This window comes from Enoplosus armatus, chromosome 4 (assembly GCF_043641665.1).
Source record: "Enoplosus armatus isolate fEnoArm2 chromosome 4, fEnoArm2.hap1, whole genome shotgun sequence".
Taxonomy (NCBI): Eukaryota; Metazoa; Chordata; class Actinopteri; order Centrarchiformes; family Enoplosidae; genus Enoplosus; species Enoplosus armatus.
In genome coordinates, this window is record NC_092183.1 from 14,255,762 (window position 1) to 14,377,657 (window position 121,896).

Genomic DNA, 121,896 nt, shown 5'->3' on the forward strand with positions numbered 1-121,896 from the left:
ATCATGCCTGAGCCTGAGAGATGACCATCCTCAGCTGAGTTTCGTCCTGGGAACTGCAACATCAAACCGTCTGCTGAAGCCTTCTCCTGACTCGTGTTTGTGGTAAGGGCGAAGTCACTGCAGATATTACATTTTGATCTGATAAAAAACCCCGAAGGAAACCTTTAATGTAGCAGCTCAGAATCAGTCTGTAAAACGTGCACAGAGGTTGGTTTTGTCTGCGGTGTTACAGAAGTCTGTATGCCCTCTCAGCCAAGCTGCACTGGTATGAACACTGCTGGCTAACAAGTAGACCAAAACCCACAAACCCAGATATCAGTTTTCTAGAATTTATTTAGAGTGTATTTAGAGTATTTTTTTTTATTGTTTTGACTATGAATAAAGACTGAACAGTAACTGCAGTGCTTTGTCTATTTAAAGGCCGAATGTTTTGATTAGACTGAGCCTCAGGTGTTAAAAATACCTGAGGTAAGCACAGGTTGTGCCTTAATCGGCCCTGTTTCTGTTCACTACACAGTAAAACCAAATGTCTTATTCTGTTTATTTGACTCCTAGTTGGCATATTGAGAGGTTAATCTTAATATTTCTCTCTAATATTTGCACCTGTAGTGTTTTGTTGTGCGACAGACGTTAAGATGTCTCTACTCAGTACATCATCATGCTCAGTGGACAGCAAAGGTGCATTACTCTCTAACAAGGTGCATGGTTGGTGGCCCACTGACTGAATCATTTCTCCCAAAGTGTGAAGTAGCTGGACTTCCATTAGAGCACTCCTGCTAATTTTTAACCAGAGCTGCAAATCAGAAAACAGGCAGAAGCTAACCTGCATTTCCTCCCCTCATTTGCTTCTTTACTTTAAGAAACTAATTTATAGATTTTAGTGCATGTACATGACCTCGAGTTCAGCTATTCTGTCTGACAAATGTTTTGTCTTTTTGTAATCGATTAATTGTTTCTGTCACTTTAAAGCAGAAACGTATTCTCTGGTTCTTTTCAAATGTGAGGATTTGCTACTTTTCTCTGGTTTGCTTCACTGTAAATTGAATATCTTTGTTGCTTGGACAAAACAAGGTATATGAATGTGTCAGTATGGTCTCTGAGAAATTATAAAGGGCTTATTTCACTATTTTTTATTTTAAAAAACAGTGCATCGACAACATAATATGGAGGCTAATCAACAATGAAAGTAATCGATACATTTATCCTGAGCTGTGCAAGGAGCGTATTACTTACAAGATATCTCGTAATGATTTTAATGAAATTATGCAATTTCAGCAGCTCTCATTGTTTCTGATGACCTCGTTGTACCGTAGATCACCGTATTGAACCAACTGCTCAGTGTGAAGTGTCGAAGTCGAGGAAGAAGAACATAATGGTTGTTAAGATTGATCACAATGCTGCTAAAATCAATTGATGAACGGCACTAATTGCTCATGCTGCTGCTATTTCAGCACTTGGAATGACAGTAAATAAAAAGCATGACAGACCTCTTGTTATGGCAGCAGGAACACTCGGTTCATCACTCCTGAATCTAGACCATGCAGAACTGATCAATACCATGAATGTCACTGTAAAATAGAAAATGAAAGCTCCCCTTCCTAATTCTAATTTAACCCTCTGGTAATGGGAGTTTCCATCACATGATATTGTAATGTGGTTTCAGCTGAACACTCTTTTAAAAAAATATAATCACATAGATTTTATTGTTTCTAACAGCGGCTGTGCTGTCCCGTGAGCTCAGTCCTCCCTGAGGCAGAAGTGAACAGATGTCAGAGAACTATGGCAACAACTGAAATTCATATTTGTTCATATTTGTTCCCACTGCCGCTGTTGATTTAGTGATTAATCAGGGTCAAAGTCGCAGCATTTTGCATCACCAGGAGCCCCTCTGGAATTTCAGTGGAGCATCAGCCATCAGCCTTTATGACTGCGCCCTAAAGATAGAATCCTGAAAGACAGAAATGCTTGAAATGTTGAATTTCAGAGTAGTTTTTCACACGCAAGCTGGGCTGTGGCTGCAGAGAAGAACCTTGAAAGTGGCTCAGATATGAAGTCCTTTGTGTAGCGACGGGGTGGCCGGCAGCAGAGTGAGAAGGCTTTGAATTCTTCTAGAGCTTATCTCTTCATCCTCTTGGCGACCTCTCAGCGACGTGCCATGGATCATATCCAATGGCCGCATGCTTTGAAGATCACCAGAGGAACTGACGGGAATTACAGTTTGCATGCTTGCGCTAGCCATTACAGTGAAATAACAGTGGCCAGTGTGAGCTGTGTGTTGGTTGGGTGGTGTAATCACTCCTGTTAAATCACCATCAAGAGAGGATGTGAAGATCTTCATTAGAGCTCCTACAGAAATAGCTTGGCATTAAATACTCTGCCGTCTTCGTGAAAGACGTGCTGAAAGTTTCAGACTGTTTATAGTGCCTGACGTTTAAAAGCAGAGTAGTACCTTCACACTCGGTGGCTTTACATTCAGTTTTTATTGGAGTGAATTCTAAACACAAAGGGTATGTCTTCATTTATTATATTTTACAATAGCTTATTTTTCTTTTTCCTCGAAAGAACAGATGATATTAGAGAGAGGATCATCTTTAAAACTGTGTTCCGGTTGCACAGATTCAAGGAGTGGGTCAGCCTCGCTGCATACACATCTCAGCCAGATTTTCAGCTTATAGGAGGATTATTCACAACACCGAACCTCTTCCGTAAGACGTATCCAGATAATCACTGCCTCGACAGGTGGTAAGGAAATACTGCGTGTTAGACATCAGACAAAGCTGGGAATACATAAACGCTAAACTTTGACTCAAGTCTATGGGTTTCGTTGATAGACTCAAACTAAAGTGGGACAGTCCATCTACTGTGTCAACCAAATATTAGGTAGTACATTTTTTTTCAGGCTGCTCACATGCAGCAACGGCTGAAGAAAAGCTAAATAGCCAATTATATTTTTGAACTCAGACCTGCTGTTCAGGCTTTTTGTCTCAGACAGAGACAGGCACCCCGTTGAGGACATGGATGTTTTTTAATCCAACCAAGGCTAATATGAGGCGAGGCATGGTGTGTGTGTGTGTGTGTGTGTGTGTGTGTGTGTGTGTGTGTGTCTGTTACAGTCAGAGTGCAAGGCTATGTTCTTGTATCCTGTCCATCTCCTAACATGTTGCGATGCAAATGCGAGGCCATGTCGACTGTGTTTTCTTTGGAGACATGAAGCCTAAAACCAACTGAGTCATTAGATAAGATCATTATTGTATCATTTTTATAGCTACATTTGGTGAGTGAACATGATTATTATGATGCAGCTAAATATCTGTTGCTGTGTGTGTCAGTGAAGCCCTTCATGTAAAACGAATCAACTGGTAACAATATTTGACAAAAAAAGTGTCGAGTGTTGAATTTCATTGAAATAACTTTATCTAGAACCTGAACTGCATTTTATTTTTATGCATATTACTCTTGAGGTATCGTGCAAATGTAAAATGCAGGTTACATTTTGAGTTTTTACTAACCTGAATCTTGATGGTTGTGTTTGCATGAAGCTTTGGGTTATTGTTCCTTATCATCAATCAATTATATATTTAAAGTTATATCATTTACAGTATAGTAAATCAATGAAGAAAAACGTCTCTTTTCTTCTAAGACTTCAAACGTGGATTGTCACACAACCTTTACCGTTAATCAGGAGTCAGTCGGGATCTCAGACGTGGCATCAACTCCGGCTCCCCTCGATCTGACCCAGAGTCTCTGTTTGCACCGCACCGTCAGACTGACTCACAACTGTGTGAACGTCCAACACGCACCGCTCAGGGGAGGCAGAAGGCTTTGACATGGTGTGTGTGAGAGAGAGAATGAAGAGAGGGGAGGAGGGAGAGTGAGGGCGATTGAGAAAATGAAAAAAAAGATGAGGAGCAGAAGATAAGGAGAAAACATTGAATATAAAAGCCACATTCTCTGTGGTCCACGGCCGACCTTGAGACGCTGCCAGTCGCCGAGATTAGCACATCACCACTGTAATAGCTCACCTCGAGTAGCAGACCCCCTTGTCCTTTCTTCAATTTGATCCCTGCTTCACAAAAAGGCCTTTGTTGGTGTCAAACTGCCGGCCTCTGTTTTCTGAACCTGCTGCACCAACAGAACTCCAGCCTGGCAACAGCCGAGCCTTTAAATAGAGAAATCTAGTTTACCAACTCCACTTTTAGGAAAGTGGGGGACAGAACGAGTCTGAGTGCTGCTTCTGTGTTAGTCTGAGAGGCATTTATCTTTGGGTCAAACTAAAGCACCATTTATGCTCTTAAATGAGTTCCCACATTAAAGTTATTTACATCCTAATAGGTTCAAGAAAACTAAATAATGTAGGAATAAAGATAATTAGTTTCCACTGATTTTAAGGATGCTGCCCGCAAACATATAAAGAAGTCTTTTTTAAGCTCTATTAGGTTGATGAAGTAGATAATATATCCATATTAGCGAGCAGCCCTGTGGTGTTTTCTCAGCTTTGAGAACGTCACTTCAAGCAGTGTTAGTCGATCTGTGAAAACACATCCATCCTCATCCAGACTGCACTGTGAAGAATTAGACAGGCTTTTTTCTTTAAAGAGGATGTCGGGAGATTCTGATAAGCCCTGTCCTAACAATACTGCAATACAGCAGCAGGAGCCCCCATGTGATAAAGAATCAGAAGGAGTGGAGCCCCCTCTGGGTCTGTCAGCCTGTACAGTCAGTGTCAGCCTCGGCGTCAGATCTCCTTTAAGCATGCTGGGCCCTAATTGAGCTCTCACACTTGCTAGAGAAATTTGTCAGGTTGCTGTGAAATGAACTACTTCAAAATCAAGATGTGCATCCCTCTGTTCCTCCCCAAACCACCCCTCTACGGCTGTGATTATCATGGAATAACAGGATAGTAAAGCTTTTAAACGGATGAACTACTTTTGCTTATTTCCTGTTGGGAATATGTCATTAAAGGGTAAATAGAAGCAAATTCTCATGATAGTTTTATGCTTAGTAATTGCATCTCCTGGGATTTCATCTGAAAGATGTGCAACTGTAACCAAGCCTCATCTATTTATACACGCTTAAAGTAAGGGCTTATTATTTTTACACTCAGCCTTACATGTTGTTCCATTAATTTCCAGCAGCAAGCAGGATGAGCGCCTAAGCCTATCCCCCTTATCAGCTACTTTTCTGAATCTGGCGGTAAGCAGTGCACACATGAGCTGCTCCACAGCGCTAATATTCCCCATCTGTCAGTCGAGCTGCACAGGTTGGCCGTGATGTTAGGAACTATCACATGCAGTAAATGAAGCACGCCTGGTCAGCCACGAGCCCGTTGCCACGCCTTGTCAACCCTCATCACCTACGCTCTCTCGGTGACGGCGCAGATGTCTTTCCCAGGTTGCTTGAGGGTGGGATGACTCAGCTCCCGGTTCAGCCGTCTCCTCAGTCAACCGCGGCAACTTAGACATGGTCTGGCTGAACCGTTGAGACCAAAACACAGGCTGCATTATTTGTGTTAGACTCTTGAATGTTGTGGTTCACAACCTTTTTTTTTTCTGTCTAACTGCAGCGCAGTCAGATGGGCTCAAGCAACCCTTCATTGTACATTGAATTGCTTGATAATATTTCACCACAAAGAAAACACACAGAGGCTGTCGTGGATCTGTAAAAGACACCCTGGAGTTGTTGATGATTAAGCCTTTTCTGTCAAGTTTGAATTCATACCACTTCCATTTGGAATAGCAGAAGCTGGACTTTTATTTATTACTTGTGGATGTTCATTTTGGCTTTTCTGCTTATTTGCTTGTGTTACAGCTGACTGGTTGCTTGAAGGAGTGTCATGTGCAGTCGGCCTGTCATACTGTAGCTGGAAGGTTCCTGCTAATTATGACAATAACTGTACTAAAGATCATCATCAGAGGAGCTAAATTCTTTCTATTTCCTCTAACATTTTGAGTTTTGTGAATTATGTGCTAACTGAAGCTTAAACAGTCAGTTCACCCAATTCACAAAAAGACATATTTGTCTGCTTACCTTTACTGTGATCTATCCATGCAGATAGTTTCAGTTTTATATACTGAGCTTTTGAGATGCCTGCCTCCACTCCAATAAGATTGAGGTGTCTGGTATTTTGTTTGTGGCGCTCACAGCATTTAAAAAGTCAGCCTTAACATGTCTTTCCATAAATAATGTCCCAGTTACTCAGGAAAATCTACTGAGCTCGCTGAGAGATGTTTTCTTTGAAACTACTTTCTACCGAAGAAAGAGTCCCTTTAAGCTTCAGAGGCAGAAATTCAAAACCTGGGCACATAAAACCCCAAAATATCTGCATGGAGATGCCTCTAGTGGGAGGTGAGAAAATCTGTTATTGGGGTATAGATGGACTGACCCTCTAAGTAAATGCAACCACAACCATAATGGACTGAAGTGCAAGTATTCTTTTATGAAAACAATTAAGCACATCTCTGTCATCTGGATCTGTTATTTCAGAGATTTTTCTGTATTTCACACACACACACACACAGTTGTAAACACTCACACGCACAGCCCTGCGCTTTCTTCCATTGCTTCAGAGATGTTGTCCATATTGCATCAGAGCAACAGTGAAACATGAGTGCATGCTCGTCATATTTTATTCATCTAAGGAGAGGCTTCAGCACCGAGGCTCTCTCCTTCCTGCGAGCCCAAAGCAGGCAGCTGTCTGAAGACTGAATCCCCAGATACTTTGCCCATTTCTACTTCTACACACACACATACATTTAATTGCATACTGCAGTGCTCCCCTGTGTATGCATGTACATGTAACCTCTCCATCATTGCAGAAGTGACCCTTTCTCAATTTCCTTTTGATTCTAGGTTCATGTGGTAGCCGATGACAACAGTTTTGTATGGTCCGATTCTGGTAAAACAAAACTATCACAGTAGAGAACCCTTCAGTGAGTACATTATCAACAATAGTATTCACAATGTCTATTAGACGTCTGCTAGATTTTGTCCTTTAGTCGGACATGTGGCTTAGTAAAACAAACGAATATGTTAAAGGAGGATATAACGGCAAGGTGTAAACAACAGTATAAGTGAATCAAGTGAGAATATATAATGTATAAAATGTTATTGATTAAAATAGAAAAACAAACTGCATACACTTACATACTCTTAAATAGATACAAACACACACATACCTAAACATAACAAATATACACATACATTGCAAACTCATATACATATAGATTTACATATTCAGAGGGAGCTCATCATCATAACCTCGTTTGTACACTTAAATATGTATAAATTTCAATTCCACCAAGAGAATCAAGCTGTACTCTGACTACTTTTAGATTTAGTCTTTATGTTTAATGTAGATTTGGCTTAAATACATTAAACTCCTGAACCTAGTTTTTGTCCAGACTTAAAATACTTGTGAAAAGTACATTATTACAGAGGTCCATCTCTCTCACTAAGAATCCATCTTAAGCTGCCAGTAGAGCAGTACAGACTTTAACATGTTCGTTTACCCAGTTATGGAAAAGTCATTTCATATGGAGGTGATGGGACCAACAACGAGGACATAATGACATCAACAACTTATCAACAACAACAGTTGACTAAAAATAGGACTCATGAGCAACAAGGCCTCTAATGACGTTCATATTTAATTGGACAGGATATGCTGACAGCAGGCCTCTGGTGCTGTTCGACCTTTACAGGCAGATTTGCGTGACGCTGCAGAGGCCCATGCTTCAGTACACATTTTGCAAGGCATGCTTACAGAGCACCCTACCGCACACACTTCATGTTCCTCAGAGGAATGCATCCAGACCACTGCGCCCTGCGTGATTGTGCACATTGAACAGCTCATCAGAAGCAGCTAAATAGCTTGTGTACAACAACACTCAAAGTGACAAACGAGCCGCTTGTTCTCATGTTGTCCTTTCAGTCTCTTTTTATTAAAGGAACATAAAGCCAGAAAGTATCAGTCTTTGATGATGGTCAATGCAATTCAGATGCCGTCTGTTTTAACTACTATCCTCCAGCTTGTCTCATCTTCCTTCACTTCAGTCAGTGTTAATTTACCAAACAGACTTTGAACAACTCCACAAGCATGGGCGTCAAACACTTTACATTCTGCTGTGGGTAATATGTGAATGTGTAGGCAGTGAAAGAAATATACACTGCATACTAATAGCAAGACAGTCTTTTTCCAGTGGAGAAAAAATAAGATTTCCATCATTACTCAAAAACACATGTTTTGGCTGCATTATACTCTTTCCTCTCATGTAACTGTCAACTATAATTGAAGTCTGATGAGGAAATAGGCTCAAACTGTGCTCAAAACATGAGTTTTACAATCATCCCCAAGCTTCACTAAACCAAAAAAGAACTTCACATTTGCAGTAAGTGTTTAGAAAACTGTGAAAGTGTCTCAAGGTCGGTTATTCAGTATTCAAATAAGCTTCTTTTCAAAAATGACTAGAATCTGATTTCTAAGGGTACTGTGTAATCGACAGTGTACATCGTCAGTGTTAAGTACAGTTTTGAGGGTCTTACACTTGAATATTTCCATTTTATGCTACTTTGTACTTCTACTCCAGTACACTTCAGAGGGAAATGTGTACTTTTTATTCTACTACAGTTACCTTATGCATCTTATGCATTTTGTGCACAACAGAATATAAAGTAGTTCAAATTAGCTCCACATTAATCGGCTGCAACACTTAAATGTACCTTACACTTTAATGCATCAAGAATAATAATGCAATAATGTGACATATATGGTGCATGTACGATACTTGAAGTACATTTTTCCGTCAATACCTGTGTACTTTGGCTACCTTGGCTAGAATCGAACGAGGGATGTGGCAGTTACATGGTAGTTATCTTAAACCGCTCGGCCACTAGGACGACTCTTTTTACTTTTTATTCTCTTTGAAAAGTAGATGTTTTTCAGTCACATACAGTGACAGTATCGAGTGGATACATATGATTACCTTTCTGTTTTCCTGGAAAACACAAAATACTTGACTGTTTTGCTGAATGCCTACTCTTAACTGTGCTTCCTGCTGAGACAGCAGCTTGTATTGTCTGATGTGATCCCAGTATGTGGTGCAGTGGGCAGGATCACCCCTTTGCTCCAGACAACATCTTTAGTAGCCTCTCTAATCCTCTCTTTCCCCAGCTTTGTATGTTGCAGACTTATGTGGCTCTCATGGATATATGTGCGTTGGTAAAACATTTGACAGTGAGCTGAAAAACGCAATGGATCAACAGGGCAAAGGGCAAGTGCAATGATTTTTCTGGTTGAAAATGGATTCAGCTGTGTTGCATTAGTCTGTGGTTGCCTAAAAGGAAAAAGAGGACTTTACCAAATGGGAAGTGAGATTTTGTCAATACTGACACTATATTAGTACTTCAAACGCAACCAGCCTCAACCTGGCAACTTCTCATTTCCCCCGACTGTCTTCAGAGCTTCTGAAGTGCACATTTACTGTAAAGGTCGGTGCCTTTGGAAAGGTAATTTCAGACTGAACTGTAATTCATTACATTGCTGAAAGAATAAATACAAAATGCTCATTTCTCTCTCTCAGGAGGTTAGAGGGAAGGGTTAGCTGCAGAACAACGGTGCTGGAGGATTCAGCTTCTTGCTTAAGGACACTTCAGCAGAGTGGGTGCTCGTTGACACAGGAGCTTTAATGTGTGTCCTACAGTAGAGGGTCTGTCTTCCCCTCTCACTGCACTGCTGAGCACTTGGCTGTTTTTCTGTTCTTACTCCGTCCAACAGAGAAGAAGCTGTGTGATACAGAAGGACAGTTGTGTCTTCCTCTGTGAATAAGTTCCCCCAACAACACGGAGTCTTCTTATTATACTGCTGTAGGACGCTGCTGTATTCTTTTGGTTTTGGCCAAAAAACTAGAGTAAAATCTTTTGTGGCATCAAGATTTAAAGCTGCTCAAATCAATACTTCATATCTACAATAGACCAAATGACTTTGTGTAATGTAAGAGGGGTCGCTAGTAGTGATGAACCTACACAGGATTACCACTCAATAGTTAAACAGATATATTTTAGCATCTTTCAGCTCATTGTTTTGGTTTTATGCCCCGCAAATCACTACCTGCTCAGCACCAAATGGCAGACTGACAAAGTTAGCCACTAGCTGGAGAACATAGTGGAGCATTTAGCAGCTAAAAAGCCTGATAGAGCCTGATAGAGACCAAAAACAGAGCTAAAAGAGAGTAAATATTTGACTTAACATTCACCAGCAGGCCAGAAACACGACTCCAAAAGAAAGATAATGTTGCTCCGTAACTGCTGAATGTGTAAATCAGTTAATGCAGTTTTAAAGAAATAATTCAACATTTTGGTAAATATGCCTTTTTGCTTTCTGTCAGGGAGTGAGATGAGGAGATCAATATTAACCTCAGGTCTGTGGGTTAAGTACAGAGTCAGGACATGGTTAGCTTAGCATAAAGTTGTGAGGCGTGGGGAAAAGATAGCCTGGCTCTCTCCAAAGGTCATAGACCTACCAAAACTCAAACGTTTATTGATTAACATATTGTATCTCATTAGTTCAATCCGTACACAAATCGAAATGTAAAAACAACAATATGTGGTTTTAGGGTAACGTGCTACAACTAATTGACTGAGGATGTGAACCTCAGGCAGTAGTTACATTTCTCCTCAAAACATAATCAGAAGTATATGAAAATAATTTCCAGGAGACAGGGGTGGGTAAAGGTGACCACTAAAGTACCCTCAGTGGTCCTGTGTGTATAATTTAACTTTTTCAGATTTGGACATTATCAGGTCTCACATTGACATCACAGATTGAAGTTGTGTTTTTTCCAGGCCTCTTGTGTTACAGAACAGTTGTTAAAGCTCTCAAATTGTAAATACTGAGTCACATTAACATTAAAAATATTTAATAGCAAGTGGTTCCAAATATAACTGAGCCAAACACCCACTCTTTGGTGCTGCTGAGAACACTTCTCTTTAGTAAAATGGAGGTTTTTTCTCACTGTCCAACATGGAAAAAGAAAGTGCCTTGTTCTCAGTTAATAAATAACTAATTCTTAACTGCATGTTGTAAAGATGTGTTTGCCTGTGTTGCGCTTTCACAGTTTCACTTAATGATGTGCTGTTGATAATTGCCTCAAGTTCCATACAGAGGCATTTCCTATTTTCCCCCATCACTCCAACTAAACATTTGCTGAAACCCTCTGCAATCCCCTCTTAAGTCTATTCAAGCAGAGAGGTTCACTGCAGCACTGGGCTGCAGAATTCACTTTTAATTAAAGCAGAGAGATCTTCTGTGCTTAGTGAAGGTGGGAGAAGGAAAGGGGGGGGAAAGCTCTTTTCTTCTTTGAAAAAACGGAGCTGCAGATATTCTGTAAGGCCTTGAATGACGAGCTTTGTTAAGGTTGGATAGTGGAAGACATCATTTGATCTCCCATTGACAGTGCCTCCCTGCTGCAGAATAATTACTTCTTTTATGAAGCCATTAGAGAGGACTGATTCAAGTGATTGTTTCTCAAATGTCCATCTATATATGTGGCCAACTGGGATGTGGGAGTGGCAGCCACTGGGGGGGGGATCTGAAACAAGGATATTTCTCTTTGTTTGGAGCTTTGTGACACATTATTAGTACCAGGACTGTCTTTCTCGTCAGCATCAAAGATACTCTCCTTCTCTACCCATTCTTTCCCTCATTCCTTCAGATTTACAAACAGACTCCACACTGCTTGACCAAACAAGTCTACAAGTAGAAGAATTAGTGCTAATCCAGATTTTGTTCAAATGATTTTTTCCTTTTTTTTGTCTTTTTGCTCATGACTAAATTAACTCTGCTGCTTTGTGTCCACAATCACAATGGAGCTATTATTCCTTCACTCCCAGTTTCTTTATGACTGTCAATTGCTCATCGCGGTATACTGGTGGAAATGTCCATGATCATCAGTCACACAATTACAATGCTGAAGCTTAACGCTACTGTGCACCAGTCAAAGAAGAGAATTACATTATTTTTAGACCCTTTAATTTACCTCTTCTCTTTCAGAGTAAAAGGTCACCACTGAGCTTAATGGACCATTGAGTATTATCAGGATTACAATGAGCCTTTTCTCTGCCATCCTGGGCTTAATTTTTAAGCTTCATAGGGTGCGCTTAAAAACTCTTCCAGTGATTGCTCTGTTCAATTTCTCCAATGCCAAATGCACTGGTGTTTCTAATTACCCCATTCTTTCGGATAGTGTAACCAACACATATACAGTATACAAATCTCTTCAGTATGCCTGTTTCAAAATGAGCAAAAAACAGGAAATGCAATCCCAGTCTGCCCCACAACACAAGCTCATGTGTTCTGTCAGACAGGATCTTGTTTTGAAAGAAGCTTGGTTTTTACTGTGCAATCACTGTACAATCCCTCTGGCCAAAAACTTCACCTACTTCTCATTGGCATGAAAGGTGCATGCTCTATCCCTATGTCAAGTGAAGTCAGTGAAGTCAAGTGCTCACTTGACTCACATACACTGATACTGATACGTCTGTGCTAATACTCCACCATAATGTCAACCATACTGACGTATTAATCGAGCAGGTATGGGAGCTGAGATGTGCCGATGTAGGGAGTGAATGTGATAGAATTGACTGTGGCTCAACCAGATTCACTGTTCTGTGAGCTTCTTCAGAAAACAATGTGGTGAACACAGTCAGTGTGTGTTGACCTTTTCTGAAATCTATATATAAAGGACCACCTGGGTACTCTCTTACTACATACGTCAAGAGATGAATGCAGATGTGCAGCCTTCCTGCAGTGTGTGTGCAGACGTCTTACGTACATGATTCCAGTTCCCCGATCCATTCTCGCTTCCATCTCGTTCTAAAGTAATGATTGGTTCTTCAGTTGCTGGAAGGAATTGAAAATATGTAGAAACAACAAACCAACCTCATGTTTTGACTCCGTAGTGGAGAAGGTGCTGAAAACCGTTGATGGATTGGGTCTTGAAAACCCCATATTTTACAGTTTAAACCTCTACTGGAAAAGTATGTCTGTTGTTTTTACAGTCGTTTGTAGGGCTTTTTTTCATTTCTTTTCTGCCAGACCAGAACTGGCAGGATTTATACTGAGCTTCACAGTACAACTGCCACTTTGGTAGCTAATGTGCATATAAACTGCTGTTTGGTTGTATTATGTACATTTCAAATATACAAAGTTTCGGTCAACAGTTTGGTGGCCAAGCTTGAGGGATCCCATAAAACCACGCAGGCAGGCAATCTGAAATAAATCTAAAATGAGAAGTAAGACATCTTCATTAACATCTTGTATCATTAACCTCTCAGCAGGCCTTTAACGAGAGGTTAATGAAAGCAGAGTGGGGGCACTGGATCTCTTATTTGTCACCCATCTGCTGCTCGTCTACAAACAGTACAGCAAAGATTTGTTTACTTTTATCATATGTTTGTTCCACATTTACAAGACTTCCTGACAGATTACAGACATATAACTCACAGATAAATAACATACAGTAAACAATGACATGTATAATGGAACAGTATTTATAGAAACTTTATCACAGGGTATGTGAAGTGGCACTCAACATGGAAGCAGAGGTGGATGGTGTCTGTAGCAAACGGTTCATAGTCGTCTTGTTGGTTTCTTGCTTCTTTCCAAGCTTCATATAATCTGTCACTGTACAGACGTTCTTGCAAACATCTTTGCTGATGAGCTTCCTTTTGAGTGGCCACCAGTAATTAAGTGTATCGGGCATTAAGCCAATCACTAATGCGGGCACACACTGAGATCAAAGACAGGTTTAATTAAAATGGCTGAAACAAAAATGGTAAGCCAAAACTGAAGCACATACCACGGTAACTTTTGCCAAACACTAAGCAAAGAAAACCGCCTTGGCAGTGTGATCCTGTTGTTATTGGAAGCAGTCATGTTCACACTCCAGTTTTCTGGGGTCATGCGCTCCTAGGAGTTACCATCTGCGCTGAGCGAGCCGCTTGAATCTGTTCTGTAGAGCAGCAAAAACCTTGGCTTCTTAACGGGTTTATTTGAGCTATTGGAGTCTTTTTCTTGACTGCAAATGTCTGTTCTTATTGTTACACCTGAACCACTATTTACATTCATTTGTGTCAGAATACATTTTATTGTTTTATGCTTATGGATTAAATCCTCACTCAACAGCCTTGCTGCTGGTGGTGGTGGTGAGTTTTCTCCTGGACCTGTAATGAGGCATCAGACAACTTTGCAAGTAGGACGGTGTGGAACAATCTCTGTAAACTTGAACGCAAGCATGGCCAATGTTATCACCGCGGGAGGAATGTGATCTTTAGTTTGATTTGATTTGACAAACATGGCTAATGCGCACTGGCAGGCCAAACACACTAGGAGAGCGGAAAGACAGGCCCCAGGGTGATGGGAGGGTCAGGGCTGCTGCAGCTAACGCTGTTAACCCTTCTGCTGCTGAACAACTGAAGACATCCTACATGTTACTGCACAGTACTTTTACACGATGGGACTTCAAGTTGACTGTGTGTGCATATAATACAAACACCGGATAACCTCTTCTTCCTGCCACTGTTAATACTGACCCTTTCTGTCACAACAATGTGTTTCTTCCCTCTATGAGCCCACTATTAATGACTATCACTGTTGGTTTTACTGAGGACTAAACATAACCTCACTGACATTTCACAATACAATCGTTTTCCTGTATTTTTCTAACTTTTACTACTGTGAAAACACAGCAAGCAAAACCCTTTTAAAACTAATTTAGTTCAGCTGGTGTGATTCGCACTGGAGGTTTTGAGGTTCGAGCAGTTAAAAAGCCTCACCCACACTCGAGTGAAAAGAATTCTCTTTGGCAATCGAGAGACAAGGGGATGGAAATTGATTACATCTGCAGAAGCAAGAAACAAAACTGAATATTTAATCTGCTTCTATCATGACAAAATATCTCTCCTGAATATCAAACCTCTTCAGAGTTCAAATCTTGTGTTTTGAGGATATAAAAATCAGAAACATCTATTGTCTTTTACATCTTGCATAAAGTTTCCTTCTTACCTCATATCACATTACCAGTTTGTCTATTTCTTGGCAGTTTCTTCCCTTCAAACCCCCCAAAAGAACAATGTATAATCACACTGCTAGAAGCTCTTTACTGCTGGTATGATCTCTGTTGTAGCACAGCTGTGTTCAAGGTGTTTCTTACAGTAAGGTGACTCTTTGTTTTGTTGAACCCACCAGTTGTCCATGCTGGCTGACAGTTAAGTGTTGTGTTTGGACTCGAGAGGTGTCACATAGTTGACCACAGCTCTGTCTTGCTCAGCCCTGCCCCTGGTCAATGAGTCCCTGGTCAGATATGAAGAATATTTATGGATTGACTTGTGGAGCCATTTGCCTGCAGCACAAGCCGAGCTGGCTGTCGGCCTGCTCACCAAAGATTAACTTTGACGTTTCCTCTCCTAAATCCGCTCTGATTAAATATTTGCTGGCTCATTTAATATGAATGTGAATTAATGGTCAGTCAGTGAGTTCATGTCCGCTCCACTTGAGTAATTGCCATGATTTGGCAAAAAGACCTCTGCGGCACCTCCTATCTCGTCTGTTGCATTTCCTCTTCCTCTGTCTGTCTGTGCACGCCTGATTTTTATCCACTAGTCTTTTTTTTTTTTTTTAGCTCTAAATGTGAATGAAGTTCACCTGTAGTGGTTCTTAATACACAAATGTGCAGTATTTGAAGCTGTAATGTGAGGACGTTTAGCCACTTTAGCCGGCATGACGCTAGCGATGGCAATGTTGGTCTGCCAGTCACTCGGTCCACCTCTTAAATCCAGGCTGGAAAATCTCAAAAACTATTCCATAGATTACCATTAAATTTTGTGCACACATTCATGGTCCCCAGATAATGAGCATGAGCATGTTAGCATGCTGATGTTAGCATTTAGCTCAAAGCACCGCTGTGCCACTTTTAACCTCATACAATATGAAGGATCCATACAATCCGTCCACGCTCTTGTTACTGTCATTTGAAACTGCAAATTAGTCGCAAGTTCAATTGCATTTTTGTAACTTGGGGGAGATGAATTATTAACACCAGTAATTAACCTGTGTGTGGCATACTTGAGAGGCAGAGTGGGTTGGTGTCACATGCACCGTATCCTTATATAATTTTCTCCATCTGTTCATCCTCATAAACCTATTTACTGAACAGAAGCACCTTGCTACTTTTTAGCTATAGGCCCCATAACATGGCCTGTGCACACACAGCCCTAAAACAATGCTCTCTTAGGACTTCAGTCCCACCAAGAGGCCACTACACATTTTCAGGATACTGTTTCCCTCCAACGTTGAGTTAGGAGTAAGAGGCACGTTGAAATATGCTGTTTTATTTTTCTATTTAAACCTCGTAACCCTGTAGGGAACCTAACCTAGATATGATTACATTTCTCAGAGGCGAACAAATTATTCAGTTTTAAACAAAGACCGTCTTGTGTGAGAGTTTCTGCATCTCGTTTGTCCTGAAATATGAATCATTTCTCCATCGACACGGAGCAAAATGCTGGCACAGGATTGAAAAATCGTCATGGTTACAGATAGAGTGTAGGAGCCACTTTTCGATAATGTTTATACAGCTGTTGAGCTGTAGAAAGGAATATAAGGAATTATTTTACTGTGTTTATGTGAATCCCTGCGGAATAGAGGCAGTTCATGGGAATGGAAAGATCGCTGAAATTTATTGACATTTCAGACACAAATGTTTAAAGGAATAGTTTGCGAAATACGCTTATCTGCTTTCTTGCTGAGAGTCAGATGAGAAGATCGATACTGAGTGGTATCGATCTTCTCATCTGACTCTCTCATCTGACTCAGCTCCCAAAATGTTGAACAAAATATAGCAGATGCATTTGTGCATGTTCTGAAATGTTGTGGGTCATTTATAAGCTTGTACCCTTCTCCAGCAATTAGACACCATAACAGAGACAAGGAAAAGAGACTCTTGTGTCTTTTATATCCTGTGTGTGAACCCCATTAATAGGATTTACTTTTCTTTTCTATTAACTTTGATTCATCAGCTGCAACGCCCTTCATTTATACCTCAGAATATTTAGTGTTTGTCATATTGGAAAGAGAGATCTGATCTGAAAATGAACAAAATACTGAATAATTAAAATGCAGACAAAGACATCTGTAATGAAACCTGTCCTTGCAGGTATTCAGAAGTTACTGATCAGGACAAAGAGGCAAAGTTTTGAGAAGTCGGAGAGGATGAGGATTGTCTTTGTGCCCGGATGCACATGAGCAGAATGTGATCCATATCTCCTTGAGGGTCCCAGACTCTTTCCAGACTACCAGAGGGGCAGAGAGCCAGGGGGGCGGGGGGTCTGCGGTGCCATTGAGGTTTCAGGTGACAAGTGTTCTGCGGATTTGTCCCGGGGCAGACAGAGAGCCACAAGGGCGAGTGTCCCCTCGAATGTTCTGGAAAATTCCCTGACCCCGAGGAGTGTTGCGTTACTCCTTCCAATTGTAGCCTCCCGGGCTCGTCCCAGAACAGAGACTCCTTTGAGAGAGGCAGCAGAGAATTTGGGGAGTCGGGATTCAGCCATCCCAAAAGAAATGCAGTAATCAGTGTAAAATCTTGAAAGAATTATGATAAGAAAAAGACAATCCATTACAGTGCAAGCTCTAGATTTAATGGATGAGTAGACTTAACGTACCAGTTTTTTCTTTTTTTAAATCTCTGCATTCTTTAAATAATCAAGTGAGCCTCGTTTCCTGTCACACATTCACACAAATTATCATCACCTTAGATCATCTTGACTCATGTTTTTAATTCCCTTCAGTTCTCACACACATTAGTTCCCAAAGACATCAGTGAAAATGCCGCAAGGTAGAGCTTTGTTTCTGTTTCCCCCCTTTTGGCTTACCCTAATTTATTAAAGATAATGTCGAACTCTGAGCTTGTTGCAGTGAAGCTTTTCTGACTGTTTCTGCACAAACTAACAACAGAACAGAGATAAGTTTAATGCCTTTAATCCCATTTTTTTTTCTTTGCTTATCACTGTTCTGAATTGTATTTTCATGAATGTGAGTTTGACTGTGATTCCATGTAACAACAGCATTATAGAAACCATCCTATTAAATATATTGTTTAAATGGGCAGTTTCTGTGTCTCTGACAACACTTCTTGGACTGTGTTACAGCTGAGCAGGACGTTTGAGATGTATTTCCTTGCAGGTGATGCTCTGACTCCATGCTTTTGCAACCTGCTCATGTTCTTTCTCCTTTTTTCCACCTGTGATAAAGCTTACTCAGGTGTACGCTTATTCTTCCTTTTGTTGTGTGTGTCTTTATTGCAGATGGTGAGTCACGCCCTCTTTCTCCCAGATCGCCTCGGTGAATAGCCGGCCTCACAAAGGAGAAAGGATCTCGGCTCAGCCGCTAAATAAAACCCTCTTCCTTCTGCACAGCGTGGGAGAAAGTGCCACTGCTGTGCTGGTGTGGCATCTCTGTAGGCTGATAATTGGAGTGAAAGCACTGTTGAGCGATCATCTTTCACTCTGAGCCACTCACCTTTCATGCCGTGGCCCCTGAGCCTGCTCTCAGGGTTGGACTGTCAGCGGGAACGCAGGGAGACTCTCACGTGGACACGATCGGCGGAGCTGCACAGTGCACATGTGTAAAGCATCTTCCTCATGAGACTGAGGAGGCATACATGAGGGAAAAAGTCATGCTATTGTTTGGATGACCTTCCTACAGGATTAAGACACTTTTACTGACGTTTTCTTCAGTTTAGCTGGGGCCCAGTGGGGCTGTGTGGTGGGACTGCGAGAGCTGGTGTTGATTCTTCTGCTTTATGAGTTTTCATCACTGGGAGAGTGCGTCTGAGTGGCAGGGCGAGCCAGCATGGCCAAGCCTCTGCTGAAAATACAGCGCTATTTCCGCAGGAAACCTGTCCGATTCTTTTCCTTCATCCTCCTCTACCTGACCGCCGGGAGCCTCGTCTTCCTGCACGCTGGCTTCGTCGGGGACAGCGGCCCCGGGGCCAGAGGGGGCCGGGACCCTGTGGTAGCTTCAGAGATGGGCGACCAGACTTCATTGTCAGATGCTCGGGGGCTTGGCATCATGAGTAGAGTGTTTAAGGAGACACGCAGGTCTGGACGGAGGTACGGCCCTCCCTGGATGAAAAAGACCAGACAGGAGGGCCAGGAGGGCCAGGTGCGCAGGGGGGGAGACTACACCAGCAACTGGAACCGTGCACTTAAAGGACGCAATGCCAAAGACATGGACGATGGAAGAGGTGGGTTATACCAAGACTACATACTTCACTATACTGTCACTGTGGTGTTGTTTTCAAAATGCAACAGCAGAGCCTCGTCAGATCTTCTCCCACATCCCAAAATTTAAAATGAGTTGGTAAATTATAAAAGATATTTGTCTTTATTGTCCATGCTGGTTAAAATGTGTCCTTTGCTTCACATCAGCAAAGGCATAAATAGAATTTACTGATACAATAAAGGAATTTTAAATAAGGGAATTATCACACTATGTGACAACAGTGTGTTGCAACATTAATGACTATCCAGTGTGTGGGACTGGATCCTTGTGTAAAATATTATTATAACAGTTATTATAACAACCTCCCATTGTTTTTGTCATAGTTGCTCACAAGAAAACTGTACCAATCTTTTATTACAGGCTGAATTAAAAAATGCACATCCACTGACAAACACACAGGCAGCATTTGTTTTTTCATGTCTCTTCATGTTACTTACACTTCATGTTAATATGAAATTGATCCAAATTAGTCTCTGATTACAAACTGCACCGTCTTAATGACTGACAATTCCTAGTTGTAATTGGTCCTGTAGGAAATCTCTTGAGAGTCGATGAGAGAGTCGAGAGATGATTATGATTAAGCCCTCTGTCTTGGCTCAGAGTGAATCCTTCAGGGGTCCCACAGTGCTTCAGCTGCAGCTTGGCTTTGTGCTGCTAGGCACATGTTCAGCCACGCCGGAGCTGTAGCACAATCACAACATCTAAATGATTCCATGATCGCAGGATTTACACTTTTATCTGCCTTTTTATACACAATCCTGTCAGAAAAGGTTTACATATCAAATCCTGACCGGCATGTGGCATTCTATCAAATCACACATCAGTGTGAGGAAGTCCAGAACCGACATCTCTGACCTTGGATGGCACAAATATCCTGCTTACTTCTTCCGTTCCAAATGAAACACGATCAAAATGAGCTGATTAGAGGATATCATTTACCCCTGGCTCACCTCGCTTCTCTCTGCCTCCTCTCTCACGCTTACTTCTTACCCTGTCAAACACTCTCTGCACTGCTGGATAAAGTATAAATTATTAAAAACAAAGCAAACAGTGGATTTCTCCAACATAAATTCAAGAAAACACCTGGTTGTCAGCCCAAACCTTCCTGCGATAGACCAGAGCCCCTCTCCTCTCTTCATAAAGAAACACAAAATAGTGTTTAGCTGTTGTGGAAGAAGTCTATCTAAGATCATGTAGTTAGTACAGTAAGAGTAAATGTACTTTCCACCGCAGGTGTTTAGACACTTAAAACATTCCTCCCATCATGGGAATCCAAAGACGTCGTTGAGATATCGTTTCCAGTCCACCAACACAAATAAATAAATAAAGAACTCATTTCCAAAGGGGCAGCGAGGAAAATAGAAAAAAGCCTTTCCTCTCTCTCAGTTGCACATTCATGCCTCAACTCCACTTAACAATTCACCTCATGTGTGCATATTTCAACAACAGGAAGTCACTCAGTCCCAGCAGGGGTGGAATGAATATTCAGATACTTCGCTTAAGTAAACGTAGCAATACGACATGTAAAACTACTCTGTTACAAATAAAAATTACTTAAAGTGAAGAGGTGTTAGCATCAAAATGGCCCCCGTCAGTGTTATAATATTCTACTATAGGATTATTATTTCTTATGATTTAACATGTAAGCAGCATTTTTATGTTGTGGCTGGAGGAGGTGGAGCTAAGTTTAACTACTTGATGCACTGTTGGGTAGTTTAATCTATAACAATGCATCATATTTTAAAAACTGATCACATGTTTTGTGTGTAAAATCTTCACCTGTAAAGTAAAATAGTAGCATAAAATGGAAATACTCAAGTAAAGAACAAATACCTCAAATCTGTAGTTAAGAGCGGAGCTTGAGTAAATGTTCTTGGTTATTTTCCACCAGTGAGAAACATTCAGTTCATCAGTTGTAAACATCTGGTCCAGATACGACTCGACTGGGAGGGAGACGACTTCACTGGAAACCAGCAGATACTATTTGAGTGTTTCTATTTATTCATACCCATAACATCTTGAACTAGTCGCTGAATAGCCATAAATAACTCCAGGATGTTACTATAACTCCATTGTGGTTATGTGAGTTTCTGGTTTCCCTCCAGAGTGCAGTGCAGGCAGGTGGAGAATCGAAAGCAGCCATAAATATGAAACATAAGTGTGAGTGACTGCTGCTCTGTCTGTGTTAGTGTTATGACAAAATGTGAAGGCTGCTTTCCTGATGTTTTTTTAACTCACTCTGCTCCGGGACAGACTCCAACCTCTCTGAGCCCGAAGAGAAAATAAATAAGTGATTCTATTACAAAAACTCTGAGTCATAGTACAGTACAGTACCCTGCTGCGCATTAGAGTGTACCATATTAAACAACAATGTTTTTCTAGTACAGTGTCGAGCTATTTTGTTTTTGGTTTTTTTTTCAATTCAAGGCCAGCAAAACAAACATGTTTACTGTGTAAATTCAAGCTGATCAAATGAAGGTTTCTCAGTCTGGCTCAGTCCTCCTCCTCCTCCCTTCTCACAGGACTGCGGCTGAAAGTGATAATGGAGTAATTAGTAGCTTCAAAGCATTCGTTTGCTCTCATACATCCAGCACCACTCATTACTCTGCAGTCTTAACCATCTTCAGAACCCTGTTATGTTTAGGTTAAGAGGCATTTTTTTCCTTTTCTCTCCTCTCAAAGCAAATCCACTCATTCTCACTGCCTCTGAATTTAATTTGGAGAGCATAATGCAGACTGCAGCACATAAACACATTTACACTCTGTGGTGCAGTAGCACAGACGCATACTGTACTGAAGGGAAAACAGGAGTAGACTGGGGAAAGATTATAGCTGAAACACTGTTGACATTAGTTAATGTGAGCCACCAGGTACAGGGAGGTTATTGTGCAACGTTTGTATACTGAAAGCATAACACCGACAAGCAAATAATAATATGGACACATCAGTTGCAGCTGCTGTTTCATCCTTTACCCTCATGTCATACTAAGCAGGAATATACTTTTCAAAATGATGTTCCAGGTTCATTTAAATCAACGTTTCCCTTCATCATAAAGCAGATTATTTTCCAGCTCAACAATAGTCGGGAGGAAGATTACAGCCGAGTCCTGCAGCACATCACATGCTGCTCAAACGCAGGCCTTTAGACCATAACAATTAAAGTAATGCAGGAAACTAGGACTCTATGCTTCCTCCACTTAGCTATTAACAGAGGCTCCGAGTGGTAATGGCACAGCACAGATGGTGAGAGTTTTGTTTGTTAAAGGTACAGTGGAGCCCGTGCAGCTCGGTTGGACGGGGGAGCGGTGGTTTAATGGGAGTGAAGAAGCTGTTGAGGGGCTGCTGTATCCCTCTGCAGAGCTTCACTGAAGCCCAACCCCCACACACACTTTCTGAAAAATGCAGAGAGAGCGATGACTGCCACTACAGTAACAGGCCACTAGAAGGGGATGTGAGTCTTTATAAATAAATAAAGACTCTGCCCCAGTTTGGACTCCTCATGTGCTCTGTTACTACACTGTGTAGGCATATGAGGAAGAGACTGTTGCAGATAGTATTCACCTTATGGTCAAATCATTTTATTTTAAATATGTGTCTGTCTTTCTGTATACTTAACTAACTTATATTTTCTGTCCTCTTTTTCAGCAAAGTATATCGGCTGCTACATCGATAACACACAAAAAAGAGCGCTGAGAGGCGTTTCCTTTTTTGACTACAAAAAAATGACTGTGTTTCGTTGCCAGGACAACTGTGCAGAAAGGTATGATAGCAGCAAACAACCAAAAAACACTCGTCCACAAGATATCCCTCCCTTTTCTCTCTCTTTTATTTCTACTGTCAGGCTGGGAAATAAAGTAGAACACAGACGGCGGTAAAAAGGTGCTTCCTCATTTGTGGCGATTTATAGAGCCAGAATGATCAAAGATCTGATGGTTATTGACCAGTGCAGGCTTGTCACAGATATTAACATCGACATATACCTTGATGTGTTCGAGTTTGGTGTGGAGGGACTTCTTCTGCCTGAACCCCCTCCAACCATGACCAGATCAACCTGTTAGGGAGAAAAAATGAGCTGCTTGGCCCCTATTTCTCCCCTGTCTGTGCACTCTGAACAGTTTTCACCTGGCCCCAGATTTGCCTGTGTTGTAACTTGATTAAACACATTAAGTTGGAATATTTGACACAAGAGCACAAAACTCAAATTATGATGGTTTTAACGCTAGATTGACGCCGTCCGTGAGGCTCGTCAAGAGAGGGCCTCAAAGTTCTGTAATAAAGGTAATTTGATATTGTGCTTTAGCCTTGTGGTCCATTTCATATAAAACTGTTTTGCATACTGACAAAAAAAAAGCAGAAAAGGCACTTGAGATGCAAAAAGATTCAATTTATTTCATGTGCAAAAGTTGACCCAATGTGACAAAATGTGACAAAATCCAGCGTTGCATCCAACACCGTTGGGATGGATTGGAGAGCCGACTACAAGCCAGGTCTTATTGCCCAACATCAGTGCTCAACCTCACTTATGCTCTTGTAGCTGAATGGGAAAATATCTGCGGCCAGGATCCAAACATCTTGTGTCTTGCCTTCCCAGAAGAGTTGAGTTTGTTGTATCAGCATATGCAATGACAGGTTCAGCAGCCACATATGGATGTAACTCTCAGGTGTCCACATACATTTGGTCACATAGAACACCCTCTTCCAATTTTTGTGACTAAATTGGAAGCAGACCTGATGCAAATGTAATTCATTAATTTTATTGTATGTATATGTACATAAAAAATCAGCTGATACTTAATAATGAAAATTGTTGTTTTACTAATATCTGTGTTTATCGATTCCTGGTGTGTGCATGGGGTTAAAACATGGAAAAACTGTTATCTATGCTCCAGTTTTCAAAGCATTTATCCCTGTGCTCCTCTCCTCCATGACTGCTCCCTCACCATCTTTCTCTCACCTATTTTTTCTCCCTGAGGAATAACAGGGACGGCTCTATCGAATGCATTGAATTACACCCATCACTGATTCACAGAGCGGAGAGTAGGAGCAGAGAGAGAGAGAGAGAGAGCAAGGGAGATGCTAGTTTTCAGCTCCTTCCTCCATTTGCTTCTTGCTCCTCGCATCCTGCCTGCCTCCTCTCACAGAGCAGCGAGTTAATAAAAACAGACAAACAAATGAGGGGCAACAGCACAAAGCAGCACGCAGGGGTTTGGGTTTGATTGACAGCCCTGGGGATTTGTCCTGTGTGAGGGGTGTGTTAGACGTCTAATTGCATCCGAAAGGCCTCTTGGGAGTTAGATCCTCCATGAAGCAACAAAAAGGAGAGAAGAGACCTTGTATGATGGATTCAGTTTTCAAGTATATTTATAATTGGCTTTGCCTCACAGCAAGCGTGATTTCTCTCATCTTCACCAGAGAGAAAGATGTTATTCCAGTTGTAATGTGTAGATCTGTTCTCATCTTTTCTTCAACAGCCTCTGTGCATCATTTGTTTGCTTGTTCTTATCCAGTTGCTCTGTGTGATAATCTGTATTGGCCTGTGAAGGATTAAGGCGCATAATGAAGGCTCAGAACAATCACTTGAACCTCTCTGTCTTCCTTTACTAACGATGCTAATCCTTTTTTCCTTTCGCTTTCCTCCAGAGGTTACATGTACGCAGGTCTGGAGTTCGGCGCAGAGTGCTACTGTGGCCACAAGATCCAGGCACCCAATGCTTCAGAGAGCGAATGCAATATGGAGTGCAAAGGGGAGAAGAGCAACCGGTGTGGAGGAGCCAACCGACTGTCCATCTACAGGCTGGAGCTGAGCCAGGAGTCAGCGCGCCGCTGTGAGTCTCTGCAACAACAAAAAAAAATCACTCCACATGAGCTGCTCCAAATTTGAATAATTTCTTTCAATAGATAAATAATTTGGTATTGAAAAAATGTGAACATTGGAATCTGTGTGCTGAGAGAGACACGAGCAGACCTGAGTGTACTGTATAACTGACAGTATCCACTGAGAGGTAAAGATGCTATTTTGATCCAGAAATAACAACGAGCCTGGCTGTTTTGAGGGAAAATATTTGTTTTATTTTGGGTTAATGCCACAGTTGGGAGCAGGCTGCTCTGTTGTGTTTACCTCTCTCCCCGGAGAGCTGTGCTACCTACGTAGCCCAGCCAGCCGTGGTCTGCATGTTAAACACTTGCTGCCTGCTGCTGGAAAACTGTAGTGAAATGAGGAAAGGGCTGATTATCAGAAAGAGAGAGGATCTGTGTGTTGAGGTTGTTGCAAGATCGTGTGCGATCCTTTCTTTTGTACTTTTTGCTGTGAGATTTCAAAAAGTCCTGCCACAAGGTGAGGTAACTCTTCACACTTGTCTTTCTTCCCCTTATGCTTCCTTTCTACTCCTCTGCCTACTACTTCTTAGAATCAGAATCTGCTGATACGAAAGGAGGGAGTTAGTAAACACATCTATGGTGAATATCTAAGCAGCCAAATCTAAATCTTACTTTCCTGGTCCAGTTCAGTGCTGTTTCTTTATTATTATTTTCATTTCTGCTTCCCCCCCCCCCTCTGTTTGCCATATATCAGACTGCTGAATAAGCTCTTCGTGTTTTCACCTCTGACCCCGTTCTCGGTCATGTGAGCCCTGCTCCGAACATCAGAGAGGAAATGCAGGAAATGTGTTGAGGTGGCTGTTTTGTGTTTTCTTCCACTTAGAGACACATGATTGAGTGTTTTCAGTAACAGTGAACTGCTCTGATAATCCTGCACAGATATTATTGTGCATTTATTTCCTTCACCTGTTGTTAAACAGCCCACCTGCAGCTGTGTGTTAGCATCAACACCTTGTTTGTGATATACTGTATGTTTGGATGCTGCATACAGAGCACAAAAGCATTTCAGTTTGATCTAAAAAGCTCTGCCACAGGAACGGAAAGCGGATGCACTGAAGACATACTGCAGGAGAACACGGACATGGCATAAAAAATGCAACTTTAAGTCAGGGAAAAAGGTCAAAAATGAATAAAACATTAGATACACACACAGGGATAGAGCTAATTTGCAAGTGGCGTTAACTTGTTTTAAAGCCTCACAGCGTTGACAGTTAATGCTTTCATTAAACAAAAGCAGAGAGCAGCTCAACAGTCTTGGTGGGGCGCTGGTTTTGGTATCGTGAACTTAAAAAGAAGAAGAAGAAATACCGCAAACGCAAAGCTCCATTTGCCCATTTTATTCAGTGACGTTTGAGCAAGCAAGCTGTCTTCATCATGGCATCTGTCACAGTGAAAAGTTGTTATTAATGCTGAACAGTCTGTTGACAGCAGAGACAGCTTCACATGTAAACCAGCAGGGTTGACATGTTGACAGCCCTGAAATAAATGTGAAGTGGAGGTTTGGATTTTCTTCAGCAGTAACTTAAAACAGTGGTTTTCAACCTCTAACGAACTGATGCTGCTCCTCCCTGTCACAGTCTGCACATGATAAACCATGGTTGAACTAACCATGGTTTAAAACCACTACCTCTTTTCAGGTTGTTTTATTTGTTTCATCAATCTAAAAACAGTCTCTGAGCTAACAACTAATAATGTAATTAAGCTAAGATGTGTGTAAATACCCCAAATAACAAAATCATAGCATGAAGCATCATCTCACAGATGAACCAACAACTTCCTGTGAAACAAAAGAAGCAGCTCCACTCTGCTGTTGTGATATATGGTCTATCCATCAGACCAGAGTGAGGACCTGAGGTTAAAGGTCATCAACACGCTGCAGGGATGTAAGTGCTGCTATTGGTTGAGTCCGCTGGCAGGTCAGGGCCTCAGTCGACTGGGGGGAGAGTCCCAGTGGGATCTCTTCATCAGGGGTCAGTGAATAGAGGCCAAGCTAATGGAAGCTGTGCTCAGTAACCATAAAGCTGGAGTATATTGAGGCTCTTTTTTTCCTGTTGATGAATAATATTTTGGTTTGTTTTGTCTGTTTCAGACGGCAGCGCCATTTTCAAAGGGTGTTTCCGCAGGCCAGACAACGTCACTCTGGCACTTGCTTTCAGCTCGGTCATCCAAAACATGTCTGTGGACAAGTGTGTGGACATGTGCACGGAGAGGGTGAGGGGATGTGTGTGTATTCATGCGTTGTACATTCGTGCATGTGAGTGTGCGTTCAGTGTGTGATGGCTGCTGTATTTCAGGAGAAATCGCTGGCCGTCCTGGCTGGAGATCGCTGTTACTGCGGCTTCCCGACTCCTCTCTTCTCCCTTCATGAGCTGGAGAACGAGGACATGTGTCTCAACCGCTGCCACGGGGAAGAGTTCGAGAGCTGCGGGAACGACGAGTACTTTGTGGTGTACCAGACGCAGGTTCAAGGTAAGGTTTGGTGGCTCACGCCTGGCAGCACAGTCACAGCTGTATAATAAGGGCACATACGGACTAGAGGCATGTCAGGAAACTGAGAAAGCGTGCAGGAAACACATAACTTGCACAGTCATCCAGTGGTGTATCATGTCCAGAAAAACAGTTCTTTATACTAGCAAATATGTAACTCTACCCCATGTTTCTTTTCTTCATACCTGTGTATATCATCTATATAATATATTTATGTTTTACAACCTACATTTTTTGTATATTCGATCTAGGTTTTTACATTTTTCTTTCATTTTTTTGAACATTTACAATAATCTAATTTCCAATAAAGTTAACTAAAAGCTAACATTTTATTAACTGATATATCATTAATTGCTTTTTATTATTCCCAAATATCATCATCAAACCCAAAAGTCTAGCATCAGTCTGTCTCTAGCATATTGCGTTGTTGTGGGATGTGTTTCCTCAACGCACCAGGCGGCTGTGGTTTGGATCAGCAAAAACACAGAGATCAGTAAACACAAAAGAGGACATTTAATGCTGTGAAGCAAAAAAACAAAAACAAGCTGCAGCGGGAAGTGAAATCTGCACCTATTGTCTTTTTTACTCTTGATTTTTTTTAACTGACCACACATCTTAACCAACACACTAACGTCAGTAACTGGGAATTATTAGGCAATTTGTGATGAAGAGGAATCAAGCTAACCCACCCACAACAAACAAAACACCATGATGTGTCTTTATCCCTGTATTTAGACCTTTTTTGACCTTTTCTCTTTCTCTAATAATGTTAAACGTCTTTGCCACAAACTTCCAGTGTTTCAACACAATAATTATTATTAGTTTTTCTTTAGCACATATTATTACAGAACTGTGCTTATAAGCATGAAGTGACTAATTTTCAGTATCTATTTGAAGCATAAGAAGAAGTCATAGGTCACTGTCTCGTTTTTTACTTTATTTAGGATCAAAATAAGACATTGATCAAATACATACTCGAACGTTCCTTGACAACAAAGCTCATCCAACATTTTTAATTAGTAATCAAAGTTCTTAGGAGGAAACAAAACGTTATTTCAAGAAAATAGCACAAGCAAAAAAAACAAGAACACACCGAAAAACATCCCAGAAAGTATGTGCATGACCCCCAGTCATTCCACAGCCTCTCCAGCATGATGCTGAGGACCCTCTAACACACCTGGACACCACTTGAGGGGATCCTGAAATACCTGACCTTAACTTTCAATGCAAACTCCCTCCACATTGGACTATTGGTGATCTTATGGCTACTTAAGTGACTTTCCTCCCATTCGTCTTCCTCTATTATCACATGAGCTTCCAACTCCCATTTTTCTTTAATATAAGAGGTATCTCCGGAATCATCTAATTGTAACGGTTTATAAATATTGCTTATATACTTTCTTACCATCAATTTTTTACCATGCTAATAAGGTAATATTCCACGCTTGTTGGTGGTGCCTGAATTGCTACCCACTCACTGTTGGTCATCACATAATGCCTTATTTTAAAATATCTAAACAGGTATTTTGAAGGCAAACCAAAACATTGCGGTAGCTGAAAAAAAAGGATTTCCGGCCATTAACTGATTAATGGTAACCAGGCCCAAGTCCACCCACCTTTTAAAGCCACCATCACACAAAGATGGAAGAACATCTGTATTACCTGCTATGGGCATGGCCATTTTCCCACACATTCAGTGTATTTTGTATCTAGTTGTTTCAAATCTCAATTTATTTCCGACTGTATCTCGGCCGAGAAGCATTGACGGTTCCTTTCTGGATCCAGCCGCTATTCCTGATTCCTCCAGGAATAAACCCTGTCTGATCTTGGTGAATGAGTGTTGCAATTCATTTCTGTACTGTTTTAGTATAGACGTCAATATTTTTAAGTCATTACAGAGGAGACTTATAGACCCATAGGCACTGCATCGGAAGCACTGCCACAGATTATGCTCATGTTCACTTTTTTTTCAGTAAATCTATATATACAACAGATCACTAATATAGCCTGTTGGTCTTTGTGTTTTGTCAGATAACCGCTGCATGGACCGGCACTTCCTCCCCACTCGTGCCAAGCAGCTGGTGGCCCTCGCCAGTTTCCCCGGAGCCGGCAACACCTGGGCTCGCCACCTCATAGAGCTCGCCACTGGCTTCTACACCGGCAGCTATTACTTTGATGGCTCCCTTTACAATAAAGGTAGACTTTCATTTCATCTGATGTGATGCGCAGACATATTCATTCATGAAGGCACCTCTGTGGATTAAATATATTCAATGTGGGATGTCATTGTTTCACAGGATTTAAAGGGGAGCGGGACCACTGGCGGAGCGGGAGGACGATCTGCATTAAGACACATGAGAGCGGCAAGAAGGAGATCGAAGCCTTTGACTCCAGCATCCTCATGATCAGAAACCCCTATAAAGCCCTCATGGCAGAATTTAACAGAAAATATGGCGGCCACATTGGATTTGCCTCCCAGGCCCACTGGAGAGGGAAAGGTGAGCTATATTGTACAGTATTTATAACAATATATACTAATATAAAACTATTTTCAAACTAAACAACTGGAGACCTGCTTCATTTTCAAATTTACTATGAAATGTTGATGTGCTTAATATGAAAAAAGCTTTCAAACAAGTGGAAACAACTGAAAGATAGTTAAGATAGGAAATGTTTCTGTTTACGAAACAAGACAAGACAAGAATCTGTGAACAAATGGCCAAAATCTGTCCAGCTGAAGGACAAATTAATCACAAGTGAAGGTGTGCAGAGTCTCGGTCCTTACACTGTTGTTTCTCAGCAGTTTTAATCTCAGTCATCCACCATGTGCTTTACATTTAAATCTCACAGATGGACCCCTAAACATAAAAAACACGAGACAACAGGAAAAACAACTTCCTCCAGCCCTATTTAATAAATTTAATGTAAAACTAAATGTGTCTTCTTAATTAATGTCTTCACTGAGAGCATGTGGTAATATTTAAAGAACTGGCTGCATGGTGACGTAGAACGATGAGGAAGTGGAGGAAATGAGCAATAAATGCAGATTGGTTTTGACCTCATAAACCAACGTGGCTGATCACACAGTTTTCGATTTGAATACGTTCCAAAAGCATTTGACACATGATATGAGGCACAATCAGTCTGTTCAAAAATGAGAAATGAAACAATTAGCCAACCAACCACAACAGTCAGTCACTCAGATTAGTTGGATCATGAGTTGTGTCACCAGGTCAAACCAGCTTGTTCCTCCGGCTCTCATGCTACGTTTAATTAGGAAATGTATGAGTGTGTCGACTGTGTGTGTACAGAAAATGTGTGTATTCTTCACAGAAACTCTTCCCAGTTGTGATGATTCTACACTGAAAGCAACAGTTCGACATTTTGGGAATTATGTTTGTTCACTTTCAGTGGGAGAGTTTGCCGATATGATACCAGTCTAATATCTGTCTGTTCAATATGAACTACAGCCAGCAGCTAGCTTAGCTTAGCACATAGACTGGAAACAAGGGCAAACAGCTAGCCAGTGGTAACAAAATCCAAATACCAACACCTCTAAAGCTCATAAATAAACACATTATATCTCGTTTGTCTCTGAGCAGTAGCTAGGCATCCAGCGGAGACTCCAGGAAGTCACTGCTCCCAGCCAAGAAATAGTCCGGCACATAACAAAACGGCAGATTGTCGCGTTTACTCGTTTGTACGGATGAGATAAACAAGATTTTAATATTTTAATTAGTGAGCTTTAGAGGTGCTGGTAGGTGAACTTGGCTAGCCATTTCCCCTTGTTTCCAGTCGTTGTGCTAAGCTAAGCTAATGGGCTGCTGGCTTCTCATCTAACTCTCCACCATAAAGTGAATTAGCACATTGCCCAAAATGTGGAATTATTCCATTAAGATTGGCTGTTGGGAACAGAATATTTTTAAGCCTTGTCCATAAATCCATTATGTTATGTTATGTTTTATATATATATACACACACACACACACATACACACATATGCATCCAAGTAACTTCCTCTAAGATTACGCTGAAGACAGAATACTTTTACAGACTTAATTTGTCCCTTTTTGACTATTTTGTTGACATTTTGTCTTACATCCAGTGTGTCACCCTGCATTGTGCAACGGTTAGATAATACATCAGCACAATTTAGTCCAGTTAAATTCCCCTTGATGATTAAAGAATTATTAAGAAATGAAACCTCTGGGTCCAGGAACTCTTTGTTTATAAAATGTTACGCCCTTTGCCAAGATATTGTTATATTTCATGCATATTCTGCTTTTCTTAGTGCCTTAGCCCACCAAAAAGTGTGCCCTGGTAACCATGGAAACTGGTTTTGGTCTGACTGTCTGTGAGGTTTAATCGATTTTCCAGAGGCTGGAGACTTGCCGACCCAGCAGTTGTCTCTCTTTGTGGAAACATCAGCACATTTGGCCCGTCATTTCTAATGAGTGTTTATTCCTTGTGTTGGTGGGGAGATGACGCAGTGACATCAGTAAAGAGAGAGGCTTTTTGACAGCTGCCACTTTGAATACACACAGAGAGGATACAGTTTGAGAGTCAGCGGGTGACATTGTGTTCGGGGAGCCACGCGTACGAGTTGATGCACTCACCTCAGATGATGGGGCTCAGATGATGTTACAGACACTGATGCCTTCCAGTGTGGCCCATAAAGTCAACTCAGGGGCAAGTGTAACTTATTTTGGAGGGCATGTCATTTTACAAAGCACAGTGTGATATTGTTTAGTGTTATCTGGTGGATTTAGTTAAAGGCTCTCACATAAACCCCTTTATTTGTGTTCATGAACTCATCTGCTAATAACATCATTAGTATCTTAACTATATTTGATTTTCAGCAGATCAGGATGTTCAGGGGGAAGCTGCAATTATTTAAGCTCTGTTTTCTTTTGAAGGCCTGACAGGAAGGAGAACAGACCCAGTGTGGTCAGAGATGCAGTTCCTCAGTGTTTCTATACAGCTGGTTGTGTTTTTAGATGCAGTATATAATATTCTGTCCACTGTGGTACTAAAGTTGCCTCTCTCGTTGGTTTCTGAGACTCAGCAGGCTTTAAACTTTAACGACAACCTCTCCTAACAGTAAAGATGTGTGCTAATGCAGCACGGCTCCTGCCAGCCGCTGCTTTTACGGGCCAGCAGATTATCAATGAGTAAGAGTTGCAAGTGAAGGATTTTTAGAGTACCCCTGCAGTTTGACAACCAAGAACGTCCACTTTACAGTCCAAACATTTCAGAAATGACTTAATGTAGCCTTCCATGAATTGCAACAGACCTTTTCGAGCTGAATGACATCAGTGTTTGGCTCTCATGATTCTCACTTCCCTGTGATTCAGCCCCCACGTTGACTTTTAAATTTGTTATTTACTTTGTCACTTTTACTCCTTCTTAAGAATAAAAGCTATTTAACAAAGCTGCTGCATTCTTTTATCCAAACTCACATTTGATAGGATGTTACACTACTTTATTTTCATTTATGAAAGATGCAACAAGAATATAGCTTGCATTGATTTTACAGCGTCTACCAGAGGCAGGATTTCTTTCCTGTTACAGTTTGGATTTCTTTCTGTCTCCATTTCAACCAATTTCCTAATATTTCATCCCTAGTTCTATATTTCTATATTATAAATCATTAGGTAGTCGTTAATTTCACATATTAATTGCTAGTTAATATTAGAGATTCCACACAGATAAAAAAACGTACAATAAAAGAGTTTTAAGAATGAACAATATGGTAGATGTCAGATGGTTATTCCTGCTCTGAGCAGGAATTAATTGTGACCACTTGAGAGCTTCTTAAACATTTCTCCCACTCTCGACTGTAATTAGAAGTAAGTTGTTTGATAAATGTGCCTTATCCTTCAGTTTTAGAGCATTTTAAAGTATAATTCTTAAAAGTTGGATGAATACGGGTCCTTATTTCTTCAGTAAGACGAGCTAAGTGATTGTTCTGTTGCCATGGTTCAATTTGCACAATATGGTGGACTTTGTTTAGTACTTTGGTACCTTCAAGTCCTTGTTCATTTATTTTCTGTCTTCTCATTTGTCCTGCAGAGTGGCCCGAGTTTGTGAGGAACTATGCCCCTTGGTGGGCATCCCACACGCTGGACTGGCTGAACTATGGTAAGAACGTCCAGGTGGTCCACTTTGAGGACCTGAAGAGGGACCTGTTCTCCAAGCTGAAGGGGATGGTCCAGTTTCTGGATTTGAAGGTTTCTGAGGACCGCCTGCTCTGTGTCGAGGGCCAGAAGGATGGAAACTTCAAGCGATCGGGGCTACGAAAGCTTGAATATGACCCCTATACTCCTGAAATGAGAGTGAACATCAATGAACTGATCAGAACAGTAGACGCTGCCTTGAAGAAGAGGAAGATGTCCGGAGTTCCAGAGGAATATATGCCAAGATGATAAATGTGATCCCCTCTTTTCGTTTCCTTTTGTTTCCTACTTTAATTTGACTGTTCAGTCAACAGACTCTGCACATTATTTTGTAGGATTACATGACTTAAATAGTTCTTTTCCCCTGTGAAGTCACATAGGTTGAAGCTGTAGTGAGAAGAAATCTGTCTCTTTACCTATTTTCTCCTATTTTCATTTTTTATTCATCTTATCTCATTTTCTGTGGAACTCCAGCAGCTTCATGCATTAACAGAAGAGGTGGTTTTAACTGGGGAGGTTTGTTTTTCTCTTTGGCTGAATGAAAAGCACTTCTTATCCTGCTCTATGCACATGTGCTGTGTAGGCATGTGCACATGCCTTAACATGAAGAAGGTACAATAGCTGTGACTACAGAGAGGCTCGTCTGACTGTGCTGGGTGATTCGTTGCCAGTGAAAAAAACATTTGACCCAAAAGATATTATACAACACTGCAAAGTGTGCGGTATGAGCTTATTTTGTGCAAAAGAGAAATAATGATTATGAGTAATCAAAACATTAAAATATATGAATCTTCTGCTGCTAACATAGTTACAGAACAATACTATTTTCTACATGAACTTCACTGAAAACGTTAAAACGTTGAGCCCTTTGTGAAAGGGCAAAATGCAATATGCAGGCTATAACTACCTGATAATGATGATACTGTGTGTTTCCAAGTTTTTGTAAGTCATTCAGCTTACTTACTGTGTATGAGGAATCATGCTTTCAGTGATGAAGAGGTAAAGAACTCTCAGCTCCTCGTATTCAAGAAGATGAATAATCCCTCTTGAAGGCACTGACTCAAGGAGAGAAGAGGATTTATCTCGACAGCATTTATTTATCTCTGGTGTGCAGTGCACATGTTGACTAATTTGGTTTTGAATATGTTTTTATTAACACTGGACTCGATGCAGAAATCCAAAAAGCACTTGGCTGTGCAACACTTGCCCCAAAGATCACAGGAATTAGGCATTACACTCGTGTTATAGATTGGATTTTACGTTTAGCAGTAGTGATCGTTATAGATTTATTTTAATACCAGTTAATCATACTGAATGTGAAAACTGTTTTTTTATTGCTTTGTTGCAAGAAGAGCTATGAAACAGTTAAAACTGTTGATAATTTTTACTCTTCGTAATCAAAAATAAATATCCACAAAGGTGTTAAAAATTCTGCTCAGATTCTATAAGCAGCACGTCTTATAACGGTACTCAATGTGCTATGCCATATGCTTAAAAATAAACAAATATATAAATAAATAAATACATGGATATATAAATAAATAAAGCACTGGTGACTGAGAGCCAGAAAACATGAACTGACTTCCATTTTCAGTATGATATAAATATATTTTTGTAGTGTGTGCTCACACGTCAACAATATTTGTATTGCAACGAGCAAACGGGAAAAGTTGTTTCTATTTTTAACACATGCTTTAAACTTTATTGGCTCTTGCTTTCATTGACGAGCTGGCACTTAATGAACACAGGTGTCACATTTGAATGTATTTTCTATGGAATGAATGTAATGGGATAAGGCACAATAAATGAGTACATAAAATGAGGTTTCATGGTCACCTGTTTTTATAAACAATTTCTGAAGAAACGTTAGAATTAAGACGACGAGTATAAAAGGTGATAGTGTGTTTTCTAAGATCAAAGATGTATTGTAGATGAATCTCTCTACAGTCTCTATTCTTTAGCCATAGAATGAATGAAAGTAGAACTTACTATACTTATTAAACTTAATATACCCTGACATATGTAAATATACTCCATTACAAGTAAAATTAGCACTGCACACAGTAGTTGTATGGTCCAGTGCACGACTAGGATTTCCTGTAAAACACAGACAACACCTGGCAGCCATGAGATCAAAGGCGTAATTTCCACTGGGGATGGGGAAGACGTGTCAGAATCCTATTTTTGTGCCCCTCACTTTTAATATTTCAGGTTAGTTTTCTTACTAAAAATCTCTCTGAACATTTTTTCTCTTACTTGTCCAGATGAGAGAAGATCTGAGTTGATCAAAGTGACGATATTTTCATCTGAGTCGCCTCCGTTATTAGCGTGCCCTCAGATCAATGAGCTTAACTAGCAGCAGCGAGTGGTGCAGGGGGGTCTTTTTAATGCAGACCTGCCGACATTACTCAGGGCTGAAAAAAGGTACTGTCCACTACATTTTTTCAAGTGCATTTTTATTATTTATCTATTATCTTATAATATTATCTCTATAAAGTAGGGTTACCACAGAAGTTTAGTATTTCCATTTGTTGGTATCCTTTGGGGGAAATCCTTAGCAAATATGACAACCATGGTCAATTATAATGAATACTGTTGGTAAGAGGCTCCTGTTGAGGAATACATGAGAAGAGGTGTAGTTACACAAGTGAAGGAAACTCTAACGTGTGCTTAAAGCAGCATAAATAGATTGTTGACCTCTTGAGGGCAGTGAAAAAAGCTGTAAACACAACATGTTAAAGGTTGATATGGTGAACATGTTAGCACGCAGTTACCTATTTACACAGCCATCAGATACAACATTAGCATTAGTTTGGACTTGTGTTTCTGACCACCTGCATGAATGTCCAATATTCACCTTTTATCTTTGTTATGGTCTCCACCAACTACTGATAGAAATATCTGGCTCTTCAGTCACCAGATGCTCCACTGTGTTCTGTTCACCAGCTAGTCTGTAACTTTGTCTGTTTGCCGTTTGGCGCTACTCTTGACACTGCTGAAACAATGAGCTGAAAGATGCTGAATGTTCTGTATAGCTGAGAGGAACTGCAGAGCTGATAATTATCTGTGGGTTAGCCACTTCAAGTGAGCCCTGACACATTTACACATGGTCCAAGTGTTACTTTAAAAACACTGATTAAAGCAGCTTTAAAGGTAAACTGTCCAAAGTTTCATTGGAACTCAGTGTGTCATGTAACTTTTGCAGGTTTTCCACTGTTTCAACATAAAAAAAACACCAGGCACTCTTCTTCTTCTTCTTCTTCTTCTTCTTCTTCTTCTTCTTCTCATTTCTCGTATGTTGTCACTGAGTAGGAAGTGAGTTGCTTTCAGGGGAAGACTCATTTTGACCCTGAAGTGTTGTGATAGGGTGTCAGTGTCAGTGTCAGAGTGGGTATCAGTGGAATAAATAATCCTCTCTGTGAAATACTGATGCTTATAAATAACTACAGATAAAATATCTCAAATTCAAGTCATTTAATCAAAGTTCTCATCTGAACATGATCATACTGCCGTGACCCTGGATAAATTCAAAACTAATACATTTTGAAGAAATTCAGATGATTACGTCATTTATTTGAGGAAAATATCAAAATGTAAATCATGCCACATTATTGAGATTAATACACAAAAGAGCTGATTGTAATAGTTACAGCTTTATTTCTGAGAACGAGGACAGAAAGAAAACATTCAAACATTTATTGCACAAACCACATTCATCACATTCAGCTCTCATACATGAAATAACAGAAATACAAGTCAATTCAACAAGCTGTTTCTGTCAACTGGTGTGGTTTATCTATATTTGTACTGCATCATTATTACTATTCTGAGTTGTTTGAGAGATACATTCTCACACAATAACTGACTCACATAAAACTGTCAAAAAAACAGATTATAGTATGCAGAGCAGTGGAGGACACCAGTTATTTCTCTTCTCTGATTCATGAGAACTAACTCCACTGTCTCCCAACAGCAGTCTTCCTCCCATGTACATATAAATGCTGCAACACAAAAATAGTTGTGCTGTGTCAGTAACTAAAACCTCAGAACATCTGTTTTTGGGTAGAACGACAATTGAGGTTTTATGGGCATGAAAAAGAAGCAGTGGTTCAGAATCAATTCTTTGCTCTACAGTGTTCTTCATTATCTTCTGTTTATTTCCAATTGTGTGGCCTTGTGTCATTTTGGTTCAGAGGTCAAGGAAGCACAAACAATCAATTCTACGGCACATGAGCAAATACTCCTGGAGCCTGTTCCACCAAGATTTTTTCCTCTGCTATTAAATTTTGACGTGTTTCACTAATCAAAACAAATTCCATATTGTTTGCTTTTGTGACATTTGCGAAACGAGATGCTGCCAACATCTGTGATTGCAAATACACACATTCTTGTGAAAGGAGCCACTCAAGTGTTGCTTTTGCTTAATATAATTACAAACAGTGCTTAATATAATTATACATTTATTATACATACGTTTATGTTTATTGTAAGAAAATATACCACATATTTTACAGTCCTCGTATTATACAACTAAATTTCCAGTTACGTAATTGCCTACAAAACGTTTCACAAATACGGCTCTGAAAACACTCCTGCTGGATGAGATGGATGTCACCCACCCTGCAATGGAGAATGAGCCAAGTACATGATATTGTACTCAAGCCTGCAGATTCTTCAACCACATTATGTGTTTGTGAATCTAAATGGGCAACAGCTTTCTCTACGCTGCCAACAACAGAAAAAAGGAGGAAAAAATGGCTCATTTACACTGTGAATCTATACAGATTTGATTCAGTGTGTTTTCAACAACAACATATATTATATTAATTGCACATTTGAAAACAGTATTTCTGTTGTGAGTGAAACAGTTTTGGAGTAATGTGACACCTCTAGATGTGCGTAGAAGCTCTGGTGTCCACGGAGCTGGACCTGGACAGGTATCGGCTGGTGGTGCGGCCTTCATCTCCCATCGCGTTCTCCATCTTTGAGAGCACAGAGCTCCTGAACTTATGCCTGAAGTCGTTGCCCATGAAAACATACAACACCGGGTTGAGGAAGCTGTTTGCCGCTGCCAAAGAAGTTCCTACTTTGAGTCCTGTGATTAAAATACCGTGGTCATAATTTTGGTAGTCCAGCTCGAGCAGGACAAACACGTGGTACGGCAGCCAGCAGATGAAGAAAGCAGCAACGAGTGCAGTCATGACTTTGAAGGGTTTGGAGGATTTGGTCATCTTGTTGGTTCGAAGTCTGAGGATGATGACTGAGTAGCAGATGATGATGATGGTGAAAGGGACAATAAACCCTGCAAGGAAGCGGCTCACTGCAACAATCTTGTGACTGTGTTGGCTTAACGTATAGTTATTGAAACAAATGGTCCTACCCAGGTGAGTGCCAACATCCCGAAAGATCACAGAGGGAAAGCTCAGTGCGATGGCGAGAAGCCACGCCAGGAAGACAATAACGGACGCCTTTTTGACTGTGCGATGGTTCTGGGCCCAAACTGGAAACACGACTGACATGCAGCGGTCGACACTGATGACAACCAGGAGGAAGATGCTGCTGAACATGTTGAGGAACATGACGGAGGAGACGAATTTGCACATGAAGCGGCCAAAGATCCACTCCTCCATCGTCATGTTGGTGATGCTGAACGGGAGGAAGGTGCAGAAGACGAAGTCGGAGATCGCAAGGCTCAGGTACCAGGTGGTGTTGACCGTCTTCTTCATCTTGAAGCCAGAGATCCAGATGACCAAAGCATTTCCGAAGAAGCCCAGCAGGAAAATGATCACGCTGACCACAAGCAAAGACACGCACAAGACATCCTTTAAACACGTCGATTTGTGCTGAAAAACTGGCTCCTCATGTGGAGTGAGATTGTATTCGTAACTGTAGTTATAGTCCAGATAATAATCTGAATAATCCATTTTGCCTTGAAGAACTGTTTTAGAGGTTTCTGTGAGGAAAAAAGGAAAACCAGCATCAGCAAATTTTACATATTTTTCCCACAAAGCTTAATAAATGAAAATGTTTTTGAATCTAAATGAACTCCTGTATAATATTCAGATCAATGAACAATGCCATACCTGCAGCACAGACCTTCCACTGCTGTCGACTTAATGGTGTCCAGAGTTTAGAGTCAACAGAACTGAGCTGTTTCCTTTAAATGTGTCAGAAACACTCCACAACCCATATGTTTAGCAATCAGCTGACCTTGTGGTTTCTCAACACTTCCATCCCCTGAATAGTTTCAGTACTGCATTTTGACTCTGACTAATTGTATAGCATTTTGGTTTATAACATTTAATAAGTGTGTAAATTGAGATACTTTACTTGAGTACTTTATGTGACTATTTTCATGCCACTTTCTACTTCACTTTCTACTCCATTTCAGATAGATATGTACTTTTACTCCACTATAATTATTTGACAGTTTAGTTACTTTACAAATTAAGATTTTTGCATACAAAACACATGAAGGGCTTTTACAATATGATGTCATAAATTATACAACCCAACAGAACATACAAGTACAGCTGAAACAATTAGTCGATTAATCAATTAGTCAATCAACATAAAATTAATTGGCAACTATTTTGATAATTGTCAATTAAAAGTCACTTTTAATACAAAGATGCCAAACGTTTCATGGTTCCAGCTTCTCAAATGTGAGAATTTTCTGCTTTTCCTTTTAATGATTTTAATTGTTTTGATTTTTACGAACCAAACAATCAATCAACATCGACAATAAAATCGACAATAATCATTAGTTGCAGTCAAATACAAAATAGTTAAAAACTAGCACCACCTCAACCAACTACATTATAATCCTGCTTTTGCGTTAATGCATGAGTAATAATGATAATTTCCTGATTATACTTACACACTTACACACTTGTACTACATTATGTACTGCATATTTCTACAGTGTGGTATTAGTACGTACTGTTGTTGCTTCAAATGATATTAATACTGTAAGATTGAACGTTCTGGCCTGTGAAAAAAAGACGTTTCTTAATGAACACACATACATATACTCCCCTCTGTCAGGGTTTTGTGATATGGCTCTGACGTTTCCCTTTTCTCTGCATGGTGCATGTTACAGGCCAGATGTAACAGTTCAAAGCAGTGAGAGGAGGAAGGCATGTAGTAAGGCCACAGTATTCATTAAACCAGAAAGCATTGGGTGAAATGATGACATTTTATGGCAATAAACCGGCTGATTTTGATTTGATATTTCAGCCCCAGCTTTTGATGCAGATGTTTTTTTAACAACATGCACAAGAAGCAACAGCTGTTGCAAATACAGGCCACAGAACATCGCTGCCATCATTACTGACTGAATCAGCCCTCTATGGTGGTCTGCTTCATGGAGCTGTAATCATCGAGGCAGATGCATCCGTCCACAATGTTCTGTGTTTCTCCTGAACACGAGGAAGCAGCAGCAAGAAGAACTGCAGATGTCAAAGTTACTCAGTTTGGAAAATGTTATAATGAGTGAGGACAGCAACGTTCTCAGACATAACTCTTGGTTCCTGATTTCATCTGAAACTCCCACATTTCTAGAAGATGATGAACTGATGAGGTTTAGTGGGATGAAGAGCCGCTGTCAGACTGAAATGATAATATTAAACAAAACAAACCAGAAATATCCAGAAAGGAACCTGTTTGAACCTTTATGGTGAAACTGAGGAAAGTTAGTTTTCGTAGTCTTGTTATTTGCCTTCACTTTCTATTTCTCAGTATGATTTGAGGTGAATGTTTAGGTTTCCCATTTGTTTTGTTTCTATGTGGCAAACAACTACATGATCTCAAAATTAATAGTATTTCCATTATCTTATAAAATTATAATATTCACAATATCTTTTATTTTGTACTTGTGAAAAATGTGTAATTGTTATGAATTAATTTGGGGACTATTTACAGGATATCAAATTTAAGATTGAGATATAATATAACTTATATTAGACAATTCCATGCCCCCACCTTAGCTGTGTGTAGAGACAATAATATGGTAGATGGGAAATTGTCAAATATTTTAAAGCAGCAGTCTGAGATGTGTTTGAAACTAAACCCTCTCACTTGCTTAATAATCCTAAAGTGTCAAAAGTCCTCCACACAATGTTTCTGTCACAATGAGAGCTTCTGTATTACATGCCCTGCACACCCGTTGTAATCGTACACAAATTTGAATTTGGTCGATTAAACTCTTCTCAGGACTGTGTTGGCCTGTATAGACTGTGCTTGATTTACATTTTCTGGATTCTCCTGTTAGCTGTGTTACTCCTGGTGGGTGGGGACACCTTTTATCAGTCTTATTAGTAGTAGTGGAGTCACGTGATCTCACATAATATCCATAGTAGCGCCTCCCACTTTCAACCTGAGCAAGAGGTTTAATCAACAAGAATCAGTGAAAACATACTTTATGAGCAAGTTGAATTTCTTTGGCATCTTTCACCCTCCATACATATGTTCACTTCATATGTTCTGCTTTTGTGTTTTCCTTATATGATCTATTCTGTCAGAACAGTCTTTCAAAACACTGAAAAGAAAGCTGTGAATCTCATTTAGGAAGTGGCGGCTACAAACTCAAACAGAATCAAGAGATTTACTTTGGCTCTCTGAAATAACAGAAGTATTTGCCAAACGGGTCTGTTGGTTAGACTGTTTCTGTGCTGCCTGAGAAACAAACTAAACACTGCTGCTGTACATGCAGCTCCCAGTAATGTTCCATATTTTTAACACATCCAGGCAATTTAGTCCAGATGAAACATCGCACGACGTCATCTATACGGAAAATGTATCCCCAGCTGTTGTTCTGCAGTTTGCTTTGTTGAAATGAGCAAGTTAATTACATGTTTACTTCTCTATGAATGTGTATAACCTTGTTCTAGATATTACTTGTTTTTTCAATTAGATTCTACAGTAATTGATTTTCTACACACACAAACACAAAGGTGAATAATCATTTGTGAAGCTAACGAAGCACCTCAAAGTTGGAGTTTCCTCATGCGTCTTAATGTTCTCTTGATTAATATAATGAACAAGCAGATTTCATATGTTCAGGGGAAACTAGTTTATGCATGTAAATCCCGAACCACATGCAGCTCTCTGGTAAATTAGGAAATATTTAATTGCGTACAGCATGCCTTACTTGACCTATTTAGATCAATTTCAGCAAAATCACTTTCACTGCAGGACCTGCTGGTGCCCTGCAGATTACATTTCCTAATGAAGGTTGAGGTTATAAATAATCAAACTCACACAATAACCAGGTATAGTGTGTCTCTGGGACATGCACTGCAAGCTCTAGTGAGGAAATGTAGATTCATGCTGTATGTTTCAGAAGAGGCTCCACACTTTGATAAAGAACTGCAGGTGACTTCAACTGCTTCCACTCAAAATACAGATACATCTTTTAGGAGTTTATTTATCACTACATGTGTTGTTGATTTCCAAAATATTGCTCTTGAGGTTCAGTGGAGTGTAGATTCCTACTGGCATTAAATTCACCTTTATCCGTCATCCATTCTGCATTATAGCATCCACACAGAGAGCTTTTTGTCCAGCATATCTAGGCTCATACATCACAGTGACACCTGAGATTCAGCAGGGCGATACAGTAAAAATAAGGAGACCGTCCTTCAGCAGATGCTTTCAGTTGCAGCATCTTCTGTATCCTGACGGAGCATCCTTGAGAAGCTGAAGCTGTGCTGCACTCTGACTTCTCCATAAAGGCTGAAAAGAGAACTTCTCTATAAATACAGTGCTATATTATCTTTATATTATTTGATTACTTCAAGTAGTCCAGCAGAGTTTAAGTGCAAAGTGTGGGGGAAGCAGGGTACTGGAATAAGCATGACCTTCTTATTATTCAGTGTCACACTGGGCCACAATGTACTGGAAGATTTTTCAGATTTTAAATGGGTTGTACAAAAAGATGAAGATTCAGAATACAGAAAAAAATAATAATAATAATAAAAAAAATATATATACATATATATATATGATTCCTTTATGCTTGTCGAATGTATCCTGAGAGAATCCAAACATACTGTAACATCCAAAGTTCAATTTCAGGTTGTCTTATAACCTTGGGTCAAATGTTGTGTTTTGTGTATTTTTACAGCAGATTGCGTAAAGCAGAGCAAGTATTTAACAGCACATATTGTACAATATTAAATACTAAATGTGGCTGATTTTGACCTTTTCTGTCACTGGCTCTCCAATTAAAAACAAACAATAAAATCTCATCATTCTCTATTCTTCACCCCTGTTTTTACTTTCTTAACTTATCATTATTTGTCTACTGTCCCATAAAGATAAGGATTTTTCACTTGTCATGTTTTGTGTACAAATCTCATGTTACATGAATTGAATGAGTTACATGTCTAAAATAAATATACACTCATTCAAGTCACTGTACTTTGCTACGCATGGTTGAGAAATCACTTCTTTACTCACTGATGCTTTGACAGGATCTACATGTGACTGATGTGGGAACAAACTGCTGATGTTTATTCTCAGCAGGGAGCCACAACTGGACATTTCTTCCATTAAATGTAAATGTAGTCCTATCAATCTTTCACAGATTATGCTCACTTTGTGGTGCTACGGTTCAAACTGTTATAAGTGTCAAGTATCAAGTGTCCATCACAACGTCCTCTGGACACAACCCTGGTTCCATGGTTCTACATATATATATGTTCTATATGTGGCCTGTTTTCCTGCAGAATATGAATTGATTGTAAAGTCAAGTCAATTTTATTTGTATAGTTCAGTATCACAAATCATACATTCGCCTCAAGGGGAGTCAAATGATGAATGTCGTCTTTAAACATTTTCAGGAAATGAAAGTGACTATTTCTATTTTTACATCCTCTGAGGTCATGACTTTAAATCTACTGTTTCCATGGCGTCCCTGTGGTCATGGTTTACATCAATACTAATACCAATCCATTTACTCAGCTCCGCCGATGAATGTACACATTTCACATACCGCATCACTCATCTATATGCTGATTTTATGCGTTAAACAATTTGTCCTCAAGCTTGGTCATGGCAGCCACAGTAAATAAAAGAATGACAGCATCTTTTATGAAACTTTCCTGTGTGAAATATGTCTGGGTACCAATCAGCCTCTATGTTTTTCAAGCGTTAAAACCCTGCAAGCAACACTCTTATGTATTCCTGCAATCAGGACTGGTCTCCCCCTCCTGCCCTGCAGTTTGATGGAGGGTCCTCCTTCGTACTGTATCAGGTTCCACTCCTGCCAGCCAGTGCGCCATTTCAATTGTACTCTAACGTAACTTGAACATTATAGCTACATTAGTGTCTTCTGCTTGAAACCCATTACATAGATTAGAGTGCAGCAGAGATGCACCAGTCAACTGCATAAATCGGTTCCACCTCCACAGTGAGGATTACAATGGACTGAGTTTTTGAGTCACAATGTCAGAAATAGATAGTAATCGTGTTGAAATGATCTGCGGACCAAAGTGGTGGCATTAACCTCAGGAAGTGATGTTGTAACTTTATACGTCTGAAATCATACGCCATTTATTATTAGAATCGCAATGATTTTGCAGGATTTTTGTGTGAGGCGAAGATACAAGGTGCATATTTAAAATGTGTAAAGCAGTTAGTCTCCATGGATGGCTGGTCGGAGTGCATCTGTCCTGATAAGGCGAGGCTGTCTCCATCTCCCAGGAGACCTCCATTATCTATACTGTCTCCTATGAATATGACCTGAAATGACATACAACGTGACTTATGTTAACTTAGGTAAGCATATTTCCTTGATTAGAATCCAATACACAATAGAGTCTTTGTTACACACTGAATCTAATTTCTCCCCAGGATCAATAACGTATTTCTGATTCTGAATCTGATTCTGATTCTGATGACAATGTCCACCCAGGTGCCAGAGTACTTAATTGTACTGCAAACACAATCAAAAAGACAGTTTTGGATAAGTAACAGCTTCCTTTTCTGTTCCTGACTGTCCACTGTTACGACTAGGCTTTCTTCCTTATTCTAAACGGATTTACAGTAGTAGTAGTAATAATTCAGTAAACAATGCAACTATAACTGTCCTAAAACTAAATGAATTATTAATACAAAATAGGAAATTTGCAGCCTACTCACCAATAAATGACTACTTGTATCAGCCACTGAACACAATATATATATATCAGTACATCTTACATGGGAACAATACAATTATACGGTCGCTACACAGCTACCATGCTCGACCTAGATTGGCTATTGAAGCGAGCGTTAATTAGCAACCTTATTTTCTAACAATGTGCAATTCTCTCACCTACAAATACAATCAAAAAGACAGCTTTGGATGATTAACGGCTTCCTTTTCTTTTATTCTGACTGTCCACTGTTACAGCTGGGCTTTCTTATTCTAAACAAGGATTTACAGCCAGTCACTCACGTACCAAAGCCGCCACTGCCATTTACTGGCAAAAGCGAATATATCGCCCAACCGGTAAAAGCTGTGAGTTTTCCACTGTTTCGAAGTGACACAAAGCATTTTAAATGATACTAACCAGAAAAATAATGGTGCGGGGGACCAAGGTCAAAATGACAGAATCTAAGATAATAATAATTCTGGGCATAATCTTCACCACTAAAATGTCCAGGGTAACCTAACCCTAACAAAGTGTTAAATACTCCTCGCCAGGAAGAATCCTGCATAATTAGGTGGCATTACATGGTGTTCATTTGTACAGCTGATCTCTATTCTCCTACATCGAGCTTCAATAAATGCTTCTGCTCAAGACATCCAAGTCTCCTGAAGCTTCTTCAATCACGAGTTAACCAGCTCCCAGATTTCCATCACACGACATGAGAAAAGATCTTTTGAACACAGTAGAGATTAAATGTAAGAGAGAGGATTTTATGAATTGAGGAGGATACAGAGGATACTATGTACTGTAGAGGACCAAAAGGAGCTATGCTATTGATCCATGTTCCATTTTGTTTTAGCATACAAAAACAATAAAAAGTATAAACTTAGTTAATTAAAAAGTTAGCAATGCCTACATTTAAAAGACATACAATAAAGGAACAATTTCCTTTTATAAAGGGAAGGGTTGTATCTTGGTTTTGAAATTCCTGCAGGGCCCCATGTTTTAGAATTTAGAGAGGAAACACAGGAAAGTTTCCTAAAGTCATCTTTTTTTGTGATTGATGATATCTGAATTTCCCAGATGATTCCTTTATGTTACACCAAGGGGGATAAACAAATGTCAAGATTTATTTGCATACATACATTATTGTCTGACTGACTGCCCCAGTGGCTAAATAGAGCCTGTCATCATCACGTAGGCAAGTAGGCAAGTCAATCACCGGATCCTAGTTCACTGCTGGCTGCAGAATTATTGATTTCCTCTGAATGTGACACGAGCGTCATCGACAGAAGCTGTGCTTCTTTGAAATGGGCTGGTAGTTTGATGTTGTGTGGAAAAAAGTCAGCCCCTAAAGCTTTGCTCTAAAGCTTTGGCAACTCTTATTAGCTTTTGCTTGCTATGGGAAAAACACTCTTGACAAAGGTCCAGAGGGACCCAAACGTTAATATGATCAATAAATTGTGATGCTGAGCAAGAGCAGTGTGCGGGATCCTATTTTTTCTCAGCTTGCTATGGGAAAATAATTCATTGACAAGAGGACTATTTGTAGGCATTCTAGCGACATGGCTCGATGGGGATAATGTCGATCTGTTGGTTGGTCCTCCACTTTGGTCAAGACTGAAACATCTCGACAACTACTGCATGGACAGCCATTAAACTTTGTAAAGACAGTCATGGTCCCCAGAGGATAAAACCTAATGTCTTTGGTGAACTCCTAACCTTTTCTCTAGCACCACCAGCTGACATTTTTGGTTGTAATTGAAAGATCTCGATAACTATTGGATGGATTGTTGATGAAGACATTCATGGTCCACAGAGGATGAATTGTAATAACTTTGATTCCCCAGACCTTTCATCTAGCGCCATCATCTGGTGAAAATTACAATTTGTCCAATTTTAGCATACTAAACTAAGATGGTGAACTGAACACGGTAAACATTATACCTGCTAAACATGCTAGTTACTGTGTACATGTTAGCATGCTGACGTTAGCATTTAGTTCAGAGCACAACCTGTTACCTGTCTGTAACAGAATTGATTTTAAGATTCTTTTATTTGTTTTTAAAACACTAAATTGCCTTGTCACATCTCATCTCTCTGGTGTAATTAAGAGACGTGTCCCTGCTGTACGTCCCTTCTTGTTCAAGCCTTTAGATTGTTCTTCAAGCTTGAACTAAAAGGCATGGAGAGGCAACTTTTGATTGTTATGCCCCTAAACCATGTTTTAAGTCTACCAATTATTTTAACTTGTCTTTTCTTTTGTTCAAATGTATCCTATTATAATGTATGTATATCTTTTTATAGTAAATGTTTATGATTATTTGCATTATATGCATGAGTGCTATAGAAATATATATTTTTGTCCCTCTTCTTCTTCTTCCTCCATAAAGAAGAATATTACTACACAGTAAAATAATATTGAGAACTGTGCCGTAGAAGAATAATCAGAATATATGTTTAGCATTACTTGACTTCACATTTAATGTGATATGATGAATCCTGGTAAATCCCATGATTGATTTCTGTATATATAAACACCAATCTTCCAATCACTAAGGAGGAAATGATATACTCTCAGAAAATTGAGTTGAGATCAAAAGAGGCTCCAGTCATGAATGCTTATTTGTCTTTTTAATGTGATTTTGTACAGACGGGGAAGAGAGGGAAAAACTGAGACAGAAGAGGACACACACACATGCATTGGCATATGTGAGCGTACACACACATACACACTCTATACTCAGGAGGATTAGAGCTGGCTGCATGCCAACAGTAATATGCACAGATGGACCAACATGGCTGCATGTTAAATCTTTACATTAACAGGCTTTTATCCATCCAGATCACAGAGGGAGGGGAAGAGTTCAGAGATACATCTGCCTTTCCTTCAGACAAGAGACAGTAGGCCATGCACTACATTATCATCCCTGATATTATTTCCTCACAATGCAACAACAATAAAATGTTCATCCCACTTACAGATAAAAACTTCAGCACATATATAGCAGGCATAGCAGATCATCAAGTTCACTTCTGCTGATATGCAAAGCTCCACATACATAAATCTCTCTGATGATGTCTTTTTCACAGGTCTTACTGTTCTGTTACTGTGACAAACTAGAAATGAATGAGCTACAAGAAACTGACAGAGGTCAACTGCCTGTGAACTCCCCTGCAGGAGTGGAGGTCATGTGACCCAGGAGGAGAAAACAATGAGGAGAAAACTTAAGAGCTTGAAAGGCTGGAAAAGAGTCTGACTGCTTCACTGACCTGCTGCCTTTGAGCTCTTTGCTTTTAAAGGAGAACAACACCACCAACGACTGCTCAGTCTGTATTGGTGACCACTGATGGAAAGAAAACTGCAGAGGTTGAAGTATCACAATAATATAAAGACGTGCAACAGTTTTGCATTTGTGGCATTTTATCCTTTTTTTCACCTCTTTTTTTGTTGTACTCAGGAAAAGCAGTGACTGCGCGACATTACGGCATCACCTTTCTGTTTCTACTAAAAATGTAAAAGTGTCTTTTTAGTTTACTAACAATCCCTTTGCTCAGTGATAAAGGAAAAATGAATCAGGAGGTTTTATATCTTCTTTTGTGTTACCAAGTAGAGAGTATCTACTGTATCTTGTCTCATCATTGTGTGAATAAAATGAAAGCAGGCATCTGAAAATAAAAGCTGAGATGTCTTGTCATCTCACTCACTGTTTGGAAAGTCTGTCTGTAAAATGTGTTTGTACCATAACACCAGTATATTTCATCTTACTGAGCACTCTGGAAGACTTTTTTGCAGCTGCAGTTGCACACGTACCTTCTAAAGATGAGACAGGATAAGAAACATTTCCTGCCTTTCCTAAAATGCAGCACATCCACATTTACTGTTGTAAGTATCACTGCAGATTATCTTATGTATCCCAAAGTCAATATTCTACATAGAAGCATTTCTCAGAAAACTAGCTTTTAGATCGAGGGAAATCGAGCTAATAGGATAGAGCAGAAATGTCATACAGCTACGATAATCCAATACGGCTCTGGATGTGTGATTGTATGCGGTCATATGTGTCGTTTTTAACCATCTAAATCCTGTTGGAGTGATCAGACAGATCCTATGGCACTGAAAAAGTCAATTAACAACTCTAATCCTCAAAGTGACTCAGGCTCATGATCATGGGATTTCTGCTTGTAATCACAGTGTCTCAACATGAGGTTGTGCCTCCAAAGTGTATTTCAGTTGACATCATATAAATCAGAGTAATAACAGGACTCTTTAATGCTAGTATGTTTAAAATGATCATGCGGGAGAAGTTTTAGCAAGAAGAGAAACTTTCTTCAGTTAGCAGCTGGGTCGAGGCCTCTGTCCTCTGAAGCATGCAGCAGATGATGAAGCTCTGGCACCCTCATTCTGACACACAGGACTTGCAAATGTGAAGCTGGATGGAAAGGATGGATAGGAAGGTGCCGCTGGCTGTTTGTTTTTGTTTAATATGTTGAAGTCAGCATCCAGATGGGGTCTTGTATGATTACCATATGGGCCCATAATAATTAATCAGATGTCGCTGGCTTCCTCTCGAGCACAAAAGCCACCTGCCAGCATCATGCACAGATCATTCTGTCATGTGAGGAGGCATGTTGGCTTTCAAATGAGAGCTTTTTCATGTTGTATTCTTGCGTTTCCTTAAGATGTGAAAATTCCACGTCAGAGTGACAATAAAACTTGAGCGAACATGTGACTTACATTTGAAAATGTCAAGAAAATTCACAGCTGCAAGTGTTATTTTGAGAAGTGAATGAGAAGTGGGCAGGCTCTGTGAGGCTGCAAAAAAGCGGTGCTTTGAGCTAGCAGGTATAATGCTTACTTTGTTCGCCATCTTAGTTTAGCGTGATAGCATATTAACATTTGCTGATTAGCACTGAACACAAAGCACAGTTGAAGTTGATGAGAATGTCATTAGTTTTGCACGGATTTGGTCAGAAACCAAAGTGACAAATCAGAATTTTAACCTGCCGGAGGCGCTATAATCAGAATCAGAATCAGAATCAGAATCAGAAATACTTTATTGATCCCCGGGGGGAAATTGTACAGCACCGGTGCTCCCATTCCAGAGTAGGAAAATAGCATAATTTAGAACTAAAGGTATGTACAAAATATAAAAATAAGAAATAGAAAATAAAAAATATACACATTTACAGTATTTTATAAGAAAAGTTGGGGCTCACCAAGGTCATTAGAATTCATCCTCTGGGCATCATGAATGTCTATACAAAAGGTCATGGCAATCCATCCTATAGACCAGTTACTACAAATGGATAGCTAGCTTGAGTGGGAGGCAGCTGGAGTACAATCATACAGTAACTAATGTTAACTATAGCAGCCTCAGACATCACCTCAGTCATCTCCAACTAAATCTCAGCCTAGGTAACTCAAACAGTTGGCTATTTACGAACAATACTTAGCCTAATGATGCCTTTTGATTCAATCAAATATGTATAGATGTCTGGCCACTGTGGTCGGTCATTGATCCACTTGGACAGGGAAGACCGAAGGGGCATGACAGCTGCCCAATCAACCTTAATTTATTAAGGCATCGCAAACGCTCAGGTTCTGGAAAGATAGCAAAATAACTATTAGACTTAGTCTAAAACAAGGGTTTGTTTAAGACAAAATTAATGCATACAACCGCGTCTAAATTGTAATCCAAACACGTCATATTGCATTGACATCTATAGGATATTCAGTTTTCTATTCCCCAAATAGGGGCGCGGCCTGGTCTATAGTTGTTGAGATGTTTCAGAATGTTGGATCGACCGACAATACCATCCCTAGAGCCATGCAGCTCACCTGGCTAAAAACAACATGTGTCCAAATAACAGGTGCTTTGAATTCACATGTGGATTTTTCTGGTTAAAACCTTGCTGCTGTACATATAAAAAATTAAGGTATCACTGAACAGCAGGTAACATACTCTAAGTCGGACTACAAATTCCAAAAAGCACAATGACAAAGCTGATTGATTTGCGACTTTTAAGGCAGCAGGCATTATGACTGACTATAATAACATTGTATGTGTGTGTTGGCTGCAGACAGGCATATTTAAAAAGCAATCCAAACTGGAGCCGTGAGAGCAGTTCCACTCAGACGCTGTGATTAGTTTCCCCTGCCACAAAATCATCAGCCTGCATTTGCAAAGTCTCATAAACAAGTTACAAAACAGCTAAAGGCGGGCACTTTCAGGTGAGCAAACATGAGCAAACATTGTCATCCGGTAGTATTGTGTCGTATTTAATCGTGTTGTGAGGTGCTGTAATTTTATTTTGTACTCCCCCCAGTACGTTACCAAAGAAACCAAACAAAGTCACCGGCGAGTCATCTCTTGGTGGGTGAAGAAAATAATGAGCCGCCCACAGTTGCTGAGTCATCGCTGTGTGCTGTAAGATTTGCCTGTTAGTGCTAGAATTGGTACATTTGACAGAGCTGGCGGCTTGCACTCCCACTTCGCTGAGCTGCACAGGCCAGTGAGGAAGTGAGATAATAAGTGAAACATCAGGAGGCGCCTGAGGGAGGTCCCTGTAATGGCTGCCCCTCAGCGGAGACCTAATTATTTCTGTCTCCTGTCCTTCCACCAGATAATTTACACACCTGTAGGCCCTGCTGAGGCCCTCGAGCAGGTGACCGGCCTGCAGGAACTGACCGAGCACGTGAGACTGGGCCTGGAGGAGAGAATCTGAGGGCAGATCAGATGCAAAAACCTGCCTGTCTACTGTGCTGCTCCAAAACAAACATTTACCTCACACACAGACACGAATCACCGTCTTTGTTCAGTCATTCATAAAGGGTGTTTCTATGTGAAATGGCTCCATTTATGGGGTTGTGACAAAGAGAAAGAGGACAGACAGATAGGAGCATGAATTGAATAAATCATGTCCGGTCTCTCCAGGCTTTAGGCAAGACATGATGAGGAAAAAGCATCCTCGCTACCTTGATCACTGTTGATGCATTAACTGCAAAATCATTCAGTAAAATTAATTATCCACAATCCCCCTGGTTTATGTATCGCTGCACTTTATGGACTCTCTGTAAGATATAGGTTCAGTCAGCCAACTCAGATACATTCCTGCACAAAGTCTTCATGAAGCTCGTGGACATGACAGACTGTTGATCGGACAGCTTATTTAGGAAACACCATGAAATGAGACACATGAGTGGTAGCAGCAAGTGTTCGCAGTGTTTTGTTCACAAAGGAACTGAGCACAAGGGTGGGGGCGGAGAACTAACAGCTCAAACAGACAACCTTACTATAAAGGGTGCGTTGGATATATATGTTGTAGCCTGTAAAGTGCTCTCAAGCCCAACTTCTGTCTGCCTGAACAACCTCGCAGACATTGATGTATTAAGAACCAAAGGTCAGGAACGTATTTCATTAGTTTTTTAATTTGTAAGGAAGAGGCTGTGGATTACAGCAAAACAAGTAATTAGCCATTATGGAAGGTATCTGAATATACAGTAGTGTATATGAAGTGTTTTCTTTTCCAGAGTTTATGCAAAACTCTAAGAAAAATACATACATCAGTCTACCTAATATGGAGGATTCAGGCTGCTAAAGTGTCACATTTTGTCAGCAATGGACCTCCAACCAGATGTCACATTACACTACCTCAACCAATGCAAAAAAAAAAGAAAAGCAGCTACATCTTTTTGCTTTCCTCTGACCAGCTCCGAGCCCCTTTAAGCAGGGACAGCAGAGGGGAGTCTCAGCATGCACTGTGAGGCTCACCAGGCTGCCGGATGGGAGGGAGATGGAGGAGACATCAGATTACTGTTGTTGTGAAACAGTGAAATTTAGAGCCTGGCTATTTTGTTGCAGATGTTTTAATCTCTCTGATTTCATGGAGGAGCTCCTGGACAGGCTGAGGGCAACCAAAGACATCCCTCTGTCCACAACGGAAAAAAAGGACGTCCTGACCTCCCAAATCATCTTGTAATACCACTTGTCAGTCTGCCAATGAGAGCATGGATCTCGCATTTTTGGAGCAAACCCTCCATTTAGATAGGTATTTTGGATGCTGACAGATGAGGACAGTTGTTACTCCCAGTGCAGCTCCCCTTCACTCTGTCATCCATTTTACGGCCCCCTCATCCCTGCTTTCTGAGCCATCCATACTCAGAGAGTGGAAAGAGAGGCACCATCCCTCTCCCTCTGACTGTCTAACGAGATCCTCTATCTCTGACACCCAGCTCTGTCACCCAGAACAAAGCCTCTCCACAGACAGAAAGGCAAGCAGACTGACGGCTCCACGGAGGCTGGAGAGAGGAGCTGCGAGCCGGTAGGGGAGGAGGCGAGGCATCTGTGCCAGAGGGATTTATTTCCTGCCCTGACAGGTCGCTTTTTTTTCCAGGTGGGCAGATGGATTTTCTACCACTTGAAGCACAGTTCCTGCGAGTAGTGAAAAGACAGGGTGTTATTTTTATAGTCTGTTACAGGTCATCTCTGGAGTGTGTTTCAAGTTAACATGTCAGCCGGTGTGGGGATCACACTGATGCATGTAGCAACCTATTCCTTCTCATAGTCTGCAAAATATTAAACACAGATTAATAAGAAAGCCTGTAATTCATGTTCCATGCATCACAGTCATTTAACAACACAGATACAGGACATAAAAGTATTCTGTAAGAATGCATTAAAGATAACAGACGCCTAACTTTTCATGACACTGTTCCATACTGATAGTAATCCCAAAGGGACATGAGGCATTTAATTGCATCAACACAGTGAAAACAGAATTAGCACTCATCAATGATTTTAACTTCAGACCCGTGGTTATATCTGTTTCCACAGCTGAGGGGGCTTTAACTCGTGTGAGCATATGCCAGATGGGCACAGAATTAGTCCACAATATGACCCGAGGAGGGCTGCTCATTTCATGCCTTCATTTCTCCTTCATCAGTCGCCCATTCTGCCATATTCGTCCTTGCTTTTCAAGTCTACACTCAATTGTTGTGCAGCCTTATGTGAAGAAGTGGCCAAGATGTCGCTTTGATGCCCGTCTCTGGTGTAAGCAACTGGACTGCAGCCAGATAACCAAGCCAGAGTCCAAGAAGGGGGCCAAACGTCTCACTCTAGTTTAGCAGCCACTTATTCTGTTAACCCTCAATTTAAGGAAAATAGATTTTAATTAATTTCCTCCTCACTACTGTTTTGAGACCACCATACCACTAAGAAAAAAAGGGGGGGGGGTTCTTCACTTTGAAGAAACTAAAGCACAATCACAAAGTCAGCTTCACAGGAAACCTTGTGGAGTTAAATGCCAACTTTTTAAAGAACATGAGACAAATAAAAATTCAAAGAGACCTAAAAGTCACAGCCTGATGTGAAGATACATCACTCACTAATATTGCAACTTTTATTCTTGGTTTGGCTGGTGGTTTTGCACTTTCATAAATTGCGTGATTCAATGGTAAGAATCAGAGCAGATGAGGATCAGTTGCAGATCATTGCAAACTGTGCAATAACAAATAATAATAGACATAGCTATTGATATATATTGATCTATTATAATTAATCTGTTGATAAGATGCTATTTAAGTTTGTTTGGAAAAACAAAAGTCATTATATCAAAAGCTCTGTGAATACTATCGACTCCTCCTTAACTTATTCGATTTTACTACCCTGAACTACACTTTTAAAATCAACTAGATCAAAACATTTCTCTGTAACCCGGAATCCATTTGGAACTTTATTCCAAATTTTCTATTTTGCTGTGGTCCGACTACTATATTGAAAATGACCACTTAATTCAGCCAATTTCCACAAACAAGTGCTTCTAGCTTTGTCTTTTATTTACACAGTTTCTCTCTGTGACATACTGTTAAAATAAATCAATATTTTTCCAGAATTGGTTTAACAATAACATTTTATTTGTATAACGATTGTTTGATTCAGAAGGAATTCTAATGAATTACTCAGAATTTTTCAGAAGATGTGCTATTTGTTTTTATGACTTCTGCAGTTCATAACAAATACAGTATCTTTTTAAGTTTCACATTCACAAAAGTAAATTTTATAACAGAACGGACTCTGACATGTGAAATCAGGGGAGTTCCCCTTTAAGTGTCAAGTCGATAACTAAGAGGCGACCAGTCAGCGCTTCTGCACCTCATCAGCTTCAGAGAGCTGGTTGGTATTGACACACAATGACGTGAAGAATTATTACAATTATTTGAAAACAAGTGCATGTTGACACACATTTTCTGCATGCTGCTACTATAATATAAGATGCTAATTCTCACATTCACACTGAACACCAAAATGAAAGCATATATTAATAGGTAATACCATTACTTTGTGCACTTTGTCCTCTCTGCAGCTTCTTCACCACAGTTGAAGAGAGGCAGGTTTATATTAGCTTGAGTTTAAATCTACATGTGACCCTCTGAGCATGTTATCTGCAATAAAATGTGATCATATTTTATAAAGATGTATGGTTTTGTTTTCAGTGCACTTCCACATGTCCACACACCGTTCACTATTATCACAATGTGTCTTCAAACCATAAGCTTCTCAGGAACTAAGCCACTATTCATACACATTCATTGTTTGTCTCAACCAAGTAAGAACAATTTGATTCTTTATTTTAACCTAAATTTAGAATATTATCAATGCAGTTTTGGTCATCTTGTACTATGATGTAACTTCTTCATAATGGCTTTTACTTTCATTTTACTCTTATTTATTTTGTGGTGTTGGTACTTTTTATGATGACATTTGTCAATTGGAAAAAATACACTAGTAGTGATGGTGGGTACTGAGCCATTAAAGGGCATCTTGAATAGTCTTCAGGAAGTAGAAAGTCTATAAGTCTATGAAAGCTGCTCCCAAGTCAAAGAGTAATAATAAAAGTGTCTTGGTGCCGTAGTAAAATTATACAGCACTGATTGTGATTTGAGCCACAGACAGCAGTAAGTCGACCTTCCCCAATCACAGTTAATCACTGGCAGCATGATGATTAAGCATTCTTTCCTTCTTTCCTCTCAGGGGGTAAAAATGCTCTTGGCTACACTATAACTTCCCACAGCCTCCTCTTTATTTTGAGAGGTGTGTGACAGAGCGCATGAATAACAGGAGTAAAGAAATAATGCAGCTCAAGCACACTTGAACAGGCTGCTCCATTATCCTCCAAGGTGAAATTGCAGTGGGTCAGAGCAGCACAGAGGGACTCTGTGGTGGTAAATGATGTCGGTGTGCAGCTCCAGAGCTCACTGTGAGTACACTGTGCAACACAACTTGACAAATTCAAAACCCCAAATTTCAGACAGACCTACTTAATCTCTAACTATTCAGAAAATCATCTACATGGTGTTCACTCATAACTTTGTCTGCACTGTCTGTGGAGACAGCGTGCTGCTGCTGCAGAGTCTCAGGCTGTGGGAGAATATCAGCTATTTAGAGCCGATAGTCTGCCATCTGCTGAAGATATGTCTAATAGTGTTGGCTTTGGCACACAGCCAGGAATCAATCCTCATCACCACAAGCTGTTCCCAGCTGGTGGTAATTTCTCTAAAGGTAATTTCACTATAAATAGATGACACATATAAAAGTATAAAAGCTTTTAGTAAAAATGCATAAAACCTAACAAAACGGAATACCAATGACATGAAGGACAGGTATAAATAGAACTGAAAGATTACAAAATGTTAACAGAAGCAGGTAGCACAATGAGGAGGAAGATATTAATGTTGCTTCATACAAACACAGATTCCTTTTTCTTGCATTTGAAAGCTGGATTGCATGATTATACAGATTTTGAGGCCAAGAGTGCTACTGCAGTCTTCAGAGGATTTGCTGCATGATTAGTGTGATGTTTGCATAACGGAGCAATGCTGCCCTCCTCTGTTTGTTAGTAGACTTACATTGAAATGATAGAGGAAGGACAACTGGTAGTAAAGCTGGAGCTGCCTGTAGCTGCATAATCAAAAAAAATACTGAGAAATTAATAGTATCATGGCAAAAACAACTTTGTATTGAGCTCCTCAATGCAAATTATGCAAATCATAAACAAACACGTATGTTCTTAACTTCCCACTCCCAGGCTGTGAACATGTTGGCAGACAATGGCATCCAGGCTCAGTGGTAGGTGGGATTGAGTGGCTTCCTGTGATGATCAATTGCAGTGCAAGAAGTCGTGGTAGGTTTTGTGGTGGAAATGACATAAACATTGGCTAACCACCAGAAACTGTGGGGTTAAATATTAGCCATATCAGATCAGACCAACATAAATATTTGCACCACCTGTTTATGACAAATGAATGGTGCTGGAAATGCCTGTTTATCGTGAGAACAACCTAACAAAGTGGATCACCTGTCAACACAAACTCTGAGGCTGGAGAGACACATATTTGGAGCAGTCTATTTTAATATTTCAGCTCTCACGTGTTGCAGCTGCAAAACTGAGACCTTTTGTCCTGAGTACACCCTCTCAGGTAATCCTTCCAATGAACTATGCACAAATCTCGCCTGTATTTGATTGATAAAGAGCAAGCCATGAAACAGACACAAAACAAAACTACAAAAATTACATCAGCAAAAAAAACATCAGTTTTGTGTGGGGATACCGAAAATAAGTAAAACTGAGTAAAACTGAGAATTAATATTTACATAAAACATGAAATAAACAGGAAAACACAATTAAATGACAAAAAAAAATCACTTCGTAATGCATGTAACTTTGCCGCTGTTGTACACTGTGTTGGAGTAAGATGCCTGAAAGGCAAAACATAGAGCAGAAATCTTGCGGGTCACCCAATCAGAGACGGTTACGAACCAATCGTTGTATTGCTGCGTTTTCAGCCAATCGGCGCCGCCCTTCAATAACGTTCTGACCAATTATATTGCAGGATGTTGACACGTACAGACCAAGGAAGTCGATGATGTGTATATTTTGTACACAACTGTACTAAATACTGACGCCGAGAACAAGTCAACCGCCGTCTAATCGTTCATTTCGTCGGTGTTATTGAGTTTGAACTTAAATGCGACAGAGAGCTAACGTTAGCTAACGCACGAGCTGTAAAAGTTGAGTAACTGAGCTGAATTTCCTCGACAGTGTTGTTGACTCCCAGCTGTCATGTTGACCGTGTTTTCCCTCCTGTCGGCCGCGCTTCGGCTCTCCTAGCTGAGGAGGATATACATGGGGGACCGTATCACTAGAGGATGGAGGATTTAACCTGGGCTCATCATGGCTGCTGTGACGGTGTGGCGTTACACCAGTGGCCGTGTCCTCGGAGGATGGGGCCCGTTGCTGTGTGTCCTCCTCGGCTCTCTGGTGGCCCTCCTGTTGCCCCTGGTGGGGGTGGAGGACCAGTGCTGCGCCGCCCTGAAGGGCATTGCTCAGCTCCGCTGCCAGCTATGGGGAAGCTCTCAGCCACCTCCAGCTGTGCAGTCCACCAGCCTCACTGTCCCCTTTACTGCCCTTGATCTGCTGCCTCAGAGGGCCAAGCCGAGCAAAGGTACAAACAAGAAGAGGTGTACTGATTCACTCAATACCATACACATGCAATAGTACAACATAAATAAGATTTCTCTTAATGTCTATTTCCAATGTAATTTCACTCTTTCGAGTCTTAAAAGTAGCTTAATTAGTAATTTAAGTCATTTATCAGGGATCCAGGTTCTTAAATATGATGATGTTCAGCTTTTTTTTCTGTTTCTTATCATTTGTAAATTGCATATTTTCAGGTTTCTGACTGTGTAGTGAACAAGCAATTGGACAACTTCTCGTGGGGCCTTCACACACTTTTCTCACGTGTTGTAGGGCAAATGACATCACTTCATCCCAAAATAAGCAATAGGTTAATTGATAATGAAAAGAATTGCAATATAGGTTATAGGCTGTTGCATATTAGTTGTGTGAATGATTTTTCAAATTGTTGATAATCTCCCCCTAGTTCTATTGTGTCTTTGTATTGTGACTCAGTGATTTTATATATATATATATATATATATATATATATATATATAATGATCACTACTGGATATCATGATATTTATCTTCAGTATTGCCCAGCCCTGTCGTTGAGACCTGCTGTATTATTACCTCTATACTGTTTTACCTGTGTTGGAGTTGACGCTGTCCATGGTGTTGTGATTGCAGAGATGAAGCTGGAGGCCAAAGCAGCGCTGCTGCAGGCTCTGGAGATGAAGAAGGTAGGGAAGAGGGAGAAGGCTCACAAGCTGCTGGTGCATGCCCTCAGCATGAATCCAGACTTTGTGGATGCCCTAACGGAGCTGGGGACCATTCTGGAGGAGGAGAAGGATGTTGTCCAGGCAGACCACCTCTACACCAAAGCCTTGGCCATCTCGCCATGTAATGAGAGAGCTCTGGTCAGCCGAGACCGAACTCTTCCCTTGGTGGAAGAGATTGACCAGCGTTACTTTGGCATCATTGACAGTAAAGTGCGCCGGCTCATGTCCATTCCTAAAGGCAACTCTGCACTCCGCCGAGTGATGGAGGAAACCTACTACCACCACATCTACCACACGGTGGCCATTGAAGGCAGCACGCTCACTCTATCTGAGATCCGTCACATCATCGAGACGCGTTATGCCGTCCCCGGGAAGAGCCTGCTGGAGCAGAACGAGGCCATCGGCGTGGACGCAGCCATGAAGTACATCAACACCACGCTGTTGTCCAGAACAGGAGCCATGACTGTCAGTGACATCCTGGAGATTCACCGGCGGGTGCTCGGCTATGTAGACCCGGTGGAGGGAGGGAGGCTGCGCACCAGCCAGGTGTTTGTGGGCCACCACATCCCCCCCCACCCTCAGGACCTGCAGAGACACATGCAGGAGCTGGTTCAGTGGCTCAACTCAGAGGAGGCCCTGCAGCTGCACCCTGTGGAGTACGCAGCTCTCGCCCACTACAAACTGGTGTATGTGCACCCGTTTGTAGACGGCAACGGACGCACATCGCGGCTGCTCATGAACCTCATGCTCATGCAAGCGCGATACCCACCGATCACTATTCGCAAAGAACAAAGGGCAGAGTATTATGGAGCTCTAGACACAGCCAATGAGGGGGATGTACGGCCCTTCATTCGCTTTATAGCCAAATGTACAGAAATTACATTGGACACTTTGTTGATTTCTACAACAGAGCACGCTGTGGGGCTGCCAGCAGCCGGCCAGGACCAGGCCTGTCCCAACTGCAAGCAGACCATCCCCATCCACAACTGAGCTGGAGACGGGAGGAGAGAGGGAGCATGAGACGCTAGCATGCAGGGAGAGATTGTGATTAATTTAAAAGCTCTTTGATAACAATCCTATCATAAAATGTATTGAGTTGCCTTGTCCCATGGCCATATCTTCGGTTTGAGTTCTTTACGTGCTGAAGTCAGTGAAACTGCTGCAGGATGTTAAATTGAAATCAGATTTTGCTGTGTTTAGATTTGCTTTCATACAAATCTTTTTCCTGCACAATGAAGAGAAACCTTTTCCCCACTTTTAGTTTGTAACCATGTCCCCATAGGAGTGTTAATGCATTTTAATTCCCATCAGAATCCAATCTGAAGTTTGACTACTGATGTGAGGAGGAAAGAAAGCTTTCTTATCATGTCGTTTGACTTGAGATACTGCGGATGTGCAGTGTGTGTGAACATTTTAGTTCATTATCTTTGGATTAAAGATGACGTCTCATAACACTGTAAAGCACTTTCATGTATTTGATTATTTATTTTATTTTAAAATAAAAGTGTTGTTACTTACATTAATGTTTTATGGTTATAAAGTTTTTTTTTTTAGAACGAACAAAGCTGCGAGTGTCATGCTGGCACCAAAGAAGATTTCCATGATTTTATTAAAACAAGTTTTAGACCAGAAAAAAAATACATGACTTTTTTTTTACACGGGACCCAAAAACACAAGGGTAGATAATGACACAAGCAGGAAAATAAATACTGTTGAACAACAAACTTAAAATAGCCATTTATTATTTACCTCTATAACAAATTCAAAACATTGACTATAGAAATTATACAAAACAGCAATGCACACATACCACCTTTTAGTATTGAACATAAAACAGGTGATTTCTAGAGACCAACATGTTTAGATTTTTTTTTTTTTTTTTTAGATCAGGCCACTGTGGTGAGAGCAATACGTATAGCTTGTATTCCATGTTTTGAAAACTTAGATTTATATTTATTACAAACTACGATGACCTTTTGGAAATATTATACTGAACATTATGTACAGAACTGTTAATATCCAAACAAGACAAGTGGACACATGGTCGACTCCTAACGTGAGAAAACAGAAATGGAAAAACTGCATAGATTCTCTTCTCATGTCGAAGGAGCTGCAGACCTAAATATGTGTAGATGACAGAAATAGCCTCTTCACCCAGAATACTATCAGCTAACTGGCTCATCCCACACCAAGTTCATTCAGAGGGCGAATTCAACTCTACTGAACACAGACAGAAAACCAGGTCCACATCACATTTATAAATCTACTTAGGTTTCAGTTTGTAACTTTCTAAAGGGCTCACTTACAGTGTACACACATGAACTTTCTAGCATTTCTGGTTATATTCTAACTCTTTTTAACACCCTAAACTAACTCATGTCTTCTCTTATATCAATGGACTCTTGCAGGGCTGCAAGTAACAATTACTTTCATTATCAATTAATCTGACGATTATTTTCTTAATTGTTTCATCTACAAAACTTGAAGAAACTGAAAAATGCCCATCACAGTTTCCTGGAACCAAAGACGATATCATCAGATGTTTTGTTTTTTCCTATCAAAACCCAAATACATTCAATTTACCATAATGTAAGAAAAGGAAAAGCAAACACTTAACTCGACTTAAACGATTATCAAAATAGTTGCCATTTCATTTCGTCGTTGTGGCTCTAGACTGTTAGGGAAATTCATTTTCATGTGAAGTTGAAGATCCAAACTGTTCAAAACACACAGACACAGCGACGTGTCCAGCCACCAAAGCAGCCAATTAGACACATTTCTTCAGCATCATTCACACCTTGCTTACACATACACTCTATGAAATTCACAAGATTAAGGGAACATGGTTCATTTCCCTGCAAATGTCTCTTTCTGTCAACAGCACATAAAGTCAGACTGATATCTAAAACATCTGTGATTTGATGGATGTTTTTACCCTGAACAGACAGGTCACAGTAACAGTGATGAAGGTATGACAACAGAAATCATGACTGATCAGACTGTATACTTAGAGTAGTTCTGTAAATACTAATATCAAGCGTGAGTAGTGTGATATGACATGAGGGCAGTTTTCATACTGTAATAACATGCTCTCAGGCTACGATACAGCCAATGAATTAATACTAATTTGCAGATGGTTACTCAGAGATGGTATTATGCGAAAATAATGAATTAGTTGTTCTATACAATCAGAAAAAATAAATCATTACTAAGCCTTGTTAGCTGTGTCCTCAGAGATCAAAATAAGTTACACAACAAAAATCCTAGGTTTCCTAAAAACATCGGGAGGATATGTCTTTTCATCACTGCAACACATCCAACTTATGTACACACATACCAACTATATTACACCACATCTGGACTTTTGCATATAACCTTAATAAAACAACATTCAAAAGTTTGGCTGTTTTGAATATTTAAAAAAATACTCTCCCGCGTGTTTCTCTCAGATCCCTTTCACATTACACAACAACAAAAAAAGACACTTTGCAACACGAGGCGTACACTTTTAGATACAGTATATTTACACGCAAATATGATACACTTTTTATAAAATAGCCTGCCAGCCACCTTCAAACAAACCAAAAACAAAAACAATCTGTCACACTGGTGAAAAGTCTTGGTTGTGATGGAGGGCAGGAGCTCGGCGATTAAGGCAATCTCACAGACCGGATGACGAGAACAAGACTGAGATTAAAGGGAAGCCAGGTAACCAATTACAGAAAAATCACCAACACTAATTTGTAAGGACACATGATGGCTTTCAGTGTGAAGGCGGTCGTAATTCTCTCGCTCATCTTCTCACTTGCTGAGAAGCATCCTGGCAAAGTCTGAATTTGACAAAGGTTTAGTCTCTCCAGCAGCGTTCACTGCTGCGCTGCTTGTCGCCGGCACCTGCGCAGGTGCAGTCCCGTTCTCGACTCTGCTGACAGGCTCACTCTGTCGGTGCAGGGAACGAGGGAGCAATGAGAGCTGGGTGCGCCCTCTTCCTCTCCTGGAAAGAGAATACACATAAATACACACTTTATGTTTGTGCAGCTATATATATCTGAGAATGGTGCGCTTTCAGAATGTTTCATTTGGCGTGAAGTGAGTCAATACACTTACGATCCATAGACCTGGCGAGGCGTCATGTCTGCCGAGGGCCTATTGGAACCGGGTTTATCCATGTTTCTGCGAGGAGGGTTACTTATAGCAACAGAGATTTTGTTGCCCTCTACCTCTGTCCCATCCATTTTCAGAACTGCCTGAGAAGCCTGGGCTTCATCTGCAAACTCAACATATGCCAGACCCTGCAGAGCCACACAGCAGGAGAGGGTTAATACATCAACAACAGACTCTATATACCTTCATCTTGCTCAGCATCTGCATGGTCATTAATCAATCAGGATGATTATTTTCAGCCAAACACCTGGACACTGTCCTCCTCTATGTCTCACCTTAGGTTTTCCTGAGCGATACGTGACCAGACGAACATCTTTGATGGTGCCATGACCTTTGCACATTTCCTCCAGTTGCTCTTTAGTGAGGGAGAACGGCAGCCCGGAGATGAAGATTTTCTGTTTCTCCATGGATGTGTTGTATTTAAATACCTACAGGGACGTGAAAGTGAAGTGGTCACTTGTACTGCACGTTATCAGGGTTTCTGTAGGGTTCACCAAGTTAAATGTAAGACTTTAGAATCTAACACCTGTTTTACAGTCATACCGGCCAAAATGATGGAAAACCAGGAGAGACAATATGACCAACAATTATTGATTATTCCATCACATTTCATCAGTACCTCCCAGCAGTATGACAATAATTCTTAATGACATAACTAAATCAATGCGACCTGGACCCCAATAAATTGAATAAAATGGATAGTTGGATTAACCAATCAAAAATGAAAAATTAAGTTCAAGGCAATAGAAAAAATTTAAGAATTTGTAAATGACATTTAAGATTATTTAATACCCTTTAATGCCTTTCCTGAGCAAATTGATGAATGAATGATTTTTAGGACCTTTCAAGACCTGCAGATACTCTAAAAACAAACATGTCTACTTGGGTTCATATTTACCTTAAAGTCAGGATTTTTGTTTTTGTCTACACAAGGTGACACAAACATGGGCCTGCCCTCCACCTCCCGTCTGTCCAGCTTCAGGGCTTCAGGGACAGACACTGGGGATTCAAACTGTACATAGCAGTAGCCTTTGAAGCCCCCTTTGTTGCTGAAGACAGGGCGAACCTGACTGATGGGACCGCAGGTCTCAAACAGCGTCCTGAGCTTTGCCTCTGGCTCCTCCAGAGTGTACGCCAGGTTGCTGATGAAAACACTGCTGTTATCGTTGCGAAGCTCTGGCTTGTCATCGTTCTGCCTCTGGGCAGTGGCTGCAACTCCCTGCTGGGCTTTTTTAGTGCCAGGCGGAGCAGGCTTATAGCCAGGGGGAGCGTTCCTCCCAAAGAGTCCTGTCTCCGTCTCCATGGACTCCTCTGTGGTTTGGTTCCCGTTTCCTCTATGCCTTTTAGGAGCTTATTCCGTCACAAATGGAAGGAAACATTAGGAAACACATAATTTCTCAAGTGTAAGTTTTGCTTAAAAATAAAAAGGTTTATCATACAAACTATCTTCTTTTACCTGCGTCCTCGTTCCACTCATCCCGATCAACATTGTGCTCTGCTTTCCTCTTCTCCCCGGCTCGAGTTCCCTTCTGGAAAGTCTTCTTCTGAGCCTTCTTGTCTGTCTTGGCCTTCCGCCGCTGGTCAACTCTCTCCTCCTCTTGGCGAGCCATGTTGGCTTCTTTCTCAGCCTCCTAACAGATGGGCAGAACATGGTCACATTAGTCAAAAGCAGCTAAACGATACACCTGCCCAGCACAAAGCTGATATGTGCTCCGACCTTTGCTCGTTGCACATTAATCCTGTTTAGCCGGGTCTCTGTCTTCTGCACCGCCACGTCCCAGTCTTCCAGAGAACCTGCAGGTGAGGATGCAGAGAGACAATTCATTCATGAAAATCTTCCCTACTTTTATGTTCACTATGACTTTTATATTGGGACCCACCTTCCACCCTCTCGAAGGTGAGCAGGACTTCGCTCACATGCTCAGGGTAGTCTGAGGTGCACTGAACTGCTCTGTGGAGAGCTTTCCGACAGTGAACAGGGTCTCCATAAGACCTATGGATAAAGTAAAGAATCAAGGACACCATATACAAGTTTTGACTAAATGATTAGTCACAAAGGCATCAGACATGGATTGACAGACCTCTCAAGGTTATAGTACTCCAGCCACATGTTGGCATATTTGGCATTCCCTTTAGTCATGATACTGTCCCACAGTTCTCTGGCTTTTTGTATGTTCTTACAGTGGAGGGCCTGGTAGGGAGGAAAATAAACGGAAATTATGTGATGTTCGTTTATACTGTTTCCATATTACACGTGACATTGATGGGTTTTTTTATATCAAAAAGATGACTTTCCTTATTGAGCATTTAACAGAGATGATCACATAAATGATTATCTTTAATAGTACAAATTCAACTAAAAAATGACATTTTGGGAAAAGTAAAGTTGTTTAATTTAGTAACTTGTCCTTCACATGTATCTCAACAGGCCTTTAATAGTGATCTTATTATGCTTCACTGTCATTTGGTAGCATAAGTATAGTACTTGTAAACACTTGAGCTATAAGTTTAAAATGGACAACCTCATTGCATTTGTCCTTTAATTCCATTAATAAATAAAATGAGTCAAAATAAAACACAAAAAACAGTTTCAATAAAGGGTTAAACACAATTCGGCATCACAGAAATCCAACTCTTGAAAACGGTCGTCATAATACCTCTATCCTTGCCCAGATCTGCATTATGATACAAGAAGGATCTCCGCTTTCACCAAACCCTACAGTGAAACAAGACAATGAATTACACAAAAACCAAACCAGGAATACCACAAAAAACAAATCTCAGTCGGACTCAAATCCACCTACTCTCTTCAACATCTTGTTTCATGTAGTCTAGAGACCGAGCGAATGCTCCTCGTAACTCCTCTAACTCTTTACTTGATTCTGCAAAAAAGAAAACACCATCAGCAAGGGAACAACGAGTGAATTTAACAGTTTCCAAACACAAACACAAATCCACACACAACTGCTCTCACCTTTGCTGAAATCCACACGTCTCCTCAGGTAGTCGAGGTACGCCTGCCAAATCTCCACATAATCCGTTGCTTGAATGAAACCTGCATTCAGGGCCTTTTCAAAAACATCTGTGAGGAAGACAAAGGTACTACATGATGAGGCCAAACATGTTCCAATACTTCAAAATAAAGGTCTGGGATATTTCCTCATAAGAGCACTAGTATATAAAAACATATTCAAGACATGGCTCTCCAACTATCTCATAGCTTCACACTGCACTCCAGCTGTTACCCGAGACAGTGTGATGGTCAGCTCCATGCCTCTCCAGAGCTTGCAGGTAGCTCTTCCACAGACCCATGGTCCAGGGGCAGTTCCTGACAGCACGTTCATGAGTGGAGAGAACCAAGTCTTTGATCCTCAGCTGACGATCCTGTAGAGAGAACAAATAAGAAAATGGTTAAAATAATCTCAAACAAGCTGAAAGATTTATTACTGAAGATTTCAAGAGTCACATTTACTAACATCCCACCAGATTTTCCTTCATTACTGAAGAGTAAATTAATGTACACTGGTTGTTTTTGCATGTTGCTAAACACTGAGGAAACCAGCCAAACCAAATTATGAGTAGTACAGAATCACATTTAACATAAAATTTATCTGGTCATGAAAAAACATTCTCCATACAAGACATGGCTACTTTAACAACACTGTGGCCACAAGGAAATCCTATATAAATAAGGACAAGAACCATTTTAATGGAATCATTCTCCACTTTTCAGATGAATGATTATCAACCTGATGCATCACTGGTTATTGTCCAAGTTTACTGTTTAAAACTACCAAACTAAATGATATAAGAACCCATGAATCCATTTCAAGAGGAGCTGTTGGAGACATCACTGGCTGTAATTTATCAAGATAAGCTCAGTGCCACACTGTGATCATCAGTTGTTAGGCCCTTGCTGGCAGACGATTGAGTTGGCAAGTTTTAGGTGCTGATTAAGAGCAGTTGGACTGGGAAGTAATGGCATGTGAAACGAGTCCAAACTCTACACAGCAAACATTACAGTCTGACTGGGAGCCCTTTAAAGACAGCACCACGCCAAACACTGACCAATACTCACAAGATAGGTGGTGCATTTTGCCCACATGTCTGGTACCAGGCAGTTCTCTGCCAGAGTCCGCTCAAAGGTTATCTGGATCCGCGCTGGGTCGCCCTCCTTTAGTTCAAAGTCGAGGTAAGCCTGATACTCTGCCAGCTTAGGAGGTTCTGCCACCAGCTGCAGCAAGACAACAGCATGCAGATGTTATGCATGGCAAAAACTATGCACATTATAAAAACAACTGTAACAGATACTGTTTCACCCAAGAGAAGTTAGAAAAAGTCAGTTACCAGTGACTCTTCATAAGATCTGTACTTCTCCATCTGCTGCAAAGCCTTTTTGTACTGATTTGTGACCATCTCAGGCACCCCATGTTCAGACCACTCCTCATACTCTGCATAGGTGGCTTCCATGTCTACAAAGCAACAGAGCACAATGTTCTCAAAGTTTAAAGCCACTTTCCCACATCATCAATAAAGATACATGCACTACTTACAGTATTAACAACATGCAAAAGAGCAACATTGAGAGATTTACATTTGCAAATGTTTTAATGTATGATGCCTAATCTCGGTCCCATACTTCAGTGAGCAATTAAACAAGTGAGAGGTTCAGATAAAAAAAGTTTCAAACACAAGAGAAATGTCTCTTCAGCTGGGCCAGAAAAACAACACAATACTGGACCATCTGGCTATCTCTCATCCACTCCTGAAATAAACTGAAAGCTTGGTCGTGGCCTGGAGAGGAGTGTTCTCTTTCTAAATCTGTATGGCATTTAAAAAGCCACATCACAACCGTGCCACACTCAACTTATCCCAGAAGGCATCTTTTTAAATGGGGTATTTCACAGTTTTTCAGGTGGGCTATGACAAACGGCCCTCACAGGAACAGGAATCCTGCCCATTTTACAGCAGCCCGTCTGGACAGAAGAGGCGTCATGCTTACCCATTAAGGGGATAGCCAGCTGGCGGCGAAACAGTGTATGGATTCGCCCAAGTTGAGTGTTGAGCAGCTCCTGCTCCTCACGGCTGGGAATCCTGCCAGGGGGAGGCTGAGAGGAAATGCAGCAGAGAAAATGGTGTCATGATTTAGCAAAGGCCCATTTAGTCTAACATCAAAGCATTTGAAGTATTTGTATTTATTCGGAGTTACGTGAGTGGATTGTCATTCAAAAGCATGATTCGATACAATAACAACCTGACAGACACAGTGATATTACCTGCAACTATACTTAACTGCTGTACAACAGTAAAAGTGTCTATCATATATTGTCTATTAAATATATGAAATTGCATCATTCAAAATACATCTCTCTCTGGCATATATATGCAATCAAACTGCAAAAAAACAGAGCATGTGTCTTACCCCTGATAAAATCTCTCCTAGTGATGGAAACACAAACCTGTACTGTGGACAGAATGGCGTTCTCAAACTCTCTGTACGCCTCCCACACCGTCTGTCCCTTGGTCATGTGAAGCCCCACAGCTGTCACAGCTCTCTCAAAGATGGATCTCACCTTGTCTATCCCACCTGGTGAGCCCATGCCACCAATTGAATACTGAGCATATTCAAGCCAGACATCTGGACCTGGGTATAAAGACACAAAATTTAATATTAAGATTGTGTTATAATGACTGAATGTCAATTCAAAAGGCAGTAACACTGGTGCGATGCACTCACAGATGTAGTCTTTTATGGCTCTCTCAAAAAGTTCATATACTTTCTCCCGGTTTGGCTCCTCCTCAGTCAGACGGATCTCATCTTTGAGCCAGTCGAGCCAGATCTCTGCAGGATTCAACAAAATGTGGTTTAAATTGCAAATAATGCAGAGCTGCTGTCAGCTGATTCGTCTGATCCCAAAACCATATTAGATATGCACCAACCTTCAGTGAGTGGGAACAGTTCACTCATCTTCTGCCTTGCCTTTCTCAGACGAAGAAGCTCTCCCTCCTGCTTCAGTAGTTTGATGAGATCCACATGGCAGTTGTAGTCAAAAGCATTGATTGACAGCTGAAAAATCACACAAAGATGAAACAGGGGTAAGACGCTGAACAATACAATTAAATATATCCTAATTAAAACATGCTTCTTCTGTATCTATTTGGCAGTGATTTAGTATCACTGACAAAGAAAATGTCATATTTCATTTTTGTCACATTATTAAATCATGACATTATCAATCTAATGTGTTTAACAACTTACACAATGACACACAAGAATTGGTACAATATATACAATATATATGATACACTTTTCAGTGCAGTATAACGCAGTACAATTCACCAGCACCACAAACTGCAACCTCTAAAATGATCACCAAGTTGAATGAACACATCTTTCAAACTGTTAAAACAAAAACAATATAACCTTAATGAGGGCAGGATTTATGACAGGACTGTTGTAATAGACTGTATTAGTTTTAGCTAACTGTACCTAATAATCTGGCAACTGAGTCTAATATAAGTAATGCTGCAGTAACTTATAAACTTAGGTTTATCTCTCTGCTGTTATAAGAGTACGTTTATCATATCACTGCGACAGCTTCAATTATGAAAAACGTTATGAGACGTTACCAATCCAACTGATTTAACACCTTACACGTGACTCCCAATAAAGTTTGGACAGTGTGTACGTTATTTATACACATGTGCTTTCTCTCTAACTACACTGGAAGCTGTAGTGTCAAACAGGACGCAGATAATAAAAAAAGCCGCGTGTGACACGAGACAAGCCGTTAGCATCACACATTAGCAGCACAGCTAGCTAATCACGACAGCTATGTGAATGACGTCGTTTCATACGCGCTCATTTAATTGTTTTGGATAACAGCAGCTAACATAAGTATATTTGCAGTTTCTGTTCAACCAGAGCAGCTCACACATTGAAAGCTGCTGACTTATTGTTGCAGACTTTGTTCACCATCCATTCATTCTCGTTAGCTCGTCGCCTAACGTCAGTTAACTAAGCTTGGCTCGGTTGTTGGCTAATTACCTGCTCCTCCAACCGCTGGATTTCGGCTTCATTTTCTTTCTCATCTTCCGACGAATCGTCCTCTTCGTCGTCTGAATTTTCTACTCCCATTCCCTCCTCCTCCTCTTCGTCCGATTCCATCTCCCTCTCCTCCATCCCTGCGTCTTCCTCCTCCATATCTTGCAACTGCGTTTGCTCTGCGTTGCTTGACGCTGCCATGTTGGAAATGCTGTCTGCCTGGTAACAAGCTAACACGCCCGGAGTATCGTGAGAGGTGGAGCCTGACACGGAGCCCACCGTGGAGCCCGTATCGTGTAACGGCTGCTGTTAGCCGCTAGCAGGGGCTCCTTCAACGGCCTTCACTTGCTTATCAACAGAAAGTGCCCGTCTTCACTCGTGGTTACTCGTTGATTTCCGTTCATCAGCGGTATCTGAACATGGCGATTTTCTCCTTACGAAGCTCCGCGTCCTCGCTGTTGTTGTTTAGCAGAAGGTTATTCAGCCCGCAGCTGAATGCTCTCTGTTCATATCACAAAAAGGTAACAATATGTTTTTAAACTGTTAACCCATTATTGTAACCAACCCGTGTCACTTGAGTTTTATTGACAGTTAGCATAGCGACCTACGTGTGTGTTGTCTGACAATAGGTGTGGCTAACTTTACCAGCCCTGTCGTATCTTTTTTAACACATGACTCAAAACAACAGATGAGATACAATTTTCTGTTTGCGACTTTTCTCGAGGTGGTGGACCACTATGAAAACCCAAGAAATGTGGGCTCCCTAGACAAAAACAACAAGAATGTGGGGACTGGATTGGTGGGTGCACCGGCCTGTGGTGATGTAATGAAACTTCAGGTAAATTGAAGGACAAGAGCGGGGGTCCACTACAGCCTAGTTACTGCTGTCACGACTTTCAACTTCCTGCCGTACAACTAGGTGTTTGACTCCATATTGTTTCCAGATCCAGGTGGACGAAAATGGCAAGATCGTTGATGCAAGATTTAAGACATTTGGCTGCGGATCAGCCATTGCCTCCAGCTCTCTAGCAACAGAGTGGGTGAAGGGGAAGTCGGTGAGTTGGTATGACACAGATGAAAAGGAAAGGAGAACAATGGCTTTACAAGTCCTGCTTTTTGTGTTGAGGATCTAATATGTCTGCTGACATCCTGCAGGTTGATGAAGCTCTGGAGATCAAGAACACAGACATTGCCAAAGAACTCTGCCTTCCTCCAGTCAAGCTTCATTGCTCTAGTAAGTTCAAAGCAGTTCAAACTTTGCTAACACAAAGTCAGTGTTATCTTACACCTGAAAACATAATGTTGCTTGACAAACTTCTGAAACTCTACCGGAGGAATGAACACCATAATCCCCCAAAATATTCCCTTATTTTTTTTTCATACACTTTAAAGTAGTCAGTGTCATGTTTCTCAGCTCATTTCTTCAGGTTGTCTTATAATTTGTCACCTGGCTGTATATTTCCTGGTTTAAAAAAGAAGAAGTAATTTCTGTGGTTCATTTCATGCTCAAAGTGTTTCTTAAACCTCCTCACTTTTCTTTCAGTGCTTGCAGAAGATGCCATAAAAGCAGCGCTGTCAGACTACAGACTGAAACAACAGGACAAGAAGGAGGAACGTGTGCGAGCCACCAGTTAATATGTTGTCATCATCCATTATGGGCGCATAATGTTTCACTGCAGTGCTGTCTGGAAGATTGGTTACCATAATTCTACATCAGGTCCTGCACCCTTCTGGGAGTTTTATACCTTTAAAAATCTCCATGTGAGAGGGTTGTGGGTTCAAGTTAAGATTCCCATATTGTTCAGCTCGGACAACTCTGATCCTTAAAGGGAGCTTGGCATTGTTGCTACTCTGTGATGCTTTTCTACACAGAAACACAACCAAATTCAGAAATATATACAGGTTATATTTTTTGGCATTACGCTTTATTTGGCTTGATTGTATAAAATCACTGGTCCCTCGTGGAGGTTTCAGTATGAGTATGCAGTTAACTCAACAACTGAAGTACACATACAAAAAACACAATACAGAATATTGTATGAGACTCTGCACTTATTGTGAATTAAATTAGTAAAAACATTTTCAGTGTGTCTGTGCTGATGTCATCCACCAGATCCCACTTCAAGCGGAGCCACCCTCTGTTGGCGCACAAGTACCCTTTTTAGTACAAGTAGTACTGCCAGCATTAGGAGAGCTACTAACACACACAACACAGCGAGCAGAGAGATGACCGCCGCAGAGTCTTGTTGTGTGAACGGTCGGGGGGCGGGAGTGGGCCAGGGTGCATCTCTGTTTGTGGAAAGCAAAGATTGTGTCCCTTCCGCTGAGGTTGTGTTAATGTGAGGGTACCGACCTGTGATGTTGTCTCTGCATTTCTCATGAGGAAGAGAAGCAGTTGTTTTTAAATGAGGTGGGCTGACCGATTGTGTTATATTTACGGACAAACACTCCTCGTAGGTAAGGGTCTCTAAAGAGTAGTGTTCATGTGATAAGTGAGTCTTGAGAGCATCTTTTGGAAGGAGTCCAACAGTGGTTTCTTGTGATATTTGCTCTGTCAAGTTTCCCAAATACCTCTTGTTTTCAAATGAGCTTGGTCCCGTGGGCATCTCCAGCGCAGAGTTGAGGTCCAGTCGGTGTGGCTTCAGGACACGAGGACAGATAGCCACGACAGAGAGGTTCAGAAGCAGACGGTGAGCGAGATGGACGGGCTCGGAGCACACCAGGTCTGTGGCCATCTTCAGCCTACCGCTCAGCAGCCAGCGGTAGAGATACAAAATGTCACACTCGCACACCCACAGGTTGTTGTTGAGGTCCACAGATCTGAGACGTGCCAGGCCGTCGAAGGCCCTCTCTGGGATTGAACGCAGGCAGTTGCTGTTGATCTTCAGGACCTGCAGGTTGACCAGGGCGGACAGCGAGGGCAGGTCTAGCACAGAGATGCAGTTTGCTGAGAGGTCTAAACGGATCAGTGATGGAGGAAGATTTGGAGGGAGGCTTGTAAGCTTGTTCCCCTTCAGTGTCAGGACCTGCAGTTTGTTAAGACCCTGAAGTGCCCCTGGTTGGATGGCCCGGATGCGATTGTCCTCCAGATCCAGGCGCGTGAGGTTCCCCAGTTGCCGCAGGGCGCCCGAGGTGATGTAAGCGATGCGGTTTTCTTGCAGTAGCAGGGACTCCAGGCTGGGAGGCAGGCCTCGAGGGAAGCGGGCCAGCAGATTGTGACTGAGGCTCAGCTCCTGCAGGCCAGAAAAGGGCCGCAGCAGGTGGTCCACGTTACAGAGCTGGTTTTTGGCCATGGATAGAGCTGAGGTATTGAGAGGGACAGAGCGAGGAAGCGACCTGAGACCCAGGGACTCGCACAAAACCACAAATCCTGGGCGAGAACAGCAGCAGCCGGGAGGACAGGGAGACATTATGAGGCAGGCTAGAGGACAGACGCTGAGGACCAGTAGGACACCACATCTGCACCAAAGCATGACTCACTGTGAGGAATAATGGAGGAGAGGTGGCCACATCAGATACATGCAGAACAAAAGGTATCAGGAAACATGCTGATGCCTCACTTCCTTTAAGTAAAAACAAAAAGTTACCACTTTATAATAAGGTGTATAAGTTGTAATTAATGGCTTTATTTATTGAATCATTTTTTAATTCTTTATGGATCAGATATGAGACATTAATAAGAGGTTGTGATAAACCTCTGGCTGGTGTTCGTTCTCCTCCAGCGTGACACTTGCTTTGTCTTCTTATCTCTTGAATTCTTGCTGAACCTCATTGATGAACTGTTTGACCTCTGACCTTCTAGAAGAGAGCTGCTGGACCAAAATCCATTCATTAACTACGTATTCACATTTACAACCTCAGACTTGATCATAAGAACCATCTATTAATGATTAATTAACAATTGTAATTGCACATGAATTACCACCTTTTGCTGGTGGCTTATGAGACTTGAGAAACCTGTGAGCCTTTTATTAATGAATTTACAATGAGTCAGCATTTATAACTGAGTTCATGGCTTATTAGAAAGTGAGAAACAAGCTTTTATGGCTCACCAGCTAGAAAGAGTTTTCACAACCTGACAACCCAAAAGTTGTTCTCATCACTAAATGATGTATTTTATATATTTATGAAGCCATTATTAGAAACGTATAAACCCCTTATAAATTTGACTTATTAGAATAAATGAATAAAGGCCTAAGGACTTACCATTTTCCTATTCCTGTATTATCTGCTCCTTCGAGGAGATGGGCTGTCTTGTCACCTCATGGTCTTCACTTGATCTGAAGAGTGATCTAAACCACTGATGCTGCTCTTGAGAATTCCAGGCAGATGCTCATCAAAGTTTAATGACCGCCTTAAGGTGCTGTGTTACCTATTCTGCATCCTCTTCACCATTCAAATTGATTGAGAGGTCCTATTGTTTGTCAGTGGCAGACAGTGAAAAGGGTCAAAATACATGGAGCAGGAAGTTCAGCAAGAGATATTGAGTAAAAAAATAAAAAATTAAACCCAAATATTCCCTCATCTGAGGTTACCAAAGGTCGAGGTTCTTACAACTCAAACAAACAGTGAATCTAGCAAACAGGCCTCGGTCAGAGAGCATTGCTGGGTGGTCCCGTGTCCGTGTGTCTTCCCGTCACCTGGTGGGAAGAGTGAAAGTGAAGGGGTAGTATTTTCTCGAATTATTTAGCACCTCATTGACAAAAGAGCGGGGAATCTGACCCTGGTGCAGATCTCCGTCAGGGCTCACGTTGCAGCCGCCACAAGGTTACGCCTGCTCTTGAGCTGCTGTGCTGTCATCTTTAAGGTTTGATCTTCAGCAAGTTGACCTTGTGATTCAGATCAAACTATTTTTATTCAAAAATGTTTGTGCTTCGGCCATTTTAGCAATATTTAATCACATTGAATACATTTATATACTCTAACAATAGATTCCAGATGTGTTCAGGATGTATATCAAAGATGGAAGATATAATGCAAGAAGAAAAGCATTAACATACATAAATGATAAATCAATACTTGCACTGTTCACATGAGGGCAGCATTTCATTGCTCGTTCAAAATATGCAACAGAAAAGTTACTTGCGTTATTTGAACTTCACTGGAACAAATCAGTGTGTCCAAGATTTGTGTAAACAATGCAGGAGCTCTTGTTTTGGAGCAAAGGGCTCTGTATGTATCTGGTTTACTGCTGTTGAAATATTTAAACGATCTTGTACAGTAGCCAGTGAAGAACAAAGGGGGCTCTCGTCATCTCCAGGCTCTAATACCTTCTGCAGTCCTGTGTTTGGGTGTGATGGTGCCAGCTGCCTCACCAAGGCCAATCTCAAGTGGACGCAGCTGAAAATTACAGATTCCAGAGTTGAACATAATGTGCACTTTGCGAGCATCCTCTTTTTTAGACCTTCCTCGCCTTTTCTAATCTTAGGTTTCCTCTTGGCTGGATTTGTCTTTCATCACGAAACCATTTTCACTGTTACTTTTTCAAAACTGACAGAAACATCATTATCAACAATTTTATTAAACATAAGCAAAACAAAACTGTCGTTTTGTCAACAATAAAACTGTCAACATCTGCGGAAAACAATCTGAGGTTCAACGGAAAAGAGTATTTCAACATGACAAACGTCTGGCCCATAAATCGTCACCTTCAACCTTTCACTTGAGTAATGGGACAGTGAGTTGGAGAGTTTTTATAAATCATCTTCTCCAGTGTAATCTGAATTTTCAATCAAATAAAATCAGATGAATATGGCAAATATAAACTTCTCAGTGTTTGGTTTTTAAGTACTTTTTAAAGTTTAAACTTATTACACTGGAAAAACAGACTAACTATCCGCCATGTACTCAGGTTTTTGACTCATTACAAGTTATTACATTAAAAACAAAACCCATAATTTATCTTATACATAAGTGTTACTAAAAAAACTGAAACCCTGATTCACAAAGTTTTTATACCCCCCAAAAAGCCTGCTGTTAATGTTTGACAGTTGAAGATCAAAATTACCAACCAAATAAATATGTAGACAGACAGACAGTAGATGTGTTTTTACTTCAGCTTCCCAGAAATAACACAGTTGCAAGTTGAGCTTTTGGCGTAAAGCTTTGTGAATTAGGTTTCTATTAGTAAAATACAATATGATACGACATAAAATAACGCTATGAAAACAAAATGAAAAGTAAATATGAATGTAAATATAAAGAGAACGTTTTGTTACTTATCAAATTGACTTTACTGGCATCTCACTTTGCTTTGTTTACAGCAGCAAAGATTTTGGCAGGCTTTTAGCTGCTAAATGGCGTACAGCAGGACATACTGAGGGGATTCCTCTGTCTCGGCAGGCATAAGAAGTTATAATATACTCTGTATCAAAAACACATGAGTACTTACTATTTTTGTCATTTCTATTTGGAAAGCAGGGGAAATTACAGGCTCCCCATTATCTTTCTTGTCTTTCTCCTCTAAAGAAAACCTTATCCATAAGAAAAACGTTGTATTTCACCGTTTGAAATGACGCTACATCAACAGCACAGTGATATGATATTAGGCTGTTGGGACTCAGACTTGAGATAAAACACACTGGTTGACCACTGCAGGACTAAGGTCTTTGCAGTGCTTGAGGACAAACACTGAGCCACTTTAAACTGAGAGGCTGTCGGCATGTGGCATTCAAAGACAGCCGCATGTTTCTCCACATCACCTGGTATCAAGTGTTGGCTTTTTAATCTTAGTATGAATCAAACACTTTGAGGTGCAACATTTATAGATATGATATATGCAGCAACACACACACTTGAGTATTCAGATTCCTGGTCACATATCTTCTGTCCTGCTGTTTTTGAATTTTTACTTTAGATAATAGATCAGGTGATAGTTGATATTTTCATGAACATTTAGATTTAAGTATTTAAACGTAAATTAAATTTATGTTTTTTCATATAAGGGCATGAGCCTCACAAATACATTTCTTAATAGCAGTTGTAAAAAGGAATTTCTGATTTGAATCACAATGCATTTATATATATTTTTTCATATGTGTGTGGTATATCCAACCTGTCTGATCTTGTTTTTATGTCATGGTTGCAACATTTCACCTCTTATGTCAACATCAGCCTTGAACATGCCCTAGTGGTGGGCCTTTTTCAGATGGCAGGTGCAGGCTGGCTGACCGGAGCTGGTGCTGGGGCTGGAGCTCTGCTGCACCTCCTCCTTGTGCCTCGGCTGGTCTTTGTGCTTGGGCTCCTCTCTCCGCTTTTCCACCTCCTGTGCCTCCCTGATCTTTCTGACCTCCTGGCGAGGCGACGACCTGACGTCTCTCCCCTTCTCTCCCACCAGAGCCTTGGAGGGCATGCGCAGGTTCTTGGGGGAGGCCATGCTCTGAGTCTGGACCCTCTTGACGTGGTCAACGGCGTACGGCCTCTCCTGGAGCTCGCTTGAATTCTTGCGTCCGCCTGTTTTATCAGCTGCATACTTCCTGGGTGGATTAGGTGGGGGTTTGTAGGCCTCCAGCTTGCGCTTATGACTCATGGCAGAGGCACAGCAGATGATGAAGACCATGACGATGAGAAGAGAGGTCACGACGATGATGATGAGCAGATTCTCCTGCAGGAAGTCCACTACCCTGGTCAGGACGAAGTCCTTCAGGCGGATCATGGTGGTGGTGATGGTGTTGGTGAGGGTGGGAGCTCCAGTAGCAGCGGTGATGAGAACAGGTGCCCGAGTGGAGAAAGAAGTTGGAAAAAGGAGTTCCAGCTCTGCTTCATCACCACTGCCGTCCATGGAAATGTTGTAGAACAGAGGAGTGGCGTGACACACACTACTCCACAGTGAGAGCAGGGTCACACAGGTGACGAGAAAAACCAAGCAGGACTTCATCCTCTCTTCTGAGTCCTGCAACAACAATCTTGAATTTAGGATCAAAGGATTAGTTTGACATTTTGGGAAATACATTTATTCACTTTCTTACCAAAATTTGGACAAAAAGATTGATATCACTCTCATGTCTGTGCATTACCTATGAAGCTAGAGCCAGGAGGTGCTTAGCTTAGCAAAAGCCAGGGAAAGCTACCTTTGTAACAAGCTGGCTTTGTAACAAAAGTAACAAACTCCATCTACCAACACATCTTAAACTCACTAATTAACACAGTTTGTTTAATCTGCACACAAACAGAAAGTTCAGGAGTTACATGCTCTACATGCTAACTATTTTTTGGCCACTAGCGGCCTGGTGTAGTGACTTCCTGGAGTCTGCAGGTTGCCTGGCAACCTCCAGGTGACAACAATACTCCAGCTTTAGAGGAGGTGGTAGGTGTATTTTTAAACTTTGGACAGAGCCAGGATAGCTGTTTCCCATGGTTATGCTAAGCTAAGCTACGCACCTTCTCTGGCTAATTATTTATTGTACAAATATGTGGGTGGTATGGACCTTCTCATCTAACTCACTAACGGCACTAAACAAATAAGCACATTTCTTGGTGTCACGTACTGTATGTGAGTTCATGAGTGTAAATCTCAAAGATTAGACGAAAGTCTGATAAAAATAAAAATTAATTTATGACCCCTTAGATTTTTCTTGTGACCCGTCGATGTGTCTCGACCCTCTGGTTGGGACCCACTATACTAACTAGTGTTAAGTCTTTCATGCAACAGACACATACTGAGAAAATAAAACAATGTTTTAGAAGGACTGTTTCCATCTGAAATGTAACTCCAGTATCCATCTTGACTCAGGTTTCTCATCTTGCACCAGATCTATTTTAGCAGAGCAGCCATTACTTATTTGGGGTGGAGACAGCGAGTTTGGCGCTGAAGGCCTTATAATTTGTAAAGTAGAGGGAGGCCACCCATCCACCACACCAAAGCCAGAAGGAAGCTATGTTCCAGAGGCAGCACAGAGGCGTGGGAGACCTGTGGCTGTGGCCTCTATATTTACACTGGGCAGCAGCTGCTGTACACCAGACCACTGCAGCACAGACCTGATGAAGATATTTCTGCTTCCTGGAAAACCTACATTTACTGACAGTACAACTGACTGAATAAACTTCCTGATTCAATATTACTTTTCTTCCATTATTGTCTCTCCATCCTTCTCAATGCAGGATCAAGCTTTAACCAAGACCATTTAAAACCTGTTTAACTCTTATCACAGTGTGTAATTACACCATGCTGAGCTGTAAAGACAAACTTCTAATCAGCCTCATACTATAGTGAACCTGCTGCTGCTGCTGTACAGTGTGAAACCCCCCCCTCCTCCCTGTGTGGTCGAACACACAGTATGCACCCTGCTGGACCAGATGGTAGGCTGGGTCTTCATCCTTGTGATGTGCAGCAGCTACAGGACAGCACTGCCCCCTGAACCCTCATAATTACAGCCATAATTACATTTCCTGTATTTCACTGGAGGATCCCCATTACCTTCAACTGAAGGCCATCACACACCAGATATGCAATTAATCCATTTCAGGGCTTTTGAGAACTTAATGTCTCAAACTCAAGATTTTCCTCTGAATCTTCTGCAAAGAATCTTGCGTTTCTTTAAATTATATTGTTAATTATAAATACAGAAAGCTTTCACCACACTGTATGATACTATCACATATGAGCTTGTTCAGTAAAGGTTACTCTGTGTGAAATATTCAAACCCACCATGTTTTTATGGCTACATTAAATACAAATGTCCTAGATGTCTTGGCCACCATTTCGGACATACGTGGTAATTTTAGAAAAGTTGGAGCCTCAACCATAAAATTAAAATAAAGGACGTAAAGTTTTAAAAATTCTTGCCCAGACAACACATTTATTGCAGATGGCACCACTGGCAGAGGTTAGACCATCTCAAAGCATATATAAAATAATATTACTATAATTATATTATATTATTATAGTCTCCAGGTCTTGGCATTGACAGTTAAGAAAAGACTGGAGATCAGTCACACAGGAGAAACGTCGGTTGCATCATTGATCATTTAAATGAAGGAAAAATTTTGATGTCAGCAGGGGTGAAAGAAGTATTCAGATCTTTTATTTATGTAAAAGTAGCAATACCACAATGTAAGAATATTCCATTTCAACTAGAAGCCCTGCATTATAAATCTTAATGAAGTAAAACTACAAAAGTATTGTGTACAAAATTTACTAGTATCAAAAGTAAAAGTACTTATCATGCAGAAAAATGTCCCTGCGAGTATTAAATTAGTTAATATACAATTATTTTTATGGTTGTGGAGCTAATTGTAACTACTTTATATCCTGTTGGGTAATTTAATCTGTAACAAATCACCATGTTTTATAAACTAATCACGTTTTTAGATGTATTAAGTAGCATAAAATGGAAATACTCAAGTGAAGTACCTTAAAATTACACTCAAGTACAGTGTGTGAGTAAATGTACATGTTACATTCCACCACTACATGTTAGTACCAAATATTTTGAAAACTTTAAATAACAACATGAACCAACAAAGGATCATAAAAATCAACGTGTTTGGATATACAGACTGTCTGGAAATATCTGAAATCTTTGGCTATGCTTTTTTCTTTCTTGATAACATCCACTTTAAATTAACAGCAAATATAAAGACATACTTACAGAATGAGTTATCCTGGGTTTCTCTTCTGAAGTGAGAAGAAGACGGAGAGGGAAATAAAGGGGAGACAAAGTGACGAGAGGAAAGTAAGAGCGGAAGAGAGCTTCCAAGCATTCGCCCTCCCTGCTAAGTTACACTGACAGTTTTTTTAACTGAGCTCTAAAAAGTGCACTCACTACAAAACGATGTCCATCCCTCTATTTTCAGCTTCTCCTCCCTCTTTCACAACCTCCCAGTCTTCATCCTCCTGCACTTAACGGGGCGTTCATTTGGGATTGAACTTCTTTTACTTTCTGAATTATCACAGAGGGAGCAGTGATTGTGTATATAATGATATTTTCTCATAAATGGAGTAATGCTAAACGGTCCCTAGGGAGGGTCTTGACTTGAAAGTGTAATATACCACAGTATGTGTTGATTAATTCAAAGTTGGACTCATTGAAGTGGCAGGCAAAACTTTTCTGCTTTAAAACTCACTGCCAAGACGTTGCAGTGAGTCCATCAGTCCCATGTTTTAGGGAAATGGGTATTTCTGTACTTGGTGGGGCGAGTCCCAAGACTCCTCTGCCTCCCACTGAGTCCTCTCTAATTAAATCCCCGTTGATTACAGCCTGTCTCTACAGGGCATACAAGACCAGCGCAGAGAGAAGGCACCCCTTTCATCCCGAAACACATGTACAGAGCGAACATATAAACTTCATGGTCTTTCAGGGGCACTTATCTCTGAATACGTCTCTAAATATGAAGGGCATCTATTTAAGGGTTGCTCATGCCTCCTTTCTTATTTCATTGTTATTTTGACAGCTGGTGTGAGATGTTGATATTGTAGCTGAGAGGTGAAGTGTGACAAAGGTAGCAATTTTCCAGGTTCAGGACGCACTAAAGAAAACGAGAGTGAAGGATTATTCATACTAAATTTAAATGTATTACTCCTATGTCACACGTTGTCATAACTACAATTACAGCACGTTAAATAGCTTTGTGACTATTAGTACAGTAGTTCTGTTAGGTTGTGTTACTGAAATAGTGTATTTGGTTACTTCTTGGGGCTCAAACACAATAGAAGTACCACAACTAAACACAACAATAATGTTCAAAGTTAATAAAAGTCACATTCATACTGTGGATTGAGTTAGTGTAGTGCAGAAAACAACTTAACTAATTTGATTTTAAATTTAGCTTAAATTCAGGCAACTGTACACTCCATTCACTGAGTATTTCCAGTCATCTATTTTATACCTGATAGACGTGATTGTGATCCATAAATACCTTGATTTTTGTTAACAGTCGGTGTCAGTCAATACAAGAGGGTGGCAATATTTAAAACAAGTTGTATCCAAATTGTTGTCAAATTGTACCTTTAAAATTGTACATTTTCTTTATTTTCTTCTATTTTTCTTGTGGTCAACAAATCACATGAAAATGCTTATTCCTCTATGAAACCCATAGTTGTCCTGAAAAACATATCAAAAAGACACATACAGTGCATCCGGAAAGTATTCACAGCGCTTCACTTTTTCCACATTGTTATGTTGCAGCCTTATACCAAAATGGATTAAATTCATTTTTTTTCCTCAAAATTCTACACACAACAGAGATCTTTTCAAATTTATTAAAAATAAAAAACCTGAGAAATCACATGTACATAAGTATTCACAGCCTTTGCTCAATACTTTGTTGATGCACCTTTGGCAGCAATTACAGCCTCAAGTCTTTTTGAATATGATGCCACAAGCTTGGCACACCTATCTTTGGGCAGTTTCACCCATTCCTCTTTGCAGCACCTCTCAAGCTCTATCAGGTTGGATGGGAAGCGTCGGTGCACAGCCATTTTCAGATCTCTCCAGAGATGTTCAATCGGATTCAAGTCTGGGCTCTGGCTGGGCCACTCAAGGACATTCACAGAGTTGTCCTGAAGCCACTCCTTTGATATCTTGGCTGTGTGCTTAGGGTCGTTGTCCTGCTGAAAGATAAACCGTCGCCCCAGTCTGAGGTCAAGAGCGCTCTGGAGCAGGTTTTCATCCAGGATGTCTCTGTACTTTGCTGCATTCATCTTTCCCTCTATCCTGACTAGTCTCCCAGTTCCTGCCGCTGAAAAACATCCCCACAGCATGATGCTGCCACCACCATGCTTCACTGTAGGGATGGTATTGGCCTGGTGATGAGCGGTGCCTGGTTTCCTCCAAACGTGACGCCTGGCATTCACACCAAAGAGTTCAATCTTTGTCTCATCAGACCAGAGAATTTTGTTTCTCATGGTCTGAGAGTCCTTCAGGTGCCTTTTGGCAAACTCCAGGCGGGCTGCTATGTGCCTTTTACTAAGGAGTGGCTTCCGTCTGGCCACTCTACCATACAGGCCTGATTGGTGGATTGCTGCAGAGATGGTTGTCCTTCTGGAAGGTTCTCCTCTCTCCACAGAGGAACTCTGGAGCTCTGACAGAGTGACCATCGGGTTCTTGGTCACCTCCCTGACTAAGGCCCTTCTCCGCCGATTACTCAGTTTAGATGGCCGGCCAGCTCTAGGAAGAGTCCTGGTGGTTCCGAACTTCTTCCACTTACGGATGATGGAGGCCACTGTGCTCATTGGGACCTTCAAAGCAGCAGAAATTTTTCTGTAACCTTCCCCAGATTTGTGCCTCAAGACAATCCTGTCTCGGAGGTCTACAGACAATTCCTTTGACTTCATGCTTGGTTTGTGCTCTGACATGCACTGTCAACTGTGGGACCTTATATAGACAGGTGTGTGCCTTTCCAAATCATGTCCAATCAACTGAATTTACCACAGGTGGACTCCAATTAAGCTGCATAAACATCTCAAGGATGATCAGTGGAAACAGGATGCACCTGAGCTCAATTTTGAGCTTCATGGCAAAGGCTGTGAATACTTATGTACATTTGATTTCTTAGTTTTTTATTTTTAATAAATTTGCAAAAATTTCAAAAAAACTTTTTTCACATTGTCATTATGGGGTGTTGTGTGTAGAATTTTGAGGGAAAAAATTAATTTAATCCATTTTGGAATAAGGGTGTAACATAACAAAATGTGGAAAAAGTGAAGCGCCGTGAATACTTTCCGGATGCACTGTAAATGAGGCACACTGTTGCACTGGCTGACTCATCCCTTCCTTACGACGTCCTGCCGCCGTAAATACTCACTAGAGCACCAATGTGTATTAATCTGCTGCTGAAAGTAGTCCCACACAAACACATTTGTCAATTCAAAACTGTACAATGAGCCCATTTTAAAAATTCTTTATTAACTTTTCTTATAATCAATGTTTGATACTTGAAGCAAGAATAATGAACAAAAATGCTGAGCAGACCTCCACATGAGGCTTCATCCTGGTTTGTTTTTCGTCTGATTTTCTTTCTTGATATTCGTACGACCTCCAACATAAGAGGTTCTGCTTTTCTCATGATGCATTATGGCAAGGTGCAGGGAACACAGACAAGGGGGAAACATTTAAAACCCACCTCCCATACAAATACCCTCTTCAGCACAACCACAAAAAAAAAAAAAATACAGAAAATATGGTCATGTTATTTACACAGCTTTCACTCATTTTCCTAGACCTTAATTACAAACATACATCTATCTTTCAACTGCACATTTCTCCAACCTACAGTGTCCCTTTGGATCGCTATTCACTACTACTCCTCAAAACTTAGCTCTCGTGCCAACAGTGCTGTAAGGAATCCATAGAGTGGCAGTCTGATACACAACACAGGGCAGTATAATTTGTGTCAGACCCTCATTTCTGTAGCACTCTGTAGATTTCCCATCACTAATATTCTACGACTCACTGCTCAAAAATGCATCTTGAAGCCACTATGACGACAGCTTCTCGGTTTGACATCATTTTTGAAGATGTTTTGAATACCCGTACCGAGGTGGAAAGCGTCAAAATGTCAGGGGCACAATGCTTCTAACAAACCCCGAGTAGTCATGCTGCCTGGTGTATTTGTGGGATGGACTGGCAGGACTTCATGGTGTCATCCAGGGGGCTGACATACAGAACAGGGTCCTTTGAACAAAGCATTTGCACTACGTATAGCACCTCAAAGTGGTTTTAAATCCGGGCACCTATCAACTCTTCCATTTACTAAACAAATCTACTCACACAACAGTCCCCTACAAACACTTCCATGGTCACCGCTATGGCACTTTCAGGTCTTTACAGTGGTAAATATTGAAGGCAAACAACAGACTGAACCATTACCCGTCTCAGCTTCCCACTGGGAAACTAATCTAAAACATCAGGAAGAGCTTTTATCACAGCTGTCTGATCAGCTCAGATTGGACAATTCAATGGTTCCTTGATTTTGTAATAATGGTACTGAATGGGGGCATCTGAGAAATAACCATTTAAAAAACCAAGTAGTGGAAGTGCTAAGAGGGATATAAGCACAGCTGGAACAAGAAACAGGCTAAAATTAACAGTGAAGCAATAACCCAACTATTCAATTAATCCAAGTTAGAGGCAAGTCTTGGACGTTCTACTATGAGTCCATTTCATAACCCACCACCCCCAATAAGAAACAAAGCAGGAACATCCATAGTGACCCAAAAGACCGAAGACATGAGGCACATATTCACACACAATCTAGGCTTTTGAGGTCTATCATGAACAGTTTCTGTAGCAATCTCCAGTTTTATCACCAGATGGTTTTAAAGAGTCAAGTCAAAGTGTGATTACTTGGTGTCATTTCAAATCTATTCCTGTTTTGTTTGTGCAGAAAAGACAGATGTGAGGTTGGAATACAAATGCAAAGGAACGGCGACAGAAAATAATCCCACTACACTTGACTGCATTAGTGTGTTGAGAAAAACCTGTGAATACCCAACAGTGAGGTTTGGTGACTGAACCTCTCACAAAAACGAAGCGGAGCTGAGGTTGAAAATCCACAAAGTTGGTCTTTTCATGGGCAGCACGTAAATGTCACAATAACAACCAACCAGTGTAACCGAATCACTACAGTAGAGTGTTTACAGAAAGAGCAACTTTAGAGAAGTATTTTTTTTCCCCACATAAAGAACTTCCAATGAGATCTGTGGAATGTGTTTGTCTTTTTGTCCAATAAACACACAGTGTCATGTTAGTAAAGCAAGATAGAAAGGAATGCATGTTTACATGGACTATTGTCCACAGTCAGAATGACTGGAAGCAGCAGCAGGAATGAGAAGAAATGGCAGAAAGCAGGTGTTAATTTGTGCAGCTTCAACACAGACAGCAAGACTTGTCATTTATGTGATGTCTGTGTGCTTGGTGGCGGCTAAATGTGTCTTCAATCAGAATTTATCTCCTCCTAATTACAGAGTTTGATATGTCAATCTTCCTCGCATAACTTTCCAATTAAATTACTTTAATTTCATGGTAAATTCTTCCTTACATAACCAGTCTACTGCACTGAGCTTCCCTGTTTGCATTTTGAATCTTCCCACAAAGAGAGAAAGAAATACTGTTAAGGAGGCGTAAACAACATTTCAAATTTTGGCAACATTATAATTTTGGGGTATGGTAACAAGAAACACTGATAGCTACTTAACTACTTAAAAAAATATTTGGGTAGGCAATGATAAATGGGGTCTACTGACACTGGAATTTTCTTGGTCATATTTCTAAAACGCAAAGGAATAGACAAAATAAAAAATGACTGCCACACAATAAAAGGAATAGAGTCCTTTGTCACCAAAAAGCAGGAAGAGTATTTTCAGCTAAATTTGCCACACGTCCTTATTCCACCTGTGTTGTGAGGGTCGGGGGCTGGCTAAGAAAAAGTTCATCTGGAATGTTGCTAGGGATCGTTGCTAGGCAGGCCTCAGACGAAACACTGTCATTGAGATAGGCAGTGACTGGTCCCGCCCACCCCCCAGCCAATGGAACGTCCTGAATTGTAGCGGGTTGGGTAAAGGGTCCCTAAATGGCAATTTTGGACATTTGCTCTTCAAGTTTGATGATTCGCTTCTCCTGACTGCTGACCAGGTCCTTGAGGGATTTGACTTCTTTCAAGATCTCCTCCAGCTTGGCTTCAGATTTCTGTGGGAGACACAAGAGACGAGTGAGTCTTTTTGGTATGTTTATACTCATTTCTATCACAAAACTGCTACAACCACCCGTTTTGAACCAATGTCAAACCTAAAGGTATGTCACAATTGTGCACAAGACACTTCCGGTGTCAAAGCCGCCACCTCTTGGACTGTGTATGCCAGGTGGCAGGGTCTGGTACTCTGAGGGTTAACATGTTTCACCAGCCCTGGAGCCCTGTGGGCTGTGATTACAGAGCAGAACTGCAGAGAGACACATGGGCTGGGTCCCTGGCGGGTGGCTGTGTTGTGGGTGAGGTGCGGCAGGGCGCCCAGAGCAGCAGCAGACCCCTCAGTTTGTGGGTCAGAGAGTGGGTTGAACAACATCTACAAACCACCTCATGAAGACAGACAGCAATCTGCTCTGCTGGGAACACATACAATTTGTCTGCTTAACACTGGGAGCCTCAGAGAGAAGGCTACACAGAGATGGAGCCAGTAGTGAGGGGCATTAATGACTGAGATGGAGGTGGGAGTCAGGAAGAGAGATGTCTCATGATGTCAGAGGCTGGGAAATATATTAGTATTAACTGTTTATTGTCCGTCATCCTAGTCATGTGAGGAATCGTGGTAGATAGAACTTGTTCTTATACAATTATTTATTCTAAAGAAACACTACAATGTATATAAAAAGACAGCTGAAAAACTGACATGTTCACTTAGACTTCCCAATACCAAGCAGTCTCGAGTTGAAACAATTTGCTGACAAAAAAAATTAATCTACAACAATTTGATCGATTGTTGTAGATTACACATTATAATACAAATACAAATAATATTTTGTTTTTTCAAGCCAAAATAATACACATTCCCTAGCTCCAGCTTCTCAATTGTCGGGATTTGCTGCTTTTCTTCGTCTCATGTGATAGTAAAATGAATATCTTTGGCTTTTGAGCGGCTGATCGGACCAAACAAACTACATCAAGACGTCACCTTTGGCTGTGGGAAAACTGTGATGGGCATTTTCATTAATTTCTGACACTATAGACCAAACGATTATAATAATGAGAATTATTTTTATTTGCAGCCCTAATGCAATCTACAGTGAATTTCCTCATGAATGTTCTTAACATCCATATGAACAGAAAATGTAATCCTGGCCTACATTTATCGGAAAAGGCAAATACTCACAATTGATGAAGTTGGGGAGGCAGACTTGTTGGCAGGGCTTGAGTTCTCTGAGTTCTTGGTCCCCTTGTTGTCCAAAATGTTCTTTTTGACCACCTTGAATTCACGGTTCTTGCCCGGGACGTAGCCGTTCTTGAGGGAGATGAGGATAGGGTCTCCATTCTTGCCCTCAAACCACTCCTCAGCCTCTAGTACAGGGTCGGGTCCAGCTGTGTCTGGGTACAAGTCGTCCTGGAACAGGTCGGACTGAAGGGGAAGGAGAGAGTGACAAGCTGTGAGGAAAACTCCACACCAGCACATTAGGCCTCAATAGGCTGCCTGTGATTCAACAAGCAGACTACTTAGGATGAGGGCTCACCTTTCTAGGTACAGTCATCACGATAGGCTCGCACTTCCTTTCATGCAGTTTAAAGAACCTGGCAACATACAAATTCAAACCAATTAACCACAATTCAAATCATTATTAAACAACAAAAGGCAACAGACAGTGTTTTTAGAACAGTTTACTGTGGACTGTCCTGAGAGACATTAGTGATTTGTATGTCATGGTTACATTCTGCCTCCTAGTGGTGAAGCTAGGAACTCCACATTAGATCTGGTTGACTAAAATCAAAACTCAAAACCCATTCTGGTGTCAGAGATGATGATTGGCCACCAATCTTAGCCTAGCCTACCTCGCAATTTCGCATTTATTGACATCCAGGCCCCTCTTGGGCATGTAGCCCATGCCCCTCTGGGGCTCCTTGGTGCCGAAGCTGTTGAGGAAGTGAACATATGGAGCCTCATCTGTGATTTCAAAGTAACGGATGGTGCTGTCACCCTGTCAAGAAATAAAGAAGTATTTGATTTCTGTATACAGCTAAGCGGAAATCAAATTTAGGCATCCAACATTGTGCTGTTATAAATACGTTTGATTTGACAACTGGGTTCTTAAAAGGGAACTTACCTTCCCACAGAGATAAACAACGTTGGTGTCTGGGTCATAGAAGGGCAAGAGCACTCCATTGCTGGTGTCCATCTCATTAACACTCATGGGCTCCTCCATGTTTTGCTGAAGGGAAAAAAAGCATAATGAGTTCTGTTGGAGAGACTACAAATACAGAAATATTGGGCCTATGAAAAAGTTAGGGCCTGTAAAAAAAAAAAAAAGGAAGAAGGAGTTGTAGCTAAGATGGTTGCATTTGTAACAGCTGTGAGTAATGTAACAGATTCCATTGTAATAAAGTTGTGAATATGGTGTTTCTTTTTAACATGCGTGTGCCGTTTCATTGACTTAAATGAAAAGCTCTCTGAACAATCTAAAGAGTGGTGGAAATCAAGTAGTGCAAGTTCTTACAGCAAATCTAATGTGATAATTGTAACAGTGTGAGACAGAGAACCCATAATCACTGAACTGATGTGGTGCAGTCAGCATACATGAAGCAGCTTACCGTGTTCCAGAGGGCTAGCTGTCTCTCACTCATGCGGCTGAAACCTGTGGTGAAGACGTTGCCATCAGAAAGGAAGATGGCCCTCATGGGTCGAGCACCCTCATGTGCCTTCTCCTTCTCCTGTGAAGTGTAGTTTACAGGTCAACACAACACTTCAAGCTCAAGTCACTATTTCCACTTCTACGTTTTACATTTTGTTTTTTATTGCTAATCCTACGCTCCTGGTCAATTTGTACTTTATTTTAATTCTTGTGTTGATGTCTGTCAATTAGTGTAAGCTAAACCTTTAGATAAGTGGAAACATAAAGTATATTAATCAGATGAATTACTTAATTGTTTTCACAAGCTACACAGCAATGAATCCAGTGATCACTCCGTGTCATACTGGAGGACGATTTCAAGGGAACAAGGTTGCTTAACCCAGGTCTTCCAGCTAAAGCAGTCTACCTACTTGCTACTCCATTTCACTGCACATAGATTAATATCTACCTCTCACATACTGCAGATAATGAAAGAGAAAATGTCACAACAAAGAGATCTTTTCTTACAGCAACAATCAACTCCTTGCGGGGGTCGATGACACGGATGGCCTTGTCTTTGCAGGAGGTGCAGATGAGGCTACCATTGCGGTTCCAGCACACGTTGTAAATGACATCAGGGTGCATGTCCTCCAGGTTGATCATAGCCTCTCCTGTGCCCACGTTCCAGATGATGATCTGGTTGTCACCACCTGAGGACAGGGGGGAGTATAAGTGAGCAGGACAGCTGCACACCCAAGTCTTTGAGGCAGCTGCCATCGCAATGATACGTCACAGCTTGAAGATTTGAGTTCAAGTTGAATTTTGAACCCTGAGGACAGCTGGATTTCAGCAGCATGGTTTAGTAGATTCAAGGGACAGAGAGAGAGCTCTTACCTGCACTAAGAAGGACATTGCGTGCTGTTGGGTGCCATGTGATGATGCCAACACGCTTGGAGTGGCCCTCCAGTACCACTACTGGCTCAGACATGGGAGTGACAAGGCCATTCTCAGGAATCTGCCACACCTGTGAAGGACATGAACAAGGACGTGGGCTCATTTTTACCCTTGTATTTGACAAAATTATAAATTGTCAAAGATTGTATTGTGAATCCATCAACTCCAACCTACCAACAGTATTACTGCACAAGGGCCACCAATAAGTGGAAGTTACCAAAAGAAACCAGAGGGGGGCAGCAGTGGCTAAGAGTTCGGTTGCCAAAAACAGCATATGATTTAGTGAGAGATGGGATATATGGTTTGTTGTAAGGGTTGTTATTATCACAATAAATAGTACAATAGTGGTCCTTCTCTTAATGGGAAAAATGCGGTCTACTTGACCACTCACACAACAGGATTTCTGATGACTTAACATGGAGGTCTTAGAAATTGACACATGCAGTGGTATTTCAATAAAATGTTTTTTAAATGCAGTACAAGACTTTGGGGTGGTACTTATTTATCGGTTGGTTAAAGTTATTATGAACTAACTATTTATATACCTAATTTTCTAATGTGTGTGTTGTGTTTCCACCAACACTTTTCTCCACCTTCTCAAGACAGCTGCTGCACAACAGCATACAGTTTTGCCATTACCTTAAAGCCATTTTTCTCCACATATTGGATGGGCAACATGTCTTTATATAATGAAGATACAGTTATTGTGTTCTGAGGAAAAAAACCCTAACCCTCTTTAAGTGATAAAAAGGCTGCCTGTAACCACTGTCTCTAGCAACAACTGTCACCTGCATTTTCTATTGCTAAACATTTTCTGCTCGATGTCACACCTAGCCATGTCCCAACTATGGCTGAAGCATTCCTTTTAAGTAAAAAGGCAATCAGTGATGCTAACATGCCAATAATGCCAACATTAACAGCAGCACTGGTTAACATGCAGTGAGCTGTGCTGATATCTGCCATGCACTTTATGTAATGTGACAATTAAAATCCATTCTTTATTGTACAAAATTAAAAAACGATGACGTAGCCACATCCACATCATGGTACATATACAGCCCACTTGCACTTAATCTAAAGTAAACATCACCAAAACCTGTTTAGGCTGTGAACCCTTCAAAAAAGGTCAAATGCTATGAAGAGAGGAACCATTGATGGTTCCTGGCTTATACTTCTGCAAACGTGAAATAAATATGGCAGTGATTCAGAGTGGGTTTAACAGGAAGTCAGGACTTTCAGGTAAGGAAGTGGTAGCAGCAAACAGGCAGCACACTAATCTCAGCCTTTCACGGTCCAAATAAGGACATATGGAGGAAAGTACAACTACAGTCTCAAAAAAGTCAGTGACCTCAGCTCAATAAACAGCTAAATCATTCCCCAGCTCTGATTCCTACAACACATATTTGAGCCTAATCTAATCCAGAGGGTGAGGTCTGCACCCATCCCTGAGTTACAACAGCCCGGCCTTTCGCAATAAAAGCATGTAGTCTCTTGTCACTCATTAGCTCAAGAATATGTGCCGTTTTTCCTCCAATAGAAAGAGTTCAGGTGTAAAGGGTGAGGCAAACCTTACCATCACTGTGCAGTCCTCAGAGCCACTGGCGATGACCTGATCATTGTGGGGGCACCAGTCAATGTCTAACACCGGGCCTGTGTGACCACACACTGTGGGGTAGGATTTGTCAATGCGTCCCGTCTGTAAAGACAAAGATAAACGACACAGAGTAATGAGATTAGTCTTAGTCTGGTCCTGTTTAGAGAACATTGTCCATGCTGGGTGAGTGAGCATGTTTTGAAACAGGACAATTACAGTATAATCCTAAATCCCACCTGCAAAATTGCACACACACACACACACACACACACACACACACACACACACACACACACACACACACACACACACACACACACACACACACTAAGAAAGGCGCTTTAACAGATTCATTCTGCAGGGGAAATGAAATTACATGTTAGTGATGCAACCTGAGCAGAGAACCAGAAGTGAGGGAGACCTGACTGCACAGCCATCAAAATACACTGAAGGATTGGAGTGTATTTAAACAAAAAAAAAAATAACAAACCTCATGTAGAAACATAGTTAAAATGACAGAACATATACTAGAAAGGAGCCATTTTTGGATCTGACTACACAACAACACGTGATACATTTTTACCCACATTTAACCCCAGTTGGGCACTCTATGAATAATATCAACTGTGAGGGGTTAGAAAGCTCTTCAGATGTGAGGGGAAGTCCAAGTCCCACAAAAACTCCAGCCAAATGTTGTAGACTAGCATGCATTTTCTTACATGGCTGATTAATAAATTATGAATACAGAGAACAAACTCCAGCCTTGGTTTGTCACTCCATCACTCAGTCCAAAAAGAAGCTAGGGTTTTATTGGTGCTACATAGAAGCAAACTGAGATTAGATTTAGCCCCTATTGGACCACCCACAGTAATTAAGGAAAGTTATTAGTGGTGACGCCATTATACAGTAGACACATGCCAACAGATGCTTAGTTTTCCACAGCTTCTCCTTACTTTAAAATAATAACCCTGAATCAACACTCAACTGTGCCCTTTACATAACCTACTTAAACAACCAATGGACTGGGTGGCCACAGATGAAATTCTGATGCACATGCACACAAACACAGACATAAAGAACCTGCAATTGCACTGTCCATCCTCTTCTATCCTGCTAAAATCAGCCTGAAGGTGGATTTGACCTCTGGACCCTATGAGCCAGGAGAACCAGGTGCTCCCCTCTACATTGCGAGGTGACTTAGCAAACCCATGCTGTAGTGGATGGGTGTCTGAGACACACCCTAGTCTGTGTTGAATCCAAGTACCACCGCAGGGCCGGAGAGATGATGTCACTTACAGTGGAAAGAGTCCTGCTGCTGCAGCCCTATTTAAAGCATGATGACTTCCCTAATACAAAAAAAAGAAGAATCCTTTACTGCCCATAGCTATTCTGCTTTTCTTCTCTATTATAATGGGAATAGCAAAAAATAATGGCTTGAGAAGAGCTAATAAATTTAAGAACTGTATATTCAGTAATGAGTAAGAGGTACAACCCAAACTAGGCTCAAACCCCATGAGAACATAACTCAGAGCAATCACTGAAGTTAATACAAACAATACATGTCAGCGCTCATACCATGCATGATGTACTAAATGGCAGTATTCAAGGGATTTAGAATGACACATTTGGAGCTTTTCACATAAGTAAAATGGCAGGTGTTTGACCAAAAAGAAGCTCTGCGTTTGACATCAGTTGAGTGCAGACTGGCCAGACGAGTTTAAAAATTTTACCCAGCATTTTTCACCACAGCCAACACGTTGTGTGCGTTTCTTTAATGGCCTCTGGGACCCATTTTTTTCCAGTCAATTTCTGGTTTTAAAAAAAGGTACTTCTGAGTCACGTCTTCTCCTGCTGCAACTTCTGGCTCCTCCACCTGGTGTGGACATCAAACCAACAGATCTTGAGCACTAGTGAGTATACTAGCATTTACTTGCAGCGCTACATTCAACAGAAGTTTAACATTAAGCCAAATTTAACTCCATTTGTAAAACAATGGTGGGGTGAACTAGCAAGAACTGCATGTTACTTTAGTCAGCGAGTCTTGGCTACAAACAGCAGGGCTACTGGTGACAGTAAAGTGACAAACTCTGAAGTTCCAAAGAGACCAAGCTCACCCCAAATTGCACATTATGGCTTTTGTAGCCAAATAATTACATGAGACTTAAAGCTTTCAAAAGAACCGAACTGTCAGAGAGATAAATACAGAAAGCAGTAAATAATGGCCTTTTAGCCTCTTAGTGCCATTCACTGTCTGCAGCATGCTATGACTAATGTTCAGAATTTCAAAAGAGCAGAAAATAAAGAAAGAAGTTTATCCAGTTTTGTAGCAAACAGACCCTGTGGACATCAACAGTTTAATTGGAGAAAGTTTGGATTAAACTAACCTGATGTGTGGTTGTCGAACATAATCTTCTGACAGGGTGACTCCATCAAACAAGTTTTCATTTTAGCGCAAAACTGAGTGAGAAAAACAAAAATGCAGCCTAGCAGAGGGCACTTGCTGCTTTTACAGTGCACATCCACTGTGTTGTAGCTGATATCACCAAGTAACATGATTCATATCTCAGAGGTCTGTTCATGTTCAGTAAGACTGAACAGATGCAGAGCTCAGAATAGAGCTACAATGGCTGCACATCTGTACAAATCACAGTAAGTGACTATATGAAAATATTAGGCATGTAACCATGCAGTCACCTGACTGACACTATGACACATACTCCAACTCCAAGTTTAGTGATCAAAGTCCAGCATATGTGAGAATAAAGACTGTCTGTGTGTGTCTGTCTGTCTGTCTACATGTAGTATGTGAACATCACAAGATCTTGTATAAACCTCACCCTGACTGCTGAACACACCCTGAAGCTGAGTGTAAAGAAAGCAGACTTTGACACTGCTGTCAATAGGGATCTATGAGCCACCCTCTGGTATCAGATAACATTATCATTAAATATGAAACCGGTGACCTCTCCTTTGCAGCTGAGTGTACTTTCAAATTCCACTTTCATTTAGTTGATCACAAAACACAAAATATATGCATTACGGAGGTAGAAACGATATCGGTGCATATTCACTTCATGGCATACATTAGAGGCTTATATAACAGCTGAGTTCACTGGACTTTTCCTGCACATGATATCCTGAAGACAGTAGAAACAGGATGTAAAGCAGGAAGGACACAGACTGATGACCAGGTGTAGCAACACGAACAGCATAAACAAGTCTGACAAAAAAACTGCTCACAAGATAAGACGAGCCAACAAGTCAGAGTTATTTGCCATTGTACTCTTTTTTTCCCCGTAATAATGCTACCTTTTTTTTATCATTATTACATCAAACTATTTTCACAACACAGATCCAAAGCAATTTTTGCTCACCCACAAAAACCAAGCATCACTCATCAGTATTAACATTGTCAAACCAGTTGGGTCTTGTCAACAATCAATGCTGTTTCAACATCAACTGGTGCTGTTCTAATATAACGGCGTCTATGTACTACTATCATACATTATCCAGAAGGGTGGATGTTATACTATGCACAAACATTTAATGCAATGCCGTGGTTTTATGTTCACTTGGCTGCTACAAGATTTTAAACTGACATACACAGTATACAGTGCTGGATACTTTCAACAGATCTTACAGTTAATTTATAAGACAAAAAGGGAGTAGACTGTGATCTGGGCATGTTACTATATTATCACCGTTTACTACAAACAGCAGTAAAACACATTTATCTGAATCTCAGAACCGACTGTATGCAAACCATGTGGCGTGAGAATACGTTGACTTCATTGCTGATGAAGGGTTGGTTTAAATGCAATTATGTAAACAGAACATTTCTGATAAGCATACATTCATGTTTTAGGTCTGTTCTCGCAGAAGCCCTGGTCGACAAAGATTAAGACCACCTACGGGAGCAATCAGGGTTTAGACCTCAACGCTCATGACATTTCTTAGCACATCCCACATGTTAACTCTAGTTCAGACATGTTACAAAGACTCCTACACGACTGAAATTACTCTCAGTTTTCCACATTTTTGCGTCAACACTTTTTAAATCACCAGAGTAAGCTGGGGAAAAAAAAGAATTCTATACGTTATGAATAAATTGTAGCTTATACGGTTGAGCAATGAACCATGAAGCCCCAGTAACACTTGAGCTAAGCTCTGGAGCTCGATCCCCTGATCAACCTGGGCAGGGCAGAGGAGACCGACAGTTCGACCAGAGAGCCAGGCGTTCTTCACATTCCACACCTCGGCCCCAGGCAGCTCTGGCATGGGTATGACTAATGAGAGCAAGAAGGCCGCTAAGGTGTCAAATATAGCACCCTTTGAGGTGTTAATGGTGTTCATGTCCGATATACATGATTAGGAATTCCAGGGTCTGAAGAGCAAACACAAGTGGAATCCTGCCTCAAGCTTGCATAAACATCTGATAACATGATACATAAGGCAAGAACACAGTTTGCATGGAGTTGGATCACTAATCACTAATCACAGTTAGCACTGCCAATTAATATACTAACTGGAAACACCAACCAAAGCTGTAAACAAGGTAGCTCATAACACAAACCTCACTGCAGTCGGATCACCTGTGTAGAGCAGTGCAGGTAAGTTAACCTGTAGGAACTTGTTGCATTCTCTCCTCTGTCCCTCTGGAAAAACAGGGCTTCAGGCAAAGTCTGTATTTGTCTTAAAACAAGACATTTTAACTAAAACATCTACCAGAAAGTCATGTACCAACCACTAGCATTATGAGATGTTACTCAGGAGAGACAGATACAAGGTGATAAATGTGACAGTAATTAATAACAAGAGGATGAACAGTCTTGTGGCTAGGCCACAACTGCTGTAACTGCTGGTGGGCAATTGCGACCTCAATGATGCTCATATTTTACTTAAACCCAAGAGCAGTTTGCAGCTATAGAAAATGTCTTAAATATATCGGATGTGATTGCCAGACTTAAATCATACCAATTTCACACCAAGTCAAACATGTTGGGCAATAGTCTGCTCTGGTAAACAGACAATTCAATTAGGGATGGAAATCTTGTTTAATGTTACTGACATTCTAAAACAAAATGCAACCGCCTACTCAGACCAAAAAAAAATGTGAAACAAGAAAGAAAGACAACATAAGAGAGAAGTGTAAAACCAAACTGAAACTTAATTTGATATTTATTTTAAGTTATGCAGTTCTATGTAATTCAGTGGTTTAGCAGTGATGTGTAAGGAACTATATTTGCAGACTCACTCTGAAAAGTGATGACCAGGAATTTACTTGTGACAGGAGTGTCATATGCAGTCAAATGCAGGTTGAACGTGTTCAGTACAGCGTGTCATACAAGTTCCCAATATAAGAGGTTTATTAGAGTCAAATGGCTGTAGATTCACAGACGAAAATAAATTTGACAGAAATCCTTGCAACTGCTAATGAGAGCGAATTTAAATAAGGGGCAGGTAAAAACTGAACAAACTGCCAAGAGCCACTTGAAAGTAACTTCCACTCATTTAGACAGCTTACACCAGCATTGTTTCTCAACTCCACCTGTTTTAAAGGATACAGTTTAACTTAAGATAGAAATATATTTAAAGACATCTTGATGCTATTGAATACTAGGCACATCTATTCATCATCAGAAATGACTACCATGACTGTCAACTAAAAATGTGTGTGTTTCATATCTGTAGCAATTTGAACCTAGAGCAGAATATATAAATTCAGAGTCATCTTGTCCTACCACTATTTGACAGCAAGTAGTTCCACACCTGTCAGCTGCTGCTCACTGTAACTTTAATTAGAGTGCAGGAAAATACACATTGGTTATATTAAGAGCAAAAAAACAACAACAGACAAATGGCATTCTTAGATTGTAGAAACACTATGACTAACAACCAACTAGCTACACTGAAGCCAGCTAGTAGGCTAACAGCAAAAGGGACGATTTTATCAATTCTGATTCTCCGTTGATCAAATCCTGGTGTTGATTCTTGTCAAATTATTTGACTAAAAATAAACCAAACTACTTTACAAGAAAAATCACCTAGAATTCAGCAGATTTAATCTGCCATGAATAGTCATTTTACTTAGGTCATATTGCAAAACTGGAGGAATCTTCTCCAGTCAACAAATCAAATGCTAAGGTTTTTTGCAAGATCTAGAAATGTTACACCTTGGCTGGCAGGTTAACAGTTACATAGGATTGTCAGCAACATCACACTTTCACAACACTGCTAAAAGAAAATGGGCCCTGACAGACTAAACCAACCAAGCAAGAAAATCGTCTCCAAGGCAACCAGCCTACAGGTATAGGAAGCATGCTTAGCAGGACTTGCGACTGATTTTGTCCAGAACAAGAAAAAAAAAAATCAACTGCACTAGCGTAAAAAAACACCCACCCACACCAATAGCAAGGGTCTAAGCTCAGCAGTCGAATACCTAACATGTCCATAACTACGCTACAGACATTTGTATCCTTTGAGAGGAATGTCTGATGCCTAGAAAACAACCAGTTGCATAGCAACAAGTAGGACTGCAGAAAATGACTGTGAATCACACAGCGATAGATACAAAGCACAACACTGAAACACAAAAAAATGGATGAACAACATTCCCTCAAGGCAAGAGAGGACATTCTTTTCATTCACACAAGAGGCCTGCACACTTCCTTTCCTTGCAGCTCAACATGTGATTCACACATGCACACCACTAAAGGGTCTGCATGCTGTCCAGTGCTGCTGAGAGCTCCATGGAAATTTCCACTTTTACAAGCCTTTGCATCTGTTTGATAGGGCAGGAACAATACAGTGCAGCACACGACAGACTGACTGGAAACCTGAGCTATACATAGCTAAAGAGATAAAGTAGACATACCTATACAGAGATGTACCATAGAAATACTGTAGTACTGTATATTTCTTGTACATGGCTAGTGAATCTAGGACATAAGATTAATACCAGGTAGCATCTAAGACAAGTCCACTATTCCTGAAAACATGAGATTGGTTGCTCTATTGCCAATTTGGAAGTATTTGGGGCAGCTGAAATTTTGAACCACATCTATTATCAGTATCCAAGCACTCTTGCAACACAAGATCAGACCACTGAACAAAAAGATTTTTTTTACTCATAGACTAACGGCTGTGAGATCAGTTTCAGTATGTCCATGGCCGTAGTGATTAGGTCCACAGGACATTTAAGATATAAGACAAGACAGCTACTGAATATCAGAAGGGCTATTAAGTTCTGTCATCTCTTTGATGAGACTACACTGAGTAGATATCATATTCTCTGTGAAGGATGGCCATTTGTCCACAGTGTCTCCACATCTTCCTACTGCCTCCCTGGTGTATGCTGTGATACAGTCCAGCACCTGTGCCCTGGAAAATTGGAGACTGGAGAAGCAGACAACGTATGAATGATAAAAGATATTTTTAGAAAGAAGTTGGAACATATGAAAGGCAGCCCACCCAAAAAGAATTTGTGATGTTGTCTGCCAGATTGGTGCATTCATGTGCAACCGTAGTTAGTTTGTGAATTAATTGCTCTTTTGCATCAGACTTTGAATGCATCAGATGACTGAAAATGGTGTTGTACTCACCATCTGTTATTAAAAAGTATCATAGCTTTGCAGCTAAAAAAAAAGGTATCAGGGCTCACAGCTCTATATTAATAAATATTATTCAGTAATCCAGCAGTCAATCTGATTATCACATTAAAATAATTATTCTAATATGGCACTTGGATACAGTGAGCGACTCTGTGACAGAGACAACATCTGACTTCAACCCAGTTCTCTCATCTTGGCCGCTCTTCATATTTCGGCCTATCCCAGAATTCACATGTGTACCGACACTGCATGAAGCAGCCAATGGCAGGGCAGGGAGGAAATGGTCTTGGAAGGCTGTCAGGCAGGGAGCAGTGAATGACCATATATGGTAAAATCTGCAGTCAGCAGGACTAAGCAGCAGAAGCGGCAAAGGCAGAGCTAACCGAGCAGTATAGAGGTCTTGGAATACAAACTGACCAAAGTATGGGGAAAGACCATGGATATTATGCACACCCAGTGTATTTTTTTTGTGTGTAGAGACAGAGCGTAGCTTAGTTAGCGGCCAAACTGGTGTATGTGAGACAGAACAGAAATAATGTGTCACTGTGCACACACCCAGGCATTACTAACAGCAAAGGTTGAGCACTGGATGAATGGTGCATTGAAGGATTGAATCCAAATCAAACACACACTCCACATATGATCATTCTTTCTGTACGGCAGCGTTTGAAGCACTAACATGGAACATGCCTTCTACATTAAGCAGTGTACTATGTGGTACCATGGCTGTAGTCTAGGTAAATAGAAATAGACAAAAGAGGAAACCGAAGATGCTGACAACTGACAAAGTGACAAACACACAGTCAGCATGGAAAATAAAGATGCTGATGGCTAAAACAGGATAGACAGCACATATTTTTAATCAATTGCATACTTGGATGATCAAATAAGGGATTCTAGTTAAGGGATATAAATCACAACAACTGTAACGATTTACTGAGACTTCCCTTATGCGGAGCAGACAGAGAGGAATTATCAGGAATGTTTCGCTGAACACTTGCTAGCTGCTGCATTCACTCCCACAGCTTCCTTCATATGGAAATCAGGGAATAAATTAACAGGCATCCTGCTAAGAAGGAGAAAGGGGGAGATTGAAAGCATGAGGCAAGGGAATGACGTGTTGAGCTGGACATCTGATGCCCTCTCTATAAATCCCTGTGTTCTGACGGGAGGAAGCAACAATACTCATGGCTGTGCTGAGTCACAGCGGCCTGCCGCACCAACCTCACCCTTCTGAGTCACAAAGAGATGGCTCCATTGGTTGACTACTCTGAGGCTCTGGTCATGTCACAGACCAACCTTTGAACTCCAAGAGATACTTTTCCATCCATTTTCAGATGCACAAAATGATGACAAAGTGGGAGTAGAATGCTTTTTATTGAGGGCTCATAATTTTAATAATTCATTCTCCTGCCAATGTTGCATCACTACAACAAAGAGGGTGCACAGTTGCATATGGCTTAATTGTGAATGGGGAAGGAGCATCATCACACTTCTGCCTCCCCCCAATCGAAGTGTGGTAATGACAAAGGGCTGCGCTGGGAGTAAGCGTAGGACAAAGGCCCTGAGCAGCTGGCTGCCCAGAGACTGGGAGCAACACAGCATAGGCAGATGGGTTAGCCGGACAGATGCACCCTCACATTAGGGACGGGAAGGGGTGGGTGTGGGGCGTTTAGGGGATGTGTGCCCTAAACAAAAATGAAATGAGAACCAGGTGATTCAAACTGCAAATGTCCTTCAATAAAAGGTATAGAGTTTTATCCACAAAGCAGAGCTGTGTCTGACAGAAGCTCATGAAGTAAAACAGACACTTTGTACAGTTGGCACAATAACAAGTGGAAAAACATTCTGATATATTTACAAATTAGTTTAACCATTTTCTGATTAAGAGGCAACATTATGATCTTTTTCAATTCAGTTTATTAGAAATGAACTCAGGCGATGAGAGCAATTGTGTATTACTGATCCACTGCAGTGCACTCTAGTCATACCGTTTGCAAGAACAGACTCGCCCCACTTTTGAGACCTGCATTGCCAGCTGAGGCTATACTGAGATTTCCAGATGGACCTGCTTTGTCAGAAAAAAAATCATTTGAGACTACCATGGTGATAAATGCCAAAAATAGATGTTAAAAGACACAAATAAATTAAAAAAGGGAATGCCCACTAATTCAAGATCTGAAATGTTGTTCCTCATCCCAACAACTGACTTTCTCTTTATATGCTAAGCTGTAAAACTGGTTTGGTGGCAATACATACTGGTCTCATGGTACAAAGTAAAACATACATAGACAGCACACGATAATACTTAAATAACATGGCATTCCCCTTTCAGCTCCAGTGTCTCAATGCATGGCCTGTTGAAATGAAGAAAACACTATATCTGAAGGACTAGTCTGTGTCACACCCGCCAGCTTCTATGTGGGAAGATCTAAAAATCGAGAGAGCTTTTTTAATCTCTCACTTGAGGAAACTGCCCGAGGTTTACTCTGCACATAAAGACCTCAGTCTCTCACAATTTCTTGGTGCAGTAGTGAAAGTAGACTTTGTTCAGTAGACACACCATTACTGTACTGGGACATGGCATGCAGAGGGCAGCCCAGTCAAAAACAGACACAGCGAGGAGGGCAGGAGGAGTGTGAAAGCGGTTGAGCTTGCGGCCCACCTCCAGTACAAGCTCTGTATTGAATGGAGGTGCTGAGAGGTGTAAGCTGTGTGATGACAGGCCTAAGGATCCGGTCCCCTACGCCAGAGATCTCAGATGACATGGCAGTGTACTGTGTACACTAATTACAGACCCAGGCTAGATCTGTCAACAGTATTGCAGTACTTATGTCACTCACAGTGTCAGGACCTGCCACTTGGCCATTGCTTGGAGCTGCTAAACAGAAACACCAGCAGCCAGAAATTCACCACTATCAACCATAATAGCACCCAAGGGCTCTCTGGGGGACATGCCAGAGCCCCCTGTTGGATTCGGCCTGACCTCTATTGAACCTTAATTAGCCCAATTATGATAGCAGGGTTAAAACAAAAGGGAAGGACGTATTCACTCAGCTAACTTGTTTACAGCTACACACTCTTCAAATGCTGTCTTGCCCAACCCAAAAGTAGTTCTAGTTGGAGAGGAGCGATTCCTTATATGGATGCAAGGATCAGGAGACTGTTCGCTCCAGGGCTTTGGAGTAGTTTCTGTTGTACACATGAGGGTGCGTGAAACAGTCCGCTGGTAAACATTAATCCCAAAGTACACTGACATGAAGAGTCAGCAGTCCTGCTTGTAAGCGGTAATGTCTTCAATGCAAATGATTATTTACTGTACACAAAAGATGGGGAAAAATAAAAAAGAGGAATCAAGATTTTTAGTTCAACTCTCTACTTTTCAAGTGCTTTAGGTCTGCATTCACGTCATTTCAAGCATGATCCCTCAGAGAGCATGGCTTTTCTTCCCTTTAGACAATATTGAGATTTCCACTGAAACACCCCATCTAAAAATATCCCGCTGTAATTTGATCCACTTAAATCATCTGTAACAAAAACATCACATGCATAGCCACACTCGAACGACACACAATGCCTTTAAAAGGTCAGCATTACACCATTTCAATGTGGCATTTTTCTCAGAATAAGGTCAAAACATTACCTTCAAAACTGTTTTCTATCAGAACATTTTAAGTGATTGGCCCGATAAACACAACTATCAAAAAGCAAGACATTAAGATGGACACCACTGATCATTTATGTGGGTCTGGTGAAAATTAGTAATTAAACATTTCACTCCACAAACCTAAAGTTTTGGATAGGATACCATACTGAGAATGTTGTCATCCTTACAGCATTACCAGTAGTGGGGTCAAATGTGCCGTTTGTCCGGTTACTGATAAATAAAATCAAAAAGGGAATGAACATGTATTAAAAATGTGTCATTAAGGCACAAACTTAAGCCAAACAAAGCAGCTGATTTCACCTCAAGGCAAGTAATAAAAACTACAAAAAACACTGATTAACCAATGCATTGTTATGCACTCAGCATGTGCTACTGATGCAACAAAGAAGCAGTGCATATGCTTACACATCCAGTTTATCTCCATCTAGTTCTTTTAGAGGCCAACTCTGACTGATGTGTTCTGTCCAAGCACACAATCCAGTGCTTATCCACTGTGGTATTAATTACTACATGATATGCTGTGAACTTACCTTGTGAAGAGGGAGAACGAGGAAAGCTCCACCACCACTGGCCTCAATAATTATGGCAACAAACTTGGGGTTGACTGCACAGAAGGAGCTGTCCCATGTGACCCTTGACACTCGGATATCATCGTAGCATTGGTCATTCTTCGCCGCCTGGCCAAAGACGTGACGGAATTTGCTCTGCCGTACAACTCGTCTCATATCTGTGCAAAGAGGAAGGTTTAACATAGTTAGCAAATTAATTCAAAGATAACAAGTATACAGGATAGAGAACTGCAATATGAACAGGCACGTATATAGACTAGCTACTTGAAAGACTTGAGACATCCCATCCACAAAGCTGTTAGAACGGACTGAGATTACATGTGAGCTTTTTTCCACAACACATTCCCTTGGCAGATGTGTTTGACTCTCTCCTCTGAGAGTGTTTTCTAACAAACCATTACTACTCCCTACTTCCAATGGGTTTTCTGGGCATCATGGTGCTGACAATTTCAAAGAAAAGTATTACCAACACATGTTGCAGCTTGCAAATATGAATGTAACATTCTAGTTTGGAAAGGGGGTGATGATGTGGAGTATGATTGTGCAGCTGCATTGTTTCATTCTGTAAAAGGGAGTGCTGCTACTCTGACAGACATTTCTACATTTTGTTTCATTACTCTTAATTCCTCTGTTGGGTAAGAATACCAAAGACCAAAGATTTGCAACAAAACTAAACTGTAGGAACTTTCAGGGAAAAGTTGCCACGGTGTAAACTGGCCCCCTCAGCTGGACTCCTGCCACTCAACTTGTCAAGTCGCCAATGGCTGGTTTTAAAATGTAAGGCACGTCACCTGTTTCAACAGCCAATCAACTAAGAAAATTATCAATTTGTTTGAGTAACAGCTGTGTTCGTATGACACATGCCTTAAAATTTACTCAAATACAAATTATATCCAGCTACAAAAAAGCCTGAAAAGCCAGCAGGTGGTACAGAGAGGTACAGAGAGTCGCTGCTATGGAGACAACACACCGTCTCGTCTAGTCGCATTGGTGTAAACGGGCAGGTTTCAGAACGTTGCAGACCGGCGCACTCATCAACTCGTCTTGTCACGAATCTTTGGGTTAAATCCCCTTAACATGCTTTATATGAGGAACACTTAGAAGGAGCCAATTCCAAAGCAAAATAGGACGTACCCAACCCAAACAGAGTTGGTAGCTGGTTTAGCTAAAATCTTCACCAAGACAAGAATCTGCTGGCAGACAAGAGAGCTTTGGAAAACAAGCCTATTCAAAAGCTAGTGCTGTGCTTATAATAACACAGCGCTTCCAAAGATAATGGAAAGCTGGCCAGTTTCAGATAAATGACGAGAACCAATGTCTAACCTACAACCTAAAGAAAGACAAAAAAACTCTTAAGTAGTCTTGGTTTAGTGAAGCTCCTCGAATCTTTTTTTATTTTTTGACACAGCACATGGTAACAGTTTCCCAGCCTGAATCACCAACACGATAATATCACAGCACAGGATGTGGGATATGTTTTGGAGGTGGTTTTCCATTGTTTTGTGTGTGTGTGTGTGTGTGTGTGTGTGTGTGTGTGTGTGTGTGTGTGTGTGTGAGTGTGAGTGAGTGTGAGTGAGTGTGAGAGAGAGAGAGAGAGAGAGAGAGGGGGAAAGAATGAGAAGGAGCAAGAAACGCTTGTATAGCATGTTCCCGACAGGACAAGGATCACAACACAAGCAGGAAGTTCTTCCTGTAGGGATGTGGGAGTGTCCTAACACACAGCCCAACTCTTCTGTAAAACACGTCGGCCATTACAACTGTTTATTTATTATGTGTCCAAAAACAGATAGTGGGCTAAAAGACACATTTGTTCAAATTAGATAAAACAGTTAATGACACTTGCGCTAATCTTCCTTAAATTAAGGATTTTCACAGAGTTACATAAGATTCTCTAAAGCCTCCCCTAAATATATGTGGCTCAGAAGTGCATTTGTCGAGGAAACTGAATTTGATCACTCCGGGAAAGACTGACGCTGAAATCCTGGTAGATACATTATAGTTTAAAAAGACACTAAATTCATTTTGAAGACAAGAAATGAATACCCTGACAAAGATGTTTAAAAAGGTAATTATTCTCCAATTTCACAGCATGCCATTGGCAGCCAAGAAGCAGCCTTTTGTCACTGCTGAGAAAACCATACTTACATAATCAGTTACAATTACTTTTCAAGTATGCCAAAAATGGAAAAGAAGAGCTGTTCTTCCTTACAGTAGTCTGGGGCAACACACAACAAGGACAACTTTGTCATGAGGGGTGAGGCTTGTTTGCTTAGTTTTGGAGCTGTAGATTGTTCACATGTAGCTTCTATTCAAACCATATTATGTGACAAGACACTTAAGCTAGCTACCTGTAAGTAACAGTGCCAAAAAACTTGAGCACAAACTGCTGCTGCTTTCAGTTATTGAAGGTTTACACATGCTTACTCTGTTGATTGACCATGATTCTTTTAATTACAGATAATATTTACATATGTACATGATCATTTTTAAGCATTTCCTCTTATGCAACTGTTCTATAGACATACGGAAGGCAGCTTTCCACAGAATAGGCTGTCAGGTATGTACAATATCAGTAGAAAATACCAGCAATCCCAAATGACGAATTGTGTGTACCATAAACATTAGACAAGTTAGACGTGATTGTGCGTCTGCCCTCAGGTAGACATTCCCCTCTTTACAATACGCCAATGCTGGTGTGCTTGTGTATAAACTGATGCAGTCGTGAAAAGCCCTGGGTTATTTGAACAATCTACTGATTCGCCTGGCAAATGTATAACACAACTACGGTTAGTGGGACAGAACAGATTGAGACTTCAGCCAGCTTGCCACATAGCCTTGTTACCACCTAAAAGAATACAAACTTGCCTTCTTGTGTCTTTCAGTGTGCTGACCAACGTAGATGATTACCACCATTATCCCATTCTGCTGACACAGTTTTAAACAATGCATTGTCAAAGAGCAACCAATATATAATTATGTAATTATGTGGTCATCAGAAAACAATGAATGCGCAGTAGGAACCTCTTCAAAGTTTAAGACTCCAGTCTATATTGTATTTTCCATTTTAGCTTCCATCAGGGATATAAATTTCACATGCTGAAAATTTACGTTAAAAACCAAGATTTGTGTGATTCATGCTCTGTCTGACAATACTGGTCAAAGACTTGCAGCCCCATGAGGGTGACTGTTCAGCTTACCTCATTTGTCTCACATTTCATGATTCAATTAAGCAAATACAGGATAAAAAGCCTTTAAAATATGATATTGGGGAAAAATATTTCATGAGATTGAAAGAAAATTGAATTTGGCATATATCATAAATTGAATGATTGTCGAGTGCATGGCAGGCTAATTGTTTGCCGGTGCACGTGGTCAATTAGAGCTAGTCCATACTGGTTGTCTAATGGAACCATATGCTCTCTTGGCTGGAGTGACTACTCTTTCACTTTCCTAAAAAGGGAAGGCGTGAAAAAAGGGGGAGCTAAGCAATAACTGACTTATGAGGCCATTGCAGATTCATCACCAATTTAGTGGGCAGAGGAAAGAAAGGTAATCTCTTACAACCACAAGTATGTTGTGGCTATATTGGATTTAGGCTAAGATGTGAAAGTGTGCTTTTGACAAAGGGTACTCAACAATTATTTAGAATTACATAACTTGATGAGATATGTGTGTGGCAATGGGCCAGTACACATAATGAATGTGGTTACTCAATGCTGACCTCTGGGTATCCATCTGGGGGTTGAGTACCCCGACAGTCTGCATCACTGAAAATGTCTAATGACTGCTCTCTCAGGCATGCTGCTCTTTATGCTGGGTGTTATGCTTAGTCTTGTCTGCAACAGGCGAGGGTGACAGTAAATGAAACAGGCAGCAGCAAGAAAAGTAGTTGTCTCAAAAGGTAAAAATGAGAAGGGAAAAAGTAGTGCAAAAATTCTCTTTATGCCACTGGTAATTGTATGGGTGCTTGGTTGGCTGCAATCTGTCTCCAAGACATGTTTAGTAACACAGCTATGCTGCTTAGCAACATCAGGGAAATACCAACCCAGGAAAGAAACACAATACAATAGTAAAAAATACAAACTAATTACTTTCTTACAATGTCAAAATACAAACAACTATTAAACTATGCTATATATCCACATTTGGAATTCTTGCAAAACCAGACAAAATTTAATGGAGGTCAGGTTTCTCTACAAGACTTTAGTCTGGAAAACATCCATTGACAATGGACTACGCTGCGCAGCTGGAAGCCAGACCAATCAGCAAATTATTGGAAGAGGTTTAGATGATGATGAGAACAAGCTGAGCTGTATTTGGAGTTTTTACTGAGCACCGAAGCACTGCCTCTCAACCACTGAACCTTGTGAGGAATTACTTAGGCGTTATATAAAATGAAGCATGACTGCATGGCCTATTTCTCACCTGAAATGTAAACTGACTTAGGCGGACTATTTAGGTGAAATTTGACAATTTCCACACAGGCACCATGTCTTTCCATGGTGGCAAAACTCAATCTATCAAGTCAGGTGCAGTACAGTTTCACGATGGTGTCGCTAATCATCAACAAGGTAATTTCTACTGATGAAACCCACACGTAAATGCTTTTCTTAACACAGAGTGAGCAGTGAAACTATCCTGCGGCTCTTGGCTCTGTTAAAATGCAGCAGAGTAGTACATTGTTTGATGCAGGAGAGCTTTATAAGATGTGTTGTTTTATCACAATAGTGTGACTTGCCCAGACAAAACCATCACTGCATTCTTGAGGTCAGTCTGGGCTTGCAAAAAGATCCCCAGTCACAGTATCCTGTAGCTCTACAACAGCAGGAAATGTTTAATACCATAGAGTGTTTTTTTATGTTTTTTTTTAAGAGTTTACTTGTGGTGGTGGGTGACGCAGGGTGTGACGGGCAGGTTCAGTAATCAATTAGTCAAACAGGGCAGGCACAACGGACTGATGAGTACAGTCATATCTGCAGCAACAAACACTCGATAAACAGCAATAGCATTAGTGGGCCGCCCAAGTAGAAGCTATGTATGGGAAATGCTAGGCCTGGGCAATAAACCAGCAAGCATGTACCAGCAATAGACACTTCATCAACAGCAATAAGAAAACTGTTTGATAGTTTCACTTAAACAAGCAACACTTAAACAAAACAACGTTCATAAACAGCCAATTATATCCCCTGATAACGGAGCTGCTACGGGTGATACGCCAGTCAACAACCAATCATTTAACAGGTGTGTTGTTCGGTCGCACCATCGACATGGGACATGACAGAAACAGTGAGTGAGAAAGTGAGTGCAGACAGTGAGGAAAGCGTTAATATGAAAGAACAGGTCAGCTCGCGAGTCTAGTTTCTCTTTCACTTTCTAAAAAGTGTGGAGATGAAAGAGGTCTGGCAGATTCACAGCAAATTAAATTGGTTAAAGTGGTTACATTCCACCAATTTTCTCCTGATCTTTATTAAAATAGGCCATTAAAAGTAGTCAATAATTATCTATATTGGCTGAAATGAAATATAACATAATATATTCAGCTATATTTCCCAGCCCTAGAAAACACTGTCATATTTTACAACTGTTAACAACCAACCACTGTGAAAATAACAAATCAGGGCTACTTCTGTCCCAATATACCCAAGATGATAGTTATGTGACCTATGATATAGTCACAGAAACAACAGTCAATTAGTCAACTGCATTATCCCTTAAACTGACTTGTGTTTTCACAAAAGTTGAAAATATCCAAGAAAAATGACTTAACAAAACTAACGTTTCAACAGTGTTAACCAGATTGACTCATAATTGGCTGTGCTTGTGTACAACATGACAGCCATCTTGGATAAACAAGATTGCAGACACTGGATATGAAACCTTTATGCAGAGAGGCTTAGGCTATATCAGTGTACATGCTGTAGGTCAGAGCAGGATGGGTGGGGTTGCAGCTGATTACGCAACACTGGATCTTGGTGAGGAAGCCTTGTTGTGCGGTAGTGGTGTCTCCTGGCAATCCTCTTACAAGATGATATCACCATTTCACCATTTCTTAGACACTGGATGCTCACCGTTGTTAGATTTAGCAGCCATTCCCACTGATACATGTGATAAAACAGAAAAGAAAGAGATAACATTAGGGTTCATTTTTGCAGGACAATCATTTAATTTTACAAGGAGCATTGTACCCGCACATAAACCAACTACTGTACTGCTCAAGTCCTGGACTAGGACTCAAATCAGACTCAAGCTGAAATGCTGATAACTCAACACAAACCTGGAATCATTTTTAAGACTCAGGACTCAATCACCGGAGACCTTAGAGGTTCACATGACAGGACTTGTGTTGAGCCTCCCAGGCAGAACTTCCTCAAAAGGTTTCAAACAAATCTCACCACAGATCCTAACCCCGCCATGGACAAATGCCAAACCAAAAACTCCCTTATCCAGCGGGACTCTTATGTAAGAACATCATTATCCCTTACCTGCACCTGGTGAGCCGAGCCTGAAACTAGTAAGCCTACAAAGAGACCAGGCACAGCAGGAAATTAAGGTGAATGCTTGTGTGGCCAGCTTATGGTGGTTGGGCACCAATTTCTACTTGTTATTACAGACAATTTAGTTGCCAGTAATATGTAAAATTGCTGAAAACTTGACAAGCATAGCTGTCCTGGCAGCAATACTGTCTTTGATTTTAGTGAAGCAAAGGGGCAGCTGGACCAGGCTGAGGTGTTTGACAGTGCTTTGTGTACAGCTGAAGTCAATCACCACAGCGGAAGTGATCTGATTGTGCAGTCAAAATCAAAGCATTAAATATGTCACTTCTGTTCAAAAATATGTTTGCATCTACATGGCTCTGTGCAGTTCAAGACTATAACCTGTTCTAAAAACTTATGAGGCAACACAAATTAGCAAACATTATACTACCCTAAATATAATTATGCAGTTTATTTAGAGCAGGGGTGCCCAATACGTCGATCGCGATCTACCGGTCGATCGCAAAGGTAGTGTGGGTAGATCGCATGGCATTAAAAAAATAGACGTCAGCCTATCATCCATCCTCACTATGAAATTTGTCACTTGATTGACATACAGGGCAGCCAGTCTGACATCTGATCTTTTCTGACACATGGGTCACCACGCATGCGCGTACAAGCGCGCCAAGTGCGGCAAAATGCATCCCTGGCTGATTCAATTCAGTGCAAGTCATCAGAGTAAGGTAATGACAAAAAATGTTATGAGTTATATTGTGCAATATGGGTTCATGCAGTTATGCAAGGTACACCAACATATATTGTGCATATAAAGAATACTCAATATATTTTAGAGTGTGACTGAGTTAGAGTTTTTGTGGTAACATGTAGGACTTAAAAAGCAGCACACGGGAACCAGAGAGGCAGGGTTCTTATGCTGAAAACTAGCAAAGGCCTTATCCAAACGGCCAACTTTCTGTTAGACTTATGTGGCTACCACAAAAAGACCAGAAACTAATACGGAACACAGACATTCCCAGCACGAAAGACATATCTATAAATAACAACCACTAGAACACTTCCTCATCCAGTGGCACACACAGTAATGAATAAGTTAAAATGAAAACTGAACAAGAAAGTGACATTTTTATCTGTCAAATGACAAAAAGGACATTCATAAAACAGAATGACCTCCAAATAACTGCAGGAGCTAAATTAAAGAGTCAACACTGAATCCTGTACAGCAATTATTTATTATTCAGTTTTTATGACCCATCCCCTTTCCCAAACATTAACGTCATAATGATCATGGCTGACTATGCATGCAACAATGTCAGCAGGGGGTGTGCTGAGGCAGTAAAGGGCTGGCACCAGTTTGACAGCCCCAGACATACGCTAGAGAGAGACACAGACACACCTTGGGGAAATGCTATGCTACTGACACTCTCCTGAGATTTACAGTTCACTGATCCAGCCCTATTTCAAGCAAAAAGACCACCTTATTGCCTCCTGAGCCAGCAGAGCTGACCCTGATGAGCAGAGACAGGAGGACCCCAGAGCCTGAGGAAATGACCAACAGGAAATGGGACCAGTGTGACACAGTTTTTAGTGTCCTTCTCTGCATTCCTCATTTACATCCGACAATGCTGTTAAGGAAATGTGGGTCTTATGGAAAATTGAGAGCTATACTTCCATTTCATTGGTTATTCTGACCAAACTTTAAGACGACAAAGATAATGGCAGTCTTGTCATGTGTCAGTAGTATCAAATAATAGACAATCCTACACTTTAGAGACACAGTTAGGAGATGGTATGAAAAGGAAGGTGATAATGGAAGAATTTAGGTCCTTCATGCTCGTCGTTGAACTCACTGTTATGCCAAGGAGGGTTTCCCTCTCATGTCTACCTCACAGCCTCAGTTCAGACTGCTGCCTTCCATTAAACCAAAGGGAAATTGTTTTGCTCTGACATAAGACTGCAAAATAGCTACAGAGAGGAAACAAGTATAAAAAAAAGAAAAGCTTTGTGAGGGCTCATGTTTGGTCTGTGTGCCACAATGTCATTCCTAAAAAATGTGTTCTTACTGGAAGAACAAACACCTTTTCTGTCACTTAATCCAATGCATCTCAATAACCGAGCACTAAGATCAATGTGCTACTGAGTCATCACAGGTACCTACAACTGGGACATCTACCATCTACCCTTTGGAAATCGACTGTGTATAGATTTTGGAGCATGTGCATAAACATGTAAGACAGGAGACATTTATTGCTGCCTATCCTTGCAACATTCAGTCATGTTCACACGTTACAATTAAAACATGGGGCCACCCCATTCTGTCAACAGCTATTTGCACTCCAACTGGTTTCTCGTCGACAGGACAATAATATTACAACATATGAACAACACATTTTTGCCTCACCCTGAAAATAAAGACACAGCGGTAGGAAAGAAATTGTTTACAGAGAAGTCAGGAGACAAAACTTGGGCTTCAGTTCCAAAAGAAATGTCTGGACAAGGATGAGATTTACAAAACTGCTTACCTACAACACTTGAACAATAAGATCCCCACTATGGAAGATAACCAGCCTAACCAGGATTAAAAGTCAATGCCTAATACGGCTCTGTGAAACCCAAATATAATAGCTTATTCTGGACAATGGGCAATGCAAAACAAGAGTAGGCAATGTTCACACATATATTTTCACCATCCTTGGTGTTGGGGTGCACAACTGTCCCTGATGCTCAGTGTTTCATAGTGTGCTTGGTGACTGAGATGTGACATAACATGAAAATCCCAGCCACAAATCAGGATGAGCTGTGTAGGAGAGGGAGGGGCAGAAGAATTAGAGCAGAATTATGACAAAGCCTAAAGAGTCTCCACAACACTGTAATTTTAGAAAAATACAGTATACTGAGCACTACTTTATACTATATGTGGATGAAAGTATCTCCATTACTGTTCCAGAAGCTTTTATCATCCAACAAGGCCACTATAAATACTTATGAAATTATTCTTCTGAGGTTGTATTGACTGCAATTTTTACAGAAAACAGACTCGTTTCTCACAACAGGTTGAGCTTGACAAGGCAGCAAAAAACCCAGCAGTCCTCCCGCAGCCTAAGGTGCATCCAGAGACAACAACACTTCCAACCAGAAATTAAGTAAAAAACACAAAAAGGACTAAAACCACTGTTTGACTAATGGATTAAACAACACGACTGTTTCAACACTAGTTAAATATACAAACATGGTGGCTGCTGCATGTGAAATGACACTTAAAACAACAATATGCATCTTTTGACTGCGACACATAAGTATTTTCCTGTGTTGGTCAGTTGTCTCACTTGTCAAGTTCATCACAGTTGTCTCATTTTGAGCCAGTTATCTTGAAAATGGCATGTATTCTAAAGCTGAGGTCACTGGCATGCATAAAGCCCTCTGCGGATACATGCAATTAGCAAATAAATCAAGGCTCAACCATGTTTCTCAACAGGCCTTATCTGCTACATGTTTAGTTTCGCAAGTCCTTTGTTTGTTGTTATTGCTGACTTCCCTGCAATGTGGCCGCTAGCGTCATCTTGGTAGCCACAGTCCAGGTCACTGCTGGCCATGCATATCCTGTAAAGTACATCCCTTCAACAAATGGCAGGCTAATATGCCTACAAAACAAGGGGGAGGCAGCATGTGATGAATTTATACACTTTCTACAGTATTGGTAAATTATTTTCAGAATGTTTCATATTGTAACTTTAGAGACAGCCATTAATGGTCACAGACTTTTCTTTCCCACACTTTGCTACCCATGCCACCCCTCGTCGCCGCCGCCACACACACACACACACACACACACACACACACACACACACACACACACACACACACACACACACACACACACACACACACACACACGTGATGTCGCCTCAGTGCTCCCCATACACTGGCTGCCTTTTGCCTTTTGTCACCAAGACCACATGAGACGCCACCTAAATCCCCTTCCTGTAACCAAGGCCACGGACCACCATTGTAATCAGATTCCAGCTACATTCCAGTGCTTTTAGCAACAATGAGATAAGGTGCTGTTTTTTCACCCCTCTCCAATCCCAAGTGACCATGCAGCCTGTGCTCTGCTCAATTTAAATACTTCTGGATCACAATACATTACGCACCAGTGTTTCAAGGAATGCTATTTTATACTTCGTAGAGGAAATGAGTTTTGCAGACACAAGAGCAATGTGACTTAAAGTCCAATTCAGTGGTCGGTAACACATAGACAGAACCAATTACCAGTTTAAAATCAAATTCCTCACAGTAGGTAAAGGTTATGCACATGCATCAATAGCATGTAGTGTGTCAGACATTTACAGATGAAAAGATTAACACCAGAGATATGATGAGGTTTTGCCAACTTCCTCATTCCAAAACAGGAAAAACAGACTCCTTCGATTCAGACAAAGGAAACATAAATGTGTCAGAAAATATCTGTATGTTTAGTGTGACGCTGAGCATGCCTTAAACTGTACTCCAGCAAAAACCACCTTCCCCCAACTCTATCAATTTCTGTGCTGTGAGATTTAAAAGACTAATTCCTAAACTTCTTATCCGACTTAAAAGTCAAGATTTAAAAAGCGACCACTTTAAAATCCTATAAAATTACTCTCAACAGGAAAGGCTCTAGTTTGTGGGTAGGGTTACTTTTGTATCTACAGCAACACAAACTGAACACATAACCTAAGTTTTCACTTGCACCCCTCCTGCCAGGTTATCACCACGACAAGAGGACAAATGCAAAAACCCTGCCTATTGTTCAATATATAAAAAGTAAACTCCTACATATTACAGCCTGAAAGTACAAAGCATGTGCCTTCCTCTTCCTGATCAGCTACTTCCCCCTCCCCCAGTGAGCAATGCACAAACCACTGCTCCATTTCAACAGATGTTGTCAGCTGTGGTGGGAAAGACCAGTGGAAGAAATAGTATTAGTCTGTGTGCATCTGCTGGAATTGCTTAAGAGGAGGTTTGTTAAAAACAGGAGAGGCCATCCGAACTTCATCTTTGATTGAGATTCCAAGCAAAACAAGCAACGTATTTCTAAAAAAAAAATAGGGGGGGGGGGGGCGCACATACAGTTTACACTATATGATGATAATGATTACAGACACCTAACAAGCTGAGGTTTATATATTTAACATTTAATTGAGGCTTATTAAACCAAAAGTATTGGCTTGTTTTCTTAAAATGTTGTACTAATAATTCTACGGTTATTTGAGCATCTTCGTACAAAAAACATCCGCTGTCTGTGAGCTGTGTGTCTGCTTTCTACTGTGTAAGCAATTAGGGGCACAGAATTAGGCATGTGATCCTCTTTATCACCAGGCTGGTCTAAACAAACAAACACACTAATATGCTAAGCAGGTGGTTGGTTAATGAGATGTTTCTTCCCACCTGTCCTCAGAAAAACCTACTGGACATCTTGTCTGGAAAAAATAAATTTGGAGCACATCAAATCCATTATGTAAATCAAAAATCTGTTTTGAATTTCAAAGTCGTGGCATGTCATTCTGAAAGTTTCTGGCAGAAAGTCCTCTTGAAAGCGTGGACTGAGATAACATCTTGCATGGACAGGACTGGACACAGACTGAGGTATGTCAGACATGTTAAAAGAATGTAATCTTTGAGTCCAACTGAGATGCAGAGGCCTGACTGAATATTTAGCTTCTTTCCACAAGATGTTGATTATTCCAGCAGACTGATTTGAGAACTAACTGTAACAGGAGATATCAAACTACTACTAAGCTACTTCCTATCTAATGTACACATTCCTTAGTCCAGGAAACAAAGCCCAAATCTGAACCACTATTTCTTAACAATTTCAGCACAATAATGAACAGTGACTTGAGATGGCCAGCAGAGAACAGCTGGACTTAGCCAGACCTCCATCAGCACTGAAGAAATGAAATGGATATGTTGGATAGTGGATATAAATCTTAATGATCTTCCTAAAACCAATTCAAAATGTTAAAAATGCACTCAAGACTTCACTACAGCCCACACCAGCATGCCTTGCAGCAGTTGATAGGAACCAACACTCCCTCACATCTCATGCTTAGTTTCCCTCTGCTTCCTGACCCACTTCCTCTCTCAGCCCAGCCATATGAAGGCAGGCTACGCACTTCTAAGGACCTTGTACTGCAGCACAACCAGCAGAGGTTGATGCGTCTGGAATGGTTAACAAGCCCAAACACAGCTGTAGTCCTGTTGACTGTCGACCCTGGGGTCGCTCTGTCAGCCTTCGTCTGCTCTGCATCCCACAGCGTGTCTCAGTGAGGGAAACTCCTGCAACTTAAAAGCTGATTACACATGGAAGCTGAGTAACCTAGCTCAAGACAGGGGCCAAATATGCAAATCATGCTGCCCTTTTGGCACACTAACCAAGGCCATTACAAATCAAACTGCCCTATTGTCATGAGCAAGCAAATGAGCCAGTGGTGGCGTACAGACAGAGGGATCACACAAAGGACTACTTGGGTCAACACCCAGCCACTAGGGCTTGACTAGAGAGACTATTTACGACTGCCATGTGAGGAGGGGAGCGCCATCAGGTCTTCAATGATCTCCCTACAACCTTCAGTTTTGGATCAATTTTCAATACACTGCTTTCCCAGAATGGTGTTGGTATTTGAGAATCACATTACTCGCAGCTCCAAGGCAGACCCAGGTAAAATTTTAAGGGCGAGGCTAAAACAATTGTATCAATTCATTGATTGATTGAGGGGCAGAAAATCAATATGATTGTTCTGGTCGTTTTATCAACCAAAACTGCCAAATACTCTCCAAATCCTGCAACTCAAATGTGAGATTTTACTGCTTTTCTCTGTTAATTGAATATGTACTGGCTCTGGACAGATAGTCAAACACATCAAAATCAGATCAATCAATAATGAAAATAATCTTTAGTCACAGCCCTATTTATGACACTGCAAGACTAATTTTCCTTGCCAAAACATTCATTCATGTGCAAAACCCCATTTAATTGGTATGGTCCAGTTGTGGAGACTCTAAATAAAATATTTAGATAGCTCACACTAATAGGGCGATAAAGTGCTGTTGAATACAAGCAACACTTACTAGTATATAATGTACCCTATCTAAATTTGGCTTGAACATAATTAAACTAACCCTTTGTTTTGCTGTAACAGGAGTATAATTTAAAAGCAGCAGTCACCATAGTAAGTTATTGATGGACTCAGGTGCAGTAACTCGATATTTCTATGTCTGCCCTCATCAACTATAACTAACTATTAGAGAAGGTTGCGGTGGTGAATCTATCTGCACAGATTCTGCATAATTTCATACCAACGACTCTCCACGTGTTATGACCAAACAGGCAGAGCAGGTGGAAGACAGTGATTATGCATTTGGATAACATTTGTAGTCGCTAGCATGGAAGCAGCGATCGCTCCTATGCTATGACTCTTTCCCATTTATCTTCCACACCAGTGTGTTAGTGGGTCAAATCTGAACCTTCTGGATGAATATTGCGACGGACACCGGATTTGAATCAAAGAGGGAAAATTTGCCGAAAAATTGTCTCTGTGAATGAAGGAGTTAAATCTAGGATACTCTTGTGTTTGGAGCCCATTGTTCAGTTTGAGACTCTATATTAACAGTCAGGATGCCAGCGGCCAGGGCGCGGTTGATCTGCCTGCACCTCCGTGTATGTGGATCTATGGTTTCGGAGATAAGTTTTGCTGCCGCACTATGGTTAACGTTAGCTACCCCACCCCGCCCAACAACGTACAACAGCACATTTTCATGTGGCCAGTTATCCACGAAACCCACCCAACACCAGGAGGAACAAAAACCTTTCCTGAAAACAGTAATTTCTTTGGTTATCGGTGATAAAGTTTTTGGCATTGTCAGTTAACCGCCGTTGAAGGCTAACATTGTGCTAGCTAAAAAAAACTGTTCACATTCTACAGACTATCCCGATTCATTTTAGCTAGCGCATGCACTTTCCTGTCTGGATGGCTATAGGTGGACAAACGAGCGTTACGTTAAAACACATTTAATAGGGGGGAAACAACCTAACAGATTATAAACAATCCACAGAATCTTTACCCTACCTTCTGAGAGGAAAATGAAAGTATTCCCGAAAGCTGAATGATATAACACAGCCCAACGCGTATCCCACTTGATTCCTCCCTCAGCCGGAGCCGCTGCTGTGCTGACGCCACTCGCTCTGTGTGCTCTTTCCCCACTCTGCCGCTAGTCCCGCCCCCTCGTTTGGCTTGGCGAGCCCTGTATGGATCAGCGGCCTTTGACGGACAGCTCCAACAGCCAACCAGAGCGACATTTTGGATAATAGGGCACAGAACTCACGCCTTCTTCAGGTTCCCAGTTAGAGAAAATCACCATCAATTGTGTGTTTATGTTGGCTGTATGGCGTTTTAATCTCCTGTGGTATTATTGTGATATTCCTATTATCTTTTTAAAATCTATTTATCATTATCTCCCTATTATTTCATAATAATATCGTGTATTAAGGCATACTTTTACTTTCTCAAATTATACAATTTCTATATCAATTAATAGGATTTATGTGGTTCATTTTTGGAAGGGTAAACAAGTGCATCCTACTTACTCATCTGACCACATTTAGGAACAACTAAATGAGCCAAGAGGACCAATATATAAAAAAAAATCAGGGTGAGGAAATAATAATTGGGTAGGTAGAGTGTGTGTTGATGTGTGTATGTGCAATTGTGAGTGAGTTGGGGTAAATGTGTGGCTACTAAATATAAGGATATTAACTCAAGTGTATGTGTCTGGTTCTATGTGAGAAAGTAATTCCTTGATCCACTTTTTTTTTTGCAGGTTGCTCTAATAATCCTAATAATAATGAAAACAATAGTATACAGTTTGTAATAGGCAGTGAAGCAATGGAACGTGCTTTTACAGTATTACTGCTCTACATTTCATTTTGTAATATTAAAAATATTTTTTAATTCTCCTGAAGAACACAATGTACTACAAGTGTATTACAGCACCACAAGATGGCGGTATTTCACAAATCCAGAGTGGTGCAGATTTTTGACAGAAGAAAACAGCTGTGTTCCATCATCCAATTTATTTTTTCTTCACCCTCCTTCAGTCTTGTAGATGAGGGTTGATGCAAGTGTTTGTGGTGAATCTGGCAGCCCAAATTCTCATGGTTCATAGACCAGGAAGCAGACTTCATTGGTTAACTGTCTTTTCAATAACAAATTACTCACTAATTCATTAATTAATTAACCCCAATGTGTTCTGCACTATCCACAGTTTCTACTCATGTAATACTACTCATTATATTTATATTTATATCATATTTATATATTATAAATATATATATATATATATATATATACACACACAGAAGGCTAGATTTTACCCTTACCTTTTCTCATCGATGGCTTCCTCTCGACTGCCTTGTCTGGGGATTTCTGAGCTGAGTCGAAAGCTGCTTTCATCTGTGCCACCTTCACAGAGTGGGCCTGCTCATCTGACTTGACTTCTGCTGGCTTTGGCCGTTCCTGATGCTGCAACTTTTCATGCAGTTGAATGGTCTCCTTTATGAGTTCTGAGACAGGCCTGGGTTTGGGGGTGCTTTGGGATTTATCCCTCTCTGAGACACTGTCATCTCTCTCTTTGTCACGTTTTTTAACAGGCTGGTCTGGCATCTTATCTTCTGTGTTAAGTCCCATATGAGGATCCTGCTTCATGCCTACTGTGACCTGGTGGCTTTCCTCTGAGATGGCTGTGCTGGCTACAACCAAAACCGGTGGTGCAGCAGTAACCTCAGTGGAGTCCTTCACTGTCTTCCTCCTCACAGATTGAGCATCTGAGCATGCAGAGCCAGATAACTGCAGATCTGCTTTGATCTCACTGCCAGTCTTAATTTGTAGAGGTGGCCTTACAGCACTGGTGTCTGTCTTCTCAGCAGCAAGTAAATGACATGAGTCTGCAATCTGACCATCACTTTTTATGGGTGGAGACTTCACATCAGACACTGAGGAAGGTGCAGATTCCTCAGCGATCAATACACTCACCTCACATGACGTTCTTTCATGTGAAACAGCTGATTGTAAGTTGTCTGAGGGCAGACTTTTAGATATCTCCACACCGTCATTGACTGAAGCATCTTTTGAGTTGATGATCTTCTTCGAACTCTGGCAGTCAGCAGCTTTTGAATAATGTGATTTTGTGAGTGAGCTCTCACACATAGTATTTCCAATCAAACAAAGTACATCTGAGGTCATACTGTCAGCAGCGTCTGTCTGT

The 121,896-nt window shown here is 40.9% G+C and overlaps 7 protein-coding genes across 8 annotated transcripts; 3 read left to right on the forward strand and 4 right to left on the reverse strand.

Annotated features, from left to right (window-relative positions):
- Positions 1 to 18,895: 18,895 nt before the first annotated feature.
- Positions 18,896 to 35,696, forward strand: wscd2 (WSC domain containing 2). Its single transcript, XM_070904415.1, has 8 exons — positions 18,896 to 19,295; positions 22,979 to 23,093; positions 24,974 to 25,158; positions 27,300 to 27,421; positions 27,505 to 27,679; positions 29,729 to 29,893; positions 29,995 to 30,195; positions 33,770 to 35,696. The coding sequence occupies exons 1-8, from the start codon at positions 18,902 to 18,904 to the stop codon at positions 34,120 to 34,122; spliced, it is 1,710 nt and encodes a 569-aa protein (XP_070760516.1). The 5' UTR covers positions 18,896 to 18,901; the 3' UTR covers positions 34,123 to 35,696.
- Positions 35,697 to 38,748: 3,052 nt separating this feature from the next.
- Positions 38,749 to 39,812, reverse strand: cmklr1 (chemokine-like receptor 1). The gene has a single exon (XM_070904449.1). It carries the CDS (start codon positions 39,795 to 39,797, stop codon positions 38,763 to 38,765), a length of 1,035 nt encoding a protein of 344 aa, XP_070760550.1. The 5' UTR covers positions 39,798 to 39,812; the 3' UTR covers positions 38,749 to 38,762.
- A 19,419-nt stretch (positions 39,813 to 59,231) lies between these two features.
- ficd (FIC domain protein adenylyltransferase) lies at positions 59,232 to 61,754 on the forward strand. The gene is made up of 2 exons (XM_070904628.1): positions 59,232 to 59,514; positions 60,159 to 61,754. Exons 1-2 carry the CDS (start codon positions 59,244 to 59,246, stop codon positions 61,238 to 61,240), a joined length of 1,353 nt encoding a protein of 450 aa, XP_070760729.1. The 5' UTR covers positions 59,232 to 59,243; the 3' UTR covers positions 61,241 to 61,754.
- A 1,964-nt stretch (positions 61,755 to 63,718) lies between these two features.
- Positions 63,719 to 71,660, reverse strand: sart3 (spliceosome associated factor 3, U4/U6 recycling protein). The gene is made up of 19 exons (XM_070903894.1): positions 71,463 to 71,660; positions 70,355 to 70,481; positions 70,152 to 70,256; positions 69,874 to 70,058; positions 69,417 to 69,522; positions 68,762 to 68,886; positions 68,493 to 68,648; positions 67,660 to 67,798; positions 67,389 to 67,496; positions 67,219 to 67,296; positions 67,072 to 67,130; positions 66,496 to 66,605; positions 66,295 to 66,407; positions 66,132 to 66,208; positions 65,871 to 66,045; positions 65,313 to 65,764; positions 64,690 to 64,842; positions 64,358 to 64,542; positions 63,719 to 64,244 (listed from the first exon to the last, which is right to left on the reverse strand). Exons 1-19 carry the CDS (start codon positions 71,658 to 71,660, stop codon positions 64,052 to 64,054), a joined length of 2,844 nt encoding a protein of 947 aa, XP_070759995.1. The 3' UTR covers positions 63,719 to 64,051.
- Positions 71,661 to 71,869: 209 nt separating this feature from the next.
- On the forward strand, positions 71,870 to 73,539 carry iscua (iron-sulfur cluster assembly enzyme a). Its single transcript, XM_070904428.1, has 5 exons — positions 71,870 to 71,980; positions 72,184 to 72,297; positions 72,404 to 72,514; positions 72,615 to 72,693; positions 73,003 to 73,539. Exons 1-5 carry the CDS (start codon positions 71,879 to 71,881, stop codon positions 73,092 to 73,094), a joined length of 498 nt encoding a protein of 165 aa, XP_070760529.1. The 5' UTR covers positions 71,870 to 71,878; the 3' UTR covers positions 73,095 to 73,539.
- Positions 73,540 to 78,585: 5,046 nt separating this feature from the next.
- On the reverse strand, positions 78,586 to 79,335 carry tmem119a (transmembrane protein 119a). The gene has a single exon (XM_070903619.1). It carries the CDS (start codon positions 79,333 to 79,335, stop codon positions 78,586 to 78,588), a length of 750 nt encoding a protein of 249 aa, XP_070759720.1.
- Positions 79,336 to 85,283: 5,948 nt separating this feature from the next.
- Positions 85,284 to 119,798, reverse strand: coro1ca (coronin, actin binding protein, 1Ca). Of its 2 annotated transcripts, XM_070903620.1 has the most exons (12): positions 119,703 to 119,798; positions 111,172 to 111,198; positions 105,065 to 105,261; positions 93,237 to 93,359; positions 91,604 to 91,733; positions 91,238 to 91,419; positions 90,690 to 90,809; positions 90,206 to 90,310; positions 89,934 to 90,079; positions 89,618 to 89,675; positions 89,263 to 89,505; positions 85,284 to 88,084 (listed from the first exon to the last, which is right to left on the reverse strand). In XM_070903620.1, exons 2-12 carry the CDS (start codon positions 111,191 to 111,193, stop codon positions 87,965 to 87,967), a joined length of 1,446 nt encoding a protein of 481 aa, XP_070759721.1. In that variant the 5' UTR covers positions 111,194 to 111,198; positions 119,703 to 119,798; the 3' UTR covers positions 85,284 to 87,964. The 2 variants fall into 2 exon arrangements, with proteins under 2 accessions (XP_070759721.1, XP_070759722.1); XM_070903621.1 differs by lacking the exon at positions 111,172 to 111,198 and having other exon boundaries at positions 119,703 to 119,790.
- Between the last annotated feature and the right edge of the window lie 2,098 nt (positions 119,799 to 121,896).

Coding starts and splice junctions, on each gene's coding strand:
- cmklr1 (XM_070904449.1), bottom strand. CDS start 39,797: ATGGATTATTCAGATTATTATCTGGACTATAACTACAGTTACGAATAC.
- sart3 (XM_070903894.1), bottom strand. CDS start 71,660: ATGGCAGCGTCAAGCAACGCAGAGCAAACGCAGTTGCAAGATATGGAG. Junction 67,799..68,492: donor CAAAATGCACCACCTATCTT/GTGAGTATTGGT, acceptor TTCTCTCTACAG/GATCGTCAGCTGAGGATCAA. Junction 66,209..66,294: donor CACCTTCGAGAGGGTGGAAG/GTGGGTCCCAAT, acceptor CCTCACCTGCAG/GTTCTCTGGAAGACTGGGAC.
- coro1ca (XM_070903620.1), bottom strand. CDS start 111,193: ATGGCTGCTAAATCTAACAACG. Junction 90,080..90,205: donor TTGTTTATCTCTGTGGGAAG/GTAAGTTCCCTT, acceptor ATTTCTTGACAG/GGTGACAGCACCATCCGTTA. Junction 89,676..89,933: donor AATAAATGCGAAATTGCGAG/GTAGGCTAGGCT, acceptor GTATGTTGCCAG/GTTCTTTAAACTGCATGAAA.
- ficd (XM_070904628.1), top strand. CDS start 59,244: ATGGCTGCTGTGACGGTGTGGCGTTACACCAGTGGCCGTGTCCTCGGA. Junction 59,515..60,158: donor GAGGGCCAAGCCGAGCAAAG/GTACAAACAAGA, acceptor TTGTGATTGCAG/AGATGAAGCTGGAGGCCAAA.
- tmem119a (XM_070903619.1), bottom strand. CDS start 79,335: ATGAAGTCCTGCTTGGTTTTTCTCGTCACCTGTGTGACCCTGCTCTCA.
- iscua (XM_070904428.1), top strand. CDS start 71,879: ATGGCGATTTTCTCCTTACGAAGCTCCGCGTCCTCGCTGTTGTTGTTT. Junction 72,298..72,403: donor GTGATGTAATGAAACTTCAG/GTAAATTGAAGG, acceptor TATTGTTTCCAG/ATCCAGGTGGACGAAAATGG. Junction 72,694..73,002: donor AGTCAAGCTTCATTGCTCTA/GTAAGTTCAAAG, acceptor CTTTTCTTTCAG/TGCTTGCAGAAGATGCCATA.
- wscd2 (XM_070904415.1), top strand. CDS start 18,902: ATGGCCAAGCCTCTGCTGAAAATACAGCGCTATTTCCGCAGGAAACCT. Junction 29,894..29,994: donor TGGCTCCCTTTACAATAAAG/GTAGACTTTCAT, acceptor ATTGTTTCACAG/GATTTAAAGGGGAGCGGGAC. Junction 30,196..33,769: donor GGCCCACTGGAGAGGGAAAG/GTGAGCTATATT, acceptor TTTGTCCTGCAG/AGTGGCCCGAGTTTGTGAGG.